The following is a 144,179-nucleotide window of genomic DNA, read 5'->3' as shown; positions in this document are numbered from 1 at the left end:
CAGTGAACTGAACAAAGTTAAACTAGCAAGTTTGTGTAGTGGCCCACAACCTGACTTTTAATATTTTACTGGATGAAAAATATATAACTACAGTACAATATTTCAGTTTTTTTACAAGGAACTGTGTAACCATTTTTTAGTGAGTGTTCATATTCACTAGCTGCAGTGTTTAAAATACAAGAGGTGTGCAAAACCTTAAGTATTGAATCTATGAGTTTCTTATTTCAAATACTGTACCACTGAATAAATACAATCAATATCTATTTCTTTATTAAATTTGTGGTTCATTTACATAATGTTTTAGTTAATCAGCCAAGATATGATTTCCTTATTGTGTGCATTTGCATGATTACTGTGTGTGTGTATATATGTTTATATGTAGTGTATAAACATATACACAAGATCAGCAAAAGGTTTACCTTGGGGGGCCCAACAGGGCAATTACTACAGTAATACTCTACTGAACCAAACTTAAGCATGCAAATTCTAATATAGTACAGAGCACAATTGAAAGGCCCATGCCTACTGAACTTCAATAAAGTCTTAGAACTATTAACAATGAGACATTTTCAAGACATATGTTTCAGGATAATCTGTTACCTGTAGTTCTGAGACTATCTTTAAGGCACGCAAATCCCAAACCCATGTCAAACTGGTATACATACAGTATTTATATTCTATATCAATTGTTAAAAACGATGTCCGGACAGTATATGTTCCATGTTATACATGCAATTAAAAAGCTCTAGCAACAAACAATGAACTAAGGAACAACTTCATTAGCAGGAAGCTCAGCTATATCACCAATAATGTCTTACCATCGTGGCCAGTAACATGATATACAGTACTGTAAGTCATCCTATACCAATAAGAATTCAATTATCTCTGAAACTGTACACAACAATACTGTATGAAGAACCTCATGACAGATGCAGCACACCCCTGAGGCACTACACCACACTCATACAGAGTACCGGGTAACAAGTACAGTGCGAACTGAAACACTCATTCCATCATTTCCATGGTAAGATCATGTGGCAAAATAGTATTTCTAAAAATGATCAGAAATCTTTGGCACAGACATCACATCACATTACAGTACCTATATTCATTTAATAATCATGAAATATTGAGGTGGTATCCATTTGCATAAACAATAGCTATAGGATTTATTACCTGTTCCAGCCTAAATGCATGTTAAGTTCTCCCCAGCTAACAGCACAACAGATCCTCATTATGTGTAATTATAATGTTCTTATGAATAATGCAAGGTACATCAAGCTCAGCTCTTACTGTTTAAAATAACTATGACAAATGTAAAACTCACAAAACACAGTTCAGTATAGTACTGTACATGTACAGTATTGCTATTTCACAACTAGCTATACCTAAAATGTATCACACACAGACACACACAGTACACTATTTCCTTTTTATCTATGATCCAGGAGACATGGTAATTATCAGCAAATTTAAGTAATGGGATTATATATTAAAAGAAAATTCATATCACTCAATATATTATCTGTTCTTTAATACGTATATATAAATACTCTATTAAAATTTAACATGATAGACACCACAATACAAACATTCACACATTACAGGAAAATTCATATTAATTAATGGGTACTTCCACCTGATAACCTGACCCTATGTGGGACTGTGATTTTAAAACACGTACGGTATGCCTCCACTGGCCACAAATTTTAAAATCCCAAAACTAAGGAAAAATGAAAATGTTAGTGAAACAGCATGAAAACCTAATCACCTAAGCTAAGAAAATATATAAACTACAAAATATAACTGCTCTATGGTGGATACTTTTTTACATTTTCCTGATTTTTTTTTTTGGGGATAAAACACTGTACTGTACAGTACTGTACATTCCAGTAGTACAGATGGACGGATAGACAGGTGCGACTCAACATACATAGTGTGGTATAAATATATAATTGTTGTTAGCAATTCACAACTACAGTACAGTGCAGTGCAGTAATAAAAAAACACATCACCTGAAGATAAGAAGCCCCAAGTCGATTGGCCTTAAAATTAACCACCCTACAGATAACCTAATATGACATAACCAAATATAACCTAACCTCCTCCAGGTATCATTAGATTATTTAAATCATAAGATGAAATAAGCTGGGAGCCTAATCGTCTAGTGATTCAAAACACTGTTTAAAGCCAATTAGTGTTTACTTTTTGATAAGGATGTCTTGTAAAAAATGCTACACTACACGAATTTTTGTGACTGACATTACAATATAAATACAGGTTTTAGCATTATACTGTACTGAAGACATCAAGCTGATGTGCAACTCATATTTTGAGAAAAATTCTATTCAATCTTATGGAATGCAAAAGTTTCTTGTCACCCTCCTATTTCCACAATAATATATATTTCTATTAGAATGCTGTTACCATACTGAACTACTGCCTTCTTTGACGACACTCAAATCAAATTCAGTTCATCCCTCATTAAGACATATCAAACAACTATCATCAGTACTTCTCTTCAACCTCTGAATGTAAACTATATGACAAATAATGTGCTTTAACTGCATCGTCGAAAGGAGAGTAATTTTCTCAACATGCATGAGAGCAGTCAAAGGCTAAGGGAACTATTTGCAGCTGTTGAGCTAAAATACTATAGTATACTGTAGCACTGTCATTGATGTCACTTAACCTGTAATTTTATCCAGTGGAAATAACTTTCAATCAGACATATACAATACTGTATAGTACAGTAACTAGATTGTTTTGTAGGGGTGAATAATTTTTTTTAAGATCCTGTACATAATTTTACATAGCAATTTTTCAAACTTTTGGGACAATGAAATTAACTTAAACCTATATTAAATTACAAAAAGTTTACCTTTATTATTACCTTTTACAAACCTCATCAGTATAAACCAATTACTGTATAACACCTGGGCTCGATCCCTGACTTGAGTCATATGTAAGAAGGATATTATCCAATATTTAGGATGTTTGGACAAACCAACAAATTTCAGAGCTCTGAATATATGCTGTAAAGTCACTAGCTTGTTCAGTACAGATATTACACCAATAAACAAAGATCTTGATGCACAGGTGAAGACCCCTAAATCGCCAAAGCAATGTTTGGTGGATTTGTCATCCTGTGTACTGCCGGCAAGGCCGTGGGCTCGTAACACATGTCTTGTCTGCGGTGCCCACCGTTTCTCTGTGGATGTCGGTCACACTAGAATAACCCGTTATAGTACATCCTTCTTTCCTCACACAGCTAAACTGTGGAATGCTCTGCCTTCTTCTGTGTTTCCATACTTATACAATGTCTCACTTTAAAAAGCTGGTTTTCCGGCGTCTTCGTGGTGTAGATAAACACAGTACAGTCGACCCTCGTTAATTCGGACCCCTTTAATCCGGATTTCGGATAATTTGGACGAAATCTGAACTAAGCGAGGGACTGTCCGTATCAAATTTCTGGTTCTGGGATTGTCCGAAAGATGGCGCGCGCCAGACAGCAAGTCATTGTTGACTTAGCGCCATATTTGAGTATCGGTGTTATGTTGCCCTGCAATTTTCGTTGATATTTCAGTGATTAGGCATCTTTCAGCCTTGTATTTCATCATGTCTTCAAGGGGGAGTTAGAGGCTGGTGCTTCAGTGGCTAGAGTTTGTGACGAATATGGTGTTAAAAAGCAAACAGTTTCGGACATATGCAAGGCTAAGGACAAACTCACTGCATTTTCTTTGAAATATAATGCAATATCATGCAATATTAACCCCTAAATCAGTTAATTCGGACAATCGGCTAAAACGGACACCCTTTCCTCCCCTATTAGTCCGAATTAATGAGGGTCGACTGTATAACCCTTTTCTTCTCTATTTTTAATTTATTTCTGTTCTTATTTTTTCACCCCCTAGGCCCATTGTGGGTCGTTCGATCTGTGCCCGGGTGGGCTAATTCCCGTGTAAAAAAAAAAAAAAAAAATCCATATAGGGTTGATAAATGACCGAGATATTTGGGAAATATTTTGTGTGGCCAACATTGCCTCGGGTGGAAAAATGCAAGGTAATAAACAAACAGATTTAACATTAAGTTGTAGGACAAATGCAGATAAAAAAAAAAAATACAATTGTCTATTGCTCACACAGATTTAAATAAATATTCAGAAAACTACCTAAAGATGCTCAATCCCCCACTACTGTAACTGGAATGCAGATGCAAGAGATCAATCAGTGAATATGTATGAAAAACTATTAGATCCTCTCTAGAACTTCTTTGTAAGCAAAATTATACTGTACACACATGCACACTGTTCTTGTCTTCTTTATATTCAGTACAGTATGGTACTGGTATAATCTTACTGTTTAAAATATTATTTACTGAATTCAATCCTCAATAACCATATCATATTTTTCTAGCATAAGTGATTAAAAACTTAAAGGAAACTTGAAAATATAAATTCGACAACACAGAATCCAATACAGGTATAGTATAATACCATCCAACTGACAATTTTTTATTGAGGGATAAAGAATGTTACTGTTACTGAACTGTACTCCTCACTGTAACAATTAGTTAATAAATATTCATTTCCTGAAGACCAAGTGAGGACAGCCCATTATCTCCTGGATCAAATTTGGCAAGAGATGTGCCAGAACAATTGCTTTGAAATTACACACACCTGTTAAAAATATTGAAGTACATACTTAATTTAAAATATCTGTTTTTGTTGATGTAGATGAGCATTGTTCATGTATGAAAGTTAAATGTAAAATTTTCTTTCATGTTAACCAGAGGTTCTTAAAATGTGGGATACTTTTTAAAATGAGGAAAGTTTCACCTTACTTGTGACCAATATTATTGGATAATGTCTATTGTGAATAAAAAATATTTCAAGAAAAATACTATTTGGGATGTTTGGTTCAAGATGTTACTGAGGCACCTTAATACTGCACCAAGATATACACAGTCCTCCAGTGACCCAAAACAAATGGTCTACTTCTTGTATAATTAACACATAAAAAATAAGGCAAAATTTAGGAAAACAAAAAATGAAACTTTAAACTTATACACCCAATAAAGTAAAAATTTGCCAAGAAAATTCAAGGTATGCCTAACATGAACATCCAACTAGCTACAACAAGTGTCTTTTTCACATGCCTACAGTATACATCTGTAGATAAACTACAGATATACATTCCAATCTGAATAAAACTTGAACAGAGTTAATAAATATTTTGTGACACGTGTTAATAAGTTTTAAGTATTGTGTTAACAAAATTATATATAGTACATTACATATTTCTAAGTAAGACATAACACACTAGGTATACTATTCCTTGGTAACATCTCCATAATGTGATCTAATTTAAGAAGCAAAACAATTAATTTCTGGTTTACAAATAAACACTTCAATTATAAAAGAAGAAGTATATACTGCACACTACAATCATTGTTACAAACCAAGGAGAAAATAACACAAATGATAACTAAAATAATATGTGATGCATAACTTGACAGAAATATTAGTACGTAACAACAAAAAACTATGTGACAATCAATAAACTTCCAAATACAGCAATTACTCATATACAATAAACAATAGAAAATTTGAAGTTATTACGTGTAATATAAATTGTTAACCTTTCCACTGTTTTTCAATATACCAACCATATACGAGTGAATATACTTAGCAAATCTACATTTGATAAACACACAAACACTGAAAACTCCTAAAGATTTAACCAATAAATCAACTGCAAAATTAAATTTCAATATACCTACTGTACTGTGACAAATAATGGAAAACATGATATCTATAGTGCCAGTTCCGTGCTTGAATCTATTGTATAAATATATAACTGGCAGTAAACTTGTACATCTTCAACAATATCAACTAATTCAACTTCTCCAGTTTCTTATCTTCAATCATATAAGGTCCTATGTGTCCATACAACAATGTAGCTACAGGTTTTGACAATGTATTGCACATGACACATCTTTTTCTTCACAATATTAAACAACAAATCCTGGCCAAGGTGTAATAAATCATGACTATCAAAGACTTTAAACTTTCATCTACAAATGGATGCTAATAAGTACCTAGAGAAGGCATTTACTGACAAAAACAGATTTTTCAAGTACAGTAAGTGCAATACAGTAAATTTAAATCACTGTCTCAATGGCCCTATATTCTAGCAAGGTGGAATAAGGGTTTAAATCCACCATTGTGGTTAGTTTCATATTCTTTTAATTAATGTACACAAGCAGTTACTGATGAATGCTCCAAGACTGTTTTCAGAGAACAATTCAGTAAAAACTAAATTTTGTAAACCTGAGTTCTATACCCTTATTCTTTAATAGGTTTTGTGTATCAACTATAGGCTTAATTTATTTAACATGGAATAAAAATACTTCAAATTTAAGTTAATTAAAAAATATAGTGCAAGAGAGTCTTCTTTAATGTCTCTTGTTGTATAGATACAAATGTGACTAGAGTTAGTCCTATACTAATGTTTAACCTGTATCAGTCATCTTTGTCTTCTGCAGATGACTCTGTCTTCATTACAACCATAGCTCCTTTAACCATCAATCCGAGCCAGTAGAGCTGAGGCGCTAAGACCAGGAGGCACCACACGTGACATGTCATTGGTATAGAGGCTAAGGCATGGATATGTGAAGGTGCACTCGTCTGTTGGCTCAAGTATGCTGCATACATTATGGGGAACAGAGCAATACGACACATTGCAAAAACAGTCATCATTAACAACCCATTGACCACATATATCTTTGAATTCTTGTATCCAAGGCGACTGAGTATAACTCGAGCATTGACAAAGGGCGTGGAGAGCTCTAAGCAAAAGAAACACCCTGTGAAGAAATCTCCCATTGGGGCATGGTAGATAACAGCAGGGAAAAGCAGGAATGTGATGGTGAGATGGTGCACAATCATCAAGAAGTCTTTTTTCAAATAAGACACCATACAGGTTATCACACCACTCACAGCACTTATCTTAGCAATGTGACTCTTGTACATTGCCCACAGATCATAAATGAAATAAGCAGTTCCAACTGAAGAATAGTAAACTACTAGGGGAAATTTTTCACCCATAACATCATGCCTGCAAGCTATCACAGTCATTAAGCCCACTATTGCACAAGCAACTCCCTGCACGCCAGAGACAAAACTCTCTGTGATGTGGGCGCGGTGGGCGTGAGAGAGTTGACTAGTCCGTGTCCACATGCGCAGTGCAGTTGCAATCAACAGGTACAGGCAAAACCAGGCAGCAAGGGCAAAAACACCCACCGCCAGCTGGGTCCCCACGCTCTGCATCCTTAACACACTCCCTCCTGGTGGTAAAGGCCCTCACAGACGCTCACAACACCCTAGAGCTCAAATATTGCATAGCCGTCCTACACGTCAGCTGACGATTGCAAAGTTTGTTTACGTCAAAGTGAGTCGGCCCTTGTTAACAGAGTTCTGATTGGTTGATCCGAGAGCTGGCGGACGAGTTCACCAATCAGCTGGAAGATTACTAGAAAAAATGGGAAACTACAAGTAATATTTCGTTTTCTTCGAGTATGTCACCAACTAATTCAAAACCAGATACAGTAGATATTTATTTATTTGGTGATATTGCCATACGAGGAAGAACTCGTGAAGAAACGCGCAAGAGCAAAGACTTCCAAGACACTATAAACACTATACCCAATGACAGTGACATTACCACTCTGGCCAACTTGAATGGTTCTCAAGAGACACATCACCAGAACCAAGGAAACCCAAACATGTCCCATGGAGTATTGTCACCCTGGTCCCTGAGATATGTTTGTGTATGAGAGACTATCACTTGATGGAAAATGTCCAGAATAAAGCCACCAAGCTGTGGCACTTCTGATATCCAGAGAGATTTGAACGCCTGCAGTTGCCTATCTTATACTATAGGCGGATAGGGGGTGACAATAAAAACCTATAAATACTCAGAGTACATTGCTCAGTCTTGTGTTCATACCTGGAACTGGCGCCTGGTGGTTGCCCTCCCCACGAGTTTAGACAATTGTCCGGGCAAACTGGACAAATTCAATCAACTGAGTTTAAAATTAAATCATTGGCGAAAAGTATAAAGTATTCTGTAGTATAAATTTGGCAGTTGTCAACGTTTTATAGTCGTTCTAAGTAATTAACATCGTACTTACCGAATTTAAAAGTACGGAGGGTGAAGGATGTATAGTGCCTGGAGGCCAAAACAGGGGTTGAAGGACCTGCTGCAGGACCTGTCTTCTCGTAATGGTGGATCCTGCAAATACCTGTCTAAATTGTCTGTTAGTCGGGAAAACTTCTTAGATATGAAATTTTCAAGATTCTCGGGTAATGGAAAAATATCTGGAAATCAAAATAACATAAACTTTAATATTGAGTACCACAATATTAAAACATATTTCACACGAAATATATAGTGTTGGAAATCGGCAACTGCCGTCGCTCGATGCATAACATTTCACAATACATTATTATAAAACTCGCCCAAATAATCCGCATCAGTGGTGAAGAGGATAAAGGTAAAGGAAAAAATAACCGACTATAATTTAGTACTGACACAGTATTATTTTGGCTGCATTTTGCCAAATTAACCATTTTTCGGCTTAATTTAGCCGGAATAAATTTATGGCCGATAGCCATGAAAATAGCCGATCACTATGATCAAAATTGGACAATTTCTAGCCAATTTTGAGGCAAATGAGCAGCATATAGATTTGTTATTGTACATTGTTATTAATATTTGCAGTATAGAATGCTATTGCACAACGAAATTTAAGAACCTAATATTCTAACTGTTCATCGTGTACACCATGCGGTATAACTCCGGACATAATTATGTAAAAACTGGATAGTAGAAAATCATAACAATGAAACTGTTCTTTGCAAGTACAGTACTGTAAAACATCATTCAGGGCCAAGTTTTATGACAAAAAGTAACACGCTAAAAGTAAGAAACACTTAGTAAGCAATTGTTTTCCTCTCGACTGCTGAAATTAAACTTAACTAAACTAACTACTAAAACATATCATCATGACTTCCCCCAACCTGCCCGTGGACGTGACGTCGTCTGTCTCCCTCAGTCACCTCACCTCCTCCATACGTTGAGAGCAACATGAGTACCCAAAGGTATTTATATATTGTGTATTTTACCACAATGTATCTGTAATTAAGGTCATAAAATCGTACTCAGAATTAAGATTATGTTATGGTTGATGTAGGAGCTGGTTTACTTTATTATTATATATATTGTACAGTATATCGTGAAATTACCCTATTATGAAGGGAACAAGAAGTATGTTGGGGCCCCTAATTGTTATGCAAGTGATGAGGATCAAGTACTGTAAAGTGCAGTATTAGTTCTTTAACAATGACTTATCATAAACTGCAGTTCATTTAATTCCTGAAATAATTGAGAATCACGATGACAGATTGAAAGGTAAAAAAAAGTGAGTCCATTAAATGACCATATTTATTTGACGGTGTTTTGAGGCTAATATGGGTAATTATTTTCCTGTAAATGTGATGAAGACCTCCACTACTTTATTTCTTGTAATCTTGTTTATATCCCCAAATTATAGATAATACTTAACTATCTGTCTGTGGTTAATTTTGATGACTAACCTACTTCTATACCGGTAACTGCTTTTTTAATTCTAGAATATGTTAAAACAGGTGAAATAATTAATTTTCATAAATTTGTTTTTCCATTAGTTTCTATTACTGTAGTATAGGTAAATACGCTCCATCAATTAGACGATACCTTGTTTTGTTTTATAGCTATTGACAAACACTTCCCAGCAACTTTTTTATAACTTACCTAACCTAACTTACTCTAAAACAAAGTCTGCAACACTGTACTATAATAGGTAGGTTATTTAACTAATGTTACCTGATGGTCACCCGCACTTGTAGTGTTCATGTGTATAGATAGAATGGTTGCTAGGAAGCATTTGCATGTTTCTGTCTGTGAAACATTCCATGCTCTTCTCGCAGTCAACATGGCATCACTGGGAAGATGGAGCGTATTTATTTATAATAAGATTTAGGGAAAATAATTTTAGAAAATTAAAATTCCTCCACCAATTTTGGGGTATTCTTGGCGTAAGAAAAAATTATTTTCGATATGAAAATTGTATAAAGTTGCAGGTTAACACAGGACCTTGTTCCTGAGTATTATGTTGCTTAGGTACATTATCTTCAAAACTGGCTTTATTTTAATATTACATTATACACACTTACTAAATAGTTGCTGTTTTTTTTTCTTTTAATTTTCTCCGCTTATCAGCTTACTAGCCATTCAAGTGGTTGGTCTATCCAGTGTTAGTACAGGAGGAAACTGTGATGTTTGGTAGTGAGGGTCACACTAGATAACACTCTTCTCACATGTGTCCGGGCCGAGGCTCGAACCCTTGACATATTGGTAGAGATACATGCGTTACAATTGTAGAAATGCGCATTACAACCATAGACACGTACGTTACAACTGTTGTTTCCAAGGTAAAAATTTTAGGTAATGGCTACCTTTCTTGTTCTCAAAAAACAAAAGCAATAATTTTCTGACTGTTTTTGTTTCCTCTTCAAATATGGGTAAAGTATGCTTGACGAGGTAAAATACCGTGCACTCTTATAAAAGCACCAACATTTGATCAATGAACTGCATGTGGATCGTATTTGAAGAGTTTTTTCAAAGTCAATTGCCTTGTTTTTAAAAGTAGACAGTCATACTTTATTGACCAAGAGAAATTGGAAAAGCCCATTAAAATAAAATAACATTGATAAGATTAATTGATACAAGCTTACATCATTATGTTCCTTTATTAATATTTTTTCAGGATTTTTTTTCCAAGTTGAAGTCATGCGAGTAGAAAGTTGCACAGAGGTACAGTATTTAGTGACCATGTTGTCTCTATACATGTTGAACTGTATACGTGCTGTACCTACGTTCTCTATATACTATACTATACATACTGAATTGTATATCGGTACTATCTGCATTGTCTAAATACATGCTGAACTGTGTACAGTATACTGTACCTGCATTACTCTGAATTTATGTACGGTATCTGGTAGCAGACTACTATCAGTGCACTACTATCAGTGCCCCTTGATTAAGATAAAAATACAGATGTTGATGTGAGTTGAGATTTAATTTGATATGGTGTGTTGAGAGCCAATATCACCACCTCTTGACCTTGAGTGTATAGATCTTTGTTAGACAACTTACTGCCTTCACTGCTGTAGAAATTAGATGAAGACTTGATTACCTGTGTTCTGTAATAGATACAGTACTTTGCTTATTATATTGTGATGAAGAAGAAAATTATTAAGATGTATAAAATACAGTACTGTATATACAGAAGATATGGGATACTGGTGCATTGATTTTTTCTCTGTTGCTTCTATCCACACCACTCAAACAGGTTAAACAAGCTTTGCTGGGTATTTTGATAACCTGTTTCTATTGCTCAAGGTTCATTGACCACAAATAACAGCCCTGTGTTTAGAAACTGATTTGGTAGCTTCTTTGACATACTGTACTCATAATCTTTCTTATCTTGTACTTGTCATGGTTTGTTTATCTGGGATGAATACCTTGTCAGAAACTTGATATGGTAGCTAATTAGTGGAAGAGCTGTATGAGTCACATGTTACAAATATCTGCTTTCCTAATGAACATCTAATACAATACAGTACAGGTACTTGACTGTTTTAGTTCAGGGGATCAGCTAAGAGGGGGGACTCTCCCAGGTTTAGTGAACCCCTTCTCTTCCCCATATAGCCATAAATTTAAACTAGTACTCTACCCCGTTTCTGTTTTCTCCCAGTTCTCCTCACTCCAAAATTTTATAAAACAGTAACACAAGCAGCTCTGCACCAGCCACATGATGCAGCTCTTTGCCACCAATTGACTGGTTACTCTGCATGTTTTGCCAAACACAGAAGTCAGACTAGGTCCACAGAGTGGAAATTCTCAAAAAGTCTGCAGACCTAATCTGGCATGCAGCAGCTGACCCATTTATAAGTACAAGGTTATCCAAAATTAGTGATTTAATAGCTGTAGAAGGATGCTATCATCTTCCGTGCTTGATAACATTTGGACGGCGAATGAAAAGGCAAGAATCATCAAAGGAAACCAGGGGCCATTGGATGAATGCATGATGAAACTCTGAAGAGATCTGGGTACAGAAGTTTCTGATGGGTATGTAGCTATACGACATGGGGGATGTCAGGAACAGATGTGTGAGCATGTGCAATGAAAAGGGTATTTGTATGCCTAATGGATGAGTACAGAAGAATGTAAATTTATGCTTTTTATGTATCCTTGCATTTATTTGTGTAACTTTATATTGTTTACATAAAAATACCATCTAAACTGGGGGTTCCCAAACTTGGGGTCGCGACCCCAAATGGGGTCGGAAGGCTCATTAGGTAGGGTCGCAAAGAGGTCATGGGGTCGGTGGGGTCACTGGGGTCCTTTGGGTCTGCCAGTGAAATGATTTGGGGTCGCACTGGATAGTTGACAACACTGGATGGGGTCGTGCTAGAAAAAGCTTGGGAACCCCTGATCTAAACTATTATTTTTTTCAAAACTGTAATCTAGGTTCCATACCTCTCATAAGTAATTATACATACTACTGTATGATATACTGTACCAGTAATAAAAATAAAAAAAAATCTGCACACTGCTTCATCCTAAGGTACTCTTCATTTCGATTTTTGAACTTGACTTTACAAGCAGTATTAAATCATGCTTTTTATATAACAGAGAATGCTGATGAAATACATAATAGCTGAGATTTTTTTTAAATTTGTTTGATGAAAAAATCATGACATGCTCATTTCAAAATTTGAATTTATACAGCACTGTTCAGTGCAGGTAATAATAAATGAGAGAGACACCACCAAAGTGGGTGGTTTAATGAAAGCCTTACCACTCAGGTCATTACTGGTACTGTAAGATAAGTTTTTAAGTTTGTTATTTAATTATTCATCCCTTATAAACAATTTTATCTTTTTCAACAAAAACAAGAGCTTGGCATGCATTACATAATCTATCCTGTAAAGATATACATAATAACAAATGATGAAGCAATACCATGATGATGCATATTTCTGTTTCACACTTCCACCATACTAAGAATAAAGAGAATCATTAACCATTATGGGAAAAATGCCAAATGTAATTTGTAATTTGAGAATGATGGGGAGACAGTTGTTTGCCTTTACATTTCATTCTTATTTTTAAAACCTGAAAGTAGTTATCTTTACAAGGCTTACTGTACATTTTACTAAATCAGTAAAGTAAGTCCATTGGTTGATGGTAGAAAATGCAGCTGATTGTACAATTTGTGGCAGTTTTGATAGTTGGCAACTAGAGACTGTTGTCAGGGAGGTTGAGGCCCCAGCTTCAGTTATCTTGACTGCACTCAAACTCACATCCCCTCCACCCTCTCTGGCTGAGCATGGCTGACAAAAGGTATTGTTTGTTTTATTTTATATTGGTACATTTTCTTGAGTTACCTGTTTCGTTGGTAAGTGTAGGATTTAAATTCTAGAGCTCTCAGTAGAGGGCCAGCCCCATGCTGTGTACACCAGGTTTGTGTTTAGACTTATGACCTCTGTGACCTTTATCCATTTGACCACAAAAGTATTGAATGCAGAGATCTAGTAAGTTTGATAATTATGTTTATGGTTAACGAAAAGTTGTTACCTGTAGTTTGTACTACAAGTCAGTGGTACAGGAATTGATGTCATGACTTGAGCTTGTATTATATTAATAACTTGTTTTGGAAAAAATCTTGCTGGTTCCTTGACAAAACAAAATGTTTTTGCTTTTTGTTTTTCTCTCCTTAAAGAGAAGTAGGGACTTGAAACTATCGGTTAAACAGTGCTGTAGTTGAAATGAGACTTGTGTCTGAATTGAAATACAGTCCAGGTACTAAATTTTTGTAAATCCTCAGGGTTCCCTGTGAGGTGAAGGCCGAGTCCTCTCTGTCGGCCGCTGGTTATGATGGCATTATTTTGGTGACAGACTCACTGGATAAACTGAAAGGGTCTTTGAATGTCCTTCTGGCTCCTCTCCAAGCTCAGGCTGCCTTTGGTGAGTAAATGTATTTTTTCTTTTTTCTTCTTGTCACATTGAAGCAAGCATTGGGAAAATAAAGTTACCCAGTAGTACCTGTCTAATAACCTGGACAACCAGAAATAGATTGCGGTGAAACTCAGTTTGTGGATGAAACCTAACAAGATCAGAAACTCATGTGATTAACTTTTGCTTAATAACATGTCATCTATTAATGATCTGTGACAACTCGTGAGAAAACTGCCACTTAATGTCTCCTTTCATTGAAGGCAAATAGTTTAATGGTGCATGTTGTTTGTTTTACCCATATGTTAAGTTGACCTGTAAATATCCTGCAGTTTATCGGGAGATACTTTATCAAGATATTAAACCTTTAAATAAATCTGTAATGTTCAATATTTCTATCATATAGATGAGTCTTTGGCAAAAGATGGCGCTTGTGTGAGTGTAAATGTCCCAGCGAACCGTTTAGTTTATGCACCAACTGGGCTTCTCAACCGTGACTATGATGATGTGCGGAGGTTTTCAGATGCTGCTGCTTCTGGAATTAAGAGGTCGGTGGTTTTTTTTTTTCTTGATTATACACTGATACTGTACGATACAAATGGTTTTCCGTACATATGTAATTTTTTCATGTACAGTACAGACAACTATTTAAGGATTTACCTATATGTTATAGGGTAAAATAACTAGTACAGTACTATATGTATTATTGTATTTTGTAACTAAAGACTTAAACAGTTTAAATAAAATATGATTTTAGATAACATTGTTTGCATTTTCTTTGTCATGCACAGCATAATTTAAAAAAAATATAACATTCTTTTTGCATTATTGTTGTAGCAGTTATCAAGCTATTAATATGTGAATATAATATCATCTGTATTCTGAAACTGCATATATAGGCTTTTTTTATTTACATAAAGACATACAATAGAAATATGATGAGAGAATTTCTGCTTGAACTATCTTGTTTTAATTACATAAATTAAGCTGCCAATTTTTCCAGAGCATTGAAAGTTGGGATGAAACGCCCACTACTTGTTCGTGCACCAGACCAGAGCTTTCAACATGCTGACCTTATTACGCTACTAGGAGCTCTCCATGCCTTGTATGTGCCTATTGAGGTAAGAAGAATGTGCTTATGTGTGTATTCTTCTCACTTCTTCTTGGTAGTCTTGCCAGGTGTTGGAGGGAGATGCGCTCCAGAGATCAAGGTGGCCACTTGTAAATTGGTGAATGATACTCTCGACTGCTGGTTTTCCTACAGACCTGACTTACTCCACCTGTTTACAGGAAAAGATAAAGGAGCCCTCTATAATGATGGGTACAATAGCTAACATGGTCAGTCTTATCTTATCTATGACAACTCAGCACAGTACCCTCAGCCACCTTATTTTGTGAATTTAGTTAATCACTGTGTCAGATTTAATGGTATTTTAAGCCAAATGATCAACCTGCTGGATATTTTCATTGTTTATAACTACTGTACACTGTTGGCTCTTAGACTTGATGTTGATCCATGACTGCTAGAATCAAGTCCTTCCATTCAACTCTACATATCTTGTATTATATATTTATGAGTACAGTACAGAAGAAAGCTGTTAGTCACAATCAAAATGCCCGACCTTTTACCATGTGTTTCGGCACATGAGGTCATGATGTAGATTTTATTCAAATCTCATACAAAGGTACTCTTTTATATGCTGATTAAGGATCTGGATTCAGAATGTAGAAATTTCATTAATTAGTGTTAATTAATGACCCTTGAATTATCAGTAAATTATTAAATTTTTTATTACTATACTACTTTCAGCTTTGGACACAGTAGTTACAGTTCACTAATCTTCATTTTTTGTAAACAAACTCACGAGTAGACGACATGCAGTGATGATAGTATTGGTGGTACTGATGGCAATTTTGACTTGGGGTGTGGTGGTAATGGTGGTGGGGACTGGTTAGAGTGGTGTTACAACTCACATGGAATTACAGTAATACTTATGGATATTTTGGGGCTTTACTAAAATATGTATCTGATATTAAGCTGCATCCCCACTTATCCTTCATTTTGCAATAAGTTAACTTTATGTTAGGTTTTCAGGAATGCAACTCCATCATTAAACGAAGGATACCTGTAGTTGTAAAGATAATAGGTAGATAAATACGATTTTTTTTTTTCTAAGGAATTTGTCTGTTGTACAGTACTGTACAGTTGGGCTCAAAAGTTCACTCCCTCCCAAAATGAAGCAGGATCATCCCCAAACGAGACTTATTTCCGTGAATCAGTTTCACAACGAGGAGCGAACTTTTGTCCCCGACTGTACATATATTACATTTAAATTAGAGTAACATGTTTAGTATGAGATACTTATTGTAAAAATCATTATTAGAACTTGTAAAAAACGATAAGACTTGCCACAGAATTCACATACACGATACTAAATAACAAATTATATGAGATTATTGATATCCATTTTTTTATTTTTGCATCAAAGTTTATTTCCATATTTTAGGTGAGGGAAGATGTACCCTCAAAAGCATCAAAGGTTTCTGTACTTGGCTTCTTAGGTGACAACAAGACAGTTCAATTGGCTCTTGCCCTGGAGAGTGGAAGGTTTGTATTAATGAAATAATCTGTTTTATCTTTGTTTTGTTTTGTTTTTCAAAATATAATTAGAAATACAGTATACAATGTACAGTAAACTATTTTTAAGTAGAAATATTTTCTTGGCATTAAGAAATGAAGACTCCTAAATATGCAGTTTTATTGTCAGATATGTTTTGGTCAATATTCTAGATCTGTGGCCCGTGATATTGGGGGATCTGATCCAGAGCGCATGGCGCCACCGAGGGTTGAAGAATATGTGAGAAGTGTCTTCCGAGGAACAAAAGTATCTGTTGAAGTAGTATCAGATGATGCCAAACTCTGCAAAGATTACCCATTATTTTCTGCTGTTAATAGATGTGCCAAAGGTATGTTAATGAGTCTGTTGCATGGCTGGTAGCCTCTATCTCTTAGGGTGTCAAGTCCTCAAAAAAGATTTGAAGTAGAAACCTCCCTCAGGAATGGCCTGAGGGCCAAAGTCCTTGTGTTGAGGGTGACTATAATAGATCTATTATGGCCACTTGACTTATTATTACAGCTTTAAAATGTTCTATTGTGGTCATGAAAGGTGTCAGATTTCAGTGGCTTCAGCTGAAGCCTGGAGTTTTATCAATGTATCATTTACTATTAATATTAAAGACTGTAATCTACTAAATCCCATAAGTGTCTGAATTGATGTAGAACTACCTGTGGTCCAACAGGGGTGCCTCGTCACCAGGGCCGTGTGATCTACCTGACGTACGAAGGTGCAGGACCAATTGAGCAAACCCTCATGCTGGTTGGGAAGGGAGTCACTTATGACACTGGTGGAGCAGATATCAAGGCTGGTGGCATCATGGCTGGCATGCATAGGGATAAGTGTGGGTCAGCTGCAGTGGCTGGATTCATGCAGATTCTAACAAAGCTTCAACCTCAAAATATAAAGGTATTAATGCCAAGTCAATTCATCATTGCATAAAAAGATTAAGTTCAGAGTGCTTTGGCATTTATTGAAAGTAGACTAAAAAAAAATACTTTTAGAACAGCATTTTAATTAATTCATTCTAAACACACCTCTTGTACTGTAAATCAGGTGATTGGATCAATGGCAATGGTACGAAACAGTGTTGGATCAGATTGCTATGTAGCAGACGAGATCATCACTTCTCGTGCTGGAGTCCGTGTAAGAGTTGGCAACACCGATGCAGAGGGTCGAATGGCTATGGCTGATGTACTGTGCCACATGAAGGAAATGGCTGGCAAGGAAGTAAGTCAAATATTCCTACACTGATGGTATGATGATGTGAATAGATTGAGAAGAGAATATTAAACTGAATAATAGTTATTTACATACAGTTTACAGTACAGTATAGTGTGGCCATATTAGTTAAATTAGAGGGTGAACATTATAATCACTTCCATGACATCCTACAGCCGTAATTAACATACCCTGTACATACCTATAATTTACCTGGACAGTACTGTACTAGTGTTCTACAAGAGGAGGAAAATACAGTAGATGATCAAATTTGTGACTGAAACCACTTAGTACTTCATTGATGTCATTAAAACATTATGCAAAGTTGATAGTTGTTACAGTGAAACCTCCATATAGCAGACTTTTTTCTCTATATAATCCATTAGATGGAGGTTTAACATATAATGAACCCTCAATATAAAATGGTTGATAATTAAATATATAATATGAAAAAATCCTCTTGACAGGTAAATCCATATCTGATGACCATTGCAACACTCACGGGTCACTGTGTACTTGCCTATGGGGATTCATACACAGCCGTAATGGATAATGGCCCAGCCCAGATTAACAGCATGTCTCAGACCTTGCAGGCTGCTGGGGAACAAGTTGCTGATCCCTTTGAGGTAAGTGTACATTTTAAGTATCATAGAAATATAAGTATTGGAAGTTTGTTTGTATGATATCTTTACTCCTGTCTGATATTTTTGTGTAGTGAATCAAAGAGTATAGAAAACTTATAGACAGAAAATGTTTTATGGGAGTGTGATAGAAGACAAGTATTAAAAGTGACAAGAAAGAGAACATATACCTACACACACACTTTCCCATAATTTGCATACACATTACATAAGTAGATCTTTAACCAGTACTAGTTCTTATTATCTGTCCAAGAAACTGAGGGCTCGGCACTAGCAATAACCATGGCATTACTTTGTGCTTGGGTTCATACATCTGTCCGTAGTGCCCACTAAAATAATCTCATAATACCGATCCTTCAATTAATTGGAAACGCCCCAGGGAAGATACAATAAGTATTCCTCAAGGGGTAAAATAACTGATACTCCCTACTTTTTTGTAACAAGATTTTCCAAGTGTGAAGTAAATTTCAGCTTTTGTAACAGTGATTTATTTTTCATTGCATACAGTAGTTGGTTTTGCTATTTGTTTTCCCTTAAACTATGTCACTTGTTACAATACTGTACAGGATATGTTAATCACAAGAATTGAGTTTTGCAGATAAAAGTGGAGCTTTCATATTAAACACAAAAAATCATAAATCATCACAATTATTTCTCTAGATATCATCCATTCGCCGAGAGGATTATGATTTCCATTGTGGGAAGAGCGAGTATGAGGATGTTCTGCAGTGTAACAACTTACCATCCTCACGCACACCTCGTGGACACCAGAGTCCTTCAGCCTTCCTTGTTATGGCTTCAGGTCTTGACAAGGTGAGTTATTCTATTAACATATTATTGGTAGGAGAGCAGGAAATTATGAAATTGAAATATTTAACATTTAATTTTTCTGTAAACCTATGATGTGCTTGAAACCACTATTTAGGGGTGAATGGGATATTGATATAAGAAGTATAGAAATTAATTGGAGCTGTGAAAGAAGTGTCAGACAAAAATCCGACCAAAGTTTGCTTAATGTGATGAATTAATGATTTGACTTATCTTCCATTGCAGCATGGCAAGGACAGTAATCAGTCACTGAAGTACTCACACCTGGACATTGCCGGCTCCTCAGGGCCATTCCCTGGTATCCCTACAGGTGCTCCTATTCTTGCAATGGCCAAAGCTTTCATTCCTAGTGCCTTTTGATTCGTAGCTATTTGATCAAGATGGTACCTATTATATTTTACTGATGATGAGTATATTAGTTCATAATCATTGTTACTACTTAGTGGGAATTAGATATGGGATATTACCGTACTCGGTGATATGAAAAGTCATGAGAGAGCCTGTTCAGTAAGGTACCGTATGTGAATTATAAGCTCTTTCCCACTACAGTACAGGGTAAATATTTATTGTGGTTTCTTAGCGCTGTAATTGATATCCTTAATATTTTTTAACCATACTGTACTTACATTTTCCTGATGATGCTATTTAGCCTATCAAGCTACCAAAGTGTTGTACAGCTTTAGTTTCCCTTACATAACAACACAAATATTGTCTCCTAGAATACATCTGTGATATTCAGAGACCTCATATTCAGTCTATTTTCATGTAGTTATTTTTGCTAAAGTTTTTTAAAAGCTTTTGTATTACTGTATTAATGTATTGTACTAGTCACTGTTGATAATATACACTACTCAAGGATAGTATATATAGAAGTGACCAGTGATTTTAAAAGATATTTAACAGTGAAAAGTGAATAAATGGAAAATACCAAATGCTGTATATGTATAATAAATGGAGCTACATTATTAATTGGTATCTTATATTTCAGTAATAAAAAATTCAGTTGTGAATTGTACATTGTTTAATTCCTATGTTAATGTGGGTCTTTCTTACTTCCTATTATTTAACTTTTTGAATCTAGACAATACACTTACGAGCTAAAAAAAAAATTGGTTTCTCTGGTATCACTCTTGGAAACATTTTATTGCCTTGTCTGTGTACTGTATTCTGGTCTGAACTCTGCACTTGCAATGCTCTGGGCCAAGATTGGAGGCTTTTCTAGGTAAGTGAACAAACCCACTTATGAGTCTTGAATTTTTCCTCTAATATTTTAAGTTTCTGTGCTGTTTATGTCATGTTCCCAGGTTTACTGAGACTTCCCCCAGCTGCTCAGAGGCCTTATTTGTGCCTTTGCCACCAATATGTCCTCATCTCCCATGTCACTTTACACACAATACCGCCAGCTTACCAACATATCACCACACCACTGTTCACAGCGCGAAATGGTGAGTAAAGTCCTTACCAATGTTTTTTTATAAGTATAGTGTATGTAAAACATTTTATTTGTATGGATTTATTTGTTTTTAGTTTCCATTGTCATGCACCTTCATCTCATTTGTTTCATACAGGTAACAATGTGTTGATTTTACATTGCTACTTTTTACTTCTTAGTGAATAACCTGCTGGTTTCTCTATAATTAATTTTAAGCTAAAGAATTATTATTCAAGGATTTTTTTTTCTTTTGCACATGGGGCAAATCCAAATTGTGCAGTCAAAGGGTTCATTCCAGTTAAAATTAAACATAATTCAGGATCTGTTTTTACTCACTCAATGAAGATATCCCAGCTAATGTCATAATGATGTTACTTGATGCAATGGCTGCCTACTTATTTATTTCCCCTCAACATTTGGATTGTTAGCCAATCCAAGGGTACTTTACAATTCATGACTGTATTGCCCTCAAGTCAGCCATATTTGCAGACTTGGCAAGAGTAGTACAGTGGTCCCTCGGATAACGAGTTACCTTCCATAAGATTCTTAACTTCGGTTAACGAGCAATTCCTCGATTAACGAGTTTCTTACGAGCTGACCTCCACATGTTTTAGCTTGCATTTGGCGGTCCACCAATACAGTAATCGGTTCTAGGGCTTAAATTCCTTACCCTTTTAGTAAATATCAAGAAGTTTATACTATTCAATCATTTTAAAAGTTTAATATTAAATTTTTTAGTCATTTTAACAATTATTGAAGGTAGGGTATATATATATATATATATATATTAATACAGAGCTCAATTTGAGAATTATTAAAGTATCCAAAAGACATTAGCCAAATCAAGAAAAAGAAGGGCAGTTCATTTTTGTAATTCATATACAGCATTCATGTATGTACTGTACGACAACACACAGGTAGCCAGCTCAGAGAAAACACACTTATAATACATTAGAGTTTGGTTCAGGGAAAAAGAAAAACACAAAGCTAACCACGAAATTTACCATACTGTACTGTGCATCTCTTTCACTGTGAGATATGAAACTGGTGATGAGTAATATGAACCCCATACATCTCATATTATTTCACCCTCAGTACATTATTATTGGTGACTATAATACTAAAGGGGTTCCATGCATCCACGCTGTATGCTTTATTTTTATCACAAGGCAGTAACATCAGAGTTAATAATCTGACGAGAGGTTAGATTAAACATCTTTAAAATTATTTCTTATAGGTATTTAATCTCTATACTGTATTCTTCAATATAAACTTCTATCAAACATTACTCCTCTCCTAATTCCTGATGTGAAATTGTTGCATCAAGATACAGTATTAGGAAATAATTACCTTTGCACTTTTAATCCTGCAATCAATTATCATCATTCCCCTTCCAGTTTTGTGTAGGTTAGATGAAAATGATGATAATATATAGGACCAAGATAACAAGTATTAATACAGGTACCACACCCACATGGGTATTTGAAGTACAGTACAGTACCAGGCTTCAATCAACTTCATTCTTCTCTCACTGCAAAATGATAGCTGCCTCACTAAACTTTTTCCAGTTGGTCTTGTTTGTGAGTCTACAATCCTCATATCTGAATGAATTTATGCTTTTAAAAACTACTGATACCTATAGAAATAATGTCCTAACTCTTGATACTTTCCATAAACTTTCAGAGTACAACTATACTCGCCTCCTAATCAATTTACTACTTCTTCCATATACCCCCTGTACATATTATATGACTTAACAGTATTCATTCACACTTTATTATAGTGAAGTTCAAGAATTTTTAAAATAACATTTGCAGATATTAATAACATACAAGGAAGTAAAATAAACACCAAGACAGCAAAATATCAATAAGTAGTTGATATTGGTAAGAGCATTACCATAACTCCCTTTCAATTTCTAAATAACAAATTTAATGTTAGTCATTTACTTCTTGACATTTCGTGCTCCAAAGATTGTGCTGCCAACTCTCACATTGGTGCTGCCAACAAGAATCTGAAACAAAATACACACATGTAGTGGCATTATGAACATCAAACAGAACCATGCAATTGACCATTAAGTAAACTAATGTATGATCTCATATACTTATGTTAAAATATCTTAAATATACATCGCACATCATAGTATACTTACTGCATGTTCGAAGTCATTTGACATACCCATAGATAATTCTACATCTTTGGTTTCCATACACTGAGCTTCACAGACTTCTGCTCTACATTTCAGCAACCTCTGAAAATGCAATGCACATCATAATTTTCAATGCCAAGGACATAGACAAGATAAAGACTCATGGTGTTCTCTTTATAAAACAATTGGCTTTCAGTTTCTCAAGAACCATCCAACATGTGGCAGAATGAGCCCTTCATATCTGTAGCCAGATATATGAGTTAATTCCTCATGTACAGGGACCCCTCTGGGCTGAATAAAATTGTCTGGCATTAACCAAACAAAATACTGTATTAAAAGTGGCATCCCCACAGTGAATGGGGTTAACATGCTCCTCAGCTGCAGTATTCCTACCTGGAAGTCAGGATTGGGACCTTTTGTGAGATCATGATCAAATGCCCCTATGGTCATGATGCCAGCTAGGTCTAGGTGGGCACAGTTCTGCAGGACGTGGCTCACTAACTCATTTACTCTATCTGGATGAATGCCGCTTTTGTCTGTAATTTATAATTATAGTAATACATTAAGAGGTTATCTAAAAAAAAATATGCTAATTGTACGATTCCTCATTCAAAACAATCCTTGATACCACTTTTATATTATAAGAATACTTAACCATACACCAGAGAATTGTGAATAAACCTGTAAATAAATAATACTGTAGTTACTTAAAGTGCTTTAATGTTCTTAACAAAATAGTGAATTTTTCCAACCTAAATACAGGTATAAAAAGTTTTTAATCTTGGAAACAATATGTTAGAATTGACTTACTATCCTCCCCACTGGTGTTAACTTGTACAAAAACCTTTAACTTTTTGTCTCCGAGGTTCTTTTGGACGGCATTGTTGATAGTTGTAGCCAACTTGATGCTGTCAACAGTCTCAATGCAGTGCAAATTAGGGACTTCAACAACCTGTCAATAATATAAATAATTCTTAAGATAGGCACAATATATCTGCTGATACCTGTATATATTCTATATGGCCACAAAAAGAGAAAATAATACTATACAGTACTGTTTATTGTTTTTCAGGCATCTTTCACAATAACCAGACTCCTTTTCCTGATTCATCTGGTTTACCAGGACTTACCCGATTAATGAGCTACATAAACAAAACAATAAGTCGTATCTCATGGTCTTACTTTCTTAACCTTGTTGCTCTGAACATGACCAATCATGTGCCACCTGATATCAGGACACTCAGCTAATATCTGAAATTAAAACAATGGAATGATCAACCCTGGGTGACAGTGCAGGGTTCTGTGAAGACACACATAGTACCACTGTAAGCAGCCCATGTCACTAGAGCCAGCTGGCTAGAGGACAGTAGCAGAAATATAATTGCCTCACTCTTACCAATGTAAATAAATTTATGAAATCACAAATGTTGAAACTACATACGGACATCAATAAGTTAATATATATTGCACTGTACACACAAATCCCGTAAACTTTCTCTGATTGTATGTTTGTTGGTCAAATAAACCCTAACCTAACTATTATAAGTGGTGCTATAAGACTGTTTTAATACCAATGGTCAGGTTAGGAACAAGTAAAACTGAGACCTATTTGACCTGTCAACTCAGTGTGTAGTGAAGTAACTCAACCCCCCTACACACATATTATAAATTACCTGCTGATCATTACCCTTGTCCACCAACTCTTGGATATAATTTTCACCAAAGTGTCGCTGGCCAGCTGAGTATGCTTCAATTATCATCTCCTTTGGCTTGGTTTTGCTGACGGCAACCAACCGAGCCTGAGAACCAAGTGCTGCCACATCCTAAGAGGAAAAAAAAACCCAAGTAGTTACAGTTTTGTACAAATTATAAATCTATAATACGTTACCACAAGTTCCATACTACGTGGTTAACATTATGTACAAATTCTTATGATCAGTAACAACAAAAACCATAATAAATAACTAACAGACCTCTGGTGAAATTTCAATCATGCACCGGTCTTTCTCTCGCTGTTATTAATATGTTTTTTGTAATGTTTACACAATTCTAAGATCCTTTTCTTCTGTGATAATCCTGCAGGAAATTAAGAATAACATATATTAATTTTTCAATATTATTAGATTTGGTCAGTCACAAGTGTCGCCATTTGTTGTTTATGTCTCACAGAGAAGGACTGACCACCCATCACACAGTGCTCCTTACCTCCGTGTTGGCTTCTTAAGCATCTACAGCGCATGTGTGTGTGGGGGGAGGGGGGGGGTTTCTTGTTGGCTATAGTGATAGGAGACTTCTAATTGGGCAAAAAAGGTTTTTTTTTTGTCTAAATCAATGAACAATGCGTGAGTGTCGGGAGCGGAGATTTGATTTTTCAGTACCAGAATAACCAGATATGGCTTAAAAGGTGGAAAGAGCTGTGCCGACATTGTGATAGAGATTATTTATGTCAATTTGCAGAGTTTCATCAGAAAAATAGTGTTAGGTTAGGTTTGGTTTTGTTGGTTGGTAAATTTGCATAAGTGCACCCAACTCTTGTTAGAAAGTCAAAAATAAATTTTTCTAGTGTATTTATGTGTGCTTAGACAGATTATGACCTTCATTTCCGTCGGAAATTGGCCTTTTTTTTTTGTGGGTCATTTTCCCGAGAAAAAATAATGGCTAAGTGAATACAAAATACACAAAAAAATACTAGAAAAACATAAACCAAACCTAACCTAACTGACTCTCACCATATGATGGAATCACTTATTTCTTACCTTATTGGCCGTCTCTTCTTTTGTCTTCGTTCTTGCACTTAGGACACTTTACTGAGGTTGGGAGAACACCATGAGATTGAAAAAATGCTATAGTTTCTTCGTTTTTTTTCCCAAAACTCACAATCAGCTCCATACAATTGAAGTGACACCCATCGCAGACTTCCATGGTCGGAAATGAATTTGAAACACAATTGCTCAAGGTATTGGATATTTGGACCCATATTCTGGAACGGGGTGGTAATATCAACAATATTTACCTAGATTTTGCCAAGGCTTTCGACAGTGCACCCCACAAAAGGCTGAAAATTAAACTGGAAGGGCATGGAATTCGGGGAAGTGTCCTAGCGTGAATAGAAGACTTTCTACATGACCGCAAGCAGTGTGTGGTGATCAATGGCACGAAATCGTCATCTGTACCTGTCACAAGTGGGGTACCACAGGGCAGTGTATTGGGCCCGCTGTTGTTTGTTTGTTTCATAAATGACATGCCTGACGTACACTCCTCCATACAAATGTTTGCCGATGACGCCAAGTTATTTCGGGAAATTAAGAACCAAGCGGACTGTGAAGAACTGCAGAAGGACCTCTGTGGGCTCCAGGAATGGTCGAAGAAATTGCTGCTGAGATTCAATGTCACGAAGTGTAAGAGGATGCACCTGGGGTGTACCAACGGTAAGGAGGCATATCATATGTCCCAACGTGATGAAGAAACTGCACTAGTTGAGACTGTGTGAGAAGGATCTAGGTGTGTATGTTGGCAATGAGCTGAAATTCTCGGGCCAATGCGAGAAGAAGGTAAATCAGGCAAATAAATTATTGGGTCTTATTAGAAGGTCGTTCAGATATCTAGACGGTCCGTCCCTCGTAACGATTTTCAGGAGTGAAGTGCTTCCCCATCTGGAGTACTGTCACCCCATCTGGTCCCCGAGATATGCTAGGGACTGTCAGTTGGTTGAAAATGTTCAAAGGAGGGCCACCAGACTGGTGCCTGCACTTCGGCACCTCAGCTACCCTGAGAGATTGGAATGCAAGGGGGGACCTAGTTGAGGTGTATAAGCATCTCAGGGGGCACTACTCAGTTGAGTGTCCTTACTTGGAGCTGTCGGACGCTCGCCCCACAAGGGGTCACAACTCAAGATTGAAGAAGCCACAAGTCCAGAAAACCGTGAGGGCAAACTTTTTCGGAGTGAGGGTTGTAAACTCTTGGAACAATCTACCAGAGAGTGTTGTGACGGCACCGAGTAGCTCTTTCAAGACAAGACTTGACCAACACTGGAGCGGGTTCCGGTACATTCAGGAGCCGGTGCATGCCCAGTATTTGCCAACAGTGCTTGACAGACGTGACCGATCGCCCGGGCGGCTAGTGAGCCGATCTTTTGGTGAAGAAGACAAATGAAAAGGAAAAGTAATCAGAGACGTGACCGATCGCCCAAGCGGCTAACAAGCCGATCAGTGGCGAAGAGGATAAAAGTAAAAGAAAGTGGAAATATGAGATCCAAAATAAAAATCGAATTTGATTGGGCCAAAAATACCGCAAATTTAACCACAAATCATTTAAATTGGTTGTAAAGAAAAAACGCTTTTGATTAGCCGCGTGACGTGTACGGGAACACATGCGTGTGATGATTTATGAAGGAGACACGCAGTGTGGGAGGTGAGGTAGGCAATAACGGCAGAAGATTAATTGAAGAAAATAGAGAAAATTTTGGATGCACTATCTCCGTTATTGTACATTTGCGACGGAAATGTAATATAAGAAAATTATCTTATAATTAGACGTCTTATTCAAATATGATAATAGATTAGGGGTAGGAATGTGGGGTGCGAAAATGCAATAATACCTGTTGGTTTTTAATTTGTGATTTACTTGAGAAAAAAAATCGTTATGATTGATGGGTAGGGGGGGGGGGGAGGTCTCAAAAACTACTGATTTCCGGGTGCATTAGTGAAAATTTACCAGACCTCCCGACTGGCTAGTAAAGTGACAAGTGATAAAGAGGATGGTGAGAAAGCAGGGTAAAAAAAATCAAATCCTTCAGTCAAAATTTACCAATCACGCTCCTAGCAAACACATCCGACAAAAATAAAGATCAACAGTAAATACTATTCAAAGACTGACCACTACTTGATAATCACTTGTTAATTCACTTACAGGACGTCGACCCTTTGTTGCTGTAGACACACGTGCTAAGACACATTTTAGTGCCCTGGCCACCTCTCCCTCAGACATGATTCGTAACATTTGTTTACATTCTGGCCGAGACCGAGTGGACGAACCCGACACTGAGCTCCGAACCCACTACCGAACCCCACCATATATTGGGACCCGTATACAGTATACAATAGGTGTCCAAGGCAGATACTCAAACCTATCTAAGACAGAATAACTTCTAACTGTGTTTTATAGATTTATAAAACGGTATAACTGAGAAGACAGGTGATAAATACTCCAAATGAGGTGATATTGGAGAGAAGGTTGGACAAACAATTGGCAGAACAAGATGACTGCTGATAACGTCAGTTATAAATATGTCATAAAATATCTACCTCGCTCGCTCTAACAGTTAATATTATTATACAGAGTAAGATCTGTGGATACACAGCCATAAAATCATCATCTAGGTTCAGAAGTAGATTAAAATAAGTATATCACGGGGCACATCATCCAAGAGAGCGCCTGTGTAAATATTTCTTCACGTTTTTGTTCTGAGAGCATTTTTAATTCAGATAAAATAGCAAATATAACTATATATATATATAAATCAATATATAAATTTATAGTAATTTTGTATGCTTATTTTAACAGTAAAACCGGAAGAGGCAGAATAGGAAGTTTTCTTGATAAACCTTCTAAGCCCGCGACATTGTTTTGCTTTTACCAGAAGGAGGAGTGTAAGTCACGGTCTGGTTTATTATATATCACATTAATGCTAAAGTTTGTACCTCTAGTAAGTATTATCTATGGCACCAGGACGGCGTTATGTTGTAAACCTTCTACGAGTGGGAGTATATGAGGTAGAGGAGAGTGAAGGTCGCTCTACCCAAGGAATATAACGAGGTTGTGTAATGTGCTCCTGTGTAATGGTTACTTATATTATAGGTCACAGGGAACTTGTATGATAATGATGCTTCAATTATAGGTCATCCAGCTGTACTACGCATTTGTGTAGTTTTATTTTTAACCATTAAAAGGTTTGTAAGGTAAAATTCAATATCTCTTGGTATATTTTTATATTTTTTCTGTGGTCAGTTCTCCCATAGATTTTAATTCAGGCTGCCAAGTGAGGTAAAAACGTCATACAATTTACGTATAGAATCTAAATCAAATGTGTAAACAAGAAAATAAAGTTTAAATTACTGAGGAAATGATGTTTTGGGAGGTTGACAAAAGAGCTCACTGTGCTACTAAGAGTTTGCCAGGAATGAACATCTTGACTATTGCCAACTGTTGGTAACACTTGCCATAAGTTTCACAGAAAATTTTCTTTTATGCAACTAGTATGTTGAAGACATTTGCATTAGGTCTAAAACACGTTACGGTATATTTTTACAAATTATTTAATCCTGAACACTAATTTACCTCCCGGTGATGCCATCTCCAGAACTGGAAGCTACAGTATATAATTTTTGTGGAATACATCATCAGCTCCATAGTTTAGCCTTGCAGGTGACATTTATTGTCATGTATGCAGTTTGAGAAGTGATCATATTTAGCTGTAATGTGCTTGTTAACTATATTTTGACTGTATGCCAGGTTCTTGGGTACTGTTTTACATTAAGGTGTGGATTTAACTTTCTCGTGGTCTTTCGACGCAAAGTACGTCTCTGAAACACTCCAGTGCTGGCTCGGTCCCTCCCACTCAGCCGTACCTCGCACTGAGAGCACCCCTCCCTTAAACAGAGCAGTGGACCGCTCCCATCAACCACCTAAGTTCCTCCCACTAGTGTCGTGGGCTGGCAGATGCATCTCTAAGGGTGTAATTTGGGTCTGGATTGCTATACCTAATATTTATTAAAATGAAAAAAAACCCTTTCAGTTACCGACGCAATATACGTCAAAAGACAATGAGGGAGTGAGATTTCTGACCATGGCAAGGAGTACCAGAGGGTTAATAGTTTACCAGTCAGCCCAAATTATTACATGGAGGTTAAGTTGAAGGTATTGACTGAAAATTTCAGTTTAGGAACAAAAGAAAGAATGAGCATAAGTGAATGAAAATAAGTTAAAATGTTCATAAAATCTTCAGCAAGCACCATGAATCTATAGTAAAAACCTTGAGTACCGAACGAATTAAGCCACAGCTATGTCGTTATTCAGACGTCCATAATAGCACAGCTGTTCAAAACAACAGCCAGGATATTACACTAACACAGATTGGTGTATTTAAGTTCTTAATAAATTAGTTCAAGTATAATTATCATACTTATGATCCACGGAACTTTCAGTAAATTCAGATGTTTTTTATTTAAATGTTAATAGATGTAGGTAAGTTTGTAGATTCTAGAAGCTTTCAGAGCCACAGAAGATTTTTGAAGGTTCCCGAGTCCCGACGTACATATACTGTATGTATATGTGGCATGACTGGCCTTGTGCAGTGTGAGATCAAATGGATGATTTGGATGTGTACAGTATACATCTGGCAATGAAGTGCACAAGTTCGTGAAATTCAACTTTGTTTTTGGGAATTTCATTATCATATGTAGATTTAACAATGAGTAAAAAGTGAATTAGCCTCCAATCCTTTGTTATTCTATATTTTACATACTGTATGTCAAAAATGAGCAATAATTGCTATATTAAACAATGAAAACAATACATTTTCATAACTGAATCGGTGGCAACATATGTAGCTCATCTCAAGGCCACAGCTGCCTCGTGATGTTTGTTATGTGCCATAGTGAAGATTATGCGGGTGTGTTTGGGACCCACTTTCAGTTCGAGTGGAGATAAAGTGGATCACACTAACAATATGCTTTCACTATACTGTACAGGGTATTGCTGACCATGGCTGGTTTATCCTTCATGGTAAGGTGCTTTCTGCTCTTTGGAGCCTATAGCGAACGTACTTGCTTGGGCATTGTTTTCACAATGTGTTTTATTTATGTGTCATGACAGAACAGGTCTGCACTGAGTAATAGCCATATGTAGAGTGAGTAGAGCATGGCTGTGTAGTTGTGATGCAGGCGGGACCACACGGTCCACGCTGCTTCACTCCATAACAATGACATCCGAGGTATATTTTTTTATTTTTTCCCAAGATATGTGTCGTTATTCACACGTTTCACTTCTCTGGTGGTCAGATACTCTTAAGTTTTACTGTATAAACAAAACTGAACACAGGATATGAATGTTAATTGCCTATACCGTATACTGTATAGCAACCACCGATAAAGGTTTTCAGCTATGATAATATGCTTCAGTTTGAGACACTTAAAACCCATGTCCAGGACATGTCTAGAACGCATTCATCTATCGACTGAGTTAAACCAGAAATGGATTATATTTTATGAAAGCTGTTCCCTAATTGATGAGTAGTGTAAAAATGGAATTGTGTTGTGAGAAACATGTGTCGACCGAGGAATACCTATAACTTATTGTTTTTTTTAAAGTCGTTTATCATTAAGAAATATTGTTTCTTTGTAAAATGGTTTCAGACATTACAGTAGCTATTATGTGGACCTGCAATATTTTTAGTAGTGCTGCAGTATTACCAATAACCAGTGAATCACTCATTGGTGAGAAATAGTGCTGCATATTTCTGATGGTTGTAATTGTGTATGGGCAGATGAGATCAAATTTTTCGTAGATTTGTTTTATTTAGGGAAGAAAGGCACAGAATTAATCTTTATCTTCTCATTTCCTTGAAGATGGCTTGAAAATGAGTGATAATGTTTGGTTCCAGGTCAAGGTGTGAGATTTTCCAAGGGCTAGGGATGTTTCCCTTAGGTGATTCTTGTAGCAGTATCCCTGGCAAATTGACATCATTTGATGGCAACTGGAACCTCTCGGATAGCATTATCAAAGTCCTCATGGCAGATGGCACTTATGGTGTCAATTGAAGGCCAACTTCTTGTTGGCAAACAGTGGAAAACATAGTTTATCATGGTGTTTGAATACAGACATATTTGGAGAGAGACTTAGAGCTTGTTGCATACTGTGGCTGTTGTCTCGTGTCTGTATTTTACTCTTGCACAAAACTCCCTCTCTGTGAAAAATGCTACAGTATTTTACATGGGGTCAGGGAAAAGTAACTTGGGACTTGGTGGAAGGGAAATCAGGCTTAAGGACCATGGTTTGTGTGTTTCATTGTCCTTTACTGTGTTTAGCCTGCCTCTTTGATTGGACTACTTCCTGATGACCAATATTTCTTAAAACTAACTTTTTCTGATTTTTGGAGCTAGACATACAAGGCAGGCAATTTTGGTGCCTCCATCAAAGGGGCAGGTTGGTTCTTTGGCAGACTACCTTAAGGGTTCAGCCTTCGTAGGGAAGTTCTAGTGCATGATGTGGTGGCCAGAAGCACGACTAAACAGGCAGCTTCCTTCAGTTTGGCTGTAAGGTGATGTTTGTTTTCAGTGTTCCATAATCTTATTTTTCCCCCCTTTAACTGTTAGGCTGTGTATGCTGTAGACAAGTCATTTATGGAGTGTAATAGCAGAGTTAACCCTTGACCCTTAAATGGTAGCCATTAACAGTAAAAGTTAACTGTAGGGACGGTGGCTATGATCTGTGGAAGATTCATGTTCCTTGTGTTCCATTTTTTTACATGTGGTGGGTGAATTGAGAATGCTTAGCCACTAGTTTTGGGATAAAGGCTTAGGACTGGGTCTCTAGGGGACCTTTGGCTTCAAGCAGAAGATATATTGTACAGTTTAATATACTTAGCCAGTAATTTTTTCCAATTTAGTGTTATGTCTCGGATTGAAGCACTGACTACTGAGTTTTCTATAGACTTTGTGAGCTATAGGAACCTTTAATCCTATAGTTTCCAATCCGGTTTGAAATTGATAGGAATTTATTTCACATGGGTATTCTGACATAGTTATCATTAATGAACCTTTATCATTGATACTGTACCATATTTATGGTTTATGTATACCGGGTAACTGGAAAAATTCCCTTAAAGTACTGTACAGTATTGAGATAAGTAAGATGGCACTCTTATCCTTCTTTAATATTAGGTCTCCAAAGATGAATATTTCTGACACAAGAAATTACATTTGGGAAATGTTAAGGAAGTCAAATATGACTTTGTGAGAGGTTATAAGAAATGCTATTAGAGTTAAGAACCTGATGAGAGAGGCTGCAAGAGTCCTCATAACATGGAGATCTGCCATCAGCTAGTCATAGCTAACCCATACAAGCATGGAAAATAGCATAAAATACAGTAGTGTTCAGTTTTGATGATGAGGAAAAGATTGACACTGTTTTGTTAATTGAGTTTTATCTTGGGTATACTGTAGTTGCATTGATTGAACCGTTTCTACTGTATTGCCTATATTTATTATTTTTAAATAATGATAATTTTGTGAGTTTTACTGACAGTATTATTAATTTTCAGAAGTTACATTATGGCTGAACTTGGGTTTGCAGTGACCTGCTCTAGCAACATGAATCGCAGTATGGAGGCTCATGCTTTCCTAAGGTAAGTGGATATTATTCAGCCTCGTTATATGCTGGTACAGTAACTCCTTTATTTAGGTTTATGAATGTGCAGACTTTGGGATTCATATTCTATAGAATTTCTTGAGTCATCTTAGTGAGGTGATCAACTTAATATTAACTCCTAAACTGCATATTTGTAAGGTGTAAATATGGGAGGAATATAATTAGAGATAGGGAAGAGACAGTAGTTAATGTTTGAGGAATGTTTATATACATATCCAGAAATACCTGTATGTACTTTACTTTGTAAAGTGGAATGAAAAACTGTCTTTGCCTTCGTTTTTTATTTTTATTTTTAGTAAATCTGTTAGTACCTGTAGTTACTTTGAAACTACCACTTTCTATTTTCTGAATAAATATGTCAACTTTTCCAACAGTAAAAAAGGCTTTAATGTGAGATCCTTTGGGACGGGAGACAAGGTGAAGCTACCAGGACCTGCCCCAGACAAACCCAACTGCTACGAGTTTGGAACATCTTATGATGATATCTATAATGACCTTTTAAAAAAAGATAAAACACTGTATCCTTTTTATACTTACATATATAATCGTGGTTGAATATTTTTATATATTTTTTAGCAGGGAATTGAAAGAAGGGTATCAGATGTACAAACTTAAAGAGTGTGGAGTAGAGTGAACAATGATTAAGGTGTGAAAGGTAGGAGAGAAACGAGTCGCTGAGGATGTAAGAAACTCCATGCATAGAGTACCGGTAAGAGGTAGATACTGTACTAAACAGTATGGGGAAGGGGGAGGAGGGATGAAATAATCTGTCGAAAAATAATAATGAGTTATTTATGAAGATGTAGAACAGGAAAGGGTGGTAATAGTGGTATAATTGTTACTGATTAAAGAAGTTTGCAATGTAGCTATTACAGGTAACCGTCAAGTGTTAAATTTGATTACTGTGATGCGTCAACCTTCTGTTAACATTCGTCCATGGAAGAACAGCTATTGTTTGTTTATATATGAAGATTAGGAGCACACACCCCAAACATAACCTAATCAGCTCATTTAGCATTAAGGTGAAATAAGGACCCTAATGCTAACCTAACCTAGTCTAATCTCCCAATTTAGCATTAAGGTGTTTAATCATCAGGTGAAATAAGTAGGGGTTCCAGATCTGCATGTTTTACCAAGATTATGCCATTCTTTTCTCCATTCACAAAACCCACAAATACTCTTCTTTATGGGTACTGTTTATTCCATTCTCCCTTATTTTTCTTTTTATCAAGAAGTGAGCAAACTAAGATAAACATGATATGATGAACACATAGGCAAAATTAACATGATATGAACTTGTGCATCTTTAGACGAGAGAGGAATATTTTGAAGGTTTTAATAGGCGTCTGTTTGCTGTACATTTAAAGAACACAAACTTACACACAGGAAGGTAGTGGGGGGTGGGTATTTTATTGTTTGTTATGTTGTACAAATATTTCAGTTTATTTTATTGTAAGTATCTATAGTAGAGCACCTCTAGTAAGGCAGTTTGTATGAATGAGATTGACAGAAAATGCAAGAGAGTCGGTTTTCCCTTTATTCAACCTGCCACCTGTGCCATAGCAGTAGAGGCTTTGCAAATGTGAGAAAAGGGACGTACTGTAACTTGAAATTTTTCTTGGATTATCGTGAGCACAGTAGCGTGGATGGTGAGACTTTAATTTTTTTTTCGTTGAAATTATGGTTACCGTGCTTGTAATATTGCCAATTTTTTTTTACATCGTTTTAAGTGGATTGATTTTTATCCATGTCAGGGGGCCATTATAGTTGAAACTTTTGAAATGATGAGTGCAGGATAAGGATATGTACAGTGTTACCTAGCTGTTTGTCACTGTCTGTAGGCATGAAAGTTGTCAACATGACAAGTTCCCTACAGTCTTTTAATATTGATTTTGTTGAAACCTGGCTGAAGTGTCTTCTTAGGCATGATTTTAGGTAAGACTGCATTTTATTCATCTGTGACTTTGTTTGACCTTTATACAGTGAACAGGATATTGAAAATACTGTATCACATTTTACGTTACAGATCAGTGATCATGTTGCTCTTTGAGACAGTTTGAGTGAAGTACTTGTTAGTACTGTACAGTACCTTGAAATACTAAGGTCATAAATATAGCTAACATGCTGATATAAATAAGATGCTTTGAAACTTCTCAAAATTAACTTCGTATTTATTACAAACCAAAACTTTGGTAGATTCATACAGTGCAGTACAGGTATTATGGTTTCAGTATGTGGTAAAGAAGGGATATGTTAGATTAACGGGTAGCTGGATGGAAACACTGTTCTGGTACCGTAGTCTTTTCTTATTGTAATTCTGTGCTTAATAATATTTTTGTTGTCAAAGACAGCTTTTTTCTTTTTGACATGTAGATTTAAACAATAAATTTGCAATAATACAATATTTGTTGTTTATATCCTTATAATTGTAATATAATATTTAATTGGAGTACGTACAGTATATACTTGAAACTACAGTACAATAAAAAAACCTTAACTTCCCAAATTTGTCAATAACAATAATATAGCAGGTATATAATTTGTTGCACATCATACCTCTGATTGAGATAACATAATTATTCAAGTTAGCTAACGTTTTTGAATAGGTTAATTTATTATATTGTAGTGTAATAGTATATTAAGTGATTCAACTCGGGGGCAGAGAAATACAGTGTAGAAATTGTGAAGTTTTAGTGTGTGAGTGTTATCAAAGGTAAACTAATTCGTCTTGACGTGGATGGACATGTGGTTGGTGATACAGTAGTGTGAATGGCTGTTGTTTACATTGGTGGAAGATCCTATGACTTGTCTGTAAGAAGAGGAATAATTAAAATGATTACTTGATGTTGAATGCTTAATTGGTTTGTTTTGCTTACCACTTTGCTCAAATATGTTTTGTTATTAATTTCTCTTAGTTTTTCTTGTGTCTGTCATTACTGAAACACAAAGACTGGCGAGGATATTGAAATTTTCAATGCAAATTGCAATGGAGGATGTTAATGTCAGTGAGGCAGCTTTGTGTGTACAGTATTTAACTTTTTATCAACTTTGAGGATTTGTATTTATTTTTAATTATAAAATACAGTACACTGTAATAGGTGTAATAGTGGTTGAGGAGGAGGATTCACAAGGCCACTCATTTGAAGAGAAGATCCCAGAAGAAAGGAAGGCTTTTGATATATTCGACTGATAATCTTCTTCTCCCGACAGATTTGGAGATATTTATTTGGCAGGTTCTCTGTACTGTATCTAAATGTCATCAGAGAAACTTACTGTTCTTGAAGCATGGAAAACTGCTGTTAAATGGTGGTGATGACCTTTGAACTCTGCTGTGTGATCTTGATGTCAGGAATACTACTGCCAGACTATTCTTGAAGAAAAACTTCCATTTTGGGGTAAAGTAACTATGCTGCTAATGGTTTAATGCCTTCACTATGAGGGACTTCTTTTTTAAATAGTTTATTTAGCTATTACCAGATTATTTTATTCAGCAGATAGGGAACCCCATGCACAAGTGGTTAACTTAACAATAAGAAATACCTGTACAACTGTATTATTGATTATAGAAAGGGAAAAAAGGCGACTGATTGGTCACAGATACAGTATTGTAATAAGGTAATTTTAAATGACTATTCCTGAAGCCTAATGGAAAGGTATGTGAGAAAAGGAAAAGAATTGATAATCGACCAGTATATGTGTACACAATTGTCAATGTTCATTACTGTATTTGTTGTAGCCATTTGTGTGAAGGGAAGATTAAAAAATACCAGAAAATGTGGAAGGGTTAGTTAAGTTTTAGAATGATAAATATGGATAATAATAGGAATAAGAGGAATTGCAGTGTTTTTTCGTTATACGGTATTTTATTTATTCTTATAATACGTTTCCCACTGGAGCAGAATGGCCAGAACTGAGCAACAGAAGACCTACCCTCCACTGCTGTCATTGGTATTTCTAGCTGCCTTATCAGTTACATACTGTATGGTAGGATGGTTGAGCATATGGTGTAGAACAGATTAGTTGGTGTCACTTCCTTAAGGCGGAAGAAAGTATCAGTGAACACTTGTGTTTATTGTTTTGACAATTGAATTATAAATTTTATTAAACTCAACCCTTCAGCTCCTGGCCTTGTAAGTTTGTGAGGAATGCATAAGAAAAAACTCTACCAATAAACTCATGAAACTCCCTCCTTCACCCCGTTGCAGATATGTGTCATAGGCAGACGTACCCTGGCAAACATACCTGTATTGAACATTTCTAGCAAAATGGAGACACCATTTTACATTTGTAGTGACAAGGTCACTAAGCCTCCCTGACTCTTATCACAAAGCATCTGCTTGTTTTTCAAGACTCATCTGCTATTGGCCAGAAAAGCAGAAAATGAATATTAGAAGAAGAAGCTCTACTTAAGTTTCCAAAAAAGGAAGAATTGTTGGATCACCCAGCCAAGACTTATGATGGCAACATATTGTATATTGTATGGTATGTTCATCTCAGTAATGCAAATCAAGGATTACGTATGATGTGTAGGCAAGGCTTACTGTATAAGTAAAACCACTAAATGTTTAGAAAGTAATTTTTGGAAGCTTGAAAAAATTTTATGAGCTCACCCCTGGTCCTTATTTCCCATAAGAAGTTCCTTTGATCCATAGTGAGTCAAACTACTGTATTTTTTGTCCCATTTAGGAGATGAGTGTTGAGGATAGGAATAGTAACTACTGTACTGGGTTTGTTTATTGAGCTTATGAGTAATACGTGTATGATATTTTACCTAATTTTACCTCGTTTACCAAATGGCCTAGGGAAGGAGGCCAGTGGCCTTTGTAGGATCCCTCTAGTGTTCTTCATAATTTTGTCAAGGGGTATTTTGAAGCCCAGTGCTGTACTGTTCTTAATTCCACAGCTTAGGCTGGTAGACCATTCCATAGGTCTGCCAGCCTCAGTGTGAAGAAGTATTTCCTTATATTCATTCTGCATGTTAACTTGGCGAGCTTGTAGTTATGTCCTCTTGTGTTTGTGATGCATGACAACACAAAGAAATGTCTTTGTGTGAAGACTAAAGAAGGTATTCACTTAGGTATCAGCTGTGTGTCTGTCATCCTCCAGGGCCACATTGTTTTCATCCTGTAGAGTTCTGACAGTATCCTTGGTTTTCAATTTACTCCTGGCATACACATAAAAGGGCTTGGGATATTTCTTAATGTTTTGGGCTAATTTCATCTCAAAATGCCATTCAGCTGATCTGACTTCTGATTGGCCACATTTAGGGCACTTTGTATACAACATAATATGCATGGTGCCCTGTGCTCTGGTATTTCTTCCGTATCTTGTTTTTTTTCTTAATGGCTTCCCTAGATCTGTGATTCGTCCACCTGATCTTATTCCCTCTTATCTTTGTTTTCCGTGGTATACATTCATCCACGTTTAACTCGAGGATTTCCGTGAAGTTTTGTATTGTTTTGTGTTTGTCTGCCTATTCTAACGATTTCCTTCCAGTTAATTCTCTATAATTTGTCTTTGATGAGAAGATAATCTCCTTGGGTGAAGTCATAGTATTCCTCCAACTACTTTTTCTCGACTATCAAAGATTGTATTCCATCTTTGTATGTAGTCCACCATAACTTCCTCGGTCGTCAAAATTAAATCTAGAATGTTGTTTCACCTCGTGGGTTCCGACACGTGTTGTGTGAGGAATGAGTCTTGAATGAGATCAAGGAAATCTTCTCCCTCGGTTTGTGTGTTAAGATTCACCCAGTCTATTGTCTCATGATTAAAGTCTCCCATGATAAGGGCTTGTACTCTGGATGCTGCCTGGATGACTTTTTGGAGATCTGCTGCTTTCTCCCCGAAGCTGAGTCGGCCCTATAGCATACACTTACTGTCAGCTTGGTTTTGTTTTGAGCTATCAAATCACCCCAAATACATTCAGATGATCCTATTTCATTTAGCTCGTCATTAATGGTTGATGTGAGGTGCTCCTCGACATACAATAGTACACCACCACCTCTTGTGGCCCTGTCATTTCTAAATGGTAAATAAAATTCACCCTGTGGCTCATCATCTCAAACCCAGGATGTCTGGTAGTTCTGTGTCCACATATGCATTCAATACATCAGTCATGTAATATACTATAGGAATAGCCGTGTGTGTGTGTCTGTCTGTCTGTCTGTGTGTCTGTTCTGGGCAGCCGAAACGGCACAATCGTTTTTCATCAAACTTGGTGGAAAAATGGCAAAAAATTCGTAGAGTGGAACAAACCTGGTTCCATGTCGATGGTTTCTTTAGGAAGGCATTAATTAACCATTTTATTTACGATGGAAAACGATGCAAGTCTACGGACTTGGTGCACCCTAATTAACCATGCAAGTCTATGGACTTGGCACACCTTTATTCGCTGTATGCTAGCCAAGCACGACCGTTCAAACTTTCACCGGGCATGAAGGGCCCGCGATCACTTGTATTAACTAGGCTTCTGGCATTTGTGTACCAATACATAATTGGCCTGGTTTCTAGGACTGTCCTTTAGAAGAATGTGATTCTTGAGCATTTGTTCTCCCTGGGTTTGTAGTATTACTTAACCCTTAGGCCCCGGGTGATGTTCCAGAATGTCCGACTAGCGCTCCAATTTATTTTTTATCTAATTTTTTTTTTTTTGGAATACAGTAGTTTAATTCTTTTCACAATTTAACCCCATGGGGTACTGCCAGTAGCACCCTAACCCGGGGCTTAAGGGGTAAAGCTACAGTATGCACTATGTTAACAATATTTACAGTTGGTTCAACACTTGCCCTTATTAGTGGGAGGGCTGGTACACTCCTTCAACTTCCCCCTGTTACTGTACCCTGACTACTTTAGTTCAGCATCTTCATATTGTGGGTTACTGTGTTGCTCTTTCAGTTTGTACCTGAACTCTTTGCCATTTTTTATTTTTTAATTTTATTATCATTATTTTATTTTTATTTATTTATTAATTTTTTTTTGGGGGGGGGGGTCAGGTTGGGGGTTATGTACACATTACTATAATCTTACTCTCTTAAGGTAAAATGCTTTTTTTAGGATATCTCTGTTTGTTCACACACCTCATCTTGAAGATTTTGTGTTACATTAGCCCAAACTGTCACATTATCAGTCTGATCCACTGTTGGTGATGATTTGGCTGTACTCTGTGTGCAAGATATTTAGAAGAAAATAAGTAGACTCTAACCAAGGATGAATGAATTAAAAACTTTACTATGTAATATATTAGTTGATTCACACTAGGAGAATCTTTGGTTGGGAATTGTTGTGTTTACTGTATAAGTTAGACCTATAATTTGGTAAATTGTGAGAATTGATTCATCATAACATCACCATTGATTGTAATATAAAAAGGGATACAAGTGGAAAAATATCCGATAATTTATGTAGGATCTGTGAAAGGCTTTTGTTCTGTCAGGCACTGTTGACTTGGTGTGGTATTTTATTTATTTACTCATCTTTGGCAGTTTACCAGTAGTCCCCAATTTATGAAGCTTTGGTTTAGCAAAAAATCAAGATTATGGGAAAAAAAAATTTCTCCCATGCTTTGATTTATAAATGGGACAATTTATCCGTTCCCAACAAGTTGCGAGAAATTACAGAAAAGATCTATTTGTGGAAATATCTTTGGATGCCCTGCCACAATGAGACTGCCCTTACCCATCTATGTGTTGGCCACACTCACCTCACCCACAGTTTTCTTTTGGCCAGGGGACCACAGCCTTATTGTGTTGACTGCCTGGTGCCACTGACTGTGGACTTGAGGAGCCGTTTTTTGGCCGAGTGCTGGCAGGAGGATGCGTCCTTCTATATCTCAAAGGTGTTCAGCAAGGGAAGTTCGGTACCTTGATGGTGGACTTTTTACATTTTTTATTGCCATAGAGGTACTTCACTACCTGTGATTTTTAAATAAATACCTGTAGGGGATTTTATATTATTTTAAGTTTGATATTTAATGGGATTTTATTTTATTTATATTATACTGCAGCTTTGACTTATGATTTTCATTTTCGGTGTCACATGGCCAGATATTTTACCCAGTCAATCAATCAATTGTTCAGAAGTGGAGCTAATCCAAGTATCCTTCATGGATTGGAGGGGTTATATCATGTATATATTTGCACTTTCATAACTCCTCCTACACTTTAGTGGAGTTAGGTACCACTGGATCATGCCTGTACTCTGATGAGTGATAGGGTGTCAATATTTTCCTCAACAAATTTTTTACTTAGCAAAATGTACTCACCCACTGCACTATTTTTATGAACTACTACTGCTACCAATACTGGGAGAGGGAGACCTTATCCTGTAACATATTGATAAGGTTCTGAACTCCGAGTCAATGAGATATATACCATGCAGGAAATTTGGGGCTGTGCTAAGCTAACTCATTTTACCTGGTGGTTTGCTACACTACAGGTTATGGAAAACAATATAAAAGATGTCTACTATTTATTTAATTTTTTCACTTGCAAGGCCTTTCCCACTACTTCACGGTGGCTGGAATCAAAGAGTGAAACTGACTCTCTCCTCATTTGCTGTCAGTTGTTCTGTGTTAATCCTGTAATGGATGTGGTTATCTTTGTTGTTCCCCTTCCACAATAAAGACCCAGATTGTACATATATTCTATTTAATGCTCTTCCCTCCTTGTATAATGTGTGAATCAATAATCACATCTAGCTTACTGATATAATGGCAGTTAAGAATACAAGAAGTTACTGTAGCACTCGGGAAAGATCTTTACTTGTAAATGATGGAATTGTTTGTCTAGTGCATTATGTTTACCTTTTAAATGCTGTTCCATTGTACAGTATGCAGAGGAAGGTGTTGAGGGTCGTGAGGTTCTTATGAGAGTAATGAGGGGAGGTGATGATAATATTGGAAATGTTAGTCTTATTTGATTATCTTAGTGACACTTCCTAAATTTTGGTTGTTGAAATCACACCTTGAAATTATCTTGAGGTGTTGGTAGTTTCATACAGATATTAAACAGTTACTACAGTACGTATATAGGGAGAGACAAACGCTTCAGTAGTTTGACTGATTGTCTGATGTCCCAATTTTGTTTCATTATTTTTTTTAGTGTAGGACATTGCTATTTTGGTAAGAGATAAGAGGAGAGAAAGAGGCGGTGTTGACTGTGAGTACTCGATGTGTTGCAAGGCTGTGTGATCATTAGTGTATTCATTTATTTATTTTTATTTATTTTTTAGTTTTTAAGTAATATTTCAGAAAATCCTTAACTCTTCAAAAACAGATACACCCAGAATGGGCTTCTTCATATGTTAGATAGAAATCGACGAATCAAACCTGAACCGGAAAGATTTCAGGTGTGCAAAGAGAAGTTTGACATAATTATTACGTGTGAAGAACGAGTTTATGACCAGGTTCTTGAGTGTAAGTATAGTACAGTATCATCATGGAGGTAGAATGATGAGGTGTATGTAATTAAGGTGGTGATTGTATTAAATGGTGTACTCACGCTTTAAAAAGTATCTTTACGATTTTGTGTTGGACAATAATGACGCAACGGATGAAGGAATTTGACATGTACCCTACCGAGACAACAGGAGTCACGGTGTTCATTTTGTAATTCATCAGGTCCCTCTGTAATGATATTTTTTGAAGCGTGCGTACAGGGTGTGTAGATTATTATTATTTTTTTTTAATTTGTTATTCTTTCATATTTCAATGTAATTAGAATTTAGGTAAGTTATTGGTGATTTATCCTTTACTGTAGTTTCTTTTTTGTTTATCTTAAGTAGTGATGAGTTGTTTATGTTCTGATGAGGTTTGTCTTTTCTTGTATCCCACTCACTGATAATTGAAACAGGGGATGAGGAAATGGGTTCTGTCAATCCTTGTCTGTCTGTGTATTTTAATTTAAGTGATTTTTGGATTATTAATTCCCAAAATTGCTTCACAGTTTTATGAAATTTTAGATCATCTGGAGATAAGGCACCCCAGCTTACTTCACCTGAAGATTACCCATCCTTATCAGCCATTCAGGAGGGTGGTCTATCCATTCTTAACGTACAGTAATATATCCACCCCTCTTTTGCTAATTTTTATGTGATCCTGTACGTAGGTTTTAAGTTATAACCTTGGGTATTTCTTCTTGCTTTCCACATTTATCTTCTCTCCTTTTGAGGTTTCTCCACACCATGATCCACCTCCCAGAAGAATGGAAAGGGGGAGGGGGGTAGAGGATGATTGATGGACAGGAGTTAAATTCTTGTGTTACAGGTTTAGAAGCACGGATCCCAGAGGAGAATACTCCCGTTCACGTAATCAACATAGACATTCAGGACAACCACGAGGAGGCTACCATTGGTGCATTTATGATCTGCGAACTAGCGGCTTTGGTAAGACTTAAGTGTCATTGTATTGGTGTGATTTAAGCGTGACAAGTTGATACAGTACTGTATTCCCTCCCCCCTTCCCTTTTATTTTGATGAACGCTGAATGTGTAACTTTTTTCCCACCCTCTACAAGCTTCTCATGCAGGTAGGTAGAATCAAGATGAGCACAGCCTTGTATTATGTAGTACAATACAGGTATTTTTAATTTGGAACACCTGAAGATTACTTGTGGTGATTACAGTGAGACTGGTATAGAAGTTTTAATCGGGGGAAAATTAGGTCAAAAGTTAAGTTTTCAGCTACTGTAGTTCTGTATTTTGAGATGAAGAAATGGTGATACTGTATAAGAATTTTTAAAGTAGTGATGAATAAAAAGAATTGTATAGGGCAAGGAGGAACATGTAATGAGGAAAAAAGGAATAAGAAACAGGTCCCTAACCATGATTTTATGTGGGTTAGTTTGATAAAAGAGACGAAAGGTACAATTTAATGCAGTACTGTACATGAGAGTCACAATAGGGAAAACCTTGTGTGAATCATGCAGTCATGTTGAACTTAAGTACAGTATTGGTGTAATAAATGGGTTGTATTTGTGGGTGTCAAAAGTTTGTAGTGTCACAGTATCATTTAAAGCCTCTCCTCCACCTCATCCTTTAGTTACCCGACATAATAAAATATTATAACTGAATTTTCACATGTAAGAACTTTATTTTAATAGATTATAGTATTTGAACTATATTTTAAGAGTTCATATGTTTATCTGCACTAATGTTTGGCTTATTTTCTCAGCTCTCAGGCACGGAGGATTTAGATAACGACATTGATGAACTTCTACATGAATTTGAAACTAAGTGCCAGAGGAATGTGCTTCACTGTGTACAGTTTTACTAATACTGACTGGTAATATTATAATAAGAACTTGGGAAGTATATATCCAAAGTGGTCCATTCCTTGATGCTGAATTGTGTTCATATATTTTTATCTATATGCATTATATTATATTAATTTTTGAGCTTATTAGCTGTTGTATATTAAATACAGTTAGCTTGACATCATTTAAAGTTTAACATGCAATAGTAAAGAAGGTTCTGGACCAAGACAGCGTTCAGACTGCATCTCTGTTAAATGAGTTTGTCATTGTGTATTGTAACAATGTATTGTTGACCATTTAGGAATAACAATTTTACTACAAAACTGGCATAATTTTTTTTTAGTTATACAGAGTGATCTACTTTTGAATTATTAACTGAATAGATATTTTGGTCCTTGAGCACAACATACATTGATATCATGTACTGTATTCTGTAATACTTGGCAGCTAATAAGAACTGGTCAAGATTCGTTACCAACAATGACAGTACTCCATAAGAGAGAGATATATACACTGAATGCTGATACAGTACTGCACTATACTGTACTGTACTGCACTGTAATTATGAATTAGTTTTGAATGGGATGAGTAGAAAAATTTTTTCAAAGCATGAGAGAATCAAGTTGAAAGGTTACACATCAAATGGGCCCCAGTCTTAATAAGTCTCAGGTTTACGTGGACCCCAACCTAACCAATGGGCCCTAATAATAAGTGCACCACCTGTGATTTCAGAGTCGTTCACAAAATGTTTGATTTTCCTCCATAAAAATTAAGTGCTATTTTCACCATTTTTTTATATTTCCTAAGTGGTTGTGATGAAGTTTTTATATATGGCTTTGAAATTGTGTGAAAATCATTAATAAGCTGAGAAAATGTTTTACAATTTTTTTTTTTTTTTTTTTTTTTCAAATAAAAACTGGTTAAAATGATACCTAAAACATGCCAAATTACATATAAGTGTCATACAGATTTACAACTGCTTATAAATGAAGTACAAGTGATACATTATGCAGTAATTGTATTATGCTGTACACTGTGCAGCATATGAAGTTTGGAATAATTCCTAAAAACTGTTAGATGAGAAATTACAGTTCCAAAAATGCAAATCATAGCAAGTAATTCAAAAGACACCTTTAAATATAACGTAGGTACTCAAATGATGTACAAAATATGTGGTAGCAATAAAAATACAAATAATACTGAGATTCCACTATAAATAACAGCACAGTACATTACTGTGCTGTTAACTGTTACAGCTGATGCCGCTGTGTACTGTACCGGTAGACTTACTGAGCCTTAGCAGCCAACAACGTGTTGTTGCTGATCACTGCGAACATTAATGCACTACAGTATTAACCTATTGTTTGTTACAACATATATATATATATATATATATATATATATATATATATATATATATATATATATATATATATATATATATATATATATATATATATATATATATATATATATATATATATATATATATATATATATATATATATATATATATATATATATATATATATATATATATATATATATATATATATATATATATGTGTGTGTGTGTCTATCATATATTCACTCATGAATCATCCCAACCTATTTCCAGTACAGGGATTAGCTGAAAAGTGTGGTTAGTGGTGAACAGCTGATGAACTGTTCAGGCATCAACAAACGTGGTGCATAAACACACACTCATTTCTCCTATATTATAACGAAATACTGTACAGTAAAACCTCGATTAACCGACCCTCGATTAACCGACTTTCGGATTAACCGTCAATCACGAACTCCTAAAAAAATTTTTTATTTTTTTTTATTACAGGGATAAGCCCACCCGGGCACAGGTCACTGACCCACATCGGGGTCTGGGGGGGCGATAATGTAATAATAGTAATGATGATAATGATAATAATAATTATAATTATAATAATAGTAATAAAGAACCATAAATAAATGCAAAAATGCAAAAAAAAATCAAGAGTGAGAAACAATATATGTATGTTGTGTTGTTAATAGTAAGAGAAGCAATTGAGACCCTGCAATTGTGTGTAAATGAGGTAGAAAGTCAGATAAGCAACCTGGGACTTTGTCACAATTTTTGTGATGACACGTTCTTTGACTTTTCCATTTTTTATTCACGGTTTCTGTGCTGGTTCATATTTATTTACTAAAGTGGTTAATGTTTTAAAGCAAATTCTATTGAAATATGAATGGCAAATGTACAAAAATAAATAGAGGGATTTAAATGAGGTAGGTTAGGGAAAGGTACTTTGAAAATGTATGTTTTATTTCCGTAGACTTTATGTACTACTGTATTAACCGACCTTTCGGGTTATCCGTCGGCCCCTTCCCCCCCATATGTGGTCGGTTAATCGAGGTTTCACTGTAATTCATTTCCTTATCAATCATTGTATTCTACATCTATTCACGGTTCAGTAGTTGTCATAACATATAAACTGAGGAGAAATCTGATAGCGTCTACGGGAATTAGCTGACGCAACCCAGAGTGGAGGTCAGAGACAATTTTGGTCTCTGAGCTCTCACCGTTCACCAGCAAATTACATGAAGCTGAGCACGCAGCTCAAAATTCTTTGAAGATATTCAAATTTACTCTTGATGTCACAGAATTTTTCTACGGGCTTGGACAAAAGTCGCTTTAAGTCCCACTACCCAAAACCAATAGATGCACCTTTTGTCGAGTTAGGTGCTCAAAGGGTTAAATAAGATTAGGTTAGGTTTGGGCTTATTAGGACTGGAACCCAATATGAATAATCACCAACAGCTATGAATGATGAAGCCAATATTGAAAGGAAACTTAATATATATAATTTTCCTCAGGGAAATTACATGGAAATACAGTTTTCTTCCATTTTATCTTGCATGACCCAACAAAATATTAGAGTACATATATTGATAACATTAACCACTTGCGTATGGGGTCCCCTCTCTGCTGAATAAAATCGTCTGGAGTTACCCAAATAAAATATTAAGAGTGTCGTCCCCATAATGAAGAGGTTAAAGTTGCAGTTGAAGACATGAACAAGTGTGTGTAGACATTTCTTCTGCCCCTCTCTTACACTGGTCTTACATTACTCCCAGTATTTGAGGTTTCTTTGTCTGTTGATTCATCCCACACAAAAGTAGAAGAGATGTAGAGATAATATAAAACTTCAGTAAATATCTTCAGAGGAGTACTGTATATAAAAGACTACATCAGTAATACAAATACATTCACTTGGATGCCAGGTTTTTAAGTACTGCATGGTGATCATTTTAGTTTATGTTAAAAGTTATCCACCAGATTAAATGATATATTCTGGTTTGGCAAATGCTGTTAAAACGCCTTGAGTTTGGTGTCTCATGTATATCTCAGAATAGGGGCTTCACAGCTCACTTTGTTATACTCTGGTCCCCCAACCCATAAGAACAGTTTAAGTCTTGTGGTTGAACAGGGTTGGTGGGGTGTTGTCTGATGTGTGTTATAAGCTTGCTATCAGCCATGTCGGTGCCCTAGGCTATATCAGCCCTTCTCGTGGGGGGGATCGCCACTCCACAAATGGTGAAAAATGGCATAAATGATGTAAGTTATATCACTCCAAAAGAGTGTTATTATTTACAAATATACAATAAGCAAATTAGTATTATTTAGGAATACTTATATATAACTTGTATAAATATCAATACATTTATGATTTAATCTGTGTAATGGATATTATGCCTCTTAACTTTAGTAAGTTTTGCTGAATGTCTTACCAGTGTTATGAAAATTGATTAAAAAGACTTAGGAATGTAAACTAATTTTTTTTTCTGTAATATAATGTGGGAGGTGTATCTAAGTGCTATTAATATTTCATACAACTGTTATAAGGTGTGTATACTATTGGTGATGGTCATCTGTGTGGACCAACCTTAGGAAATATATTAAATCTGTCTTGGTATATGATAAGTTACGTAACCCCAACAAATGGATATATCACCAGAAGCTGCAGTGTACAGTATATTCATTAGCATTAATAGTCCTCCTTATCCAGACTTCCTAAATTATTTCTTGATTGAAAATATGACTTCGATCCCTATCATATATTATGTAGAGATATTGTCCATACTACATACAGCTTGACTTTTAGGTTTCCTTGTGTATGGAAGTCATGTAAGGATTTGAAAAATCTCACATTGTTTAATAGATAGAGTGAGTCATGTAAGAGACATACTGTAACAGTGGTGACTTGGTAGAATATATGAACTTAGTATACAAACCCATATCATATAGTTTACTGTTTTAATATTATTGTAGTACAGTACCATGGAATGATGAGGAATATACAGGTTTCATCTTTAATTATGTCAGAGTGCAATCATTTCTTACTAATGTTCAGTTTCTTGGTAGAAAAATTATTTAATGTGAAATTGTAAGATATACTGTACAGTAATTTGAATCACCTGAGACTAGATGTTTTTCAGCTCTCTTATGCAATACACGTGTTTACTTCCAATTTCTTTATCTTTAAGGATAAGACATATGAACAGTGCAGATTTTTTTTATTGTAACATAAATTATATAGTCAACAACTTGGTATCTGGGCACCTCTTATCTGGAAGGTCCACTTATCTGTTCTGTTCATAAAAAGTCCCATTTGGAGAAGTACACAGACAGTGTATACTTCCTGACCGCAGAATTTTGTGAGCCAAATGCCTGATGATATTTATGTTTGTTATCATGTAAATAGCACCAAACAAACTGATGCACAAGTTGTCTCCAGCTTTGTCTGTAGATTATATTTTTTATAAGTTCCTCAATGGGGACCAAGAAGAAGAAAAACAGGTGTTCACTTCTGTACTTAACAAACAGTAGACATCACACAATGAACAAATTTTGGTACACCCAGGCTTGACAAATGAAACTGCAACTGCAACTGAAAATTTATGAGACAGACAGTGATCTACCGTAATTGATATGATCACAAATCTAAACCAAACTTTGGAAAATGATGATGAAAAGGACTCAAGTGAGGAAGAAGGGATAAAAATCCATTGGTATCAGCTGAAGAACCAGGTGAAAGAGTTATTAGCTTTATGGAATCAAGAGAACTTTCCAGACAGGAAGTAATGGGTCAATACAATCTGTATTCTTGCTTCTTGAGTTACCTGAAATCCTTCTTCAAGAAGGTTACCATGCAAGAAATGTTGAATTGAATTAAAAATCCATCACCGTTTACAGTTCTTTGGTTACCAAACAATCTATCAAGAACAGTTCTTTCTCCAGCACAGTACTATTGGAAGTAAAAACACAGTACAGTACATTAAGAAGTGAGAATATCCTCAAGTTGACATAGGTGACACTACCTCTGCCCCAACACCATCTACTCCCACTCCTGCTGCAGCAACTGCATTTCTTATTAGGTGAGTACATGATGCTAAAACATGAAGCTGTTTTCTTTCAATACAATTTTGATAAAAGTATTTTTTTCTGTACATGTACTGTACCTCGGAACCATTCTGTTATCTGAACATTTCCAGATCCCTGTAGCACTATACTTTTTTACTAAAACAAGGTTTGTTAGTTATAAGTATATATAAAGTCCTGCCACTAAAAAACAATTTCTGTACAGTTTTTACAAAGTGAGAGCCACCATGAGAAAGGAAAGTCGTGCAAACCTGTGAAGAGGCAAAGGAGATGCAGCAGTGTGTTGATCAGTTGTTATACTCTGGTGTGTTTCTGGTCAGTCATTACTATATCAAAGCTCTGGAATAATTACTACTGTACTATCCTGCTGATGAGGTAACCACCCACTTACTGTATAACTATCTATGGTGCTGTAAACAGGGAGTACACAACTGTATGGTTTTAGGTGTTGAAATGCATACAGGGGTAACTGTACTGATAATGCATACATTTTGTTATAAGTTATTTATACAATTAATTTTATAGAGCTGATTTTGAGAAAAAATTAAGAAACCAGCAAATGTTTTTCAGGAAGGGTTACTATCAACCACATATACAATAAACTGATTCACACAAGCTTCTTCGTTGTTACATGCTGCTGCTATTGCTGTGAGGTATTGTCCTTGGCAGTATCTTGGATATCCTGGTGTCATTCATATACTGTATATGGACTTTTGTGTTGCATTAGAAACTTGAGGTTCTTACTCTGACCTGAAGTGATCAATATATTTATTTTACATAAAATCTGTTGAAGCTGTATCATGAAATTTTTGTTTTATATCAGGTAGGTGTTGATGCATGAAATAGGAGATTACAATTGTTTTCAGTTTTCTATTTTATGCAAAAATATAGAAGTGACATGGGTCAAATTGTTGAACATCATTGGGGATATGATACCAGTACAGTGCTATATAACTGTGTTTTCTGTTTGTTCATATGAGGGATGTGCAGCCATTTTCAGCTGAGTCACTTAATAAATCATGACATGTGCTGTGTGCCAGAAGTTTAAAGCCCCGTCCACACAATCGAGCAGTGCCTGGCGGGCACGCGTTAAATGCCCGTTATCGGGCAAAATTGGCGGGCAAACCATCTGAGTGCCTGTGCCCGTCGTTGAGCGAAATCATGGTCCGCCTGCCTGGTGGTTTGCTGCCGGATATGGAGCGACGACTCTGTATTATGTAATGAGGACATTCGTGTGTTCTTCGTTCCTGTCGCTCTCCTCACTCTAGTCCCATAGCTTCCTGTTTATGCATATCATAATTCTAACATTATTCAATTAATTTTTATGTACTACAAATCTCACCTGCAAGTAATCTTCCTTGAGTACTTCATACGTGGCTTGACAAGTTGCAGGCATTAATTATGGGAGATAAACTGTTTTGATATTCTCGTTCTATACTGAAGTGATGTGTAGATGCACCTCTGCAGATGTACTCTCCCTCATATTGGTATCCTGTTTTTTTATATATGGTTTCACTTTCACTAGAAGTTTGTAAAAGGTGTTGGGGTCCATTCTCATGTAATTGGTGAAGTCTTGCTCATGTCCATCTTGCAGTTCACGTAAAATTGTGGCATGACTTCCCAATACTTTTCTTCGACCTAACCACTCTTTGCACCATTCCCTTTTCTGCATTTGGTTCTTGTTTTTGCACATAGCAGCAATTATTATAGTACACAACGCTATGCTCTTCGCTTTAACTGTCCAGCGATTATTCCTGCGACACACCATGGTGATCGTACCGCACCCGCCACTGCCGACCACCTACTAGCTACCGGCGCCCGACTATGACTGCTGCCAACCACCCCCGTGTGTACAACACCACACAGGCTGCACTGCTCGATCGTGTGGACGGGGCTTTACAGTACATAACCCTGCTATCCAGTTTCATGCAACCTATGAGAGACAGGCACTAGTAATTTGGGCACTAGTAACATGGTATTTTGCCGGTAACAAAAAACAGATTGAGCAATTAGCTATTTATTATCTGCCATTCTTCACTAAAAATCTCAGGAACTAAATTGAATTGATTTGTGTAAAGCCTGGAACATATAATTTGATAGTGTTTTCTGTTCTGGGGTGATGTCACTGTTTTATAGTGTGTTTATTTTGGATGTGTGAAATAAGCATGACCCACATCAGTCAGATTTATGAGAACATTTGACCCTCAGGAAGGCATCACAAAAATCATCAGTTATTGGCACACTAATTTTATGAAACAATCTCACCATATATCACATATTGTACATTATATGTGTAAACTGTTGGGTGTTTTTAAGGTTTGTTTCAATTCTTAAAAAAAAGTACAGTATGAGACTTATAAACACAACACAATCTCAAAACTGGAGTTTCTTGAACTGTACTAACTTTGGCAACCCTGAATGATGCTCAAGCAAACCTTTCACTCATCTCACTTAATCATTTCTATTTTTTTTTTATTATATACAGCCTATCAGAGAATAAAGGCACAATTTTATAATTTCTCAAGGCAGGTACATAATCAAGAATGATATTAATACATATATAGTTTTCTTTGTCAGTACAGTAATGCCAAACCAGTACAAGAGTAAGGTACTGTAAATTAGCTGAGCTTCACTACATAGTGGTTATTGCCACAGTCGCCGGTCACATGGCCAAGTGAGAAAATATTGGGGTATTGTCTTTACATATCCAAAATGAACAGACTGTAGTACAGGTCTTGTGTTGGTCACCTACCGTAGTCATTTTACCACAGACTAAATGACAGAAGAATCATATTGTGCTGTTGCAGACAAATTCCCTGGACACTAGGCAGTATCTGGCATGTAACTACAGTACTGTACTTGAGGATTGTTAGGTGAAAGAGATTTTAATTTTTACACATTTCTCGGGTTTTTCTTTGTGTTATGGAATGTTTTCCATTTTGTGGTTCTGACATAAAATGTGATGAAAAGCAGCATTATTAGATATAAATCAATCATATATATGACCCAGAAGTTGATGCCAGATATTGCTGACTTATATTAAAGTCCAACTCCTTCACACAGGTAGTCCCCGATTTACAGATCTTTGATTAAAAAAAAAAAAATATGGAATTATGAAAAACAAAATCTTCCCATGCTGTGATTTACAAATGAAAACCCCCTGAAGTTTTTTTTTTTTTGGCCCTTATTTAATAATGAGATGCATAATTCATCTAGTTTTATTATTATTATTATTACTGTATTATTACTAGTATGCCTACTTATTTCAGAATTCTCTAACACTCACAGTGTTATTAGTCTACAAATAAGCTTTCAATGTGTCATCATTCTCCTACAATCACCATACTGTATAACATACTCATCCAAACCATGTGAGGACACATAAACTTGTCACTCTCACCACCACACGGAGTCACTGATCCAGATGTCAGATTATCCAATTTCCCCTCATATCCTTTCATGTGATATGCAGCAGATTAAGTGAAAGATAATTATCCTGTATTCTTTAAGTTCATATGCTAATAGGTATAAGAGAAAAGTGTTTATTATTGGCATAAAATCAGTAGTGTTCATCTAAAATTTTCATTACCGTAACAATGAGCTTTGTACCATTTTAATATTTTTCCTTCGTAAAATGTATCTCGGCTTTCATAATGGGAGTCTGTGGGAGGATCTGCTTCCTCTTACAAAAACTCAATTTATGGAAGGGTTTTCTGGTACAGAACCATTTTGTAAATCAAGGAATGCTTGTACATGACAATTAGTTGAACACACACTAATTTTGATTAAATGTTTCTCTCATGTTTTTATTATTTAATATTATAACTTACCAGAAAAATATACAGGTACAATAATATTTTCTTATTTTAATATATAAATACTGTACAGTACAGTACATCAAATAATTAGCAAAAAAAATAAATCAAATTCTCAGCATTTGGTCATCATAAAACTCATGTTAGGTGTTTATTGCATACGTCATAAGATCCTTGACTGTAAAAGCCCAGATGGACTCCTGAATAACATGATTTTAGATGTATAGTATTAGCCTCTGTTAGTATGAAATGTCTCCCTTTGTTGACTCAAGTGAAACATCCCTTTAATGGACCTCAATCTAACGAATATACAGTAGTCCGTTATATGCAGGTTTTACATGTAACGGACCTCGATTTACCGGACAATCCCCTCCTGTATAGTCCGTTATATGGAGGTTTCACTGTACAGTATTAGATTCTGCAGCTTGACACCATGGAATGCAATCTCCTTTCATGGTGGGGAATGTAAATGCCATTATGACGACACAAGAGTGACTTAAATTGGTTGTCAACCTTGTAGAGTTAGTGTGGAGGATGGGAGAGACCATGAGAGTGTCGGCCAAGTGGTTCTTGGCTGGGGAAAGAAGAGAGTAAGAAACAAATCATAAGCTTAGTTATTTCTTGAGGGCAGGGAGAAAGCTGGAAAATTACTCTTCTTTGATAATGATTATTGGTAAGTTTGGAAAAGCAGGCATATAGCAGTCAACACATGTCAACAGTTCAGATTGTTTTTCTTTGTTGATGCATCATGAGCTCTTAAGTATACACTATCATGAAACATTAATCTGCAGTATATTGTGATGTGGTATACAGTATTGTACTCAATTTTGTGCAGTTTTGAAGTTCCTAGTCCTCCATATACAGTACCAACATTTTCTACCTTAGAATGGAGGGCATTTTGTCAGTTTAGAGACCAGTTTTAAACGTGTAAGTAACTTGTTCCCTAAAATGGTGTATCGCAGTACCAAGCCCTTTCTATTACAAAATTATGACCACAAAGTAGATGGTGCAGCTGACCTCTCGACCTGTATTACGGCAGTTGGGAAACTAGCATTTTTAAATTCTTAAACAGGAGTGGAATAAGACTGACAAAAATTCTATGATTTTTTGTTTTGTTTCAGTGATCTTGAATTATAATTTTTTAAATACGGTATAGAATTTAATTAATTTAAATTTTACAAGGTATGATTAGTGGAAAATAAGATTGTATAGTGTTATCTATCAGGGTTCAAATTGAATATGTGATTATATTTATAAATATTTCAACTAATCAGCTTTGTTTGGTAAATGTAAGCTTTCAGGATCAGAAATTTTAATTAGATGCTTCATGTTGCATAACTATCAGTTTATATTGGAGTTGTAAGATTTTATGACATGTAACTACAAGGCAAGACCTTAAATTCTAAGAAAAAATAAATATTCTTCCATTGATAGTTTTTTGTAAACAACCTCACCTAACCTCAAGCAGTCCAAGAGAACATAATACAGTGTTTACATTATATTTACTGTGACTGAAGTGTTTAAAAACTTAGCAACACAGACCTGTTGACATATGTTATCCATGTAAAATTTAACGACTGCTAATTGCCTTAGAAAATTTTACCTCACTCCATTTTCTGTTGTTACTTTCCATTCATTCTAGATTAATTAGACAACAACACACTATGTAATTGTCTCAACATTACCAGGATATGCTGTGTTGTAAAGTATGTTGACATTTATTTATTTAAAGTTTGTGATGCAAAGTACTTTCTAAATGTATCTGATATACTATATACTGTACAGTACTCAGAAGAAACTTTATACAGTAGTAGTTTACAGTGTGCATGTGAAAAACTGTGCAGTAGTATTGTGAATTTTATAGTTTTTATTTTTATTTTTTGTGTGTGTGTTTTATTATACTGTACAGGTAATACTGTAGTTTACAATGGACAGTGTGGAAATCTATTAAGTGAATTTTTTTTTTCATTATTTTTGCATTGTTTATTCAGCTGCTGTGTTTGATGGCACTTACTTTGGTTGAGAAGTGGAGGATTTTGTCCTGGGTTATAAATTTGTCAAGTTATCTACCCCGAACACAGCCTCGGAAGAAAATATTCACGGCGGTGTGGGACATTTCTTTTTGGTACTTTCTGCTCCTGTGAGTTAACAAGGTTGGTACGTCAACTGTGCTTCTTAAGTTGCGAGAGCTTTTAACCAAGAAGTTTAGATGTCAAAAGGTTTTAACAATTAAGTTTTTTCATACTACAGTATTTTATTTAGGAATTCTTGTGGACAACCTTTACATAATAGTGTAATATGTGCAACTTGGAATGCAACAGTAAAATCTGAGATTCATGTATGGAAAATATATTTTGTGATAAATGTAAAACTATCATGGTGCTGTACTGCCTATATGTTTATATATGTACCGTACTGTTTTCCCCCAAATTTCAATCACTGATTACTGTGAGTTATAATGATATATTTCCAAAAGATTTTTAACTTTGATTCTGAACAGTTTAAAAGGTTGGCTTATATTTTTTTGCTTCAACAATCAAATGATGTGAATTCACAATATCCCCTTTAATGTTCAAATTTTGGAAAGCCTGGTGAGCGAGGATACGGTTAAAAGTATGATGGGCTGTGATAAGGGTCTCAAGAGCTCGCTGTAGGACAACTGTCCCGGTGCGGAAGTTTGTGAAGCACTGCATCACCTCGTTGTTGAGACGCTCGACTGATTTTTTCCAGGTAGTTGAAAATGATCTAACTAGTGGCACAACTTTCTCTGAAATAAGATAAAATATTGGATTAATTTGTCACTACAATTATTTAGTTATGTTACAGTGTTTTGTGACTGTTCTAATACTATTTGCAATTTTTTCAACTTATAACAGTACAAAATTATGCTTGTTCTCGGCAACCAACATGGACACTACCTGGTGGTGAGGAGGCTTCAGTACTGGGTAGAACAAAGACAAGATCACCATCATCCCTTTAAAGGTTACAGTTTTGACGTCTTGTTATTAGGCAGAATAACAAACCCCCATACATAGGTAAATACTATACTAGCTTTTCCTGTGTATGAGTGAATGAATAGGATGGCTTGGATGATGCAAGATATTCTTCAAAAGTAGTTTGATGTTAATTTTGGTGTGGTGGTGATGGTTTGATATGTTTCAAGGGACAATTATGGCCGAGTATTTAGAGATTAGTGTGTGTGTGTGTGTGTGTGTGTGTGAAAATGAGAGTGAGAGAGAGCTTGTGGTAGATATTGGTTTCTTGTGTTTTAAGTTAACTACTATAGGGTTTAAATTACCCACAAACATCAGGTCTGTTCCTAGACTCCAGATAATTGAGTTTACTGAAGTTTGTTTTTAGTTTTATGGCACATCAAGAGGAAGGAAGTTTTGTTAACCTTTCTTCTGGCCATCCTCAGTGCTGGGAAATGAGTAGTGGGGAAAAAAATAACAGGAGAGACTCACTCTCATAATCTTTCAAGGCTTCTGTGTTGTTGTTGGCAATAAGATGATCTATTTCCCTCACAAACGTCAGCATGCCACCAAAGTGGGGTGCAAGCACTTCTTCGATATATTCTCCTGTACGTTGACCTAGTAATTCCTTCAAACGTTCACATTCACGGCTGTCTTCGCGAGTTTTCTCCTGAAAATTACATTAAAAAATATAGCGCTATGTATATAAAGCATTTATTACTGTACTGTAAATACAATGTAACACTACCTGAAAACCATGTACCTTATGGGCCATAATATTCAATAAGTGAAAAATAAATGGTTGTCAACTTACAGAGAGCACAGTTAGCATCATGTCATAATTATTGATCAGGAAAATGAGTTGATCCTTGCGATTATGAAAGACAGCAGCCATCTTAAGTATAACTTTCTCTACTTCATCTTGAAGCTGCAACATGAGAGTATCTACACCCTCCAGTGGGAACTTTTCATGTAGAACCATTACTGCACCACTAAATTCTGCATATCGTCGCGTGATCTATAAATAAATTAAATCATTAACCAAGATTTTCGATAACGTGACTGAAAGGAGTTTGTTGTCTCTTAAAAATGTGATACAAAGCATGCATGATATGGAGGTAGCTGATGATTGAAGATTAAAAAAACAACAAAGTAGTTGAAAGACTTGAAGATTGAGGATTGACATACAGGTATCTTTAAAACAAAAGAAAGTGATGGAAGAATTGAGGAGGATGAGTAAAAAGTAAATTCCTGGCGATTTGAAAAAAAATCTCAAATTTTGAGGTGTTCAGGGTAGGAAGAGAGGGAAAAGGTCACTTACAACATGAACTAATTGGCAAAAGGGTTCTTATTATCTAGACATATATTATTGGGGTACACTAAAGGAATAACAGAAGATTACAAAAAGAAAACAAGAATTGTGAAGAACATTACTCCTCATAGAAGACTAACTAACTGATCAAAGGGAACAGTGAGAAGTATTCATCTAATATGGAAGTTTTGATTCTCTTTGCTTCATATAACATGAATGGAGAATGATTCAATTAATTTTAGGTGAAAGGAAGGGAGCAGATTGTACAGCATAATTATTGAGTTTTCTTAGTGGCTAATCTTCAGGTGAAATAAGCTGGGGTGTCTAATCTTTAGGTGGTCCCAAAGATGTGAGTTCATGACATACAAACACACTGTACTGTTTGTGGTTTACTTACATAATGAGGCCGCATGTCCAGAGCTGCCATTTTGGATGGGTCACACTCCTGAATGCTTTGTATGTTCGTCTTCACTACATACTCAAACCTGTACATAACAGAAAGATTTGTAAAACAACTATTGCATCCTACAGACATCTTACAATAAATGTTAAGGAAAACACTGTAACGAACTTCATCCATCAGTTCTACATTTACAACTTACCTTGGCCATATCATGTGAAGCAATTGTTCCCAATGATTATCTAAAGCAGGAACTGCCCTTTTGTGGCACAGAAGTCGGTACTGATGAATGAGATGTGCACACAGATACAATGCTATAGAGTCGTAGCATCCCATAACCACACCACACACCTCTTTCTGCAAATTGATGTAATCGCTATATATAGTAAATCAGACAAATGGAGGACTCGAGTCACTTTGAATTTTGCATGGCCATTTGATCAACGCAACTGTGAATCATGACATGCAATCTCATCATTTGGTGGTAATAAAAGTGTGTAACTGCAAAATAAAGCAAATAAGAGAAAACGAGTGTGTGTATGTGTGTTTAATTATTATTACATTTCACTTTATTATATTTAATCTAATTTGTTTTTATATGAAAGTCTTAGGCATTTTAGGCAATTGTAATTGAATACAAAAGAAACAAACCTGAACATGTTGGAGCGTTTTGCCCATCACAGTCATGAACAGCTTTAACGCATCACTGTCTCGTACCATGAAGAACTCGGTGAGAAAGATATACTCTCGACACCCGTTGTCCATCAGTGCATATTGTTGACTTCTGAACAGCACCTCAAATGCATACTGTGGGAACAGTATTTCAGAATTAGGCAATACTTTACAAATCCCTGTTGAAATGTTGAGGTGGAAGTGGAAGAGTGACAATAGATGACAGGAATAAGCAGGGTAGGGTATGTATGATTGAAGGAAAGGTGTACCAAAGGAATGGTAACAAGCATACTGTATATAGTTTCTCTGTACAGTATTTAGGAAAAGTTAATAAGTATAAATGTGAAAATGATTGACGAACATGTCTGTTGGGCATAGCAGGAAAAGTGTATGCTGGAGGTTTTACTGAGGGGGCAATTGCAAGAAAAACAAAGATACTAGAAGAAAAGTTTGGTTTCATAAAAGGATGAGAATTAATGATTAATTTCTAATGTTAATGAATAGGTATGAAAACTTTCTAGAGAAGGGGTAGAATTTGTTTGGCATTTAAAGACTGAAAACACACATGATAAAGCAGATGGAACAGACTTGTAGGAAATATTGAAAATGTATGTGGAATAAGGATGATCTCTTGCATACATATATGCAAGTTGATTTAGGACCATTCAGTACTATACAGTATATCCATTGGCATCTGTCTGGGGTATAAAAACTCTTCCAACCTTGGTTTCACTCTTGCCAGCAGTGTGAGGTACAATAATATCCTGAATAAGGCCAGCTGGAGAAAGCACTGAGTCTCGAGTACCCAGTGTAAACACGGTCCCTCGACTCTTTAGGCTTTTTGTGAAGAAGCTGTTGGCGCGTGAGTCTTCCACACCCATGAGGTCATCACGAGTCACTCCTTCCTCATACTGTAAAGGTATTATTCAATCATATGTAAATGAGAAAGATATGCCATGATTAAAGTGATTACGTACAACTCTTGGTCATGATAAAGCCAACTTCAATTCTTAAAAGTATTTACTATATGCTTCTAGTACAAATGTAATGGAGAAACTTTAAAATGTTTAGACAAAATGCCACTGGTAAGTTACAACGTACAACATTCTTCTTAAAAACATTTAATCTCTCGGCTTCTATAATAGTATTTGGTCTTCATGACTCTACCTCCCCATTGTTTATACAGTACCAGACTCTGATTTAGTTTCCTCCAATTATGAAATATTAGATATAACATAGCCGGGTCAGGTACTAATAGTGTGGAACAAACCTGCAACTTCCACAGTTGTTTTGTGTAAGACTGGAAGTATGAGTTGTAGACTTTGCTCATTGTTTCCACATACTCGTCGTGAATTTCTGCGGCTATTGTTCTTGCATGTAGGAGCAGGAACTCAAAGAAAAACCTGAAAAACGGTAAATATCAGATACAACTATAGAAGACGCCTAGTACATTACAGTAACAAGAATATCCAAAAAAAAATATACAGTAATTCCCATATTATTTAAGTTACGTATTGAAGTACATGGCACAGATTGAAGGAAGTATCACAGTAACAGAATATATAGGAAATAAAAAAGGTCATGTGGTTGGTGATGTGGAGGACTAGTGATGTACAGTATATGATTGGTGATGCAGATGGTTGGTGATGTAGATGGTTGGTGGTGTAAATATTTCTTGGTGAAGATGGCTGATGATGCAAATGGTTAATGTTTGGGGACACCACTTGATAATTAATCTAACCATATCTGCCTACAGTACATGAGGCATAAACAACACTGACTGACTTCATCTTTCTTAACCTAATGCCATCATGAGCAAAAGCTACATGAGGAGATATGAATGTGAAAAAAGTCTTAATTATATTGTTCGTAAAATGAATTTTTGTGGATGGTAAATTTTTTAAGGTTAAATGAGATGGTTACAGAATATACAATACAAAAGCAATAATGTACAGTATACGTCCCAGAAAGTAATAAAACAAAGAATTAGTACTTACTTGTGCTTAATCATTGCATTTTGTGGTATCTGGTAGTTGGAGAGAGGTTTGCGGAACTGGTAAACCTTCTGCAGTAAGTAGTCTCGAATTTTACTTACTGCTTTTACTGTGAGTTTATCTACAATATCTTGAACATCTTGACAGGAATGGGCATCTGAAGAAATGGAATTTATTTTTAGCTAAAAATCATATGTCATCATCATTGCAGAATTTTCTTTTTACATGAAAGAAGTAATGAAGATAAAGAGGATTATCACCTTACTTAGTGGGGCCTTGTTATAGAAGGGGAGTAACAAGGCAGAATACATACTTTTTACAAGAGTAATAATAAATGAATAAAAATGAATGAAGAGAGACTGTGGATATACAGGTACAAGTATGTAGTGCTGTACAGTACAGTATATGTATTTGTTCATGTTTCCATTCACTTGCATTAAGTAAGAAATGGATTGAAAGATGACTGTATACATAAATATAAACAGCACTGACCTCTAAAATTTTGTTCCTTGATAAACTTGCTCTTCTCATTGAGCGCCTTAAGCTGCTGCATGAACAACTCGTCAGTTACCGGGGTACTGAGTATGTGGCTGATGTAAACACAAAAGCAAAAATTATACAATAGTCTCGATAAAAAATGAAAAATTCAGTATACCCGTACCCAGTTTTGACAGCTGGTATAATATTACATAACTAAACCTTACATATTTATTCCTGAAGATATTAGGTAATACCTGTACTGTATAAAGAAAGCTGCCAGATAATACATAATCTATCCCATATTTTCTAGAGACCAAATCTAATATTCACAGCTAAAACCTAAAAAATATCATCATAAAATTTCACAGTCCAAAATTAATGGCATCATGAAGGATGGGGATTTTGTATTCATATCAAAGACTATGAGTTTAAGGTCACACTTACTGTCTGGGTGAGTGTAAGCTTGATTACCAAGGAACTATAAACTTACCACCGATTCTTATAACAATTTACAAAATGTCAATCCACACAATTTGGACTGATGGCAAGTTTCCCTAAAAAAATTAATGGAAGCCAGATTTGATCTCTAATTAAAACACAGTACAGTACAGCTCCTCCCCGACTTACGACGGGGTTAGGGACCCAAATCTAGGTCGTAAGTCGAAAATGCTTAAATAATATATAAAAAATCTAAAATGGGTTTCTCTTTTTCTTCTCAGCACCACAAAACTCTCACTTTTAAGTTTGCCAGCCATTTTAAAGTGAATTACAAACGAAAATTTTGTCAGTACACAGTGCAATCACTGATGTCGGGACTCGAAAATACGTAATTTGACAAAATTTTGTTACGACGGAGGCAGGTCGTAAGTGCGGGTGGTCGTAAGTCGAGTAGGTTTTAAGTTGAGTAGGTTGTAAGTCGGGGAGGAGCTGTATTACCAAAGCAGCCTTACTGAATCATAACTTCCGGGACCATGAGTTGATCAATGAACCCGGACATCTCGGAATGAACTTGCTTCCTGTTGGTCAGTTGGACGTTGATTGTGGCTGACTGCTCTTGGAGAGACTGTATCTCCTTACTAATTGTGGATAAGTGAGTCAGGAAGCCTTCCAGCATACCTTGCATATTCTAGGAGATGTAAAAAACACGTTATGCTTTTATAAGACGAATAAAAGGGAATGGACATTTAGCTTCATTTATACAGGGATGATGAGAAACAGCTGACTGCAACATGTAGCAGTTTCTGTATAAAATGCGGAACATACAGTATAGTGTTACCTATCTTACAGCAGGCACTTAGATTACTCCTGAAATAATATAAATCAATACTGTACATAACATTATAGAAACAATATATTGCAAAAATTTTGCATTCCATCAGAATAACGAATATTTGTACTTACTTCTAGTATAGAGTCACATTCTGTTATTTGATGATGCAATGTAGCTATGTTCTGTGCCTTGTTGATGTAATCCTGAATGCTTAGATTTTCAAGCTGGAACACAAAGAAGACTTAAATGTACTTAAAGCTTAAATACCCTACTTTGATTGACAGACTTTTATGATTACTGCACATCAAAAAGAAGGCTTCCCAGTACCTTAATTAAAAAATATTTTCCACATTATTGATATTTTTCAAGTATTAACTCCAGTTCTAAGCATTATATACATTAAATTTATATACAGTGCACATTACTAAATATTTTTTGATGCCTTAAACACCCTGCCAAGTTGACATTTATATCTTGTTCATTATTCTATATTCACTGTTAATAATAAAGATATATTCTTAAAATATGGACTCTATATCATTCACAGGCTTTCTAATCCCTAACCTGTCGGAGTTCCTTTTCTACAGACTGGGAGTATTGTCTGAGGTCCGTTCCCGAGGTGAGAGCTTCACGGATCACATCATCTTCTAACTGGGCCTTAATGCTGGAGTCCACGTCCTCGCTGCCTCCTAGCCCCGACATCTTAGGTGTAGATTCTGAGATAAAAAAAGTATTCAATATTAAAACTGTATAATATAGAGAAAAGGAAACTGTACAGTATCATTTATTATATGTTACTGTATGCCTTTTCTTAAGTTGTCTTGATACTGTACCCTGTATTGGAATGTCTAGCAATACAGTACAGGTGTAATATATATTTTTGGTTAATCATTACCTGTACTGTACTGTACTTCGATTTTGTCTTGGCTTGCAGCTCCAACTGGATACACTGCTCAGTAATTCTGTGATATTCAAGAATGTGTTAGTGGTTAAATGTCAGTTCCATCTGCCCTTCATCCCCAGCCAATCAAAAATTTTTCTCCCTCGTACCTCCAAGCTGTCCAATGTCCCATCACTCCAGCTCAGTAGATGGGCAGGTAAATGCTATTACGTGTTATAGTTTTATCTCAGGAATGTGTAAATTTTTGTAGTGTTTATTTTCTTAGGTGTTGACAAAACCAGTACAAAATGTGACAGCAGAAATGAGAGATGTGCGTAGGCCTAAAGGTGATGTTTTAATTTAGGATTGCCGCCTTAACACTTGCTTTTTCTCCTGATGCAAAAGTTACATTCTTTCCTCCTTCACCACTGTTACCTATGCACCTTTTGTGCTGCAGCTGACAAAAACATGAATTTATGTCCGATTTTACCATATCTGTAAGATAATATCTGTCCAATAAAAAAGTTTTAACAGCTGTACAGTGATATTAGTCGGTAATTTTTTCATTCCGAACACAAATCTACGTCCACCAACAGCCTAGCAGCCATTTTAATTGTTATGTTGACTATTTCATACACATGAAAGCTTCTCAGTAATCATTTCATATCGAGGAATATCTCCAAATTTGACGCATGAATTATAAGATGAACCTACCTATTCTACCTAACCTGGACTACCTAACTCAGCTAGGCTAGGTTGGCTCACTTATCTGATAAATCATGTACTGTACAGGTAGTTCCTGAGTCTTCATGACGAAAATAACCGGAAAAAATACAAAAACATCAAATTTTCCTATTATTTTGAATACAGTATTCGTGAGGTAAGAAAATAATAGTTCCAGAGCATTACCAACATTCTAATACATATTAGGGACTGTATATTTGATTTTAGCTAGTAAGTATAATGGTTCACATAAATATGAACACTAGAATTTATATCGCATAATTGGGTGAGAGTTTACTTATAGTACTGAGAAATTGCTTATGAACACCACTAACACCATTAGGTTCTAGATCTTAAGGTGGCTCTCCTAGTATAAGGCATTATAGATGTGTAATTAATCAGTAAGACTCACTTTAGTGTTGAAATTCTAAATAAAAACGCATTTCGAACGGAATATAGTAATTTGTGGAAGTTTTAAGGATATGTTGACAGTAATCAGCTGACTGTGTGCCGCTGCCATGACCCACCATAACAAGCCCAGGTTATTGTACTGCAAATGGGACTCAATATTTTCTTGTATTTTTTCTTTGTAAATAAGTTGTCCAAACCAATTATAACCTAAATTATAAAATAGTCAAAGGATATTTTAGATTATTTTATGACTGGATGAAGTGTGGATGTGGTATTTATTTACTTTACCAGCTGAGGATCACACTAATGGTATAGAGTAGAATACGAATTTCAATAATGATGAAGATGTATCCTATAGAAGCACTTAGAATGTGTTGTAAAGTTGGCAATATCTCAAAGTTTGTCATCATGTACAGTCACCCAAGAAAGTCCTGTCGCGAACCATGAACCCCCGAGAGACTCTTGGATCTCGGGGTTCATGGTTCGCGACAGGACTTTCTTGGGTGACTGTACAATAGTGTGGTTTTGTCAAGCACCAACTAGTAAATGAACACCCTGATTGTTATAATGTTATTACTGCGCTTCAACACGCTAATTATCCTCTGAAGAAACGTCGACAAAAATGACCGCTGAAGATTTTTCTAAGCGAGACGCACAATTGACAGGTCAATTACAGGATGCTTTCAATCGATGTAGGATTTCTTAGTTTTCGTTGAGAAAATTGTGTTCTCCATAACAGCATCACCATGTAGTGTATTCTGGGTGATGTTTTATATACGGTATCAATCGAGTACAGTACCGTCCTCATACCTGAGGATTGGCGACCATGTTCCTCCATTCTAAACGTTTTCCGGTTGTTTTTACCAACCCTCCAAGATTTTGTGTCTGGGAATCCAGTTTTTAATTATTAAAGGCATTCTACTGTTAATTTTGCACATCTACCGTCCATCACAGCTAATGTTACTTCCTAAATACAGTACACAATTTGTTTTCCATTTGTTTAAGTTCCTAATTGGATCATGAGGTGCACCAAAATATTGATTTTATTTTTTTTATAAAGTATACATCTTTGGTAGTAAACTCATTTGATAACACACTCAAAACAAACCCGTAGTTGGTATATCTTCATGCTAACACCGTGCTCTTGCTGGAAATTCGGAGAGGTATGTTCGTTAAGTTTTAGGTGTCGTTAAGAGATCCGGCATTCGGTGGGAGTAGCTTTATTTTTTTTTTTTTTACCATCTCAATATAATGCTTCTGAGCTTCTCACAGAAAACAAAGAGATTGTGGTCAGGAGATAGTTGAAGGGCGGGTCCCACACGTCAGTCACAGTTGAAGTCACTAAATTGAAGTGTCACTCCACTCAGTTACCCACGTTAGTTTGGCCTTTACTCTCCAAAACCATTCCTGCTGAAAAGTAAATCGTTTTAGTCACAAATTGTTTTTTATACAATGCAAGAACCAACTCGCTTCATCGCCTCGCAAGAACTATTTCCACTTGTTCTAAAGCCTCGCTAACATCCTTATGCCGTATTCAGAGGGCGTCACTAGTCTTTGTCTGGTTGGACTGAGCCTTAAGTGTGTGGGTGGTGAGCACATCACCCATTCACTAGCCACCACACCACCACACTGCAGGTGAGGTGACGGCTCTCCTGATTCCCTCTCGTCCTGAAAGTATTAGTAGATCATTTGACTATAGCACTTAGGGCTGTCATGTTAGTGTTTATTTGTTTATAGACATATATGACTCCTAGACGAAGCAATGTGGCAAAACACCGATTTTCCTTCATGTTCCACATTTCAGCACCCAGTCCTAACCATTATAGACCCGGTGTTGGCTTTTGCTTTCATGTGTTCTGATATGATTTACCTGTACAGTACCTCTATTAATGATTTAAAAGTGACGTCACCATGAATGCCGTATATGTATATAAAAGTTACACCGAATGATTTTTGTCTTGATTTATGAACTATCAATGAATTTCACCAGCTTACCGACATAAACAAAATTATATCTATAATGTGTGTGATCTGAAACATTGTCAATTACTATAATTTTGCACCAGTATAATTTTTTCTGTCAATAATGTACTCTGTTGACACGAGTGAAGTGATAGGCATATTGTCACCAGTGAATAATGTGTGTGAGTGCTGCTCTGCTCCTGTTGGCTGCTGTCTCACGGGTAACAGTGGCAGTCACACTTCCGCCACACACCTACCAGACTCCATATCATGCCCAGGTATATGTTATTGTTTTCGCAAAGTAAAAAAGTAACGCACAAGTTTGAGGTACTTTCCCTTGATGCTCACATATTTCTATTCACAAGACAGATTCTTGGCTAAAAGAACAAATACGTTTTTCTTGGTTGTTGGGGTAACAGTAGAGTTGGTGACATGACCGACATATTCACCTCTGGGCAGGTATGGTCGTGTAGAGAGGTTCTGGCCACACTGATGGAACAGGAACTGTTAGGCTGCTCCTTCACCATCATCTCTGTCCATGATGATTTCTCCGCCGCCCTCACACCCTTCCTAGTGGCCCTCATGATAACCCACAGTCGACCCTACCAGGTGGGTCAGGGGTGAAGACGCCATCATACCAGCTTCTAGTGATGGGTTACATCGGATCATCCTTAATAGTTGTTTTCATTATTTTAAATTAAATTGTTTAAGACATTAGATATGAGCAGTACTGTTATAAGAAACTTCTTGAAGGACTGAATGTGATCTTCAGGTGGTGTCTGTTGGTGGTGGGGACGATGTGAGACCAGCCTGGCACAGTACCAGTTGCGACGTCTATGTCATCGTCGCCAAGGTACTGATTAATGTTATAAAATGTGATTCGTGGACTGACTTTATTAATAGCGGATTTTATGTACTGTATAAGGTTAAGTTAACTCTAGCTGCAGTCGAACTCTGTACTGTAAACCTGACCTGAACCTGCTCATATTGTAGACATTTACCCAGCATTCCATCTGTGTGTCGGTTAGAGGCTGCTGGTGCTGAGTGATCTACTGGATACGGACGACGACTCCTGGGACTGGCAGGGGCGGTACCTCATGTTCACCAGCTCTTCTTCGGCCAATGATCTACAAAGACTGGCGGTCACGTACAAACTTCAGAAAACTACCGACGTTCTGTTCTTTATGTATGTCCATATCACTCGAGGAGATCCTCTTTCTAATATATAAACTATATGTAGACTTTTAATGAAGCCGAATCGACACCTTCATTCTTTACATTTAAGACATGGACGTAACAAAATATTAGAAACATTTGCTTTTTAATGTATTGCATGTGACATCTTTTTATTTTAAATACAGTACTTTTATCCTCTTTCTACAGACGTGGTACAAGTGATAGTGAGTTAGCTGTTTACACTCATAAGATGTACAGCAAGCGTTCTCTAAAGTTGTTAACATTGTGGAGAGATGGTGGCTTCGTCAAGATGGTCGACTTATTTCCTAACAAGGTAATGCCACTAAAATATTAATACGTCTCGTTTCACGATCTTTGATATTTTCTTAGTGGCAGATTTGACTACGGAAATCCCATGGGTTCTGTGTAATATATATATAGCCCAACGTATGTCATGTTATGCTAATCTATATAATTTGTTAAAGACAGCGAGTTTTTGTGTATTATATGGTATAATACGTAATTATCTAAATGGTTGTTGGGTGTGAAGTTGGCTTGTGCAGTCTCACCCGAAAGTTTGTTAACTCTCCCAGCCGGCTATTTTTGCACTGCCTGCTTCAGATGTTTGAAACTGTCTCGGTACCAACCAGAACATGAAACCGATACGAATGAATCTAAAGGTTCGAAGTAACAGCCTCAAGTTCATACATCTGAAGCAGGCAGTGCAGCAATAGCTGGCTGGGAGAGTTAACGAATTTTTGGGTGAGACTGTACAAGGTGTCTAAACTTCGGAACTATTGCTGTTACTCTTATTAATATATTGCATGTTAATGTTAGCTGTAGTAGTTTTAGGTATCAACTGAATTGTAATTTTTTGTAACTGTTGTGTTTGTCTTATTGTGAATTTGTGAATGTCAGTTAATGCAACTGTGATGTTATTATCCACAATGTATGGTGGGAGAGTTGAGGAAGGAACAGTCAACGAGGTTAGAGAGAACAGTTGCCCGGGAGGTCTTACTGTAGTTGTCTCGCTGCTCCAACGAACTCGATTGAATTCAGGCTTGTGTACCACTTGTGTGGATTATTGATTGGACTTTGTTCATGTGGATCTATCCTGTGAATCTACTTCGAGTATATTTGTAAATAATAATTTCACTACGTACACTAAGTAAGGAAAGCACATGGGTTCGTTGGTGTCTTTCGTCTTCCAGCACTGGTTCCCGTGAATGTTTAATACTTGACAAGCAAGTGCTATCATCCTAACAGGGATGTTCTCAATGCAGTTAAATATCTTGAGTCCTTTCATTTGGTAGCATCTGGACACAGACTTGTTACCATCGTCGAGAGTATACTGTACACAAATAAGTTTGATGTGCAGGTGAATGACCTGAGAGGGCAGCAGGTGCGGGTGCTGGCTGTCAACCATGCCCCCTCCGTCTTCTCCATTATCGACCATCTGGGCCTTCTCCACAACGTATCCGGCCTCGACGTCAAGGTAATGTTCAGCAACTCTGTCATGTTTGGTCAATATTTATGAACAGTGACTGCCTGTAGTACTTAAGGTGTAATCTATAATGTGTGGCGGCCGAGTGAATACAGTCCCAAGTGTCGCTGATTCGAACCTAAAGTATCTACAATTCACCCAACTGTAAATTATTTGTTTAGTACCTAATTTTACAGTTGGTGAGATGAAGGTGGTCCAGTGCAGTGCTGGCCATACTGCCTGCTTGTGTAACAAAGGCTTGTCCTGCAGTGTTCTTATCCACACTGTCCTTATATATATATATATATATATATATATATATATATATATATATATATATATATATATATATATATATATATATATATATATATATATATATATATATATGTCAGACATGTTTAATGTGTAACAATTAGGATAGGTCTCCCTTGTGCTCAGAAAAATAAAACATTAAATTTGACTGATATTTATGGTGTTAATAATGTGCAACAGTGAGAGCAAAACAGAGAAACTTAAGTGATGCTGAAGACGTGTGACGTGTACAGGTGGTGCAGGGACTGGGCAGGGCTCTCAACTTCACGCCAGTGTTCCACGACCCGGGTGCTGACCTCTGGGGATCCATTCTTCCCAACGGCACCGCCACCGGCATGGTCGGTAAGTTGACTGGTTCTTAAGGATGTTTACAATGACTTGGACAACGATGACAGGCTGTGGTAACACATAATACAGTCCTTTGATGTTAGATGTTTCAGATTTTGCGGTTTACGTCATCCCAAGGAGGTTTTATGAGAGGAGACGGCGTCAGCCATGGACAGTAAAGCCACTCTTCACTCACGGCAGTCATGTTGGCTTTGGGAGGTGGCTGGAGAGGCTGGCTTTCTGGGTTTTATCCTGATTTGTCTCAACATATGTTGGAGACTGTCCACTAGAAAATCACATGCTTTTGTTAAGTGAAGCTGTTACAGAGATGTATACAAGTGAGGTATACATACAGTGGTAAATACTTCACCTCAAGGTTACAAGCTACAAATAAAATGAGTCGTCAAACTTGCATTTAGTAGGCAATAAGGTTAAACTTATAAAGTTACATTATGTTGATTGTAAGGATTTACTACATGCATTTATTTAAATTGTGTATATCAGTCGTACAACAATTCATTTTATTAATAAATAGAACCACAATTTGCTCTTTCCTACCACTGACCATTTATAAGAGCCTTTCGAGAACATTTGGTGCTTGGGTAGCGGCGGTCAGTAGCGACTGTTTTGCCAATAACTAAGATGGCGGCGTGTGTAGAAACGTGTCTGTTTGTTGTTTTTATTTCTAGAAAATGTATTATCCCAACATCCACCGCCCATCTTTAGGTCAGGTTCACACGGACGACTCGGAGATGGGGATAGGCAATGTGTTCCTGACGGAGGTGAGGGCACGTTACATCACTTTCACGGTCCCCTTCGACTTCGAGCGTGCCTGCTTCATAACCCCGGCGCCCCGTCCACTCCCGACCTGGATGGCTGTGTCCTTCCCCTTCACCTTGAACGTCTGGATCCTCCTCGTGGGTCAGTGACCTCACAACATTCGTTTTTTTAGTCTCATTAGTATATCATTTCGTGCTATGCTAACTATCATAATAGTGTATGATGAAATTAAACCTCAAAATTGGAAATGTTACCACTTTATCTAACCTGCATGGCGTAGAGTCCCTGTATATAGTGACTCGAGCATGATGAAGTGTAAATAAAGGAGACCGGTTTCTATCCTAGAATGTATACTGTACATCAACTTGCTAGAGTACAGTATAAGGAAACTAGAATAATTGTCTCGGTATAAGCACATAAAGGTCAACAGCGAACTCGTAACAATGGTTTTAAATTAGACAAATTTAGATTTAGGCTCGAAATAGGTAAACACTGGTTTGGTAACAGAGTAGTGGATGAATGGAACAAGTTACCAAATATCATCATTAACTCGAACACGCTGGATAGCTTCAAACATAGGATGGATGCATATATGAGCAATGGGGGTTGGGTGTAAATGGGACTGCCCAGTATGGGCCAATAGGCCCGCTGCAGTTTCCTCCATTCTTATGTTCTTATGACGACAGGGAGTGTTTTGGGGTTGACGGTGCTGGTGCCAGTGTTTGGGGCGGGGTTAATGGTGAGGGACTACCAGGAACTTCACTCACTTTCCGCCTCCTTCCTCCTCATCCTGGCGCAGTTCTCCAACCAATCGACGCGCCGGCCAGCACGTACCCCCATGCAGGTCCGTTCCTCATTACTCAAACACACACACACACACATACACAGATGATATGTTAATGGTAAGTGATAATTTCAACTACTGTAATGTTACAGGGGCGTATTTTGTTGATTTTTTATAAGTTGAAGCTGCTAGACAATATTTACTTTTACTTTTATCCTCTTCGCCACTGATCGGCTCGTTAGCCGCTTGGGCGATCGGTCACGTCTCTGATTACTTCTCCTTTTCATTTATCTTCTTCACCAAAAGATCGGCTCGCTAGCCACCCGGGCGATCGGTCACGTCTCTGTCACGCACTGTTGGCAAATACTGGACATGCACCGGCTCCTGAATGTACCTGAACCCGCTCCAGTGTTGGTCAAGTCTTGTCTTGAAAGAGCTCACACTCGGTGCCGTCACAACACTCTCTGGTAGATTGTTCCAAGAGTTTACAACTCTCACTCCGAAAAAGTTTGCCCTCACAGTTTTCTGGACTTGTGGCTTCTTCAATCTTGAGCTGTGTCCCCTTGTGAGGCGAGCGTCCGCCAGCTCCAAGTAAGGACACTCGACTGAGTAGTGCCCCCGAGATGCTTATACACCTCAACTAGGTCCCCCCTTGCACTCCAATCTCTCAGGGTAGCTGAGGTGCCGAAGTGCAGGCACCAGTCTGGTGGCCCTCCTTTGAACATTTTCAACCAACTGACAGTCCCTAGCATATCTCGGGGACCAGATGGGGTGACAGTACTCCAGATGGGGAAGCACTTCACTCCTGAAGATCGTTACGAGGGACGGACCGTCTAGATATCTGAACGACCTTCTTATAAGACCCAATAATTTATTTGCCTGATTTACCTTCTTCTCGCAATGGCCCGAGAACTTCAGCTCATTGTCAACATACACACCTAGGTCCTTCTCACACAGTCTCAACTAGTGCAGTTTCTTCATCCCGTTGGGACATATGATATGCCTCCTTACCGTTGGTACGCCCCAGGTGCATCCTCTTACACTTCGTGACACTGAATCTCAGCAGCCATTTCTTCGACCATTCCTGGAGCCCACAGAGGTCCTTCTGCAGTTCTTCACAGTCCGCTTGGTTCTTAATTTCCCGAAATAACTTGGCGTCATCAGCAAACATTTGTATGGAGGAGTGTACAACGTCAGGCATGTCATTTATGAAACAAACAAACAACAGCGGGCCCAATACACTGCCCTGTGGTACCCCACTTGTGACAGGTACAGATGACGATTTCGTGCCACTAATCACCACACACTGCTTGCGGTCATGTAGAAAGTCTTCTATCCACGCTAGGACATTTCCCCGAATTCCGTACTCAAGATTATGTATTTGTTAGATACTGATGAAGATCACAACTCCCTAAATTATCACTGGAATTCACTAAATTTCGAATATATTCCAAGACATTTCTGTAAGGGATTTGATTAAATGCCAATAAAGTTAGTTGACATTAATGAATAAAAAAAAATGCTATTGGACGGATGGAACCCTGTGTAATATCCATCGCTCTGCCATTGGTGAAGAGACGAAAATTTTGATAACTACGTTTCTTTTTGTACTTATTCGTTCCTTTCATTATTCCATATACCCTTCTTGTATCCTTAACATATCTGCTGATCGCATCCCACACCTACCTGTAATATCCTCTACCATGTTGTTGTGCTGACAGCCATGTGTCCCTGGGCAGGTGTTGGTGGGGTTCATCATGATGTGTGGCTTTGTGGTGTCCGTCTTCTACTCCTCCAACCTGACGGCCTTCATGATGGTGAGGGCCGTGGAGCAGCCTTACACCTCCATCCGCCAGATCGTCCAGGTCCTGCCATGAATATTGTACAATGTTTATAAGTAACCATTTCCGTATAGCTAGAAGTGTCAACCATCAAGCTACCGTTATATTTCACTATTTCAGTTTGTGATGTCAGGCTCTGAATATTTTTTCCAGCATATAATGAATATTCCCTCAAGACTACACTAACCATCCCTTCCAGTCATTTTATAGTACTGTATGGTGTTGTTGTTGTGGTGGTTGTCAGAGTGAGCTACAGGTGGGCGGATACAGCGACTTCTGGTTGGCCATTTTCCAGGGTTCAGCCAATCAGGATGTCCGTAGCCTTAGTCAGAAATTCTTCCGCTTCGATAACGTCACCAAATTTCTCCAGTAAGGAAAACAAATACCTGATTATTATGCTATTAAGCTACGGTTCTCACTTTTGGGTCATATTAATTTAAATATGTGTACTGCACTGCACTGCACTGCACTGATATAAATATTATACAGTATAAGGTTTTTAAAAGCATATACTGTATTGGTTTGCATTATCCACAAGTTATTTTATTTCTGTCCCTTGTAACATAGTTTGTGTACTGATTTCTGTTTCTTCAGTTCCTTCGTGTGTCAGATATGTCTTCCCTCTTCAGGAGTATCATCTCCCGTCAAGGGGTGCTGTTAGAGAACACCAAACATCTGGAGTACCTGCAGAAGACCTTCCTCACCAACCGTGTGGGTGAGTCCTCAGTGAGGCTCATGCTGGAGGAATGTATCAACCCCTTCGGTGTGGGCGTCATGCTCAAGAGGAACTCCCCGCTCAAGTCCTCTGCTGACACGGTCTCTTGGGATTATGTGTTGCTCGTTTGTTTGTGTTTTGACTCACTATTTTTAAGATATTTATGATGCGGTCTCTTTTGATTCTGTGTTGCTTATTTGTGTATAACCTGATTCACTGTATGTTTAAGATACATAATGAAATCATATGAACTACTGTATATTACAATTAGCTCTGTATATGATTATATTGACCAACAAATCTCATGACCATTATTATTATTACCATACGTTTAATGGGTGTAGATGATCCAGCGCATGCGTGAGGCAGGACTGGTGGACAAGTTCTTCAAGGAGGTGCTTCAGGAGGCACGAGGCCCTGCCACACAGCTCTCCTCTAACACCGACGTTGGGGCAGAAGGCATCAACCCCCTCACCCTCCAGCACATCCAGGTACAAGTTACACCATCATTATCAAACACTTCGTACGTTAAACATTATTCTTAAGGTGAAATAAGCTGGGGACTATTCTTCAGGTATCCGGATCATATAATGATGCTTTTTTTCCCACAGGGAGTGTTCTTGGTGTTGGGAGGTGGGATGTGTGCTGCCATGCTGGTGTTGGTAACAGAGAAGGCGGTCGCTGCTGGAAAATACTGCCTCTGAGTCTAATTATTACACCAGTCGAGAAAAAAGAAAAATACACCACTAGGGAACAATAGGACCACTGGATTGCAAGTAATTTCCAGCAACTTCACCAGTATACGTGACAATTCGTCACACTGGAGTTGAGTAACAGTCGAGATAATCTGTTCTCCGGTTACTCCTACTATTATATAAAGAAATAAACAGTTTCACCCTTAGTAAATAGAAACAGTACTACAACTGGCACTGTCTCTTCTGTTTGAGCATCACATAAAATTTAAAACATTTTATTTCGTAGTTTCCCAAGAGCGAAGTCATAGATGAAGTCACCAATGATAAGCTACAAATTTTTCATTTTCTATTCACATATTGCTTAATGCAGAGAACTTTTCTCACAGCATTGATGTTAGTTCATTCTTAATCCTTTTCAGCTACAGAATTTACCCTTCTGAGCAGTTTGTTACTATTAGACTGAAAAGTAGCCACAATATTGCTTCTACATTAGGGAAAGCCAAATGAATCTCATCTTGGAAGATGACTTGATAGAGGTCCTAGTGGCATAAATATCCACCACCAGATGACAGGAGGCTACATCACCACCAACACCAGATGACTGAGGCTACATCACCACCACCAGATGACAGGAGGCTACTTCACCACCACCACCAGATGACCACCACTACCACCACCACCACCACCACCACCACCAGATGACTGAGGCTGCATTACCACCACCAACACCAGATGACAGGAGGCTACTTCACCACCACCACCAGATGACAGAAGGCTACATCACCACCACCACCACCACCAGATGACAGGAGGCTACATCAGCACCACCTCCACCACCACCAGCTGACTGAGGCTACATCACCACCAGATGACAGGAGGCTACATCACCACCAACACCAGATGACTGAGGCTACATCACCACCACCAGATGACAGGAGGCTACTTCACCACCACCACCAGATGACCACCACTACCACCACCACCACCACCACCACCAGATGACTGAGGCTGCATTACCACCACCAACACCAGATGACAGGAGGCTACTTCACCACCACCACCAGATGACAGAAGGCTACATCACCACCACCACCCCAGACAGGAGGCTACATCAGCACCACCTCCACCACCACCAGCTGACTGAGGCTACATCACCACCACCAGATGACAGGAGGCTACTTCACCACCACCACCACCACCAGATGACTGAGGCTGCATTACCACCACCAACACCAGATGACAGGAGGCTACTTCACCACCACCACCAGATGACAGAAGGCTACATCACCACCACCACCACCAGATGACAGGAGGCTACTTCACCACCACCACCAGATGACCACCACTACCACCACCACCATCACCACCAGATGACTGAGGCTGCATTACCACCACCAACACCAGATGACAGGAGGCTACTTCACCACCACCACCAGATGACAGAGGGCATACACCACCACCACCAGATGACAGGAGGCTACATCAGCACCACCTCCACCACCACCAGATGACTGAGGCTACATTACCACCACCAACACCAGATGACTGAGGCTACATCACCACCACCACCAGATGACAAGAGGCTACATCACCACCACCACCAGATGACAGAGGCTACATCATCACCACCACCAGACAACACCAAAAGATGATTGAAAATATTCCAAATAGATCCTGATATTGTTATGCGAATACTCTTTTGAGGGTGCAGGTCCCTAGGCCAGAGCGAAAAAGGGAAAGATAGCAGTAGAAGGAAAAGAGCTCAAACCACGTCGGGAATATCGCGCTATAGCTGCTCTCCAGCTGGAGTGTGGGTCACTCACACCACCAGTGGGGAGGGCAAAGCTAATGCTCGATAAACCGAAAACGCTCGTGAGAAGTTGTCGACGATGTCAGTGGTCGATGGTCCGGTCAGGAAAGTTGGCCAACAATGGCAGCTTCTAAACTTGGAAGAAAGGAGCTTCTATTACTTGTAAGCTGATTGACTGGTAGTTGTAGGGGAGAGTATCCACTACAATACATTATGCTTCCTATATACAGGCCCGTCCTTAAGGGGGGGGGGGGCGAACAGGGGCGACCGCCCGGGGCCCCACGCGTGTGGGGGCCCCGCGGGGCCCAGCACTAGACCCAGTGACCTCGGACACATTACATGTTGACTAGTTAATATGACCTGACGGCTTACGTCACCATCGCAACCGTGACCTTACCATCCATAGCGACAGTCCCATGGGGGTTGGTGGGGTCAGTCAGCCTCCAAGTGCAGTGCCGGATTTAGACTTGTGGAGGCCCATGGGCAGCCTCTTTGTGGAGGCCCCCCCCTCATTATAACTACCCAAGAGGGTGGGGTGGCGAGTGAAGCGAGCCTAAACATCTGGGAGTTCCGGGGGGCGCTGTAAGCCCCCCGGGAAAATTTTGGAATTTTAACACTTCTTTGGAGAATTTTGAAGCCATATGCAGTTATATTGAGGAAATTAGAACATTGAGAAATTTTTAATTAACTGTATATTTATTGATAGTGTACAAATTCCCAACACACACACACACACACACACACACACAAAAGTGAGACATGACTGGAGTCATTCATGTGGTTTCAAGTCGACCAGCCCTGATATAGCTACTACCGCACATGTCAAAAATTTTCAAGAGACTTCACAGAAAAGAATATATTATTAGTTATTATAGAGAGATGATTCTTTGCATTATTAATCAGATAAACCTCTACTCAAATAATGGTTTTGTCCAAGAAAGCATGTATAGGCTTGTTTAAGTCCAAGGTCAGATGTAATATGTGGAGGCCCCCAGATTGTGGAGGCCCCTGGGCAGCTGCCCACTTTGTCCACTCCTGAATCCGGCCCTGTCCACGTGTATACATATTGTGTAAGTCTCTGTCATTGCCAATTGAGAAGGACTCGTGATGAGCCGAAACTGTATTGGTGTTTAAAATAAACTTTAAGTCTCCATGAAGTGTGGTTTTTTACCTTCATATATATATATATATATATATATATATATATATATATATATATATATATATATATATATATATATATATATATATATATATATATATATAATGAAGTGGAGATTCGAACAACAAAATTGGAAAAATTCAGAGTAAACTTCTGTATTTATCTATTGATATCCGCTGTTGCTTACTTATCTACGTTATCAAATTATTTACAATGGAATAGATGATTTATTGCTATCTTTTCCTTAGCTTTCATTCATTCATTGATGTGATCAAGTAAATCTAATTCTTTTCTTAAATGAAGTAATTAGTAGTGTGATATATTAGTTTTAAAGTATACGGATCAGCGGTAAGATGACGTGTTTAACCTTTCGTCGCCCCTGGTCCATGAGACGTGGGACTCGGTGCCAGGCACATGAATGAGTCTTTTTTTTCAGGAAGTATCTCTATTTTCTTTCTATGTTTAGGAACCTTTGAAATTTTAACTTGGTATTTTAATTTGTTGTCATACACAGGTTAATTTTAGGACTTCTCGTGAAAATTTACAAACTATTAAAAAGAAATATAACTGTAATTTGCCATACCAATTTCTTGCGTTCTTGAAAGTATATATTTTTGTGATATTTAAAACTCAATTGATACAAAACAGATTCCGTGATTAGTTAAATTTGTAACTGTTCAAATCACTATTACGAAAAATTCAATTAGAAATAGAAAGAAAGCTTTGTGAAAGATAGGGTGAGTGACTGTGGTTGGTCAGACTGTGGTGAGGAGAGTTGTCATCACTACCATGGAGCTGGTGTGGTGCTGGAACACTCTCTTGTTATGTTTAAGTTTTGTGGTATTAATCACTAGAAATAATGCATTATCAAGTAGCCAAGATATAACTAATAGTGATCCATCAGTTGTGGATGGTATTAACTTATCAAAATACCACCATTATGAAGATATAGTGAATCTGGCTGAAACACTCCACAAAAACCATCCACATCTTGTACAACATTATAGTGTTGGTAAGTCCATCCAAGGACGGGATCTTTTAGTAATCAAGATCAGCGAGAATGTGGAGACCCGTGGACAGACGGAACCTATGTTCAAATATGTGGCCAACATGCACGGGGACGAGGCTGTGGGCAGGGAGTTGGTGGTGGCCCTGGCACAGCACCTGGTCAAGGGCTATGTCGACAACAACCCCAGGGTGGTCAACCTCCTCAACCACACCGAGATTCACCTCATGCCCTCCATGAACCCAGATGGATTCGAGAAGGCACAGGTAACGACATCCTTTTTATAACTGAAAAAAATTCAAGGTAAATTTTTACTTTAGGATTTGAGTCCCTAGGGGTTGACCAATATGTTTTTCCAGTATTTTGGTGTTTTTTAAAAGAATATGACCTTCATATTTGGCGGAAATTGCTCGTTTTTTTTACCCCCCTCCCCCACACAATAATGGGGGAGAGCCTTTGGGAAATCGGGGCTTTTGGGTGGGGGAGAAAATTAAAACGAGTCATCTAACCTAACCTAACCTGACACCCGGTAGGCATAGCTCAAACTAACTTAAATGTTTCAGTAGTTAAAACCTTTGGGGCATACCATGTCCAAAAGTACAATATCTTAGTTAAAAGTGGAAGGACCGGAGATTTTTTAAGAATTGGATAAAATGTTGTCTTTCACTTAAAACTCGGCAATAGACTAAAATTAATCATAGGAGTACAAAACAATCAACCTCCACCGCAGCCTTTGTCAGACTGGTAAATGAAATTACCCAGGCTGCTTCCTTTGAAAAAATCAAATGTGATTGGTCAAAAAAAATTCACGAAATGATATCGATACATCATTGGTCACGACTGGATGATGTCAGTCAATATTGCGCATGCGGGATGTGCTGGTAACATTTCCTCACAGACAAAGACTGAAAACTACGTAAAATCAATTAAATTCAATTGTGTCGCTATTATCCATTTCCGCCATTGTATATATGGGTTCAAAATGCTGAGAATAGTGAGATCTAAATGTTTCAGTAGTGTATAACTTTTGGGCGCTCTATTTCCTAAAGTTAAATGATACCAAATTCAAGGACACTTTCACGGGTCCGACTAATTACCCAAATGTACCCAAATATAGCTGGAATGAAGTCAAATAATGGTCCTAGATGAATAAATTGGACTGCCTATCACTTCTCGACTAGTATTTGGTGTCAGAAAGTCACAAAAAATTGGTAAACTTAATTTAATCTGAGTTAATAGATCGAGTGCATGTACCTAACCTAACCTAACCTAACCTCGACTAGTATTTGGTGTCACGAAGTAAAAAAAAAAATTGGTAAACTTAATTTAATCTGAGTCAATAGATCAAGTGTATGTACCTAACCTAACCTAATCTAATCTAATCTAATCTAACCTAACCTAACCTAACCTAACCTAACCTAACCTAACCTAACCTAACCTTAGCTAACTTCCTTACCTCCCTGGTATATTAAACAGAACGAACTTGCTATGATATTGTGTAATTTTACATAACGTTATCCTTCAGATTTAACTGTTACTTGGTTCATGACAAAAACAGATCTAGGCTAAAATATTACAAAGGAAATTAGGACGGGATGAGGAATACAGGGAGACTGTTACGCATGAACCATGCGACCATTGACAAAGTTAAAAAGAAAACTCGGGATTTAGAGGTGTCGGATAGGACAAATGATGAGCAGGACAGTAATGCCAAATCCAGGAACCAAGGAAAGACAGTGTAGAAGGACTGAAAGAGAGTTCTAGAGGTGGATTGCAACCGAGGTCAGTCAAACCCGAAGGCTTTTTGCCGTTATGCAAAGTCAAAATTAAAAAGGTGAGTAGGCATATCGGACCTGAGGCTTAAAGATGGTAGTTATGTAGATTCTGACCAGGACAAGGTTTAGGCGTTGAACAAATTCTTTTCCTCGGTGTTCACAAGAGTGGATGCGAACAATCTTCCTGCGTTTAAGGAAAGATGGTTTGACGCAGTGCTGACCCGCATTGTGTTCTCAGAAGAAGGTATAAGAAATAAATTGTCAAAGCTAAAGGTTCATAAGGGTCCTGGCCCTGATAAAGTACACACCAAGTGTTATGAGAACTGTGTAACGAGCTTGTGTAGCCCCTTGAGATCCTGTTCTGTAAATGCCTGGATGAGCAAAAAGTCCCCTATGATTGGAAAATGGGTTATGTGAATCCAATATTCAAGAAGGGCGATCGTCACTCCATGAATAATTATACACCAGTGAGCCTGACCCAACATAGTGTGTAAAGTACTAGAGAGCATCATGTTGGAATATTTACTACGAAACAACCTTGTAAAGGACTGCCAACATGGTGTTATGCTGGGATGCTCCTGCTTAACATAATTACTCAAGGTCCCTGATGACTGAACTCATACGGACATTCGACCGCCCCAGTCGTACCAAAAATTTTTCAAATTACGTATTTTCGAGTCCCGACATCAGTGATTGCGCTGTGTACTGACAAAATTTTTATTTGTAATTACCTTTAAAATGGCTGGCATGCTTAAAAGTGAGAGTTTTGTGGTGCTGAGAAGAAAAAGAGACACCCATTTTAGATTTTCTATGTACTGTATTATCTTCGCATTTTTTATTTACGACCAATTCGACTTACGACCTGGATTTGGGTCCCTAACCCCGTCGTAATTCGAGGAGTGGCTGTACTTGTCAACAGAGACGTGCAGTTAAAAAGCCGATCCGTGACGGAGAGGATAAGAGTAAATGTAACTACTGTACTATGATTATTTTTTGGTATATTATGGTAAGTTTATGGCATCTGCAGTGGTTGCCATTTGAGAATATGGCTAGTACAGTATATGGCCAGTATGTTTTTGTTTTTCTCCCTCCTCTCTCGCTCTCAGAAAATGTACAAGTTCTCAGAGGTGTAAAGTAACTTAGTAAATTTACTTGAGTGTTGTAATCAAGTAAGTTTTTGGGGGTATTTACTCTTTAAAAAGTACTTAAATTTATTCAGTACTTTTGGTTTTACTTAAGTAAGGTTTTCTAATACTTTTACTCCAGTTCAATTGAAGAAACAAAAATCGTTACTCGTTACATGCCCCAAACAATAGTTTTAAATATCCAATCACAGGAAAAAGGATAAACTTGGAAGGTGACCAATCACAAGCATTTCTTTACGTGTGGACCAATCACACGCATTCTTTCATATCATTTCATCTATGTACCCAAGCGACGAACATAGAGTTTAAGCGCCCAAACCGCCCATTCTGCTGTTTCCATATTCCGTGCTACGGAGTGAACAGTCATCCGCAAACTCCTTTAAAACTACTTGGCATGCCAAGGGGATAGAATGGAGCTACTGAAATCTTTCCCAACAGTATGTGACTTATCTTTCTAGCTTAACACCCCACTACCTGCATCTGCTGTCTGTGAGTGAAATGCTGTGTGTTTTTAATTTTTATCTCTAGTTAACTAGTTTTTTATAATTTACTGTGAGATTTATTTTAATATGCGAAATGATTAATAATTTTGTTGTTACATTACTCTTTACTTTCAGTACAGTACTTGAGTACAGTACTGTACTTTATTAATGAGATACTATTTTACTTCTACTTCGGTACATTGAACTTTGGATACTTTTACTTCTACTTGAGTAACAGTTTGCCAATGTAACCATACTTTTACTTAAATAACAAAGTCTCGTACTTTTTATATATTTACAATTCTTAAGCCCATTATTTCATTTCAGGAGGGAACCTGTGATGCCTTTATTGCTTCAGGTCGAGAGAATGCCAATGGTGTTGATCTCAATCGCAATTTTCCTTCACAGTGGAATTTTCCATCAGAAGAAGAAATGTATACCAATCGTGAACCAGAAACATTATCTGTTATGGCCTGGATTGTTAATAATCCTTTTGTTTTATCTGGCAACCTCCATGGAGGCTCAGTTGTTGCCAGTTATCCATTTGATGACACCAGGTGAGTGCTTCAGTTAGTGTGTGTGTGTGTGTGTGGTGAATCTATACTGATAGAGACTTTTACCTTTGATTGTTTTATTTATAACCAATAGCTAATTCATTGGGTTGTCAATTTTTTTATAATTCTTAACATGAAATTTAAAATGTACTCTAGTTTGACAGTCAGTTGTTATTCATATACTGTACATGCAACTTTTGTTGGCAAATAAAGTATTTTAAAATCATTATAATGTACTGTACAGTAGTTTGATATTTTTAGTCCATACATTACTTCTGTATACAAGAAAAATTCTTGAAATAATGGGTCTAGGTAAAGTGATATTGAAGATAAATTGGCTGTTTATAAAAATTATGAGTTAATGCACTGATCTTTCCAGTCATCATAAAGAATGCTGCATGGAAAGCAAGACTCCTGATAATGAACTGTTTCGGTATCTGGCAACAGTGTATGCATCAAACCATGGCACCATGGCACGGGGCAATCTGTGTCCAACTGATAACTTTCCTGGGGGCATCACTAATGGTGCATATTGGTATGATGTTGCTGGTAAGTTTTTTTTAACATTCATCATTTGGTTAAGAGTGATGAATATAGAGAGTATACACAGATATTTTATTAACACACATTATATATTAATACAGTAGTTGATATTGTATAACATTTCCACTCGCAGGAGGTATGCAAGATTTCAATTACATTTATGGATCCTGTGCTGAAGTAACTTTCGAGTTATCATGCTGTAAATACCCAGGGGCGTCAGACATGCCATTGGAGTGGATCAACAACCGAGAGTCACTCGTGGCCTTTATGGAGATGGTACATATGGGTGCTAAAGGTAAAGGTATTTTAGATTACAGTACAAGGGGTGTAAACCCTTGTATATCATTATAGGTACAGGTATAGACCGTTGAAACTGGATCTCGGAAAGTTGGAGGTGAAATTTTCTTCCCTTGCTTTACTGGTACAGTATTCGGTATGCCTAATGTACTTGGAGAATTTTCTTATCAAAATACTGTACAGTATATATTTGTGAAGTGTCCTTACATTGTGAAAGGATTTACTTTACCTCATTTATGAGGTCTGTCCAAAAAGAAGCCAAACTTTTAAAAAACAAATTTATTGCTTTACTTACAACTTAATCAGACTTGTCTCCTTCAAAGTACTCCCCTCCATTGTTGATACACCGCTCCCAACGTTTTTCCAGTTCTGGAACGCGTTTTGAGGGATGGTGCGCAGGTCTCGTAGCGAATTTTCTTCTATCTCTTCTATCGTTTGAAATCGGCGACCTTTCAGGGTGGATTTCAACTTTGGGAACAAAAGAAAGTCCGCAGGGGCCAAATCTAAAGAGTAGGGCGGCGTGGGGACGATAGTCGTCTCGTGCTCCACCAAAAAGTCATGGATAAGGAGCGACGCGTGAGCAGGTGCATTGTCATGGTGCAGCATCCAGGTCTTGCTTGTCCATGCCTCAGGCCTCTTATTTCACACTGCCTCCTTCAAATGCTTCAGGACCTCAAAGTAAAACTCTTTATTGACTGTCTGACCACGTGGAACAAATTCGTGATGAACGACCCCCTTCCAATCAAAAAAGACGATCAACATCACCTCCACATTTGAGCTACTCTGACGTCCAGATTTGTGATCGTCTTCAGTGGATGTTCTTACCCTTTCGAAACGCTGTTACCACACGTGACATTGCGTATGGCTCAAACAATCCTCCCCATAAGCCTGTTGCAAAATTTGAAAAGTCTCCTTAAAAGTTTTTCCCAATTTGAAACAGAATTTCACGCAAACACATTGCTCTTCAAGATACTTCATTGTTCAACTTGCAACTAATCGCCAAGTGCACTAAACACGTTCACTCTAGCGCGTGTAGCTCGATGACTAATTGACGTTGCGTGTTGCAGCGAGTGTTAGACTAAAGGTCAAGGTCACCGCTACACAGCACTCCCATCACGAGCAGTTGGCGCGCTATTTAAAAAGTTCTGTTTCTTTTTGGACAGACCTGGTATATGAATTGAAAGGTGAATGGCTCCACTGATAATTAAATTGATTACTTTATTGAATTCTGTTATTTATTGTGTTGTAGACTTTTTTTTACAGTGTGGATTGCTTTTATTCAGGGTTTTCAGCTGTTGGCTAAATTGACCAGTTCTACTTGTATTGGTTTAAAATTTTCATGGAATAACCTCTTCATTCATATGATTATAAAAAATAATTATATTTTATTTATAACTTTTGTATATTTGGAATTGAAGGTGTGGTGACAGATGCTGACACCGGTGAAGCCCTGGAAGGAATATTTGTGAGTGTAGAGGAACTGAACTATAATGTGACCACTTCCAGACTGGGAGAGTACTGGAGGTTACTTATGCCTGGAATATATACTCTTGTGGCTAGAGGTTATGGGTATGTATAGTAAATGTTCATTTAATATTAATGTCTTGTTTGATGAATGGGAGTTTGGTTAAGAAAATTAATAATAGTGGAAGATAGGAGGGGTAGATGTAGAGCCTGCAAGAGATGGTCTGACTTAGCAACAGTTTTAGTGAGTGCTGAGGACATGTTTGAATTATGCCACAGGAATGACAAGAAACAAAACCTGGAAGAGAATGGTGGCAAAAGTTTGACTTACAAGTCATCATAGTATAGTACAGTATACAGTCCTGTACTGTATACCACTTGAGCTGTGTGGAAATTTTCATTCACTCGGGTCCTGTCAATGTTAAAGGTGGCTGGCTGTGTTTCTCATGAGGCTTTTTGTATCTATATTAACTCAGTTGACCTGGAAGAAAATATTGCTGATAGATGCATGGGTAGGTAAACAGGGTTAGATTAAGTGTTTCGTAGGCCTTGAGCACTTTTTTATCATAGGCCCCTAATTGTTCCCTTGGGAATGCGCTTGTTCTCTTAGCACTGTAACTAACCAAACTATAAATTTTTACCTTTAACAAAGAATCGCTACAAGGATGACACTGAATCCATGTTTACTGAGGAATGTATGTTGTTTCAGAGAAATGCTCTCCGACAATAAATAAATGGCAGAATTACTGAAAACTCAGGTAACCAAGGGGCTGGTCAACAGGTTTTCTAATATGAATTAGGCTTATAGAATATATACTGTATATGTAAATACTCAGTACCACCTGCAAAGTTGAGAGGTCATTTTCCAGACTTAAAAGGATAAAAAAAAATAAATGCCTAAGATTTACAATGGGCCAGAATCACCTTTCGTCATTGGCGTTAATCAACACAAAGAGATCATGTTAGAAAGTTGGACTTTTAGGACATTACTGTATTGAAGACTTTGCTGCAGCCAAGAATAGGGGAGTGTATTAAGTATGATTTATGAAACTATAATTATTGATGGTAAACCGTTGAGTTGTTTAGTATTCTGATGTGGAATTTATTTATTCCTTTCTGATTTTATTAGATCTTAGTTACTTTCAGGCCAGTCAGATGTGACTAAATCTTAATCACTAAGCAAACAGATACTAAATTAACATCTGTAATCACTTAGTGGTATGACAATACAGGTAATCTATTTCTCTCATCAAACTATCTTCTTTTTTTCATTTATTTTTGCTGGCCTGTAAAACTTCATAGGCCATATTTCCCAATTTTTGTAGGCCCTGGATACAGTGCCCTCTTGATAATCTGGCCCTGTAGGTAGATACTATATATAGGTAGCATAATTAGATATCCCTGTATATCAATTGATGACTCTTTTTTCCTGATAATTTATGAACAGAGTGCTGCATATTGTATTTTTTCAGGTACGAGACTGCATCACAAAAGATTAATGTTGCCAAAGAAACTGTGACTCGTGTAGATTTGAAAATGAAGCGGCATGCCCAAGGTGAGTGTTGCTTTTATTTTTAAGCCTGGCACAAACAGACTAATTCTGTATTACTTGGTTCCTAATTTTCAAATGAATGTTTGACAGTTCTTTTTATAAATGAATTGTAAGTTTCTATTCTAGCTATGTAATTTGATATCCTCTTCAGATTTAACTTCAGTACAGTAAACCCCAAATATAACAGACTAATTGGGGGCAGGTCCTTTAAAGCCAAAAGTCCATTACTGTATATCCGGATCTGGAATAATACTGGACTCGCTCTGTTAAGCTATGGTCACACTAGAGTTTTCCATACAAAAAATCCACAATAGCATTTCATCCGCAGGCAATAAGTCAACGGTACGCTCCGCACGCTGGTCACTGGCGAAAGGAACCGTTGGCCAGGCACCCAGCTCACGCGGCTAGTTTGAGCTCAGTTGGTGAGCAGGATGGCTTATGTGTATGTTTCTATGGCAGCATTAACTGCTATAATGATATGTGTGGTCCTGTTAAATAAGACCAAGACTAAAAAGAATGATTGTAGCGTTCAAGCGATGTTTGTTTACAAAAGTGACGCAAGTATTCTGGAGTCAAATGAAGTTCCCGTCATGATGTATTCTTCTTATTATTTTTATTTACTATGACTTTTTGCTAGTGTTTTTTTATTGAAATTCACTGGTTATAGTTTATGTACATTTTAACATTAAGAAGAAAAAATAAGAACAGTGTAAATTTTATTAATACAATAGAACCTATAGTCCAGGGATTTTCAGATGCTCCGTATCGTCCCACTTCCGACAACAAATACTGTAAGTTGTCGCTGTAGAGACAACTTGAGTTCATTGATAAATCAATGCTACAGTGGATTTATTCTGGGTAGAAACTCTAGTGTGACCACAGCTTTATATACCAACATACCGTATATTGTGGCCTATAAGTTGACTTGAAGCTCCAATTTTTTTGTTCAAACTAGGGGTCGTCTTATACAACAGGTATAAAATGTCAACCTCTAGGTACGCTCCACCACTAGAGTAAGATTTTCACTTTGCCTTACAGGTATGTCTCGGACACTTAATTTCCAGCACTTACAAACAAGTTTTACCTAACTATCATTTTTCCAGAAGGGTGACTGTTACTGAACTCGGCCTAAGGTCATTGTTTACACTAGTCATACCGACACCTTTCTCAACATTAAAATATCTTGTTTGTTACAAAACAAAGAAATAATAGATAGGCTTCAGCCGAACGCAACGTTTGTCTTTGACTTCGACCGTTCGTTATACATATTTGAAAATTTTTAATATCCAGTTCGCGTTGACAAAACACGCATTGTAGCAGAAATGACTGTAACTGGTATGAGGGCTGTGACGTCATGCAAGACGGTGGCCAGCATTCAGCTTGCTGGATCTCGTGTTCAGCTGGCTTGATCTTTCGAAATTCATGATATTTTACGCCAAATATAAGTCTTGGTTACATTAGGTAGTGTTCGCGAAATAAAAACATGCGAAATGAAATTGTGCGAAATATGAGACCTTACTGTAGAGTACTATATTCCGAACTTGGTTAATTCTGATTTTCCGTTAAATCGAGTGCTTTAATTGAGTCCATAAATTTTTTACCATAATGTACCCGAGTCCTTTATTTTTTCTATAACGGACCTGAGTCGTAATATATGAACCTAGTCCGAATGGGTCAGAGGGTCTATTAAAGCCAAGGTCCGTTATGTTGGGGGTTTACTGTAGTTTCATTTCTTATACTGTACTGTATTGAGTGCATGCATTCCTCATTAACATCACTATTTTTTTACTAATCATAGTCTTTTTGCAAAATATTTCTTATTTGTTTCATCAGTGTTTGAATTTTTATAAAATATTTTCAGTTCATCAGCCTTCAAAGTTACGAGAAGTGGTAATTGAAAGTAATCCTAAAACTGAGAAAGAAATCAGTCATCTAGGAAGTCCAAAGGGAAACACCATTTTAGATCTGATTAATATGGAAATTGTGACTGATTCCTTGAAAAGAGCAACAACCAAACCTTATGTAATTGCTTCTAAAAAGAGGAGCAAAGAACCTGAAATGTCAATGATTTCTCCCATTTCAAAGGTAGCTCCTTTGAAAGTCCATAGAGTTTTATCCTATCCATCAAGTTTTGCAAATGTCCAGCCCAACAACATGTCGAGGGCTGCAAGAGTTATCCGTAAAGTAAAATATTTGAAAGGACAGCAACATAATTTTGATATTGTTAATGTCACTGGACCCAGGGACTCAACGGTAGAATTAAACAGCTCACATATAATGAAGAGCACAACCACCACTCCGAGGCCACTCATAAGCATGATTGATGGTCAGACTTCAACCAAGAGTGTTGGCCAGCACATAACAAATGGTGGAAAGCTAACAACTATGATTGGTGATCGGCTTACAACCAAGAGCAGTGGTCATGTCTCCTCTTTGAGGAATAGTCAACCCACAACTAAGATTGGTACTCAGCCCACAACTGTGATTGCTGATGAACCCTCAACTGTGAGATATGGTCACAGCACATCAATGGCAGATGGCCAGTCCTCATTTCAGTCTTCAGATGGAAGTTCTTCTCGGGTTACTGACTTCCCAAATGGTGTAAGCCTGATAGCTTATATTGATTCATGTGAGTTTCAGTTGTGTGATTGTGTACACTGATATATTTTTGTGGTGAGTGCAGCTTCTTTGTTACTGTACTGTATTTGCAATGTATTGTTTTCCCACTGCACTGTGAGCTGAGGCTTTATACACCAGACTGCACCGCATGACTTTATGTACCAAAAACAAACAAAAAACTTGTATTGTTGTTTTGATTCATATGACTTTTCAGAAGGTGAGGTTAATCACATAACCGATTTTTTTTTCTTTATAATATTTTTTGCCCCCCAAAATCACTCCATTGACAGTAATAAACCGTGTCTTCTTTTGAAAGAACAATACATTTTCATTGTAATTTTTTTTTGTAAAGGTAAGAAATTGGTTGGCTTTGATGTGTAGGAGTTCTGGTATAAGAGAGGAGTTCTATCTTCATTTGGACTTACAGTTTTGTATACAGTATGGTTTGTATTGAATATGTACAATACAGTGGAATTCATTTATCCTACCAAAGGGTAAAAATGCTTATGATTAATAGGGACCATACTGATGGGTATCAATTCACTTTCTCCATAAGACAAAAAAAATTCAGATGAGAACCATTGTAAAAATCTTCATTAATGATTTTCCATTTTTCACAGCAACTAATGGCTCTAGCATTTCTAAAACCTCTACTACTGAGGCCCCTCTGGAAGTTCCAAAAACAACCACTAAGAACATAACCACCACCACAACAACAACAACCACCACACCTCGACCCAAAAGGCCTGAAGAAGAAGGATTTACTTCAAGTCCTGAATTTAAGTGAGTAGGCGATAAGTAATTCTACACTATGAATTGTGTTTATATCTAGTCAGTTTATTTAAACATGTCAATCTGCCTCTGTTTTCTTTATCACATGGTTCAGTGATATAAATATCTTCCAATATTTAACTTCTAACTTTTCACATAGTTTTGCACTGTATATATTGTGTAGAGCACCTAGCTGTAGTATTAGTAAACATGCATGATATATATCATGTATGTTACTTCATATAGCTATCTTAGACAGATTAGTCGAAGAAGAGAGGAAAAATAGGGTGGCAGGAAAGTAAAAGAAAAAAAGAAGAAATATCAATGCGCATCTACATTAATTCACAATATCAATTTATGCAGTATATGCTGATTTGTCAATTCACTCAAATTACCATAGCTATAACACTTTTGAAGTGACTGCACTGCTCATGATCCAGTCACCTTTGTGCATAATCTAAGAATGGTATATTGGCAACTGTGATCCTGTGTAAGGTTTAAACAAATTTAAAACCTCCAGGTGGGCTGTGGTATTGGTTAGGCAAAAGAGAAATGCCCTTGATGAGTGAGACTTAAATAAATTATCAGTGTTAGCTAAATCAAACCTGTCCTCATTATCAGTAAACATGTCACAAAGAAGGCAAAGAGAAAGGACTTGAGATACGTTTATTTTATGGAGAGAGGCAGTAGTTATCAGAGGCACACCATTTAAAGGATAAAATATCTTGGCTTACAAATGACAATTGCTTGCTTTGATAAAAAGAAAAAGCAGTAGTAAAGTACAGTACTGTACTGTACTGTACTAGTAAGTCAAATTATCAAATGCTGTACCTGCACATGTAAGATATTGTAAGATCTGACCCATGGTACTCTGGCAATTGCATTCTGATTAATTAACACTGTAACAACAAGGTCGGAGTAAATAGATAAGTTTGTTCAGAGCTTCCTCCACCCAGAGTAGCCTGTATCTTTCGATGGATTTTATGAAATAACATCTCACTCTTATTCTATTGTCTGTCTTCATTCTTCTTTTCTTCATTATATAAATTTTGACTCGCTTCACCCTGGTACTGCACTGTACAGTCTTCAGTCATTCTATCCACATTTAATAATTCAATAATCCACATTAATCTTTATTGGTAATTTCATTCATAGTATTAGGTGCACTTTCTGATGTTGAAACAACCTATTTTTGGAATAACATCCTGCCAATGGGATAGGGTATCCCACTAGCTGCAGACTGCTGAAAACCAGCAGTCCAGTACCTGCCTACCTCCTTACATCATAGCAGGAAATACAGGAGGCCCCCCCAAGTTCACGGATTTTTATTTTGCAGATGACACCCTTGATGTACACAAGAATGTCTGTGGGTAGTTTTAAAGTTGCCGGCATTTTCGCGGCTGGGACAAGGAGCCATTTCTTTTAGAGACAGTAATTTCTTTTACCTGTATTGTAAATATGTGTGTGTGTGTGTAGACACACGCACACAAAACACATACAAATAAATAATAATTGGAAAATCCTCTCACAAATAATCAAAAACAAATTTATTAAAAATGTGAGTCTACCCTCATGTCCGTGCTCTATTACAGTACTTTATTAATAGAGCACGGACTTGAGGGTAGATTCACATTTTTAAAAAAATTTTTTTTGATTATTTGTGAGAGGATTTTCCAATTATTATTTATCTCTATGTGTTTTGTGTCTACACACACACACACACACACATACAATACTACAGGTAAAAGAAATAATTGTACTAAGGGCAAACACATAAAGGGAATATACAATATCTTTGTACACAAGTAAAAATGTACCCCCACCCCCTCTATCCACAAATGTTATTCGCGGATTTGGCGATTCGCGGCCATTTTGAGAACCTAAACACAACGAATTTGGGGAGGCCCTGTACTGTCCTTTGAATGTAAAACAAAACACACACATGAATCCAACTCAGTATTAACTCATTTTATTTATGCCAATTCTCTTTTCCCAGGTACCATCATTACCCTGACTTAGAAGTATTTATGCAGAAGTTGGAAAAAAAATATCCAAACCTTGCCCGGATGTACTCAATAGGGACAAGTGTTCAGGGTCGGGAACTGTATGCCTTGGAAATATCTGACAATCCGGGAATTCATGAACCTGGTAAATATTTCTGATTTTATGTTTTAAGTTAAGTAGTAATTTTGTAACAGAAAAATGTATTATAAAATAAATAAGGAATAGGAGAGACGTTACAGCAGTAGAATGAAAATAATAACATAAGAATAGTAACGAACGGGAGACATACCCCAAAGTAATTAGTAGGTGGAAGGAATATTTTGAATAGTTGATACTACTGAATGATAAAGAACAAAGCAAAGCTCTCATGTTATGGGTAGAGAAAGGAGAGAAGGTTAAAGTAAAAACTAATTATAAAGTTGAAAAAAGCAGTTGTAAGGAACTTTGGGAAAGTTATGGGATGTGATGGTATTAGAGGTAGAAATATTGAAGTATGAAGAAAAGAAAGTAATAAATATTTTACTAAGGGTACATCAGAAGATAAGAAGAACGGGGATGGGATATGGTGAATGGTTGAGGGCTACAGAATTACCTTGCTTAAAGGTAAAGATTGTAAGGAAGAGTGAAAAAGACTAATAGTAGTAGTTCTTATGGTAAAAAATTGCAAGATACTTCACTTTCGAGTAGATACAAAAACTTATTGGCCTTAATTGGCTGTAACTACCAAAATCACTATTTCTGCCATTTTTTGAGGTAGAAGCTGTTTTTGGCTCAATCGACAGGAAATTGATTGTTATGTTCTTGATGCTGCATTTGTGCTACAGTCAATGATGCCTCTCCCAGGAGACAAAACCTGTAGAGATTTTGTCCTGAATACATTTTTACCCTAGATAAAGAAACTGTTAGTAAATCTTGACAGAGTCAACATTGTGTTTGATTGCTGTCTGGAAGGAAGCATAAAAATTGCGACCTGTGTGATTAGGGGACAGTGTCCACGTTACAGGGTTTCCCCGTTGACCCCAGTGCCTTGCAAGTGGAACGAGTTCTTCAAAAACAAAGAAAACAAACAGGAACTGTTCGAGGTTATAGTCACAGAGCTACATGATGTGGTTGAACTGCAAGGACACAAAAAATTGTGCATGACTTTTGGAGATACACTACTCTCATTGTCCTCCCTACCAGTGCTGGTGAAATGACATCTACGGAAGAGTAACACAATGGTGCTTTCTCCCGGCTGTTTAAAACTGTAGAGGAGTTCACAGCTTCTCTGTTTGTGACAACCGACACAGTACATTCAACATCGATGAATGAAGCAAGGTGGTTTCTGTTCATGAACAAAGGTACTCCTTTGCGCAAGTTTTCGTCCACTACAGATACTCTCATCCCAAAAGTGAAGAGGAGCGCATAACAAGCATTGATCTGCAAAAAAGCGCTGGACTGTTGCTTTGATCCACCCAGCCCTTAATACTGGGGTTGGTCTCTCATCGATGGAGTTATTTCAGTGAACTGGGGCACTTTGGAAAGAAGGTTGCTGGACTGACTTTGACAAATGTAATTGTAAAGCTTGCACTTGTTCCTAGAACACTTTGCAATGCACAACATTGTGCAGCTGTCTAAATATTAAAAAAAAATATTATTATTATTTTTAATTTCTGTTAAATTTCATTCAATACCTCATTTCTCAAAGCCTGATCTTTTAACTGATTCCAAACTTGGTGGGTGGTGCAGTAAATTTAACTGTTAAGTGCCCCAAAGAATGACCTTAGGTCAACTGATTTGTTGGTAGTGGCAGTGCTCTCACAAACCCATTTCACCATTAAAATGGTAGAAGTCGCGGGAGAGCTTGAACAAATGTCTTGCAATTTCTTACTTTCTATTTTGTCATTGCTCAAAATGAGTGCTTGAAATCACTTTTTTGTGCCCCCCCAAAAAAACTAAAATATAAACACCAAACACGACTGCATTAGGGCTTCAGCTGTAGATGCATACATACTGCGTCTCAAGTGGGCGGGGTCGCATTTTTTGCTCATAGCTGAAAACTAACTTGCTCATTTCGATTGAACTAAAACAGAGTCTCTAGCACAAAAAATGGTCGAGATAGTGATATTGGCCAATTAACTGCATTTTCCAACTGGGTTCTGGCCCAAAATCATCTAAGAATCTCTTCAGCTACCACCATGCAAAAAATTCGTTGCTCTACTTGAAAGCGAAGTATTTTCACCCTAAGAACTCTTACTATAAAGAGAAATCAGTTCCCAGGGATATTTGATATAGTGGTACCGTAATTGAAAACTCTATGAAAAAGATTTCTCTGGTGCAAGAATGGAGAGGATTTAGAGAAGGAAGGGAATATGATGACTAATATTTATAATAAAAATGCTATTTAAAAATTATGTGATGGAGAGTGAAATCATGAAAGTGAGTGATTTTAGGGCTGGTCAGGGATGTAAGCTTGTAGGTGAATTAATATTAATGAAGGGAGGTGATGATGATGATGATGCAAATAATTTTGTACTTGCTGCTTCTTTTCATTTTACCCATACATGGGAAAAACATCTGAGAAACTCTGTTTCTGGTTATTTTATGTTATTCCTTGGAAAATGTGTGACTCCATAGTTCAGGTGTTGCTCCTGGCTAGAGTGAAATATAAATTCTCTACTTGTACACTCTGTAGTAGACAAGTATATACACTCTCAAAGTGCATTTAATAGCCTGGCCCCTTGCCAAGAGGAGTGGTAACCGTCAACTGTCAAACGGTAAAAATATGGATCTAACAAGACTGATTGACTATGACTTTTATGCCTTATTCACTACATTTGAATTACTATTTTTGTTTTTGAATACATATATATTTTTTTAACATTATGCCAAATACACTGAATTTATTATTACTCGTGATTTATTTTTATTCGTTACACAGGTGAACCCGAGTTCAAATATATTGGAAATATGCACGGAAATGAGGTGGTGGGTCGAGAAACACTGCTGCTGTTGATGCAATACCTATTGGAAGGTTATGGTTCAAATGAGCGTACAACAAAACTTGTCAACAACACAAGGATTCACCTTATGCCTACAATGAACCCAGATGGATTTGAAATTTCCAATGAAGGTACTGTACTGTATGTTGCAAGTCAAGCCTGCTTATTATAGCTTCAGTTATTGTGTTTCATAGTATTAGTAGGAAGAAATGTCTGTCAGTTCATAATGAAACTCACATTGTTGTGGATTTAATAAGTTAATCACATTTTGAGTTCTTAAAGTTACAAACATATTCTGGCATTGATCAGGTACTTTCATTGCAGACATTTTGGTTGTGGAAATTCATGTGTATGGAATTTATATAGTAAAGCCACAAAATCTGGATTACGGCATGAAATTTTGACCATGTAAAAATGAAGTAAATTTTCATCACAAAAAATGCAATATTGAATGGAAATTTTGCCAAAATTATAGATATTTTTGTATTATTTGCTTTTGGATGCATTTTATGCTTCATTTGCCAGTGCATTTCATACCATTACTGAACCTGTCTCTTTAGTGTGAAAATGTAATTGACTGGGTTTGTTTTGAGTACAGTACACTCTTAGTATTCATACATCATATTGTATTCATAACTGTACCAAGTGGCACCTTTGTTCAGTATGCATGGAAAGAGACCATTATATGCTAAAACCCATACCTGTATCTTGGATGTTAAAATAGAAGTTTGTTATGGTGGATGAGACCATACTGCTGCTCCATCTCCCTCCCAATAACTCCCATTAAACCACCTGACGTACATCACCACCTCACACACTGATCAGTTTTGTTTCAGTTAAGTTGCATTCATGACTTATTATTATTACTAATGATATAATGTATACAGTACAGTAATCATAAAATATTCAGTATTTCATTAAATATAGGGTTCCAAAAATTTATTACTTTCTTAAATATAATTTTGTTACATTTTTAAGGTGATTTTTTTATTGGGAAGCTTCTTCCCCCACAAATAATACTGTAGATTTAATTAGGGAAAGTGGAATTGTGTTAGAATTGCACATTATGGGTAACTTCAAGAATGCACCTCTTCCTTAACATGGGGATAACTGTAGTGTTGTACAGGTACTACAGTGCCACTTTAAACTTATTAATTTCCTGGGTATGTCAGATGAATGATTCCCCTTGCTGTGTGGTCACAGTATCACAGTAGAAAGTAATCACAACCGAACACTACAAAGGTAGCTTTGATTTGTGTGTCAGGAGTATCTTTACATTCATTCATAAAATGATGACTTGTATCCTCTCATCAAATTGAATCCCTTGGATGGTATTTAGACCAGGCAGGCAGGGTGTACTGTGCAGGTTCCTCCAGTTTTATATTTGCTTTTGTTTGTCTACAGAAGATGATTATTTTGCCTAGGGTAGAGATACTGTACTGTTCACACTAATGAGATGAGAGTTCTCTTATCTTGAAACTGCTTTTATGTTAGAAAAATTTCATTAAAGTTAAAATTCAATAAAGGAGGTATGGGATTATTATTGGATGATAAATAAGGAAACTTGGTGGAAACATGTGAATCAATTCATCACCATTTATTTTTCATAACATATCATGATTAGGATGTACAGTATTGCATTCCTGAGTCAAGAATTTTGTAAATGCCTTTATTGCGAATAAATAAGGACCGTGTCTTACAGGAGACCATGATGGAGTTGTGGGAAGAGCCAATTGGAACAGTGTAGACCTGAACCGAAACTTCCCAGATCAGTACTTGGCTTCACAGGTAACATTTGTCATTTCTATTTGTTGTAGTTTGGAACTAAGAGGGTTCAACTTGTTTAATTATGTTTGATGTAATACTGTTTTTTAGGTTTTATTTGAAACTATCTCGTTCAAAATGTTATTTAACTGCTTCTTTGTGCTATTGTAAATTGTTTATCGAACTATCTTAAATGTATACTGTACTTCATGTTGAATGTAAAACTGGTCCAATCATTTATCAATATATTTATATGTATTTAGTACTGAACAAATGAATAACTGGTGAATCAATTTGGAGACTCAAGATTCACATTGTACATTGCTTGTGGAAGCTTAGGATATGAGCATGACTAAGTATATGCAAGTATTTCTACCTGTTATACAAGAGCAGGAGCAAATTGAATATATTATAGGTATGCTGGTAGTCCTTGACTACCTTGGGAAGTTACAACCCTGCTTTGTCTACTGTTCCCGCCGTGTAAGTTGGCATTAGGGAGCCCACCCTAATGCCAACTGTTAAACTTTGCTTCAACATGCCTGATGGCAGTGGGTCACTAGAGCTGTGCCCATCCCCTGGTCTCTGCTGTATTATCTGGGCTGGCACTCTCTGTTTGCAGTGGTGAGATGGGAGGTCCCCTTTTTTGTTTTACCCAACAGCTGTCATCAGGTAATTGTGGCTAACCCACACTAGAGTGGTAAAAGATTGTATAATGTTGATGATGATGATGCTAGGCACTGAATACACTTCTAAAGATTATTTTCCTTTTCATGATTGGATATGTTTGCAAATTTAACCAATTTTTTTGTGTAACTTGGACCATTGAAGCAGTGTGATATGGCCAGACTTAAATTCATTATACCTTTTTTGTCTCATCTTGATCTTGTTTCTAAATCTCTCATTTCTGCTGGTCCTATCCAGAAAAGCTGGTCAGACTTGTTCTGTCATCATTAAAACTTAGAATGTCACCAAACTTACCAGCAACTATTTATGAAAAATTTCCACTTCCAGAATCTCCAAGTAATAAATTATTTTGAGAAAATATTAAGCAGGAGCCTTTTAATGAGCTGAGGTACTGAAAAATGTTTGCTGCCAGATTTTTTCCTGTGTTAATATTTTTTTTATATCATAACTATATACTGTAGATTACACTAGCATTTTGATAATGATAGAGTGACAAGCATGTACGGTACTAGTTGGTATTTTCCAGGGGATTGTTTGGTATGTATTCAGCAATATGGTTCTGTTTTCTTCAGGATAGTGGAAGACAACCAGAAACCCTGGCAGTTATGAGGTGGATAAAGCAGTATCCATTTGTCCTTTCTGCTAACCTCCATGGTGGGTCTCTTGTTGCCAATTTTCCTTGGGACAATAACCCTCAAGGTAGAAGTGGTTTATACAGCAAGTGTCCAGATGATGAAGTCTTCAAAAAACTAGCCAAAGCCTATTCATTTGTAAGTTTTATAGACATACTTTTACATGAAAATAATATGCACTGTCAGTTCAGAGTGGTATATATTTTATTTGTAATTGGAAAATATTGTCCTCTATTTGGGTCAAAACTTACTTCTCTTGTTTGGTCATTTGGGCTGGCTGCTCTGAAAAGTGTTTGCAAACAAACTGCATCAAATTGTGTTGTAGACAACTTGAATAACAGATATTAAAGTATTAGTGACATGTTAGTAGTCATGTTTTTTTTTTACTCGCACGATTAATACCTTGTTTGGTTATAAAGACCCATAAATATTCAGTAGTAAACCAAAACACATGGTTTGTAATTTATCTCTGTTATTGATTAAAATTTTGCTTTAAGGCCCACCCAAGAATGCCCATAGGAAAACCCTGTAATGCTGGTCAAGTGGTCTTCAGAGATGGCATTACCAATGGAGCCAAATGGTACAGTGTATCAGGAGGCATGCAGGATTGGAATTATCTTAATTCTAACTGCTTTGAGATCACTGTTGAAATGGGTTGCCATAAATATCCACCTTCAAAAGACTTGGCCAAGTACTGGATTGAGAACAAGAACTCCCTTCTTGCATTCATGGAACAGGTTAGTTAAGTGAGATGATATTAAGCTGTTTAACACTTACTCTTTGATGCCAGAGTACATTATTGTACCACAAGTCACCAGATCTAGTACTCACTGATGGCAATGTTTGAGTACAGGGGCATATGATGTTTTTGCTTTTGTTCAGATGATAGGTTTTAATATTATACAGTAAATAAGCGATGGGAAGAAGGAAATGAGTGAGTTTTTCACGGCTTTGAATTTAAGACATGTTTGGACTTTCTGTCATGTTCAGTTAGTCATATTTTTATTTTTATTAAATCTTTTTTCTTTAATTATTTTTGTTTTAAGTGATTCATTGGCTAGTATTATTAAGCAGTGTTTACTAGGTATCGGTTTCTGCATGAAACAGCTTATACAAATTTGGAATATTTGATCAAACAGTAATGTATCTTGTACTGAATACTGGTTATGACTTTTCCACTGTTAAGAGTCAAGCAATCATTGATATTTTTTCAGCCAATGTTTTATTGTAGCTAAATCTTGTATAATTGATGGTGTGGAGTCAGTAGCTGAGGTGATCAGGAAATTATTTATTAGAAATATATTCTCACTATGGGTGACATACCGATACAGTACAAATTTGTTGAAGTCTTAGAAGGAAGGACGTCACACGTATATCTGCTATTTATTGAAAACCTTTTTATATCCATACTGAGTTTATTATTAAAATACATCTGGAAGTGTATGATATTGATTAAGGTGTTGGTATGTTTACAGGTACACACAGGAGTAAAAGGGTTCATCTTGGATGTCAATGGTAACCCTATCAGCAATGCAACCATTAGTGTAGCTGGTATTGATCATGATGTTATATCTGCTGCTGACGGAGATTACTGGAGACTTTTGGTGCCTGGAGAACACTTGGTTATGGTTTATGCTGAAGGGTAAATTTTTTTCTTAATTGGTTTTATTACTGAATTTATGTCATTTGAAACTTAGTAGGGGACACATGTTCTAGACTCTTAATTTTGTTCTTGATTTTTGTTTTCGTTTTGTTTTCTCTTAATCATCAAGACCATTTTGATAAGATACTATGCATTATCAAACTAAATATATCACTCAAAACTTATGCCAATTCTATTTGTTTTTATATATTCAAGTAAGTTTTTGTATTTTATCAATGATCATCTTCTAGGTTTTCTTCATTTTCTTGATAACCACACCAGGATGCAAAATTATTAGATACACTGTACTGTATATCTGACTTATTTCTATGGGTTCCCCAGCATAGTAAGTGTGTGGACGTATACAGTATGTGGCAGTAGAGTTGTGACTACCATGGGAAATTTTAAGATTTATCAGTGATTTACAATATGTAGTAGTACAGTATAATGGATACAGTGATTGTAGAAAGTAATAAAAGAGGGATAAATTAAAAAAACTAATATTGTTTAGTTAAGGCTTTGAGAAGGTATTTTAAACCCCTGCAGATTGCACTTGTAAAATCTGAAATGCTCAGGACCAGAGCCATTTTGGATAACTGAAGGTCAATATAAAAAATACTGTATGGTAATTGTAAGCCAATATATAATATGTATAATTATAATTAAACTAAGTAATGTGATAGAAAAGGTTAATAATAGTACAAAGCCAGTGAGGGCAATATAATGCCATAAATACTCGCTCAGCAAAGGTAGCTTGGTTTATTTACCTCTGCAGTCAGCTGAGTGTGTTACAACACTATTGTGTAAATTTAAAATAATTGAAAATGCCACCATTCAAATTATATTTTTGAAGTTTTGGGATAAATGATGTTTGGATTTTTGAAGTACAACCTGTACAACCTGTAATTAAAGATATGGTAAAGTAATGATAGTACGGGAGCCAAGAGTGAATATGAAAATGTAAAGAAAGTTTATTCATATTATAATAACTTTGTTAGTTAAAGCAACTAATCTGTGTACAGTATAAACTAAATTTCTCTAACTCCAGGAAGTGACTTATTGATTAACCTGAGCTTTATAGATGGCTTTATGGTTGACTTGTTAGTTTGATGCCTTTTCCTTCAGATGACCATTTACTTATTCTGTATTATTACAGGTATGAGACCAGAAGTCAGAAAGTTGATGTACCACACCTCTGGGCTGTCCAAGTGAACTTTACTCTAAAAAATGATGATATTTCAACATGGTCATTACAAGAAGATTTTGGTTTGGCAGAGAACCTTGTTAATAGTTATCTTAATAACTCTGCTTTGAATGAAGCCATGGCTGATATTGAGAATAAATACAAGGAGGTTGCAGAATTCCTAGCAAATGATAATGACTGGAGTATGAAGGTGCATGCTCTCCGAATGGGCGTAGAGGTATGCATACTAAACCCTTTTTATATTTGATACAACTACTATTTAACATTTATTTGAAAGTTAATTGATAAAATTTTTCTTTCAGGATTTTGTTTTGTTGTTTTTGTACTTGGCTTCTTATTTTCCCATAACCCTTAAAGGTCTGACGAGTCTTGGGAAGTGCCCCTTCAGGAACTGAATAGTAGGCTGAAAATTGAAAATCATAAAATAAATGTTCTAGTCTTACGAAATGTTAGACATACATGTTAGTTAATAGGAAATAACATAATTATTTCTGTACTTACCACCTGTGGTTATTGGCGAGTTGTAGCAGTCGGCGAGGCATCGTACCTCAGCGCCCCTCTAGCAGTTATCGCGCACTTGGGAGTGAACAGTGGGGGCAGAGAGTAGTGATATAACCACTTTTAAAAAAAATTGCTATGATAAACAATAAAATTGATACATAGCATATCATAAAATACAATAGCACATATTTTATGTACAAAAAGTAGCTCCTTCCACACTCAGACCATCATCTAAGTGACGTCACAGTTCATCCAGGCAGTCAACCAGCTGACTGAGATGTGTGTGTGTGTTTGTGTCTGCCATGATGTGCGAGTCAGCCACACAGTACAGGTCACTGCCTTCACATACGTTCACCTCACACACACCTACCTATGTTCTTCAATTTTCTTATTTTATAGTTTTATATTATATTTTCTTTACTTCTAAGCCACATTACAGTATTTAAATTTTTACCCTTTTGCTCTGGAATAAAGAAAACCATTTTACTCGGGTGGACTATAATATTCTGGGTGATATAATTTATGTGTATATTTAGATACTTAGAATTTAATTATATGTAGAGGAAACAGTTATTTTTGTTAAAATTTATTCTTTGTTTTGTAAAGTGACCAAATTACAGTAGTATACACAAGTGCCACAGTGTCTATTGTTTACAGAGTGTTCTCCCTTCATCGCCTGCACCACCTACCATGCCTCTCTGTCACCTACCATGTGTCTGTGTAATTTACTATCATGCTTCATTCTTTACCTGCATTGGTAATACCTAAGTGTTACTTTTTGAAAATTAGTAATTACATGTACTGTACACGTATATGGGCCCAACATTTTTTAATGTTGTATTTTTTGTAGGGGGGAAGTGTCTTGACAAGTCGGAATTTGGGATAATTCGTCAAGGCCAGAGCCCCATACCTGCCGAGTTATCAAAGTTTTACTCTACTACATTGAATAAAAATTTTATTTCACTAATCTATAAATATTTTACATACCTGTATTCACATGTCTAAAATTTAATATATATCTCTGTAGTCATTAAACATTATACATATGACAAATTAATACATATGCTCGAGTTAAATTTAAAATCGGTCAAGAGCAAGGCGACAGTGTCCTGTGATATCAAATTTCTTAACAACGTCTACATCAGTGCGGTCAGTCATCTTGGTCCGTACATATGTCTCGAGTCGGCGGAGAGTGCCGAACGAGTGCTCAGCAGGGGCATTGGAGACAGGCATAGTTAGCAGAGTATGGAGGATGGCATGAATGTTTGAATACACAACCCTGGTGGCAATAATGGGATCCAGTTCTGCATCATCTGATGTGGGTGACGGTAGAAGAGGTTCATATTCTTGTTGCTTTACCAGATGTCATCTGTCAGTTTGTCAATGAAGTCTGGGAGGATGTACTGCTCACATAAGTGGGGTAAAAGCTTGCAGAGTTGATCATTAAGTTGGGTGATTAGTTGGTTGATAAAAGGCAAGTTGACATTGAATCGTAAGTAATCCTTGGGGTTGTATCCTGGTGCATTCGAGCGCCGAGTCTGACGACGTGTAGTACGTGGAGCTTTGGGAGGTACATCCACATTGTTAGTAAACTCACATACAATACTTTGATCCTCACAGTCATAGGTGTCATCCTCTCGCTTCTTCTGAAAGAAACTGACGAATGTCTGTGTTTGTTGTGATACATGGACGAGGTCACAGTTTTTTACCTGTAGCATATTACACAGTGGCATCAAGAACTTCAGAAGATGGCTGCTGTTGTGGAGACAGATAGTGAAGTCAAATGTAAGGATAGAGTGGAGAAATGGTGACGGGTCGTGACTGAGTTTCTCCTTGCTAAGATGGTGCAAGGTGTCTATAATAGCAGAAAAACATATAAAGACCAAGGCTACATACTCACTTCAATGAGTCCATCATGTCTCACAGAATTTCTTAAGCATTGGGGCAACTGTGGTGGCAACATGAGTGATACAGATACGGAGATATGGTGAGGCGGCGATAAAGTACCACATCTTTTCGACTGTTTCAGATAGGAACTACCATATAGCTATGGTTTAAGTTGTGGCTATGGCAGTAGATGTAGCTGGCTGATGGATGTAGCTCCCTGATGTGTTATGTGAAATTTCTACCCCTGTGAAATATCTACTTATATTTCCCAACGGTGTCAATAAAACACAGGAAACTGCAAGTGACAGCTAGCAATGTCCTTATTTTAAGCATCATACAGTACACTTATAATCTATGAGCAATAATTAAAAATCACCTTCCACCACTTGTAAGTCAATATTTTGAGCAAAGAGTTGGAGGATAGTTTGTTCTCATGGGTCTAGATGCGTAGAACAGATGTTTACTGGTTCTGTGTATGGCCGCGCATGTGCAGTATAGCACTCGGGTAGAAAATTTTGAGGTAGAAATTTCATATAAGTGTCTCGCAAACACTCTGCACACCACAAATATGACAAGGCATATTACCGGAACCGTCGTATCCCTGGCCATCCATTTAATTGAGGCAGCCCAGGTGGTCAAATTAGTTAATTCCTCATAGAGGTAATTAACAGGCCCAACCTGAATCAGGCCAGACTTCACTTGTCCCACACTAACCTCCCCATTCTCTGTTACTCAGACAATATTTACATACAAATTGGCCCTGTGGACAGTACAAGTTAGGGGCCCATGTATGATGAGCCCAGGAAAAATTATATACACTTGTGTAGACTGTGATGTCTCCATTACTGGTTCACAGATAGATGAAAGTCAGTAAGAGAGTGTGGAAGAGTAGACATTTGTTGGTACATTATGTCAGGGAAGAGTTAATACAAGAGTTACCCAGCTGAATAGTGAGATATACAGTAATAGGGTCATGATATGTTTGATCTAAGAAAAAATAGACAAGGTCTGGGAAAAGGCAAATTTTTATGTCATGCTAAGCCGAAGCAAATTTGGAGGAGTAAAGAGATTTGTTTTTGATTATTTGGAGATCATTTTACAAAATTGTCCTACAGTGTATTGGAATATAGGAATTAATATTATGAACATGATCTTTAATGTTGAATAGTAAATTTTCAAATGCAGATAACTTCTTTTTTTGTTTTACAAGGTTGGAGGTGGTGTTGATAACCGAGTACGAGTAATGATTTTCGGTGGACTGTATGGATCTCAGCCCGTGGGACGTGAATTGGTCATCCGACTAGCCAGACACCTTGGAGCTGGCTGGGCCAAGAAAAATAGAGAAATGCAAAAACTTTTACAAACAACACAGATTTTCTTAGTACCAGCTGTTGATACCAAGGGTTTTGAGGTAGCTGAACCAGGTAAGGCTTACTATTTGTCATATGTATTTATGTATGTTTTGTAGTGCAGTAGTCCTTTGCCAACCACAGAGGTTAGGTTACTGAAAAACCCTGTGGTTGACTAATCAGCAGTTGACAAGACTGAAGGCTTATGGGAATAGGAGGTTAGGCTCCATGGCTGGGGATAACACTCGTCAAAACCTAACTAAGTTGTCGGTTCCTTCAATAAACAATACAGTACTTGTATTGGTAGTGTGGTAATGAAGGAAACACCACTAAGAGATGGAGTTTTATTTCTGACGTTTCATCACAATACTTTTTCAATGAAGATCCATCTCTTAGTTGTTTCCTTCACTACCATCATTCCATTATGAACAATGTTTAATACCTGTATTTTACATTTAATGAAATTTGAGTCATACATATAAAATAGCTTAAAATAAATTAAATAGTAATATAAATTTTACATCCGACAATGAGTAAGTCTCTCCCCTATAGTTTAATTTTACACCACTTGGATTCTTCAAAAACATCCCCTTGCACCTTCACTTGACTGGCCCTAAGGTCTTGCTTAGCATAGATAACCCACCCCTCTTGCAAGTTGCTTGAGAAAGGTTTGTAAATGAGTCATATCAATCTATATTGAACTCGCTTTCCTCCAGGTTGATTCTCCTGTTCTTGTACAACAGTTCTACAACACCTACTATATTGGGTTAATGTACTTTGAGTAGGGTTTCAAACTCCTTTCTCTTATCAAGGAACTTGTCATTATTAGTGTACTGTACATGACTTTCAAGCTGGAATTTGTTCTTGGTAACATCTCTGATCTTGGTAATGACTCTGGCCTCCCCCATTCTCAGCAACTGCCTCATTTACTAGGTACATTGTATTTTGTGGGGTGTGGTCTGAGATGTCATTGTTTACATGGAGCTCGCTTCCTCCTGGGTGGCAGGTAGAGCGGGTGGGGGAGTGTCCTGCTGTCTCCTGGTTCTGTACTGGTGCACTCGCTACCACTACTTTCCCCCTTGTATATATCTCATTTATGTCCATCCCTGTTTCTTTATCGAATCCTCCCTAGTGTGCTTCAAGCACCACAGGAGTTTTTTTTTTGCTGTTCTTCTGCATTCAGTCAGTCTACTAGTTGCCATTTCTTCAACACACTTCTTCAGAGTCCCTAGCCACTGAAGGACCTGTTCGGATCCTGCATTACACTCCGTCACCTTCTGTCACCCTGCTACAGCCTGAGCATAGCACTTCTTAACAACTCCCTCTATTCTATCAACGACTTTCCCAGTATTAGTGAGGATTTCTTCCCAACTTGGTCTAGTTTGGCAACCAACAAGGATCCAGCTTCATCTATTTTAGTCTTAGGTTTCTCATTCCCTTATGATCTGCAATTGCTTTGTTTAATTTGATTATGCAGTCAGAACAATACCAGCAACAGCCTTCATGCTTCCGCGTTCTGTAATGCCCTAAACGCCGATGCTGTCAGACCCCCACAATCTGCCCTAAAAGTCATCCCCATGCAGTAATTGCATGTTAGCAAGCCCTGGGGTTTTAACCCCTGGTTCCCCAGGTCTTCCTTTTACGTACTTACACTTGTGGGACATGCAGTTGTCAATACTGAAGAAAGGAGGGTAGCTGGGAGAGGAGGGTTGGATGTTCAGACTCAGTAAGAATTTTCTTAGCTTTAAGCCAGTTTATGGTGTGATATAATTCTAACTGTTGGCTTAATAATAATAATAATTATTATTATCATTATTATTATTACTATGATAATTACTTTATGCCTTTATATATATATACATGGTTGTTGGTGTGGCTATGGGTTTTGATGTGTGTCTGTGAATGGGAGAGTGGGGGGGGGGGGGTAAAAGGGTAAGTGAATATATTTATTCCCATTCTCCCCTCTTAATTTTTTTTTATTCTTTGACTTTCCTCATTAAGATGGCGTTTGTTATTTTGCCAAATTATCTCGAGTCACAAAAGCTCCGATGCAGAATTTACACTTTTAGCTGACCAGAAATCTGATGCCGTAAGTTATTAATGGCATTTTTATCACCAGGCATGTGTGGTTACAGCAAAATCAGCGAACTTAACAGTGAAGTTGGAGGTTCATTTTCTCCCGAAATCAGCAACGACATTGCTGCAGCAACGGTGAACATGGTCAGTCAGGTCAAACCTCACGCCATACTGTCTCTCGAGTCTGGTGGAATCTTTATGAGGTAAGTCAGTCCCCAAGTCTCTCTTCTACTCTTTTTGTTGCTTCCTTTGCTTGTCTATGTCTACCATATTTTCAGTGGAGGAGCGAATAAAAAAGAAGAGATGTGTTGGGTGAATGATTGAACAAGTGATTGGCATTGAGTGAGTGACTGAACAAACATGGGGTTCATTTGTAAGTTATTGAACAATTATTTTGAGTGAATGACTTGAATAAAATAGATGTTCGATTTGTGAGAGAATGGGTGAGCCAGAGAGATGTTGAATTGTGAATAAATGAATGAATGTGCTGTTGAATTAATGTGTGAATAAGTATAGCATGAGTGAGTGAGTGAGATTTAATGAAGACATACTTTGAATGACTGAATAAACAAGAAAGCCCTTAAGGGAGTGAGTGATTTAACAAAAAAGGACTTGAGTGCATGTGTGGGTGAATGAAGAGGAGATACTGTGCCTCACCAAAAGAATAATAAAGAATCTTTTTAAAGCATTTCTATTTCAGATTCTCACATTTGTCATTTCTAAATACAGTACGTACAGTATTTCATTTGGTTTTATCCGGAATTATAATTAAAACAAGTTCAATTTTTGTGGTCAATCTTCCATAGGTTTCCACATGATGATCCGTCAGTTAGCCCTCCTGTTACTCCAGATGAAGGTGTCTTCCAATTTTTGACAGAAGCATATGCGAGGGCACATCCAACTATGTTAGAGGTAATATTTCTACTACAGAATATGATTACATTATTGTTTTGTTATTATTCTTTTATAACCTACACACCTCTTGCTCCATTATAGTGACTGTACCAGCATGTCACCCTAGCTGACCTCCTCCTAGTCATTATCCACCAGACCAAAAGGGCTTGGGGATGCAGTCATGATGCCGTATACCAATTTGTCTGTCCGTGGCGATATATGCATAAGGATTTTCTTTAACGGCATTAGTTACAGTTGCTACTCATTATAACATTCTTCCTCCCTCTCCTTTCGGTATCATTTTGTTTCTTGTTTTTCATATAAGTTACTTTATTATTACAAACTGTGTGTCATCTTTTGTCTCCACTATACTTCTTGTTATAATACTGTACTGTGGCATAGATATTCAGAAAATGTGATCTATAGATTATTGAATATATCTTAATATCTGAGATTGTATAAATGTGGATATGGGATGGAGGATTTTTACAGTATGCTATATGTATGTCTTGAGAATTGTGGCAAGAAATTTTGTTCTCGTAGTAACTATTAATGAATTTGTTTTCCCCAGAGTGAAAGCCCATGCCTGGTCCTGAGCAAGCAAACTCCATCAGGCATCCTCCATGGACAGGCTATAGGGGTGTACAAGAATTCGTTATTGGAATACACATATAGTAATTTAAAAGACATATTAATGGTAAGCTTCAATAGTTTTAAGACTATATGTTAACTTTTTTACATTGCAGTTAAAGATTATTATGAAAGCATTTTCAACTGTACCTCTGATCAGAGCAGCTGTGTGGCTTGTTTATATTGGTCAAGAGAATTACCGACAGGATGTGAGACTCGTATTTTTGGCTGTAATGTTTTGTGTTGCCACGATCTGCCACCAGGGTGTAGCACCAACGCTATTGTTTTGGCATCATCTAATCATTGCAAATGGCTGACTGGCAGCTGAACTTTCTGTTAACATTTCTTTAATCTTTCTAGGGATATTTTTCATTTAGATGATAAACAAATGTTTCTTAAAGGTAATACAGTCCTTAAATAATGTAAAACTTGTATCTGGTGTGGGTTACGTATGCTGGGGAAGGAGGTACAGTGAGATGTTGTGAGCTTCCCTCTGCCGTTAAGCCAATGTAAGCCATTATTTGCGTCTTCGGCAAATTTGCCGTAAGTTTGTGATAATAGAGTGTGATAATTTGGCTTGTTTTTCAGTATTTTATTATTAGTAATATTATTAGTAAAACTTTTTGTGCTTAGTGGACTACTGTTTGTCCCAGACTCCCTAGCTAGGTACCTCCGACAGCGGTGCTCGGCCTCCCATCCGTAATACAGGCTCATTAGAAGTAGGGTAAGTTGTGATACATTTAAAAAATGCATCTTCTATGCCAGCAAATACGGTAATTTGTAATATGACTTAAAGTTAAATGATAAGGTTATATCAGAAGGTTATTTACTCAAGATGCATTTTTGTGAGAGCTTTCAGCAGACCAGCTCACAACAGGGGTCACAATATCACACTGTTTAATATTTGATATGAAGATACCTTCCTAACAATATTATTTGGTACCTTTGAATGTTATATGATGACTCAAATGATTTATGAATAAACCAGGGTATATGCAGATACACAATGTTGTACAATACAATATTAATTATTAAGTAATGATAAATGAACTACATTAGTATTTATTAAGTGATGATAAATGCACTACAATAGTATACACGACTGTACTCTACTAATTGTTGAACACAGACGTTGTGGTAAGCCAATCAGCTGTTTGCTCTTTGTAAACAAATGACTCTGGTGTTCAGTGAGATTCATTTTTAGGAAAGATGATTCTCTTAGGATAATTTATCAACCTGGCACCAAATGAATCTAAATTATTGTACATGTATTTGAGAATTATGTTGAAAATGCATAAAGAAGTGTTAAAGAAATCTTTGGGGTTGGGAGCCACCCACCTGTGTTAACCCCCTCTCCCACCTCTGTCAGCTGCTCCCAGATAAACACATACAATATATTCCTACACTTATTTGTTCTTATTTTTATCTTTACAGTACTGTACAGTACTGTATACAGTTTTCTCTTTATTCATAAGACAATTTCTGTGGTTACTAACACATAACACTTTACAGTAAATAACAATCATCTCGGTGAAAACAGTTGTTGACAATTAGAATCAAGTCTGATTTTCAACCCAGAGAATTCTGTTTCATATTTTATTTTTGTTGATGTAATATTCTTTTAATAACCTTATTATACACTTAAAGACCTTAGTTGTTGAAGTGCAGTAATAACATAACAACAACCACTTTTCTTTAAACAGTTCAGATAAGCAGTGTTAACTCTACCCCCCCCTCCCTCCCTCCCTCCATATATTCGCCTTTTTTTCAGATTTTGCATTTTTCGGACTAGGATCTGCCCCAATTAGTCCGATTTATCGAGGTTCTACTGTAAATGAATTTGATGATGACAAGGCATATTCTCCTGCTTGTATAAAGAATTTTGTCCCTGGTTTCTATCTGATATATAAAGCTTTTGTAAGTGTGCACTGGGTCTTAAAAGCATATCAGAGTTTCCTGTCTTTCATATTCATATTGCACATCCACTTCACCATTCTCCTTTCAACTAACTCAAGCCTGCATCTGTCATCCTCTTTAACTGCCCATGTTTCACTGCCATACAACATGTGTCATCCTCTTTAACTGCCCATGTTTCACTGCCATACAACATATGTCATCCTCTTTAACTGCCCATGTTTCACTGCCATACAACATCGTACTTTGCAAACTAGCCACATACATTCTTCCATATTTATGCATTGATTATAATCTTTGACATTTATTGTTCCAGATTGCTGCACATGTAAGCTGTTGCAACTACCCTGCTGAAAGAGAGTTAAACACCTTCTGGAGACAAAATAAAGATTCCCTCCTGTCTTTCATACATGCTGCTCATCAAGGTAACTTAACAGGGCCAACCCAAACAGACAATGAAGAGAGTCACTCTATTAGCATCCCCCTTACATTTATTCATAACAGGCCTTCATCTATAGAAAATAAAAGTAAGGTAGACAGTGATACTCAAGACATTCTTCAGGGAGGTGAAGACAAAGGAGGGAAAGAGTCTATATCTATACCTCTCTCATTTTTGATTGGCAAAAATTCTCCAAAGAAAAGTGATAATGGTTCCAAAACTGACCATGGTTCTGAGAGTAGTAGTAGTAGTAGTAGTAGTAGTAGTAGTAGTAGTAGTGGTGGTGGTGGTGGTGAGGGTAGTAGTAGTGATAGTGGTGGTGGTGGTGGTAGTGGCAGTAGTAGTAGTGGAAGTCACCAAGGTAATTAACACTTTATGCCCAGACACCCAATGAGGAGAGTCATTTTATAAGTATTCCCCTCACATGTATTACTGCTGGGCACTCCTCTGTAGGAAATAGAAATAAGGTAGAGAGTGAAAATGGCAATAATAAGACAACTGAAAACAGAGTTAAGTGAGCCCATACCGATACCTCCATTTATAACTCGCAGTAAGTCCCGGAGAAGAACAGTATTGTCAGCACTGAAGACATGGGAAGCAATGACTTAACATTGCACAGCCAGACCTTTCTGAAGAGAACCACTCTATTAGTATCCCCATCACATAAATACCAACTAGACATTCATCTATAGGAAATGAAAATGAGATGTACAATGATAAGACAGGCAGTAATCCAGGTACTGTATTGAAAATACAGGTGAGAGGAAATCCAAACCCATCCCCTTCCCATTTATAACTGGTAGTGACTCCTCAGAATAGTATTTTCTCAATAACTGAAATGTTTGAAACAGTATTATAAGTGTTGGAATCATAGGCATATATAAACTGTGTTCTTTAATTTTTGACAAAACATTTTACCTTTTAAAGAAAATAATACACTTGAAAGTAAGAACAATAACAGCGGTGTAGAAAATGATATACTAAGTGAAAGTTGTAATGGCATCTGTTCTTTCTTTACTCCTCGACCGTTTTCACCTTGTAGTAGCTCTTCAAACAAAGTACTGTATCATGTACAAGTAATACTCTGTTTCTGATAAATTTTTCTTAATAAACTTTAAAATGAGAACAAGAATGTAGATCAATAACAGGCAACCATTCTTCATACTTTGCTGAAGACTTGACAAATGAATGGAACAAAAGTTTGACATTATCCATGAACATATATCTAAACAGTGTAGAATATAGTATGCTGGTTTGAGACATGTACTGTATTAAGTTTATTGTACGTATGACCAAAAAGAGTCAGTGAGTCGCTAATCCACATAGAACCTTTGGTCTCTAATCTCAGTGTTATTTATTGACATCACTCCCTGACTTTACTTTTGATAAAAGCACACAGTAGGTATTATCGCTGGATGATTTAGTAGGCTATGTATTTATTTATTTATTGTTCATACAGTATGTAATTAGATGAGTTAGTAAGTTACCCGGTAATTACTTATGTATTTATAGATTGTTTCTACTTAAGTTTCCTTGAATTATGGGAAGAATGTACTCAGTAGATTTGACAATAAGTTATGCACCTCATTCACCCAGTAATACACACCATCTAAGAATAAATATTCTTTTACTTATCTTTTCAGTATTTTGCAGATTTAGTGAAAAGTAACTTCTAAGAATTTTATCCACATATTTTTGTTTTGTTTTTTCATATCAGTAGTGGAGCTTAGAAAGGTATACTAATAACTTGTATACTTCAGATATAACCTTAGGATTCCAGACAACAATTAATAAGTAAGCATCATATTGTCCTGTGATGGTGTACAGTACAGTATTATATTAAAGTGTACAGTAATGGTAAGACCTAGGTGAGTGGGATGCAGGTAAATTTATTTCCTTTACTAAAACAAACACAGTACAGTATTCAGGATAAAGTATAGTAACAGTCATAATTTGTATAGGTCAGTATTAATTTTGACAGCACCGTCATTCCATCAACACAGCATTAAGGTTGTTGGCATCACCCTAACTTCAAGTCTTACCATAACAATTTCTGTCACAAATTTTCCCAAACTGCCTCATGCACAGAGCCAGGCCATCTCTTACTGACAAACCGTTGGCAACCATTGATATATGGTAAGTAATGTGTGTTCTCGGGTGAAATACTGTAGTCATCTGTGTGGTGTATGGGCACTTTGCCTCTTTGTTTCAGTACAGAAAATATCATCGAAACAACTAAAAATAATAAATTTACAAGAATATTTATAGCGCTGTACAGTTGCAGGGATATCTCATTGCTTTCCAAGTTCCATAGAGATTTCCAGTTAGTATTTTAATGGGCTACACTCAATAGTGGCATCATAATAATGGACAGATCCAGGGGGGTCCTGGAGGTCTGAACACCACCCCCTTCCATCAGAAAATTTCCAATACTTTTTTAATGCAGTACGGTATTGTACTCAATCATTTTTGTACAGTAAAAAGTAATTACTATTGACCTCAGAATATCTCCTAATATCAAGTGACCTCAAAATGCTTGCTGTGCTCTTGGACCCCCCTTATTTTTTTATATTCCTGTATCTGCCCCAATAATGCAGGAGGGCATATGGGAGAGCACATGAATTTTCTGTTGAAATTTTCATTCCTTAAAATCTTTACATGTCGGAACTTATATACAGTGTATCCTGGATTAGCAGAATGTTGTACTTCCGCACCTCAGAGTGGTATTTCTCAAGTCTGTAACTCAGATCAAGACAAATTGTCATGCTTCAAATATTTTCACTAGGTAAGGGGAGTCTCGTTTGATAGATTTGACAATGGAATTTGTCTGATCTCTCAATGGGCTCTACATTTGTTAAGAAAGATAATTTGCTAAAATTATTTGTTAAGAATAGCAACATAATACATTGAGCCATTTGGACAGTAAGTACAGTACTGCCTGTTATGTGATTTTAATGTTTGTTATCTTAAGTTTTGCTTTGGTGTTGGTCTTAGGAATACCTTCATACTGTCTTCTATATCTTGTATGATCTCTACATTTTAATGCAAGGCTTCATTATAATTTACTCAGTAACAAAACCAATCTCTCCTTTGGTGTTCTTGTGGTATTTGTATCTCATTTTACTGAAAGCTTTAAACTTATATCTTATGCCATCTGTCAGTGCCTAACATGGTGTAATGGTATTGCTTAGTACAGTATAGGAATACTTGGATGAAAATATTCTTTTCAGTATTTCGCGAGGTGCTTGGTTTCAATATTTTAAGCATTTAACTATAGCGTTTTCACTAACATCATTCAATATTGCTTCAAACGTAATACTCAAGCCAATATCAGTGCTTAATATGATATAATGGTACAGTACTGGTCATGATAAAAATTCTCCATTGGGTAATATCTTGTATAGTGTTCATATCATTGCACATAATATTATCCTTTAGTAATGTATTGGCCAGTACACTTTCTTTAGTATCCTGTTATTATTATTTGTTTTTGGCCGTGAAGTCTGTATGTTGCTGCTCTCCTTTTGTTGTTGAAGTATATAAAGTTTTGTAAGTTTCTTTGTTGTTTATTTAGAAATGAAGATTTTTTTTATTATTATTATTGTATATTAATACATTTTAGACTTAAAGTACCCTGTACTTTCTTTTGTTACTAAATTCAATAAATAATTAGATTATTGTCATTACTACTGCTTCCTTGCTTTTTAATCATGTTCTCTTTTTTATTGGTGAATTAAAATGTAATGTTTAGGGAATTTAGCTTAGCTTAGAATAAACAATTCTGCAATTCTTTTATCAGGTTTGATTTCAGAAACCTATTATTGAAGGAGATTGGTTTTGTCACTGGAGTTATGTTATTATATAGATATTTTTGTGGTAAGGTGAATGTTGAGAACATAGAAAATTTTTTTGTTACTAACATTTGTAAGTTTAATAATACAAAAGGACAATTATTCCATAGAGTGTTTTGACACACACTGTACTTTATGGTAAGTGTGCACTTTCAAGAGTGAAGTTATTCCTGAGACCACATTTTTTATAAAGAGAAGTTGATGGTATACCTTTACTTCTTTGTTTTTTAGCAACAAAGCTGAACATTTAATTACAAATTTATATATAACCTTAGAATTTAAATTATGTGTTGGGTGTTGTGTGGGTGTGCATCATGCAGCAAGGCGGTGAAGCCTTATTAACTGTCAGACGTTGAAATGATCAACAAAGGTTGACCCATCCAGTATCATGTCCCTGTCCTAACATTCATGGCATGTGTTACACATTTATATTTCATTCTGTCACAGCTGATCTTCAGAATTTCCATACAACTCTTTTTGTATTGTTGTCTTATTTTTATTTTAAATGCCTCAAATGTCAGGTTTATTAAGTACCATTCACCCGTACATGTTTTAATTTCTAGATGAGGCAACACAATTTTTTTTTTTTTTTTTTTAAATACAGTAAATCCATCCAACCTATGTTTGAAGCTATCCAGCGTATTCGAGTTAATGATATAGCGAACATCGTTGGACCCTATCTCTCGATATATCCCGATTCTACTGTACAGTACAGTATTTTCTTTTGTAGTTTAATGCTGTACAGACCATAAATTCTCTTTTACCCCTGGATGCAATGAATTTCAAAATGAACACTACCTCTCTTGTCATCTCGATATGGCTTGTAAGTGTAATTATAGTGCCATTAATCTTATCCTTGTTTTTCAAAATATTCAAAACATAGTATAAAGGATTCCACTCCAAATAGAGCAAATTCCACTTTTAAAAGTTAAAAAATTAAATTTTTTCTTCACAAAGTATATTTATTGTCAGGAGTGAAGTTTGTCTTTGTAATAAATTTTGTTATTCATGCGAACAGCAATAAAAATTACGTAAACTCCTGTCATGACCCTGACACTGACTATGAAGACTTCCGAAACAACCAGAGCAGCAGTAATTACTTTCCACCTCTTAGTCGTGTTTCCTTCACGACCATACTACCGTCTGTCCTCTATGAACAATGTTCATACTCTTCACTTACTTGGCCTTGGGAATTGTAAGATTGTTAGGCTGGTAGGAGTGTCTTAAGTCCATGGTAATTCTGTGGATAAGGTTTAATGAAGACATTGGTGCCACTGCTGACAAACCAACGTGATGGAGGCTGGAGGTGTATATACAAAATATTAGTTTATGTTTGAATCATCTCCTTAGCCAAGAAGTGACTGAAGATCTATCAAAAGAAACTATAGATTTAATATTTTCCATTTCTTTGATTTTTCAGTTTTAAATGAACCAAAATAAGTCTTGAAAACTGCCTAGCAGTTAAAGATACACAATTATGTTGTCAACTTGTTGAAATCTCATTTTGACTATTTTGTTTCATTTTATGCCACTGTAATCATACGGGTTGGGTATCCATTATACAAAATTCTCGAGTTTGATATTTCTCTTAAGTATTAATTGTGTGTGCATACCATCATAAAATTAAGATGTTATTTTGACTACAAGGTGCGTATTGTGTTGGAAAAAGTGGAGTTTGGGGGTCAGCCCAGTCTCTATTTCAATTAATCCCATATGTTGTGTTATTTCGTTTACGCGTTTCTCTTTTAACGCGGTTTAACTCGGGTTCAATTGACCGTGTAAATGGAGACCCAACTGTAATTATAAAAATGTATTTAAATATGAGTTCCTTAGAATAATAATTTAACAAGTCCCCAATGTTCTCAAGATATGCTATTAGTGGACTGTACTTGTTAACATTTGAATTGTGTTCTTTGATTTATAGCAAATTTAACCATTTTAGGATTACACAGAAAAGGAAGTTACATTATGACAAGTAACAGGAATAGTGTCACTGGTAGCTCCACATATTCCCATATAAGGCCAGCAGGGCTACCAATATGAAACCATATGCAAGTGCTTTGTATGGAATTTTTTTTGCGAGTGTCATATTGTTTGACACCAAAGGAGTAAAAGTAATTTTTGATCTGACTGTACATACAGTAAATCCTCAATAACTCAGCAAGTATGGGGCTCTGGCCTTGCCGAGTTATCCTAAATTCTGAATTATCGAGGCACCCACTCCCTCTCCTCCAAAAAATAAATAATAATAATAATTATCGACCAATATCTGTGTACATAGAATTACTAAATGTAAAAAAGGTAACACTTACCAGCACTGGAGGTAAAGAATGGTGCATCATGGTAGGTGACACAAGTATGGTAGTTGACACAGAGGCATGGTAGGTGACCAGATATGCTAAGATTTTCCCCACATTATTTTATATATCTTGGCATTTCCTGAGTTACTGTACAGTATACTGTGATACATTCCGAGACCATATCCTTGCCGAGTTATCAAATGCCTGGTTATCGAGGGTTTACTGTATATATGTTAACAATTAGGGAAGAGGTATGTACTGTATATTGTGAGAAGGAAAAAAAAGTTGCAAATTTTTTTACAACTATTAAAGTACATACATGCTTGATCATTACAATAAGTGATTGATTGTACACATAGTAAGTTAGTTGTATCTTCTAATATAGTGTAAATATTTTTTGAACCAGTTAGGTTTTCATGAAAATCCAATTCATAAGTACAGCTATTACAAAAGGAAAGCAGGTGATTCTTCCCAGTTTCTCAACACTTTTTTTCATCATATGTATTATAACATTGCTTATGAGAAAAATATGCTGCTTAACAAAGGATCTGTGCTCCTAAAAAAGTGCTCATTGGGAGAATTCTTGTACACTGGAACCCATTTTATCATAGGATCCCATGTTAAAAGACGAGATGTGCTCCAGCCCAAAAAATTTTGACTCTACAGTTGGTCTCTGGTATGGTATGATCACACAAATACCTCTACAAATAACAATATATCACATGTGATGGTGGGAACATTATGAAGTACAGTAAAACCCTCCTTATCTGGACTAATTGGGGGGAATCCAGTTCCTGTTAGGCGATTTTTCCGGATAAAGTGATTTCCGGAGGGGTTTATTTAATCCGGGAAAAGTCTGGATTAACCGAGAAAAATCAAGATTGCCGTCTGGCGCACATGAACGCCAGCCCCAGCCACTTTCTTTACAAGCCATTCGTGCTGCTACAGCCCACTTGTGTGCATCACCTAACTCCTGTGGACTAATTCCCATAGCTTCTAAAGGCAAGACAACTTCAAAAGGAAGTCAGAAGAGGGCCAGGAAGAAGTTTAGCTTGAAGGACAAGCTAGCAGTTCTGGAAAATCATGAGAAAGGTTTGTGTGCAAAAGTTTTGATGGAGAAATACCACTTGAAAAAATCAGCCTTCTACGATCTTATTCAGAAAAAAAATAAAGTGAAGAAAGTCTTGCAGGAAAATGAAGCTGCTATTGGTTATCAAAAAGTGCTTTGTGTGCAAAATGCCTCATTTGGTGATTTGAACCAGGCAGTGTACAAGTGGTACAGCCAACAGCATGCTGAAGGTGTTTATTTGCCACCACGTGGGTAGACCGGACTATTTCATGTTAATTTGGACTCGATCTGGATTGACAGTTATTAGTCCAGAGTGGTTTGCCAGTCTGGATGAAGCAGAAATCTGGATTAAAAGAGTCCAGTTTAAGGGGGTTTTACTGTAGTGGCTGCAGTGACAAGAACCTTAACACAAAGCATATATTATACTGTACTTACCCAAAATATAGTTGTATTTATCTTTACAAAAATCATAATATTTATTGGTGAGGAAGCAGCGCCTCATGGATGAGCATATACCAAGCTTGCAGTACAGTGTGAGGGTGATGTCAGCTCATGGGATGTTTAAATAAAAATCGGCAATAGAAGTAAAAAGATTGGAAAGGCAGAAATTAAGGGTAGAGGCAACAAAAGACAGAAAATGGGGATGGTAATTAGTAAATAATTGAGCATGTGCACCAAATTACTAAATAGGCTGTGATGTGGTTGTGTCCAACTAATAAAACCATCAGTGGGAGAAAAAATACAGCCATGGTGGGTGCTGTAAACCTCTAGAACTATCTGCTATTATAAAACCTAAGAGTTAACAGCAAAACTTTGATTAATAGGTGTGGCAGGACAGGTGACAGATGAACAGGGCCATCCATTGTCCTCGGCCAAAGTTCAAGTGGATGGGAAGGTGGTGGAGCTGAGTGACCAGGCCACCTTCAGGAAGCTTCTCCCCACGGGCTCTCACACACTCGAGGTGCTAATACCCTTCTTTACTACTGTACTGTGTTAGATTTTGAAGTTAAAGTATGTTAGAGATTTGCATTGAGTAAGACTTTGGTAGAGATATTATATTTAAATTCTGTATTGTACTATATTAAAAAAAATCAAGTCTTGGTTTCTCTAAAGAGTTAAGTATACACAAAAATATATGAATTGCTGCTGCATAGCTTTACAATATGAAGACAGGACTGGGGTTTGTTGTTGTTTTTCACTTTGGAAAATGCTGAGAATTATAGTGACTTAGTGTTTGACGAGGACTTGGCTTGAAACCTTTTTGCTCTGAGTATTAGGACTTGAGATAATGTGTACAGGTACTGTAATTATATACGAAACACAAATACAGCAGAGAATGTTTTCTGGCATATACTGAGCTACAAAGAGTGGCAGAAGTTGTCTTTAATGACTTCATTAACCGTTGAGCTCTTGAATTGTCAGTACAGGGTATACAGAATAATTATATTAACTCATCAGTATGTTATATTCATTGGTACTAGAAGATGATGTAATGATAGTGTTTATCTGAATCTATTGTATTCATAAAAAAATACTTAAATATTATTGTATCGTACTTCTATATTTTTAGGTAACGTCCAGTGATACTGAAAACAAAACTATGGACTTTGTGATTGAAGCTCATAAAGAGATGCCAGCCAGTGTTACACTAGATTCAGTGAAGGACTCCGTTTTAATGTACCATTCGTACTACGGAACAGAGGACAACATTCGCAAACTCATTTCTAACTTCTCAAGGATATCTAAATTGTACAGGTATGTGTATACAGTATATCAAATTGCCATATTTTACGGCATATAAGATGTGCTTTTTGTCTGAAAAAAGAAAGAAAAGCCTATGTCATTTTTGTGAAGTTGCTGTCTCCTGTAGGCGAATGAATTCCCTAGGTGCTGTATCCAGTAGCCTTAATTCTACCTAACCCAACTCCAGAATTAAAAATAAGTTATTGCTTACTTAAACACATTATTATCATTTTTAATTAATTAAAAAAATAATAATTAGATATAAAAGCTGGATTTATAACTACTGTACTGAAGATGATAACTTGAAACGATTGACATCCGTACGGCAGACACCCAATTCTTCAGAGGTAGCTAAGTAGAAACCATTACTGAACTCTTACAAGCATTACAATCTATTAATGTCATACCTGCAACATTTATTTTTAAATCTACAAATGCCTGATACAAATGAAGAGTTACAGGTAACTGTCAAGGTATTTGTTAAAGGTTGTTAGATCTTCACACCAGTTATGATTAACTCTGCATTTATCTCTCAACTATAAATGATTGTACCGAAGGAAAAATAAAAACGAGTGTAAAACAAAAATTTTTTAACAATAATAAATTAAGAATAGTGGTAGCATATTAAGGAGACCATACAAAATATGAATTATGGCTGGTAGAGGTGGGGCCTGGTGTCACTTGGCGACTCGGGCCAACTGGACTTCATGTACACAGGGTTACACTGGAGGCTGCACCCATCATCGAGGGTGTGAGCACTATGTTGTGAAGTTGCTGTAATGGGCTATTGGCTCTCACAAATCCTAGCGAGGTAACACGCTATACCAGCTAGCTAGGTCGCTAGCGGCAGGCCGCACAGGTCACCACACTGCAGCACCTCCGCCACTCCATGTCTATAAAGCTGAAGGATTGAACACGTCCTTAGTTTCGCACTAACTAAACTGTTTACTTGTAACACCAATTAAGTATGCCACTTCTTTGTTAAACACTATATATACAGATATATTAATTATTTATCGTACTTACAGAGTAGACGAGTGCCAGTGGCGAGGCAGGTCCCGGCTAAGTGATGCGACCTGCCTCTCACAACAGCTCGCGTAAAATGAATCTTTAGTTTCGAAACATGAGAGTTTTGAACTCAACCAAGATGTGAAATAAAACAGGGTAATTCATTCACAGTAACTTTCTTTTCACATTTACATCTTTTAACATCGCTGGTGACATTGTAGCCAAGTTAGACACCTCTCTCAAAGCCGGAAAAAATCCCTCATCCCTGGAATTTTCGGGGTTATGGAAAAATTTTCTCGGAAGCTCTAGAAATTGGACATTATATCATCTCTCGAACCCAGAAAAATATCCCCCATCCCCGGAATTTTCCAGGTACCGGAAAATTTTTCTCAATTTCCAGAAAATGTGCAACTTGGAAAATCTTTATCAAAGCTGTAATTTTCCGGAAAATTCCGGCTTTGGGAACAATTTTCTAAGAAAATTTCAATTCCGGCTATTGGAGTTGTAACTTATGTATTGGTATTCTTTTCATTTATTCCTCACATTTACTGGTACTGTTTATATTATTTTTTGAAAACTAAGGCTACAGGAGGAAAATGCTGTACACGCAAAAGTTTTTTCCTCGATAATCCCTATTAAAATGAGGGGTGCATCTTATATGGTCGTGCGTCTTACTGTATATGCCGTAAAATATGGAGTATTGGGTATACTTTACAAGTTAAATGGAGAATTGAGATTTTAAGTTGAAATAAACAAATTATCAAGTTTCAGCCATATATGACAATTTACAGTGTTTAGAGTGTCCATGAGCTTTTAAGTTTGCTTGTTTGGAAAAGTAGTGTTTTTGTCATGTTATACCTGTATGCTAAGGTGTGTACAGGGCTGGTCTTTCTTGATCGAGGCCCACACTTACAAAGTCATACATAAGCTGTTTCTCCCTGAGTTGCCACTCTGCATGATTGAAGATGTAAAGAATAGTATTATTTTGTTAAGTATTTAGCAGTAGAATAAGATGGATTTTTACGTTATTTTACAGCATTGGACGTAGCGCTATGAGTCGTCAGATTTTAGCTGTGGAAATTGATGTAGGAACAGAAACACAACAAATAAGTCGCCCTTCAGTTGCTGTCATTGGAGGCCTAGGAGAAAGTGACAGAGGTGGTAAAGAATTAGTTCTTCAGTTAATGAAGTAAGTATAAATACTCGGCTACTTGTTAGGTATATGTTTTCTTTTACCCATGAATAATTGGGGGTGGTACAGTGATCCCTCGGTCATTCCTTGGGTTAGGTACAAAAGAGGGATCCAGGTAGTTTGATGTGCATAGATCAAAGGTGTATTCTTTTGTGGACATGATACTGATTTGTGTGAAGCCACGGGTGTAAAGGGAGTACCATAGTAGAACAACTTTTTTTACGGGGATTAGCCAACCCGGGCACAGGTTACTGACTCACTTTGGAGGGGGGGGTGGTTGGCAAAATGCAATAATAATACTAATTCATAGTAAATATAATTTATAATAAAAAGTACACAATTAAAAGTAACATAAAATAATAATGATGCCAATAATAATAATTACAACACTGTAATAATAATAATAATAATAATAATAATAAAGGAAAAAAACTAATCAAAAGTGAGAAACAATGTACTGTATGTATGTTGTGTTGTCAATAGTAAGATAAACAATTGAGACCCTGCAATTGTGTGTAAATGAGGCAGAAAGTCAGATCAGCAACCTGGGACTTGGTCACAATTTTTGTGATGCCATATCACAGCAGGGTCTACCAGGCAGTAGTACCTCCCTGTTTGATAACTGCCTACTACCTACAAAAAAATAGAAGAAACATTCGTATATTTTCTTGTCTCTGGCCACTCTGTTCAGTATTACACTTTACTTGAATGGTTCACTACAGTACTACACCCCCCTCCCCCTTTTTTTATAATGGCTGTACTGTATTAATAATGTGTTCAAATTATCTCTCCTTTGATAATCATTTCTTGTCCATTTCAGATACTTGCTCTCACGTTACAATCATGATGCAGCAGTCAATAAAATATTGCAGAATGCCAAGGTTCATCTGGTGCCAACATTGAACCCTGATGGCACAGCAGATGTTCCAAAACACAGACAAAATGGAGCTAAATGTGAAACAAAAATAAACACTAAGAACAGCAACAACATAGAATTAGATTCGAAATTCATTGTAAAAGGTTAGTTGAAAAGTGTTATAAGAGAGGTAAAATTTATATTGTTTTGAAATCTATTGGAATTTTCTATACAGTGTTGATGCTATTTATTGTAATGTGCCTCATTTTTCTTACAATATTGGTGTATCGCCTTACATGCATGTCATGAAGTGTTTAAACATTATCCATTGCACAAACCCAACCCATGCCCATCTTTTCTTTATTTCATGCATACAATACTTGGGGCACAAAGTATATTTCTCTTTGACCATCATCTAAGTTACTCCTCACACATTATCCCGTAGCTTATTATACTGTGTTAGTATAAATGATAATGGGTAGAAACCTATAAGATTATGTAGCTTTCAGAATTTTTCCTCAGGCAGAAATGTTTGATAAAGGAAAATACTATCGCTCTATACAGTAACCCACTAAGGAAAATGCTACATTAATGTACATTAATGTACACTAATAGGGGTCATTATACCATTACAGTATACAGTATATATAAGGATAGGTGTTGCTCAAGTTGTCATGGTGAATACAGTTACAGTACAGCACTATTTATTTAACTAAATGAACACATTTATGTCTTGCAATAATGGCATAAACCCATTGAATGAAAGGCAGTGGAGAAATGAGGTTGGTGAGAGGTAAAAGATATTACACAGATCATTTCTGGGTTAGTTGAATCCATCTCCTCGTAACTAAGGAATAGTTATAGTCCACCCCGTAATGGGCTTTTGCGCGAACTTTGGAAAGAAATCACCAAACTTGGCCCAGATGATCCCTGGTGTGTCTCCTTCAACACCTGATACAGGGCACAAACTTTAGACCTCATTAACACAGAATGGCCACCACCACGCAGGGGCATCACTGGACTGGTGTATAGTTCAGCAAGTACAGGTTTGATTTTCTTTTTTAATGGAGATTGATAACTTAGATGACGAAAAAGCGATTGGAATGGGTTTCATGAACTTATGAGGTCAAGGTCACTGGAAAATATCAAGGTCACTGTTAATTTTGGGCTAAAATAACTATACAGAGGGTAATTAGCATTTCACAAGTGCCACAGTTCAAAATTACACATACTGTACTTAGTAGTTACTAGATAGGACTGTTAGATGGAATTTAGTTAGAGTTTATTTAATGTCGTGGTAGCAGTCAAGGTTATTTTACCCAAATATTTACAAAAATGCCAGTCACTATTTTTTCTTCTTTAACAATGGAATAACAAATACTTGTACAATGACATAGTCAAATGGAAAGGTTTATTTGTTTAATTCATGAATTATATGCTTACGCTGCTATCATCTCTGAACATATCATGATAGTACAAAAAATCCTGTTTATAACAATACAGGGAGGGGGTCCCTGGGTTATGAACGGGTTCTGCTTCTGAGGGCGTTCTTAAGTCGGATTTGTATGTAAGTCTGAACACATGCTATGTTTTTTTGTTGTTTTTTATAGGATTAGCCCAGCAAAAATATAACAATACATAATAATAATAATAATATGTGCATACTGTACTTACAGAGCACTTAAAAATCTCACTATATTGTAGCCTAATTCCTTATATACAGTGAACCCTCACTTTACGCGGTCAATTGAACCCACGGCGGCCCGCGTAAAGTGAGAAACACGTAAAGTGAACAACATAACATATGGGATTAATTGAAATAGAGACTGGGCCGACCCCCAAACTCCACTTTTTCAGACACAATACCTATGTTGTAGTAAAAATAACTTCTAAATTTTATGATGGTATGCACACACAATTAATCATTAAGAGAAATATCAATAATATTAGGTTTTTTAACACTTACATTAGTAGAAAAGATGGCTGGGCACACGGGGATGGGGGGTTGGTTCCGAGTCAGAGGGCAGATTATTGGCCCTCACCTGTATCACTTGTATCAATTGTATCACTATCCACCACAGAGGCCTGCAGGGCCTCTTTGTCAAACCCCTCAAAGTCCATATCCTCACTATCATTATCACTATCACTGACTTGAGCCGGCTGTGGTGGGTGGCGGGTGAAGAACTCGGTAATGTTTTGATGACTGGGCGACCTTGTGCGCACCCTGCTCGCGCCGCTCTCCGCATAAAGGGGTACACACACCGCGGAAAGTGAGCATTCCGTGTTCGGCAGGGTACCGCGTAAACGTGGAAACGCGTAAAGTGGGACCGCGTAAAGCGAGGGTTGACTGTACATCTAAAATCACTTAATTTAAGAGAAAAGAAGAAATAGAATGACAAAATACAGTAAATTAAAATTTAAAATTAAGTCATCAGGTAAATAAAATACTGTAAATGTCAAGTTTAACCCCGTTCGTATCGGTATGCGTTCGAAAGTCGGACGTTCGTAAGTCAGGGACCCCCTGTAATTTAATTATTAACACTAGGAACACCTAAATTCAATCTTCTTACAACTTTGTGTAAAAATGGCGAATAAGCTAAAACATACATTCTTACGTGATTACTGGGTCTTTAGGAGCATTGGTGGAGGTAGTTACAGCATCCATAACAAGTACCACCACACTTGCAGGAGCATTTACCCGTGCAGCTGATTCCACACTCATACCGAGTAATCTCATCTAAAACCTTTGGAGCTCGAGGTAAAGGGGTCCAGTAAGGCTCCCACCCAGATTCTGTCTCTGTCCATCCCCATGAGCTAGGACTAGGCAATTCCTGCGTTGTAACTAGAGACTGGCTCCACACCTAAGCTGCCCGATAAGTTACTCTTTTTAACGTGCTTTATCAGAGCGGCCTTAGCTGGGGGAAGATATTCAAAATTACATGCTTGATTGACATTGCTGAAGGGGCAAGTTGATGAGTAGAGTGACACAACAAGACTTTCTATAGACATCACATCTTCAGCAGATACTTCCAGCGGTCTATTCGTCAGTCAGCTCAGGGTAGGAAAAAACACTGGTTTTATGGACCACTTCCCGGACAGAAATGAGGTTGTATCTGAGCTGGTCAAAGCATGAAATGCAGGCAGTGTCTTAACTTTGGAGGGAGACATACCTAGGCAAATTTCATGAACGGCAATATAACGAAAATACAGCCAGTCCTCGACTTACGACAGGGTTCCGGACTGACAACCAGGTTGTAAGTCGAAAATGCAAAAATAATACATAGAAAATCTAAAATGAAATACGGTACAGTAAAAGTAATCAATAATGAAAAATGAATAAAGTGTTACTGTGCACTTACCTTTAATGTAGTCAGCTGAAGGCACACGCGACCTCAATAATTTTTTAATGAAACATGGAGACTACATTAATTGGATGAAGCAGAGGAGGAGACAAGGCTGGGTGGGTTAACAATTTTGCTTTCTTCAGACAGGCTAACATACTTGCTTGTTGAAGGTATTGGATTATCTTCAAGGAGTGAAGAGGCAGCAGTGGTGGGGCATGAGAAGACAGCAGTGGGGGACTTCTTAAAATATATGTCCAATTTAGACTGCATAGTTTGCCTTTTCTTTTCATTGTAAATCTCCCTGTAGCAAGCAAGTGCATCTTGGATCTGTCTGTCAACTTTTGCAAAAGGCTCAACATTTTGATCCATTTCTTCAAACATTTGTATCCCCTTATTAATAGTAGCAAATGCCTTTGCATTGTCCTTCAAAATTGTTGATATCGTCGAGTGAGAGAAGCCAAGGTCGCGTGAAATGGTTGCTACCGTTTTTCCATTTTCGTATTGCATTATTATATTAATTTTCATCTCAAAAGTAATTGACTGTCTCTTTTCTTCTAAGCACCACCAGAACTCTCATTTTTACGCTTGCCAGTCATTTTAAAAGGAATTAGAAACAAAAAAATTTTCAGTACACAGCGCGATCACTAACACCAACGACGGCCAAACACCAACTGAGCGGGCTACGGCGTGGATGCTGTACACCACGAGGCGGCCCAATTGGTAACAATTGAGATTTTAATAAGAGGTGTTATTTCTATGGCAACTGGCTGTTGCTCTGCCATTCACAAATGAACCCCTGATGTCTATAGCCTCTAATTTGTCACTATCAACTGTTTTTCTTCGACCTATGATAATTAAATGTAGATCTACAACAGTTTATTGCAATAAAGATGTTTTAACAATTAAAACATGCATCCCAGATGCCGAATGTAAATAAACGGTGCGTGGTTTTATGCCCGTTAATTACAGGATTCATATGTTTTATTTTTCAATTTTTATTTGTCTTATGTAAATGAATTGAATCTTGTATGTATATTAAGCTTACAGTATGTAAGTTGTACATAAATGTGAACTACCAGATGGTGGGTGTCAGTAGTGGGATAAAAAATTCTCTCCTGGACCAAGAGCACTATAACAAAGCAGCGCAGAATTGGGCTGCTCTGAACCGAGGTAGAACTGTACGTACAGTGTAAGACAATTTTCTCTTGTCCCTTAATTTTTCTCTTTTCATTATTACCTCTACTCCTTTTTCACCTTTTATCTTCTCACCCATATACACACCAATTGAATTGTTATTGGGGCTTAAACTAGCATTCTTGCATTAAAAAGAAAATTACATTTGAATTATTCTTTTATTATTTTATATATAATATATTATGTGTTCTAGATTCAGATGAAGAAAATTCTCCGCCATCTGAGGTGTCTGCTGCACGCAAGTGGATGAGTGATAGAAAGTTCACCTTGGCTCTGGTTCTCAGGGGAGGAGCTCAGGGTGTAGCTGTACCTTATTCTGCTGCCCATGACTCGTCATTTTTTTCTCCTGATTCTAAGGTTAAATATTAATGATAACTTGACATGTTTATGTTTGTGTTTATTTTTCAATGATATAGATTTTTATAAGATACTTAGACAGGAGGATTTATAGGCAAAGATGGAAGATGAAAAGTTAAGGACAAAATTGGGTGGTATATACTGTACTGTGTGTGTGTTAGCATTTGCTGATTTTGGTGTAGTGTATACTTATGGAATTGAATATCCCAACAGGTATTCCATCTCCTTGGAGCCAGTTATTCATCAGCTGTAGGTCTACCCCAAGATGTATCTGAGTGTGGTAATGTGAAATTGGTGAATGGAACAACCAATGATGGAGTGATAAATCCACATTCTGGAAGTCTCATAGTAAGTTACAGAATTAAACTGCATCTACATTATTGTTTTGATTAATTTACATAATTTAGAAGGATGCAGAGGTACTGCCAACTGCATGTGCAAATTCAAGTTATTAAGAAGTGTATGAAAATCATTTCTACTTGATGTCTTAGTTCTTTTTTATCACATTCCACATTTTCTACACAATTCTCCTATCATTTATTTTATTGATTTTATTTTATTAGGATTCTGTATCCTTGCTTTATCCCTAACATGAGACACAGCCAGACACTCAAAGAATAATGATCCAACCAACGTACTTTTACAACACTTAATTGTACTGTAAGGGAATCATAATGATCTTCAAAGTTTATGCTCTTTTACTACTTAGAACATCACATTAATAACTGAACATCGGTAGGATAAAGGATCAGCCTTGAAATGTTGGAGATGTTTCTCATAATCCTTGATGGGTTTTAAACTTTTTTTTTTTCAGGATTGCTTCTATGAGCATAGTGACACTCTTGCCTTTAATGTGTATTATGGATGCTGTGGAACCCCAGAATATAAGGCTCTTGGTCATTTATGGAAAAAGCATAAGGCTGGACTTTTGAAGTTCCTCACAATGTCAAGTGTTGGTGCCATGGGTAAGGAATTAAATGAACCTATGTATAAGTATTTAGTGTTTGTGCCTATGTTCATATAATTTTCCAGAGTTTACTGTATACACATTAGCGTTATTGTGGCAAGGTTAGTAAATAAATAAAAACATTAATTTGTATGATTTTGAAGAGAAATTTTTGCTCAATAAATTATGCACCAATAAATTCTTTTTAGGCCTCACCTCTGAGCTGAGTTAATGTTCATTCTGTATTAATTATACAGAATATATTTACTAAATTAACTTCTTCTTGCCCTCCACTGTTCCAGACATACAGTTGACCAGTGATTTAACATATACAGTAACTGTATTGCGTCCTTGGTTATTGCAGGCTTTATAATACCGACGACAAAAGGTTTACAAAAAAAAATCAAAGAGGGCGCTATTTAGCTAATAGCAGTGTTCATGCTCAAGTTTTGACCAGTGTTGGAGAAGTGTGACAATGTGACTTAAGTTTCAGTATTTTACCTCTTATAGGACTATTGATGCTTGATAACTTCTATATTAGATTTTTTCACAATTTTAATATCCACTTAATTATTCTTATATTCAAGAAATGATGAGCCAGTCAACTATTGTACAATTTTTATTGACATACATTCTCTTCCATGTAAGCTATTTTAATCTTAACATAATCCTGGTAGTAATTAAGGAATTATGTTTCCTCAGGATTTGTCACCGACCAGTACAATGCACCATTAAGTGGAGCCAGGATAAACGTTGAAGGTTCACCACATTTTGTTTCCTCATTGGATCACGGAACCTGGTGGCGGCCCTTGACCCCAGGTGTTCATACACTCACAGTGCAACTTGATGGTTACCATGGAGTGACCAAACTTGTGCAGGTTGTGGAGGGAAATACAGTCATGTTCAAGCTGAAGAGAGATGAACGTGTAATGGGGCTTCCCAGGATGGTGTTTATTATCCTTGCTGGTGAGTACAAAATGTTGTTGTCATCACTTGCTTTAACATTCAGAAAAGATAAGTTATATGTCCGTCAGCTAGAACAGTTGGTGCAGAGCACTTCCGGGAATGAGAGATTTCGTGGTAACGAGACGACTTTCAAAGCTGGAAAAAATCCCTCGTCGTGGATTTTTCCAGGTAACGAAAATATTTGATTGGAAGTTCCAGAAATTGCGCATTACATCATCTCTCAAACCCGGAAAAAAACCACTCCCATCCCCAGAATTTTCCGGGTACTGAAAATTTTTTCTCAAAATTTTCCAGAAAATGTGCCCCTCGGAAAATTTCAATTCCAGCTATCGGAAAGTTCTGGTTAAGAGGGATTCCGGCTAACGGAGATATTACTGCATTGTACAGTAGTATGTTATACACAAACTTGTTTATAGAACAGGCTGAGTTATGATGTTGTGTATCTACAGTACTAATTTAGTATTTCAATTTTGTTATGGGGTTTTCAGACCAGGTACTGTACTGTACATATGATTAGTATTGATCATCAGATTAACTACTTATTTAAAATTATTTGTATCTATGATTCTAAAAGAAGGTTTATACATGTATGTTCCTTATGAGTTTTGATGTTAGGTTACCCAGAACTTTCATAGTAAGTTATCATAACATAATGATTTTTTCCCTCCCAATAGGTGTGGTGCTTCCCATGCTCGCTCTTGGCTGTTGTGCCATTTTGAGAATTGGGTGTCGTTACTTCTTTCCTGTTTTCTGGTCTCAAGGGCCCTGGTGCTTTTGATTTACTAAGATTCCCAGCTGCTTACTTTTATGCATTTTGCTAATTGCTCCTATTATTGAATATATAGACACTAAAATTAATAATTCTAACGCGGTTGATTGTGAGTTTTCCACTTCCATGCAGAACATGGAACTCTGGGCATTATGATTTTTTATTTGTTAGTTTTGACAGTTTCCTGAATTGATTGGAAAGATAACAGTAGAATTAAATTTTTGTTCTAGACATTTATAATTTTGGCATAAAGATTATAATTAATAACCAAAATAGAATTAAATCTTGACCTGATACTAATTTTGCATTTGCAGACTTACATATGTGCACGATAAGTCTTCTCACAAAATAGATTAAGTTCACAAAATACATTTTAACTAAAACAAAAGCATCACCAACAGGTTCAAAAGAATTATATCAATAGATGCATAGTTCAAGATAAGAAATCCTTCAAATAGAAAGTTTTTGTGTGTGAACATGCATGCATGTGTGAATTTAGAAGTATGTATGTTTGGTGGCAGTCCCCAATATTGGTGCTGTCAAATCATAGTTAGACCAAGGCTGCCAGCTACTGGAGTTGACAGCTCTGGCCTAACAAGAAGTGGATAGCTTTGGTCACTCATGGGATTGACTCTTCTGACCTGGTCATAATTTCTGGAAACTGTTTGATTATTTGGCTCTTGTATCATTGTGGGATCCCACACATACATAATACAGTACATGGGTAGAATATTGCTGTAAGTTCTACTATTGATGACACCTATACAATATATTTTCAAGTTAGACCTCATAATATTTATCCTAGTCTCAGGGTTCAAGTATGAAGTTCACAGATCCTTAATTTATTTTCGTGTAAACTCCTTTCATTATACAGTAAGTATAGTCCCTGTATATATTTATTGAATGGCATCAATTTCCTTTCATTATGCTATGTGTATAATATTTATTGTTGACATGCAGTAGAGGCTACCAAAGATCTTTTTATATAATGTTTCCAGGTACCTGTTAGGTTGTTGTATGATGAAGGTAGTTTTTGCCATGTTAGTATCTGCTTTGGCTTTCATTTCTTACTTTTTCTTTTAATACTGTGCTGTACTTGTCTTCTGCAGGAAAAAGTTCATGACAAAAGATCTAGAGAAACCATGTTGATTCCTGGAACTAAATAATGGGACATGTGTTACTAAATATGGTGTGTGTGATCAATACACCCATACACAGAATAGGTGTATTGCATTTTGTGGTTGTGTTGCATTCCAGGCTGCTAGTAAACAAATATGTTATCGCTGCCCGTACTCAGTGTTATTGCATTTATGGGAGGGTGATAAGAGTAATGAGAAAGTGTTGCTGTTTATTAAGCTAGGAGATGATGGTGCCATCGTCTCAGTCCTAGACAATAGAACATATGGCAGGTCCCCAACCTGTGACCTAGCTAGATGTGTGGGGGTGTTGGTCGCTCTAGCTGGCACTGGGCAGTATCAGCCAGACCTTTTGAGTGAACACACACTAGCCGCTACAGGAGTTACTTGGAACGATATCTAGGAGTTAAGTGAAGCTATAAGCCCGCACACATGAGTGAAAGAACAGTGATTGTGTTGTGGTGAATTGTTGGGAACAGGCATAGTGTACAGAATAATGTATCTACTAACTGACGTATAATGTATACATATACAGTGGTCCCTCGGTTAGCGAACGCCTCGGTTTACGAATTACCTTCCATAAGAATCTTCAATTCGGTTAACGAAAAAAATTGATAAATGAAATCCTTACGAAAATCACATTTTGTTTTGAACATCAGCTGATAAGCTGAAGAGGTACTCAGCCAATTCAGTGATCTCTTCTATGTTTACATTCAAATTAATCACTATCTTATAAGAATTCCAGCAATGGAAATTAAATTCACCCTGGTCACTATTAAATTTTATAAGCAAAAAACAAAAACTCAATCTAAAGGACATAAATTAACAATTAAATACTTCACACCACAGGCGCCAACTGTCACCCCTCCCTCTCTCCCTCCCTATCCCCCACCTTCCCGAGAAACGTTTGGGGAAAAGCACTAGGCTTACAGGTTTAATAGTAAATAATATCTCAGACTAAAGTTAGGAGAATATAATTGGCATTGCTGGATTCCTTGCAAGACAGCGAATAATTTGAATATAAACGTCATATATTTTGCACAAAAGACAAATTTTTTGCTCTCTCTAATAAAATTCTTAAATTAGATCTAAAATTTGTATGTCTAATACAAATTATTGCTTGTTTATATTCAAATTAATCACTATCTTATAATAATTCCAGCAATGTAAATTATATTCTGGCCGGGTAATTTCTATGAATTTTATGAGCTTAAATACAAAATCTCAAGTAAATAAAAAAAATTATACTTCACCAGACACTATCTGTCAAAAAAAATACACCTCACCTCCCGCTTCACCCCTCTTCCCACGGTCGCTGGCTCCCTCCCTCCCTACCCATCCCTGCCTTCCCAGACAAACGTTTCGTGTTTTCTTTAGGCTTTAAAGTGTTTACAGTGGGGTATGATATAATTAATGGATTCTACTATGAATATTCCTATAACGAACGGGTTTACCTATAAAATTGAGAATGCTATAACGAACGAAACTCCTACAACGAATTTTTTTTTTTTTTCCTAATTTATTGTTTTTTTATTACAAGTATTTATGATATTCTTTATTTCAGGGGTTTAGATGCATATTTATGCACTTTTTTACAATTTTATATTATATTTTTCAGTGTTAAGCGGTTGTATTTGGGGGCTTGGAACGGATTAATCCTACAACGAACGAATGCTATAACGAACAAGGTTCTAGAACAAATTAGATTCGTTATGGCATACCCCACTGTATTTTATATAATATCAATCGCGTTGCAGCCAATTCGCATTGACGAAACACACGTTATAGCAGAACTGACTACAGTAATTGAATTGAAAACTTCTGTCTGAGAGAATGGATAGTAGTGATGTGAGATTTCATTGCAAAAGTGTGTGACAGGGAAATGAATGGAATTTGGGAAATACACATGTAGGGTGCCATGAATGAGTGAAGATGTAGAATAATTTCCAAGAATACTTACATGGAAGTGTGATAGCGGAGATGAAAAAAAAAGGTTAGACATTATAATATTGAATAGAAGTCTGAAATGTAGGATGAGGTGTGAACATTTTAATAGAATTGGTGTGCAGAGTGAATAGGGAAAGTTTGCCAAAGAATGTATTTCAGTGAGAAGTTATCAGAAATAATCAATTTGGTGAAGAACAAAGTTGGGAGTGTATCCAAGAGAATAAATGTATTACAGTGGAATGTAATGTACAGGGTGCAGTACAGTACTTGAAAAAATGTATAAATGAAATGTAAATGAATTTATGATGAACTCATTATTGTTACAGTACTGTATACACTTAGATGCTTCAAAAGCTCTTAGCTTTATTTATTGTTTTTCTTTCTATTTTGCTCATTAACATCTGTAGTAATCACTGCTAATGGTTTCTGCTTACCCCCAGGTTCAGTAATATTGCTGCTTATGATCTGCTGCCTCTGTATTGCAACTGTCCGCTCACAGAATCAACGGAGAAAAACTTATGGCTTCCACCAGCTTAACCATTCTGTTGATATATTCAATGATACTTCATCAGCATCTGAAGATGAAACAGCTATAAATTTCCTTAATGGAGGCACTAAGAATAAGATCAAAAGTAAGTGAAAGTGTTTTCTCTAATGAATTTGTAGAATATGACAAAAAATACTATTTATTTTCATGATATAGGTATGTTAACACTCTTGGGTTTGGGTAGGCGATCGGGGTCTAGTTTGTTACTCACCTCACCGCACTTGACTGCGCCACACAAGATATAATTGTATGTTATGAGTCATAGCAAGCTTGCTATTTGAGATAAAAAAAGTGAGATTTGTTGCATTAGCATTGTAAATGTCTTAAAAAAACCCAGTTGTTTAAGAGTAATCATGATAAAATACAGTAATTATTTCTATACGTAAGCACAAGTAGAGCACAATTTTTTATTTACGCTTAATGAAAATGTTTGTAGATCACTTTATACCTTTGTCATTTAATTTGATTATAATATGAACCTTATTCCATTATAAAGCATGCTTATTTAGGAAAAAATAGTCATAGAAGAGAAGTAATGAAAAAATTTATATTTTGCTAGGGAGAGGCATCAGGAGGCACCACACTATCAGCACATGGTGCAATCTTTCTGCACTTCTTACATTTTTCCATCCCTCCCAACCTCGCATGGTTCAAAACTATCACAAAACTATAATGAATAAATTTAATCACTGTGATGCACGAGAAATCATCACAAGCCGCAAGAAAATTTTTGGGAAATGTGGGTCAACGTTTTATCCTGGGTCCTTTAAACACAAAAGGGAGACTGGTGTTGTGACCTTGGAGTGCAGTCTAAATAGTTGCCAGATCTTGCTGATGTTGTAATGCGTCTTGCATGTCTAGCATTTATATGCGAAAAATTTTTTTTTTATTTAAATTTTTTACTTCATATGCAAATTTGCATACTAAAACCCTGATGTGATAATTTCAATCATACGCATTTTTGCATTTGAAAACCCCAAAAGTGTTAATACTGTATTATTTTCACTTGAATGTCTTATGTCCCTTAGATATTCTTAGATGTGGTCTCATACTATTGTTTGAATGTTTTACTTCCCTCAGAGAAGAGAGTCAGCAGTCAACCATATCATGACTTGGTGTCCAGTTCATCTGATGATGATGAGCTCTTTATAAAACCTTCACTTTCAAAGAAGAAGAGTCACCGATGATTTACCGGGAACTTCTCCATTATTGACTGTGGATGGAGTTTGGGATTAATATCTTGACTGGATTGATTCACCAAAATTATATTTCTGCAAGGTAACTGAAGGGATAATGAAAATCTTGATTCTCTGCTGCATAATTGATTTTTATAAAGTTTTTTAATATTTGCCAGAACTTATTTTCATAGGTTGTATAATTCTTTATTAATTATTATACACATTTATATGTACATTCAAAGACAAAAGTCGTGTCTCAGTTTTGTCCGAAGATTAAATATAACCCGTGAAACATTATGAGAGCCCCCTACCACAAGGCAGAGCGCGCCAAAAGTTTAGCCCTTCGGCAGATGTTTTCACCAAATTTCACGACACTACTTTTGTCTTTCATTGTACACGGTAACAGAAGAAAATTAAAATTTAATTACACAATCACGATGTCTTGATTATTTATTTTATTATATTTTTAATTAAGTTGTCAAGTTGTTTATTGGCTTTTATTCTGTAGTGAGAAAAACTTGTTTAAGTAACTCAGGAAGTAAGTTCAGTTCATGATATACTGTACTACAGGGTAGTTTGAATTTGATCTCTCTTCCAGATGTGTCAGAAATATGGGTGGAAATAGTATGCTTGAAATTTTTAGTGAATGTTGGTGAAGACACATGTCGGGGTGAATAATCCTTACTGAAGCTAAGTTATCATACAGGCAAGGAGTTATTACAGTGGTCAAATTGCCATTACTTTTGTGTATTGTATATTATTAACAAATACAGGGGTATTCATAAAAAAATTTGGAAAAAGGGGATATTGGTGAAATCATTTTGGCATCAGTAAAAATTTGAAATGTACCCTGTGTATAAAGCTTACAGTAACACAGTTGTCAAGAATTTCCTTATTTAACCAGCAATATATTTGCTATAAAATTGCATCATATAGTGAGCGGTTTATGAGACACCCTGTATTTCTCTTATCTCGGAGTTGATGACCATTGTTTAGCAGGTGACATGTAGTTGATGTTTTCCTGACATTGAACAAATGTTTTGACATTAACCAGAAGGAGAATTTCTCACAAATATTGTGGTAATTCCACCAATAATAATCTTACCACATATGCCTTCCTCAGCTATCATGTTTGAAATTGGCTTGTTTATAAAAATTTTGCTCATTGTTGGATTTGAAATTGTGAGGGAGTTATGCATGGCGGTGACTGCAGGGTGTTTCCCAGATGTTTCCACGTTTCATGTTTTTAGTAATTTTGAAGGTAATAAAGAGAGAATTTTTTAATATTTTATCTTATTCATGAAAAATTGACTACTTTTGAGAATAAAGGAAGCCAACTTCACTGTACGGTACACAGCAAATAAGTTTTGATAATTTTTTGTACTGTATTGATATTTTGTTGTAGAATTTACTCATTGATTTCAATGCTTTAAAATAACATTTTGAGGATTGATTTAATGCTTTTTGAATATTTTGTGGTTTATCTAAAGTGCCAAAGCCATATTCATTGTCATTACATGAAGGGTTTCAAAACTATTACCAGCATAAATATAACACCCCTTCCTGTGACAGATGGCCTAGTAGATCACATAATGGCACCCCTTAGATCACATAATGGCACCCCTTGTAGTAATGAACTGTCTAACGTCTAAAGTAAATAAGACAAAGTCAGATAATTATGATGGGAAGATCTTTATAAATTGAAGTGTGATGAAAGATTATTATTGGATGTTACCTTTGGGACTATTGTCAACAAGAGCCAGTAATGTGAGAATTGAGAGGAAATATACATAACTAAAATGTCATTTTTCATGAGCTGATGTGACATGTCTTCCAATATTATTATGGTAATTACAGCTTTTGCACTCAGCAATATCAATAGCAAGAAAATAGCCCACATTTTATATCCTATATATGTCTGCATTTGATGAATACCCAAAACCATCAATGTCAAGAGTTTTATCTAGATTTGTTGAAATATAAAAGAAGTGTGAGTGTGAAAATCAAATTTTGTGATGTTTCTTTATCTCTGACTCCTGTCCAATAAATAAATATAAGTTATTATTAAGTCAGTGACTTCATGAATTTTATTTGTTTCAAGTTACCAAGTCTACTGAAACTGTTATATTTAACCCGATAACTGCAGTAGAGTGATTCCCAGAACATCATTTTAGCTCTTGTGGATTAAAAAACATTGTGCAGAAGAATGTGGAAACTAAATGAGTCCATTACTTAGCATGCCTGCCAGTCTCTCATAGGGTATAAAAAGGATTCTAACATCTATTGCTCACCCCAACACTTGACTTATTTGACAATTTCACTAAAAGTATATGTAGTCAAAGCTTTCAACATCACTCAATGGAACATCTGCAGATAAGAAAGAGGTCCCATAAGGGTTTTTTTTTCAGGCATTAGCCCACCCAGGCACATTACACAACACATGCTTCCAATATCTTCCCAGTCAGTACAGTAATACTGTACTTCCCTGTTTCATAGCTACCTACTACCTTTACCCGATGACTAATTTTTTTACTTTCATTTACTGTACGTACTGTATCTTGTAGTTCTATTTCTTCTTTTCTCTTAAATTGAGTGATTTTATAGGTATATAAAAATTTAGGCTATGATATAGTGGGATTTTAAACATTGTTCTGTAAGTACAGTATGCACATTGGGTTTGTGTTTCAACTTAAGTACATTTTTGACTTAAAAACGTCCATAGGAACGGAACTTGCATGAAACCTGGGGACTGCCTGTATATATGCTGTATATCTTACAAAAACACATGCCCATTCATTCGTAATTTTAAATATATATACATCATCAACATAAGATTTTGTTCGGTTTTTGAAAAGGGATAGAGAAAACTTACGTCTCAGTGGGGGGAACTCAAGAAACTGGCGAGTGTAAACATCCCATACTTGACCCTGCGAGATATAAAAAAATTGTGCACTTCATTCATAACACTCTTGAGTTCCAGAAAGTATGTTGCATTCCTCCGCTTACCATTCGAGAATGTATGTCGCAGTTATCGGGTGAAGTCCAAATGATATGATATCCATCACTTGCTATATATGTTACAGTACTTATTATTGTATTCTTTTATTCATATTGTTGCTTGGTGCTAAGGACCTTAAAAACTCAGGTTGTTAAAATTTGTTCATCTTTGAAGTAAACATGTAAATCTAATTAACCTTTTATGAAAACAAAGGGACAAACCAACATCCACCAACTGGGAGGCCTTGACATCTATTACATTGAGCCACATGACTTTAGATTTCAGTGTTAGCTATAACTACTTTGCAAACTAATTGTGAAGATATTAACACAGTTTATATGTGTTATACATGTACCACAACTTGAGTTTCCCGTAAAGGAGAGGTTAATGTGGATAAATGAACTTGTATCACAGTCATAAAAAATAATATAAATATCATACAAGTATTGTCAAAGTGTATAATGTGGCAGAGTAAGGGAGAAAGATTAAGAGTACTGTACAGGGGGCTCTACTTAGGCTAGTCTAGAATGGCTGTCACTCTGGTACTACCAAGAAAACAGGTGTCGGCTTCGAATCCTTGTGATGAAAAATAGAGGACGAGTAACTTAGACATTGCTTATAAATATGTAATTATAAGGAGAACATTCAGAGTTGTAAATTGGCTATCTACTAAAAAAGAAATATGCTTCTGCAAATGGAATTTGACATATTGTCTCAGAATTTTCACAGCTTTGCTATCATTAATTAATGCTATGTAGAAATATGTTATTTTTTGTTGATTAATGCTATATTAGTTTGTAGGTTCCAGAGTAATTTTTAATCCTACAGAATTTCATACATGTAAACCCTATGATAGATATATAAAGTAGTATACAGTACAGTATGTGTAATGATGATTGAACATCTTTGGACACACAGATGTATATTATGTATACTGTACACTGACTGCTGCTGGATAACAAATATGAAGCTTGAAATATTACCAATAGTTATTTTTTACAAACTATACAGGAATAGTTTTACTGTACAGCTACTCCGGCTTACGACCTACTCGACTTACGACCACCCGGATATACGACCGCCTCAGTCGTACCAAAATTTTGTCAAATTACGTATTTTCGAGTCCCAACGTCAGTGATTGCGCTGTGTACTGACAAAATTTTCGTTTGTAATTCACTTTAAAATGGCTGGCAAGCTTAAAAGTGAGAGTTTTGTGGTACTGAGAAGAAGAAGAGACACCCATTTTAGATTTTCTATGTATTATTTAAACATTTTTGACTTAGGACCATTTTGACTTACAACCTGGATTTGGGTCCCTAACCCTGTCGTAAGTCGGAGAGGAGCTGTATATGTGACATTTGTTGATGATCAGTGAAATGTTTAACAAAAAATTCATCTTGGAATTCAACACAAATGTGTTTGTTAGATGATTCTTGATAATGGGACTTACAGTACGATAGAAAATATTACTGTACTACTGTAGTTTGCATAGCAAATGTCATGATCTTTAGCATTTAATGTAAACGAATTTGGAATTCTGCTTCTTTTCTTAAATTTGTTTTTCTGGAATAGAAATATTAAATATACAGTACTGTATTATCAGTATATCAGATATTTTGTAAATAGTTTTCACTAAGTACCAGACAACAGGTGATCTTGACTCCCTGCAAGGTTATTTCTGTGCAGTATAATTAGTTTTTTACTATGAACATTATTACTGTGGTTGCCTGTAAGAATGTAAATTATATTATGTAAGTTGTTTTCATGGCCTTGTATTATTTTACAACAAATTTGATTTAGAGGCAATATACACTTAACAAGGAATAAGAAGGATGGGGAACTTGGGTTGTGCTATACAGTATAAGTAAATGTAAATACAGTACAGTACAGTATATGGAAGGAATTCACATGTATATATTTTTTGTATACAATATGTGTATACATACATGGCTTATGGGCCCTTTTAAAATTGTTATCTATACTTGAATTCAGATACAATACAGTGATGACTGTCTTGTATCTGTGACCATGTGCAGTATACCCAATATATCTATGTGAATAGAAAATAGTTATTCCTTTCATCTGTTATTGAACAATGTGCCTTATGAACACTTGAATGATTATATTGTTTGTACAGAAATTATAAGCATTTTGTTGTGACTTGAGTTTAAAATGGTAAAGGAAGCACAGAAAAATTGACTGGTTTTCTAAAATAAATAATCCATATGCCTCTTTATCCATTGGATGTGGAGTAGTGGTAGCCACATTTCTCATGACTTTAATTTACTGTTACTCTGTGCAGTGTTCACGTGCAAAGGCAACATTTGTCTGTGATATAGAAGAAGGTAATTGTGTTGAGAATTTCTCTACCACAAGTGAAATTCTCTTTTAATGACCTGTAATATTTTAAGTTTATTATGATTCTACACAAAGCTCTCAAATGTTGTTTGTAAATGTAGATAATATTTTGATACACTATGTTCAGGGTAAGAAAAAATATTTTTATGTACAGAAAAAGAATTAGCAAATGTGTTGTGTTGAGACTGATTCCTGCGGATGTTTATTTTGTATAGATATATTAATATAAATTCAGTAATAACACTGGCCTTTCAGAGTTGTATTATTCTCCTAGTTTCATAAACAGTTTATTTAATTGAAAAGTACTGGACTAAAGAAAACCGTTTCAATTCTCAAAAGCCTTTTTCTACACTTATATAAGAGAGCTGTCATTAGGTAATTGGAGCTAACCCATGCATGCATGGAAAATGCCTGTAGAATGATGATAGTGATTAAAAACAACATGTTTTCTGCCATGTCAACACTTGTTATCCTCCATCTATCTTCTATGAGGGGTGTGCAGTGTTATCTGATGTGGAAACATCTTGATCTCATATTAGTTTCCACAACGTTATATATTGGAACTAGGTCTACACAATGTATTAACTAGCTATTAACACATTGTGTGCTGGCACTATATTTACACTAATCATTAACATAAAGTCTAAACTGTACTACACATTAGTATGATGTACTATGTTTAGTCTGAACACAAATACACCAAGTTTGCTCTTCACATGGAAGCCCTATGTCTAAATCCCATTAATATATGCTATATTTACACTTCTTAATAATACATTGTCTACAATGTACACTGACACAATGTCTACACCACACATACAGGGTAAGCACTATGTACTGATACAATTTCTTCACTAAATACCTGTACTATCTTTCTATGTCTTTAATGCACCTCAATAATGTACTTTGTATCAACACTATTCCAACAAAATATTTCCATCACATGGTAATACTGTACCCTTAAAGATCTGTGTGACCCAGTGTCATGAAATAACCCAAGAAGAGAGACTAAGTCATCAACTGTATTGTCTAACCCAGTGGTGCTCAACCTTTTGTGTGTCAGTGGGCCACATTAGAAGGGCAACTGTGTGATGAAGATCACACATTGACCTTAATGTGAATAAGTGTGGTAAATAATATACACTTTAATAATATTGATTATTAAGTATTAACCATGTATTGTAAATTTAAAGAAGGAATCATAATCAAAACACCTCTTTTAGAAATCACTGCTTTTATTACCAAAATCATAATTTTGTTATAGTGAAAAAATAAAGTAGATTCCTAAGAATCGTCCACTCGCCTCATCAGACACGCCATATATGCGATACTTATCACTGAATCAGTGTATCATAATAGTACTTGTATTTTTTTAAATTTAATTTCTATAAAATATGCAGTAATACTAATTCTATTTCTACTTTTTGCTGAGGGCTGCATTAACCGCTACGCCCCGGGCTAGGGTGCTGCTGACCGTATCCCCCACGTGGGGTAAATCGAGAAAAATCAACTTTAACAAAAATAATTTTTAACCTTTTTAAATAATAAAACAATAAAAAAGAAGTAAGAAAACTATATATTGACCCTCTAGAAGTTTCCCTGGGGCCACAGGGACCTGAGGTTTGAAGATGGTAGTTACGCTGATTTTGACCAGAACAAGACGTTGAACAGTTCCATTTCCTTGGTGTTCACAAGAGAGGATGCGAGCAACCTTCCTTTGAGGATAAGAGGTTATAAGAAATAAATTCTCAAAGCTAAAGGTTCATTAGAGTCATGGCCCTGACATGGTGCATCCCAGAGTGCTGATAGAACTTATGCTACGAAACAACCTTGTAAAGGATTGCCAACACGGTTTTATGCCGGGACGTTCCTGCTTAACACAATTGCTCAAGGTATTGGATATCTGGACCCATATTCTGGATTGGGGGTGGTAATATCGACAATATTTACCTAGATTTTGCCAAGGCTTTCGACAGTGTACCCCACGAAAGGCTGAAAATCAAACTGGAAGGGTACGGAATTCGGGGAAATGTCCTAGCGTGAATGGAAGACTTTCTACATGACCGCAAGCAGTGTGTAGTGATTAATGGCATGAAATCATCATCCATACCTGTCACAAGTGGGGTACCACAGGGCATTGTATTGGGCCCGCTGTTGTTTATTTGTTTCATAAATGACATGCTTGACGTTGTACACTCCTCCATACAAATGTTTGCCGATGACGCCAAGTTATTTTGGGAAATCAAGAACCAAGTGGACTGTGAAGAGCTGCAGAAGGACCTCTGTGGGCTCCAAGAATGGTCGAAGAAATGGCTGCTGAGATTCAATGTCACGAAGTGTAAGAGGATGCACCTGGGGCGTACCAACGGTAAGGAGGCGTATCATATGTCCCAACAGGATGAAGAAACTGCACTAGTTGAGACTGAATGTGAGAAGGACCTTGGTGTCTATGTTGACAATGAGCTGAAGTTCTCGGGCCATTGCAAGAAGGTAAATAATTATTGGGTCTTATAAGAAGGTTGTTCAGATATCTAGACAGTCCATCCCTTGTAACGATCTTCAAGAGTGAAGTGCTTCCCCATCTGGAGTACTGTTGTAGGGAAACTTTCCCCTACAACTACAACTGCCGTTTGTCACTGACTAGCCGATCCCTTTTCGGGTTCCCCAGCCAATGCCTCGTGATCTAAGATCGGCTACTAGCAACGTCTGACAAAGCGCAGGTCAGCCATCAAGCCACGCTTACCTCCGCTATATAAGCTCTCAACCTCGCTGTGACCTCCCTTCTACCTACAGCCACGCCGCACACAACACCTCCTCTGAGCAAGCTCCTCACCAACCAGCTCTCTCTACTCCAGCTTCTAACCACGCTGCAACTTCCCAGCACCAAGCTGCACTGTACATCCAATACAATATATACACAGAGAGTGCATTGTGAGTTTCCTTTCTCCAACCCATCCTGAGTGTGAGACAACATCTCGAAACCCCACACTGTCACTCCGTCTGGTCCCCGAGATATGCTATGGACTGTCAGTTGGTTGAAAATGTTCAGAGGAGGGTCACCAGACTGGTGCCTGCACTTCGGCACTTCAACTACCCTGAGAGTTTGGAGCGCCTGAACTTGCCTAGCTTATACTACAGACAGGCAAGGGGCGACCTACTGTAATTTAGGTGTATAAGTATCTCAAGGGGCACTATTCAGTCTAGTGTCCTTACTTGGAGCTGGCGCACGCTCGCCCCACAAGGGTTCAAGCCGATCAGTGGCGAAGAGGATAAAAGTAAAAAAGTAAAAGATATTGGTTCACACTCAGGATGGGATGGAGAAAGGAAACTCACAATGTGCTCAATGTATACATATTGTATTGGATGTACAATGCAGCTTGGTGCTGGGTAGGTAGCATGGTAATAAGCGTTGAGTAGAGAGAGCTGGGTGGTGAGGGTGCCCAGGGGAGGGACACACGGCTTGAGGGACGCCAAGGTCGCTGGCGGGAGCGGCAGCGGCCAGGCTGGCGAGGAGGAGGAGGTGTT

At 36.8% G+C, this 144,179-nt stretch overlaps 7 protein-coding genes and 1 long non-coding RNA gene across 12 annotated transcripts in view; 4 read left to right on the top strand and 4 right to left on the bottom strand.

Moving 5' to 3' along the window:
* LOC121879404 overlaps nt 1-8,283 on the bottom strand; it is a 15,219-nt gene extending 6,936 nt beyond the window's left edge. Inside the window, exon 1 of the long non-coding RNA XR_006091324.1 lies at nt 8,194-8,283. This is a non-coding gene — a long non-coding RNA (uncharacterized LOC121879404). The remainder of the gene's footprint in view (nt 1-8,193) is intronic.
* LOC121879403 (TLC domain-containing protein 3A-like) lies at nt 4,500-7,525 on the bottom strand. The gene has a single exon (XM_042386031.1). The coding sequence runs from the start codon at nt 7,328-7,330 to the stop codon at nt 6,524-6,526; it is 807 nt and encodes a 268-aa protein (XP_042241965.1). The 5' UTR covers nt 7,331-7,525; the 3' UTR covers nt 4,500-6,523.
* A 728-nt stretch (nt 8,284-9,011) lies between the features above and the next one.
* On the top strand, nt 9,012-20,441 carry LOC121879402 (putative aminopeptidase W07G4.4). Of its 2 annotated transcripts, none has more exons than XM_042386030.1 (11): nt 9,012-9,163; nt 13,999-14,138; nt 14,533-14,674; nt 15,130-15,247; nt 16,634-16,734; nt 16,918-17,093; nt 17,427-17,650; nt 17,798-17,971; nt 18,430-18,588; nt 19,264-19,416; nt 19,657-20,441. In XM_042386030.1, the coding sequence occupies exons 1-11, from the start codon at nt 9,150-9,152 to the stop codon at nt 19,789-19,791; spliced, it is 1,536 nt and encodes a 511-aa protein (XP_042241964.1). In that variant the 5' UTR covers nt 9,012-9,149; the 3' UTR covers nt 19,792-20,441. The 2 variants fall into 2 exon arrangements, with proteins under 2 accessions (XP_042241964.1, XP_042241963.1); XM_042386029.1 differs by lacking the exon at nt 9,012-9,163 and adding an exon at nt 13,402-13,514.
* Nucleotides 20,442-21,851: 1,410 nt separating this feature from the next.
* On the bottom strand, nt 21,852-28,054 carry LOC121879397 (pyridoxal phosphate homeostasis protein-like). Its single transcript, XM_042386019.1, has 7 exons — nt 27,924-28,054; nt 24,689-24,838; nt 24,198-24,266; nt 23,826-23,967; nt 23,409-23,551; nt 23,019-23,117; nt 21,852-22,877 (listed from the first exon to the last, which is right to left on the bottom strand). The coding sequence occupies exons 1-7, from the start codon at nt 28,011-28,013 to the stop codon at nt 22,809-22,811; spliced, it is 762 nt and encodes a 253-aa protein (XP_042241953.1). The 5' UTR covers nt 28,014-28,054; the 3' UTR covers nt 21,852-22,808.
* A 578-nt stretch (nt 28,055-28,632) lies between these two features.
* On the top strand, nt 28,633-45,476 carry LOC121879393 (RNA polymerase II subunit A C-terminal domain phosphatase SSU72-like). Its single transcript, XM_042386011.1, has 6 exons — nt 28,633-28,663; nt 33,334-33,417; nt 33,815-33,958; nt 42,716-42,855; nt 43,705-43,823; nt 44,610-45,476. Exons 2-6 carry the CDS (start codon nt 33,344-33,346, stop codon nt 44,709-44,711), a joined length of 579 nt encoding a protein of 192 aa, XP_042241945.1. The 5' UTR covers nt 28,633-28,663; nt 33,334-33,343; the 3' UTR covers nt 44,712-45,476.
* A 10,133-nt stretch (nt 45,477-55,609) lies between these two features.
* On the bottom strand, nt 55,610-65,168 carry LOC121879384 (vacuolar protein sorting-associated protein 52 homolog). Of its 2 annotated transcripts, XM_042385993.1 has the most exons (15): nt 65,038-65,157; nt 63,918-63,984; nt 63,587-63,738; nt 63,154-63,246; nt 62,703-62,878; nt 61,765-61,862; nt 61,276-61,429; nt 60,549-60,681; nt 60,001-60,189; nt 59,258-59,413; nt 58,809-58,963; nt 58,604-58,691; nt 57,709-57,912; nt 57,387-57,564; nt 55,610-56,689 (listed from the first exon to the last, which is right to left on the bottom strand). In XM_042385993.1, the coding sequence occupies exons 3-15, from the start codon at nt 63,722-63,724 to the stop codon at nt 56,424-56,426; spliced, it is 2,028 nt and encodes a 675-aa protein (XP_042241927.1). In that variant the 5' UTR covers nt 63,725-63,738; nt 63,918-63,984; nt 65,038-65,157; the 3' UTR covers nt 55,610-56,423. The 2 variants fall into 2 exon arrangements, with proteins under 2 accessions (XP_042241927.1, XP_042241926.1); XM_042385992.1 differs by lacking the exon at nt 63,918-63,984 and having other exon boundaries at nt 65,038-65,168.
* Nucleotides 65,169-66,542: 1,374 nt separating this feature from the next.
* On the top strand, nt 66,543-75,757 carry LOC121879396 (glutamate receptor-like). Its single transcript, XM_042386018.1, has 15 exons — nt 66,543-66,671; nt 67,169-67,276; nt 67,458-67,607; nt 67,771-67,851; nt 68,027-68,184; nt 68,382-68,508; nt 69,553-69,669; nt 70,206-70,314; nt 71,026-71,220; nt 71,766-71,923; nt 73,603-73,728; nt 73,949-74,073; nt 74,334-74,520; nt 74,764-74,910; nt 75,031-75,757. The coding sequence occupies exons 2-15, from the start codon at nt 67,175-67,177 to the stop codon at nt 75,121-75,123; spliced, it is 1,875 nt and encodes a 624-aa protein (XP_042241952.1). The 5' UTR covers nt 66,543-66,671; nt 67,169-67,174; the 3' UTR covers nt 75,124-75,757.
* A 3,075-nt stretch (nt 75,758-78,832) lies between these two features.
* Nucleotides 78,833-135,624, top strand: LOC121879405 (carboxypeptidase D-like). Of its 3 annotated transcripts, XM_042386032.1 has the most exons (30): nt 78,834-79,358; nt 82,822-83,051; nt 83,428-83,597; nt 83,725-83,886; nt 85,307-85,457; nt 86,825-86,907; nt 88,766-89,533; nt 90,144-90,306; nt 92,291-92,442; nt 95,219-95,410; nt 96,982-97,067; nt 98,300-98,497; nt 98,857-99,096; nt 99,835-100,001; nt 101,158-101,422; nt 104,804-105,017; nt 107,062-107,221; nt 107,825-107,930; nt 108,484-108,609; nt 110,773-110,881; nt 118,940-119,076; nt 119,686-119,870; nt 121,903-122,055; nt 122,879-123,078; nt 127,646-127,809; nt 128,023-128,157; nt 128,624-128,774; nt 129,458-129,721; nt 134,014-134,205; nt 135,201-135,624. In XM_042386032.1, the coding sequence occupies exons 1-30, from the start codon at nt 78,876-78,878 to the stop codon at nt 135,305-135,307; spliced, it is 5,913 nt and encodes a 1,970-aa protein (XP_042241966.1). In that variant the 5' UTR covers nt 78,834-78,875; the 3' UTR covers nt 135,308-135,624. The 3 variants fall into 3 exon arrangements, with proteins under 3 accessions (XP_042241967.1, XP_042241966.1, XP_042241968.1); XM_042386033.1 differs by lacking the exons at nt 134,014-134,205; nt 135,201-135,624 and adding an exon at nt 130,396-132,220 and having other exon boundaries at nt 78,833-79,358; XM_042386034.1 differs by lacking the exon at nt 88,766-89,533 and having other exon boundaries at nt 78,836-79,358.
* The last annotated feature ends 8,555 nt before the right edge of the window (nt 135,625-144,179 follow it).

This window comes from Homarus americanus, unplaced genomic scaffold (assembly GCF_018991925.1).
Source record: "Homarus americanus isolate GMGI-L3 unplaced genomic scaffold, GMGI_Hamer_2.0 scaffold30768, whole genome shotgun sequence".
Taxonomy (NCBI): Eukaryota; Metazoa; Arthropoda; class Malacostraca; order Decapoda; family Nephropidae; genus Homarus; species Homarus americanus.
Note: the sequence above shows the minus strand (reverse complement) of the source record. Positions and strands in the feature narration are given on the sequence as shown.

What these genes read in the sequence shown, in the direction of transcription:
- LOC121879403 (XM_042386031.1), bottom strand. Translation starts at nt 7,330, where the DNA reads ATGCAGAGCGTGGGGACCCAGCTGGCGGTGGGTGTTTTTGCCCTTGCT.
- LOC121879402 (XM_042386030.1), top strand. An exon ending in GCTGCTTCTGGAATTAAGAG is followed by an intron (nt 14,675 to 15,129) that starts GTCGGTGGTTTT and finishes CAATTTTTCCAG; the next exon opens with AGCATTGAAAGTTGGGATGA. An exon ending in TTCAACCTCAAAATATAAAG is followed by an intron (nt 17,651 to 17,797) that starts GTATTAATGCCA and finishes ACTGTAAATCAG; the next exon opens with GTGATTGGATCAATGGCAAT.
- LOC121879397 (XM_042386019.1), bottom strand. Translation starts at nt 28,013, where the DNA reads ATGTTACGAATCATGTCTGAGGGAGAGGTGGCCAGGGCACTAAAATGT. An exon ending in AGAGCAACAAGGTTAAGAAA is followed by an intron (nt 23,968 to 24,197) that starts GTAAGACCATGA and finishes TATTATTGACAG; the next exon opens with GTTGTTGAAGTCCCTAATTT. An exon ending in CAAATGACTTCGAACATGCA is followed by an intron (nt 22,878 to 23,018) that starts GTAAGTATACTA and finishes ATTTTGTTTCAG; the next exon opens with ATTCTTGTTGGCAGCACCAA.
- LOC121879393 (XM_042386011.1), top strand. Translation starts at nt 33,344, where the DNA reads ATGGCTGAACTTGGGTTTGCAGTGACCTGCTCTAGCAACATGAATCGC. An exon ending in GAGGCTCATGCTTTCCTAAG is followed by an intron (nt 33,418 to 33,814) that starts GTAAGTGGATAT and finishes CTTTTCCAACAG; the next exon opens with TAAAAAAGGCTTTAATGTGA. An exon ending in TTAAAAAAAGATAAAACACT is followed by an intron (nt 33,959 to 42,715) that starts GTATCCTTTTTA and finishes CTTCAAAAACAG; the next exon opens with ATACACCCAGAATGGGCTTC.
- LOC121879384 (XM_042385992.1), bottom strand. Translation starts at nt 63,724, where the DNA reads ATGTCGGGGCTAGGAGGCAGCGAGGACGTGGACTCCAGCATTAAGGCC. An exon ending in CAAGGAACAAAATTTTAGAG is followed by an intron (nt 61,430 to 61,764) that starts GTCAGTGCTGTT and finishes CCATTTCTTCAG; the next exon opens with ATGCCCATTCCTGTCAAGAT. An exon ending in CTTCACATGATATGGCCAAG is followed by an intron (nt 58,692 to 58,808) that starts GTAAGTTGTAAA and finishes TGTTATGTACAG; the next exon opens with GTTTGAGTATGTAGTGAAGA.
- LOC121879396 (XM_042386018.1), top strand. Translation starts at nt 67,175, where the DNA reads ATGTGTGTGAGTGCTGCTCTGCTCCTGTTGGCTGCTGTCTCACGGGTA. An exon ending in TATCCGGCCTCGACGTCAAG is followed by an intron (nt 69,670 to 70,205) that starts GTAATGTTCAGC and finishes TGACGTGTACAG; the next exon opens with GTGGTGCAGGGACTGGGCAG. An exon ending in CGTCTGGATCCTCCTCGTGG is followed by an intron (nt 71,221 to 71,765) that starts GTCAGTGACCTC and finishes TTATGACGACAG; the next exon opens with GGAGTGTTTTGGGGTTGACG.
- LOC121879405 (XM_042386032.1), top strand. Translation starts at nt 78,876, where the DNA reads ATGGAGCTGGTGTGGTGCTGGAACACTCTCTTGTTATGTTTAAGTTTT. An exon ending in ATGGATTCGAGAAGGCACAG is followed by an intron (nt 79,359 to 82,821) that starts GTAACGACATCC and finishes ATTTCATTTCAG; the next exon opens with GAGGGAACCTGTGATGCCTT. An exon ending in CACATTCTGGAAGTCTCATA is followed by an intron (nt 128,158 to 128,623) that starts GTAAGTTACAGA and finishes TTTTTTTTTCAG; the next exon opens with GATTGCTTCTATGAGCATAG.